The sequence below is a fragment of the Neovison vison genome, chromosome 4, assembly GCF_020171115.1.
Source record: "Neovison vison isolate M4711 chromosome 4, ASM_NN_V1, whole genome shotgun sequence".
NCBI lineage: Eukaryota > Metazoa > Chordata > Mammalia > Carnivora > Mustelidae > Neogale > Neogale vison.
The window spans coordinates 185,550,409-185,693,866 of record NC_058094.1 but is presented as its reverse complement, the minus strand read 5'-3'; the positions used below and the strand labels follow the sequence as shown (position 1 = coordinate 185,693,866).

Here is a 143,458-nt window from a genome sequence, read left to right as displayed (position 1 = left end):
CCGGCTCAACACAAGTCCCTCTAAAACTCCAGCCCTCCGAAGTCATCTTTCCTTTCACAGCCGCACACAATGCTTCGACCGCCCCCAGTCCGTCAGCTTTACAGAAAGTCTGAACTCCCTTCAACAGCTGTAGTTCCTGCAGATTTTCCTGGTCACCTTTCACTCTGAATTCTACTCCAACACCTTCTGTGTTGGTCAGAATTCCGCGGACAGAACATGATGGAGACCCGTCCAGCTAGCTCAGCATCAGGGGAAAACTGTCATAGAGTTCCCTTCCTGGGGGCAGCGGCAAAGCAGGCTTCCAGCTGGACTGGAGCCAGAGCCTGGAAGACCACCAGGACCTCCTCTCTCCCACTCTTCCCTGCTCCCTGCAGTGGAAGCTTGTCCTCTCACCTTGGCCTTCTCCTAAAGGTAGCCGGCAACCATATAGCTGCTGCACTTGGCATCTCTCCCTGTTTCCAAGAGGAACGGTCTCCTGTGATGCAAAGTTTTAAAGTCCCAGGGAAGGACTGTGGTTGAGTCAGTTCAGCTCAGCCGTCCACCCCTATGCCAACCAACTGTGATCAGTGCAGGGAGGCCTCTCACTTAGCTAGCCTGGTCGACAGCACAGGGCCAATCCACAGCGGCCCGCTGCCAATCAAATCAGGCAGTCAGAGCCGAACGTGCCCTCTCAAAGGGGTCAACAGTGCCCCCCAAGAAGGGAACAGCAGTCCTTGGAGGGCAGAACAATCTTGGATATTATTAATGGTTGGTGGTCCGCCAAAGAACCACAGTACATAATCAGATAGTATTAAAAGTTCATAGGGGGGAGGGCAATTAAGGAAAAGTTTTAAAACGGCTCCTTTCTGGGGCATGAGGGGTGGTGATAATGAAAAAATAAATATCGGAGTAGAGAGAGGGTGATGCACAGCAGAAGGATGGGGCCATTCTGGATAAAACAAATAAATGTTCAGTCCCCCTTCCACTTCCCACAGCCGCTGACCCCTCTCCAAGCCTGTACCTTCCCACAGCGCAGCACCCCCTGCTCATTCCCAAACACCGTAACACACGTGGTTGTGTATAGTGCCCTTCTTCTGAAGATGGAGAACAGCCCCGTCACTGGCCATTCACTGGGGGAAGCCCTTCCTTCCAACCCATCACCCTGGGACTTGGCCAGACCCACGGTCCTGGTCTCTTCTCTTCTCTCGGAGTCCCTGGGAGAATCCCTAGCCCAGATCCCTTCTCCATCTTGGGTACCAAACTAAATCTAGGAGTTTCCACTGTTTGACTTTACCAAGCAAACCACCCACCTTCCTTCCAGACCACCCTGAGTTTGTCTTTCATAATCAAAAAAAAGGCTTGAAGGCATATCAGAAGTAAAAAGGCTCCTCTACCCAGGAGTTCGCCCCAAGGAATACAAAGCTCACAATCAACAGTTTTGTATTAGTTTGCCCTGATCACAGTCGCAAACAGGCTTTCTCCCACCAGCACAGCCTCTGAAAGCCAAGAAAGGCTGTCCAAAGGACACCCCAGAGGCTCACGGGTTTTGTGTATTATTTACTATTCTTGATATTTGTTTTTAACCCATTACATTTAGAGAGGTCAAGTTCAGAATTCATGACCTTCTAGGTTCCCTTAGGTCCCCAGGGGTGAGATGAGGATTCAGATGCAGGGAGTACTTATGGGAAGTACTCCCAGGAGAGATTCAGAAGAGAAGGGGCAAAGCAGGAGAGAAACAGCAAACAAGTCCCACAGCAGAGAGATCCCAGGCCAAGTCCTAGTCTCCCTTGACCTCACAGAAGCCCCTAGTGTTAGTTACATCTAGAGTACACCTGCTTCCAGCTAAAGGAGCACCAGCCACTCAATGGCTAAGCATCCCTTTGAGAGTTGGGGGATGCAAACTCCTGGATACCTGGGGATTCCCCCCTCATGCAAAATATGGTTCTCGTTTTCCCCAGAGCACTCCACGTCAGAGGCGGATTGGTCTGGAAGCACGAGGAATGCCCTGCCAGGGAAGAATGTGGCCGAGCACCTATGTGCCTTCTCTAAAGACCCTTCTAGAACCAGAGTGGATCTAGCTTCCTTCCAGCCTTTCCCCCATGCCCTAGCTCTACACTGTGCCCACCCAACCAGGCCCCAGCCCAGCCCAACCCACCTGCTCTTGGCCAGCTCCTTGGTTTTGCTCACCCTGACTCCTGCATCTGGAATAAAGGTCTGCCCTTTCCCATCTGTTTAAACACTCAAGGTACTTCCACAGCACCTTCCCCTGAAGTCCCCTTCATCATTCCCTGAGCTGCCCCATGCCTGGTACCATCTCTCAGCTCCCATCATGCTTCCTTCTGCCCAGACCTCACGGGCTCCATATCCCGTCCCTCTCCTGGCACACTCCCCACAGTCCCCAGGCCATGAGCTTGGCCTTGAGGTCAGAGCCTCTGCTCTCTGTTGAAGAGGAGCGTTGTGAGGCTGACCATGGAGAGGCCCAGTGACATGTGTTGAAGAGTCCTGGTGGGCCCTGTGCCAATCCATCGGCTCTCTTTCTGAGTCTTGCCAACCAATCATCTCCCACCAGGAGGACACTCTGGCCAAGCCCATCTGACCAGGTCCAGCCGAGTCATATCCCGGCCCAAGACTAGAATGGGATTTCCACCCTGTCACCTTCAAGTGAAGGAGGACATCTGCTCAACTCCCCATTTTTTCCCATAAATACTCCCCACCACTACTGGGGCAAGGCTCTATGCAACAGTGTGGGGAAGTGGGGAGCAGAAATAAACAGAGGAGAGGCTGGGCCTTTGCCTTCAGGAAGGGATCCCTCTCTCCTCCCCAAGCTGGTGAGGGCCAGCCTCAACTGCCCCAGGGGCACTTACAGAAGAGTCCCCATTGAGGAAGAGCCTGGGGCTGACTCTGGTCTGTAAGATTTCAGGGGAGGGTCATACTCTGGGCTGACACTGTCAGATCCGTCTGCCTTGAGGAAGCAGGTGGAGGGGAGGAGGACCTGACCTGAAAATTGTGCCAGGCTGAGAGACCAGAGTCAACACAGAGTATCTAAGGTTCTTAAGTCTCCAGGGCCTGAACCCACCTAGTCTACAACCTCCAGGAAAAGCTAAATGCCCCACTAATCACATTCCTCAGATGCTTTCCCCTCACATCCTAAGATGCTGGAATGGCTGCCTAAAGCTTTTAAACTCCCTTTAGAAACTCCCTACCTTTAGAAGTTCCAAGGGCTGCTTCGGCACCATCCAGACAGCGGTCTTCACCTCCTGAGCCCTGACCCCGCTGCAGGCTGGACCTGTCCCCACCACAGGCCAATACTTCTCAGCCTTGCCTGACATTGGGATCCTTGAGGAACGTACTGAATCCTACCAGTGACTGAGGTGTCCCCCAACCCACCACTCAACCTATAATCAGAATCCCTTGGGGGATGGGGGGGGGGAGGACTGGCACCCATGCTCCATGCATTTGCTGTCATTGATGTTTGGTTTTTTCCAATTCAGCGTTTATTTTCACATTTACAGACAAGATGGAAGAATGATCAGAAGTATACCATAGACCCATTGCCCACATTTACCAACAATTTACATTTTGCTTGACTGTTCTGTGTGTGTGTATTTCTGAACTATTTGGAAGTAAGTTAGAAACATGGTGCCCCTTTATCCCAAAATGTGTACTTCCTAAAAGCAAGAATATCCTTTTATCCACAATGTAGTTATCAAAATCAGGAAGTTGAACATGGATATATTACCGTTATTTAATCCTGATGCCACATTCACATTTCAATGAGGTGAATGGAGGTGCTGGAGCCTAGTAAAGCTCCCCAGATAATCAGAAGATGCCCTGTGGCCCCAGATGAGACCCACCTGAGCCACTCTGTGCTGCGGACACAGCCCCAGCCCTGGCCCCCTCCTCCCTTTCTCAATCCCTCTCTCTCCAAGTTGGGGAGCTCCTGCCGAGGCAAAAGGGGTGGGCTGATGAAAGGCATTAACCCCTTGTCTGCAGGCTGGACACAGAGGTTGGCCCCTGGCTGGCCGTCCCAGGCAGCAGCCTCTGCCCAGCACCGCTATAAATAACCTGGAGGGCGGGCTGTGGGGCGGTGTCACGCCGCCCTGGCCTGGTGCGCAGGGGAGAGTGGCCCCTGGGCCTGGAGGCTTACCTTGGCCTCGGTGCCTCCGTGTGGGGGGAGGGGACCAACTGGGCTCCAGCTGGGGGAGGGGCGGACGGGGCTGGACCTTTGCGCTGGAGCCCTGTGCTCCTTTCCCCATACTCCGCTGGCATGGGGGGTCCCGCGGGGCCCCCGCTCTTCCTCCACGCCCCACACTGGCTCCTCTGCCTGCTCTGCCTCCTCCCGCAGCTGCTTAAAGTAAGTGCAGGGCGTGGGGTTCCGTATCAGGGTGGGGGCGCCCGAGGCGGTGCTGGGAACTCCGCGGTGGGAGTTGGGTCTCAGTGCAGGATTACTGGACCAGGTTTCACTCAGCCTAGTTAGGAGATGGGTGACTTGGTGGCGGGGTGGTGATCCCTGTATGGGAGGAAGGGTGGAGGTGGATCTCTTGCCTGGTTGAGGGAGGCAGGTGGAGGGGAGAGGAAACAGACGTCAGCTAGGATGGGACATGGAGACCCTTTACCGCCCAGCAGAGTGTTGTGGGTGAATCTCTAGTGTCTAGGGCATGCCCCTCCTCAGGTCCAGAAATTCCCTATCCCCTGGCCATTTTGTCCCCTCCCCCGTGGGTCCCTCTCCACCTCCCCACCACACCCTCACCCTACACCCTTCCCCGAAAGAGAATGCCAGAGGTGCACCCTCTGTCTCATGCCACCCTGTCCCTACCTGCCTCTCACTGCGTTAAAGCAGGCAACCACCAGTTCCAACTGAACAATGGGAAGAAGGGGCACTGGGAGGATCAGCCTAGCCCAGGGTTTCTGAAAACAGTGGGCACACGCCACCCCCACCTGTGGCCCAAGTCAGGATGTGCAGGTGGGTGCTGGGGTGGAGGGTGGATGGGTGTATACAGAAAGAACTGACGAGGTAGGGGTGAGGCCAGAAGGGAATGGTTCCCAAAAACAGATGCACGAGGAACCCACCCCGAACCCTCTCCCCATTTTATAGATGGGGACACCAAAGCTCAGAGAAGGAAGGACATCTGTTCTAGGTCACGCTTCTCATGAAGAGCCACAGCATTTAAAGGGTTCAGAGAGGCAAGAGGGGCCCAGAGGCCACACAATTCAGGGGAGAAGAACCAGGCTAGAAGTCAGGGAACCCAGTGTTGTCCCGACTCTACCACACACCAGCCTCTGGTGTCGTGGGCCTCGATGTCCTCATATGCACACAGAAGACTCATTTGTTTAATGGTCTTTCAGCAGATAGACAGTGAGCAACCGTGGCCAGTGGCAAAGTGGCTTTGCCAACACACCTGATTCAGATCCTTGCTCTGCTACTTAGCGTGTGACCTCGGACAGGTTACTCAGAGATCTTCTGAGCCTCGGGTCCTCATGGGTAAAATGGAGGTGGTATCAGTGCTTACCAGATAGAGTTCTCGTGAGGAATCATTGAGATAATCTAAGTAAAGCTCTCAGCACCGTGACTGGCACAGAATAAGCCCAGTAACTACAGCTATGGTTTACTGCCAGGCACTAGAGACAAAGCACGATCCACCCCCCATCCACCCACCCCTCCACGGGCCCTGCCCTTCTCGGGGTCTGGTCAGGAGAAGGAGAGGGGCCAGACAGTGCCCCCTATGGGCAGCCAGCCCTCATACTTGCCAGGTCCTTTTAATGACATTGAAGGTTGTACTTGGGATGAGTAGAGGCTGTGGAGTGGGTTCACTACCACCTGTGTCTTCCCACACCTACCCCAGATGCCCTGGGCTTTGAGCTCTTTTTGCCACCTGCCAGTCATTCTTGAGATACATGCTTTTCAAGGGAGCCAGATGTGAAGCCCAGGGTTGCCCCTTGACCCTCCCCTCCAGGAGCCATGATGCTGACCGCAGAACCTGGTGAGCCGGGGAGGGCTTCTGGCTGCTGTCCCAGAGCCAAGGCCCGTTGAAGGGAGGCGGGAGTGGGGGGATATATATCTGTGGGAGGGTCCCCTGGGTTCTGGGGGTGTCAGAACTAGGAACCTGGGAGGCAACAGTCTGCATCCCCTTAGAATCAACCAGAACCTCCCCCTAGTTTCCTGGGAGACCCTAGGCTGGGACTGAAGATTGGTCACATGTCACCCCCGGGAGAAGAACTGAATCATAATCTCCATGGCCCCAAAGCACAGACAGACTTCCTTGTGGTAAGGACATTTATTTCTGGGTCTTTGTCCAACTATTCCAAGATTTCTGCTCGTTGCGACAAGAGGGTATGGGACCCAGAGACGGAGGTGGGAGGCAAGGCACTCCAGGAGGGACCTGGCCTCCAGCCCTCTCATTCACTGAACTGGCATTTAAGGAAGATGTGGCACAGTGGAGTCCTGAGGGGGAAAATGCCAGCCCACAGCTCCTGCCCTGCGGAGTTGATAGCCTAGAAGGAGCCACTGGTGGGAAGAAAATAATGGTAAAGAATTGAGTGTGCATTTACAAACACTGGTTTTGGGAACTAAGAAAGTTGTGTGCAGGTTATGATAAAGTCTGCTGGGAGGTGGATAGGACAGCTTGGGTGGGGACAACGCACCCCCAGAGGAGAGCCGTGGGAAGAGCCAGGAGTGGGGGAAGGCCCAGACAAGCCCCAACCTTGAGAAGAGATGGTGCAGGCTTTGGGGGTCTGGTGAGCCCTGGTGGGATCAGACATATGTCCCAAGAGGACGGGGAGCTCTGGGAGCTTCCTGAGTAGGGGAGAGGCCTGCCCTGATCTGCCATTATGGACATTCCAGCTGGTGGTTTAATGGGGAGGACATGCTGACCTGGCCCGCACTTGGAACCCAGAGGAGACAAGCTTTGACCTTGGTGCTCCCGGTTGCCCTCCAAGGGCTTTGGGAAGCAGCTTTCTTGAGGCAGCATATAATCAGGAAGCCTATCTTGTGCACCGGGCACTGGGCTGAGGGTGGAAAGTGAGATGGTTCTTTGCAGGCAGGAAGAGGTGGAGGGACGCTAAGTAACATGACCACCGGATTCCCAAACTCTTTGATTTTAACCTTTTGAACTATTCACCTTCCCCTCTGTGAAGACCCCAGGAGTCTACCAGCCCCTCTTGGACTTTTGGGCAGCAAAATATTGCTGCCCCTCCCCCCTCCATCATCAGGGTCTCAGAACAGCCCTTCTGTGGCCTTTTGCTCCAGATCCTGCCTTCTGGTAGGGCCATCCATCCCGAGAAGATTCAGCTACTAGAGAGAAGACCAAAGCTTCAAAAGTCTGGCTGTGCAGCCTTCCCCAAGACCAAGGAAAGGGCCCTGCACCCCTTCCCCACACACCCAGGGCCTGCTATGTGCAGCCAGGGGGCTCTGGGGTCATTGCCAGAAGCTAATTCGTCTAATAATTTTTCCTCAAAATTAAGCTACTTTCTGGGTAGCTGACGAAGCCCATCATCCAATTTATTCTCTGTTTTTTGCCACTTTGATGATGTTTATGTACTTTTTAAAAAATGCCAGTTTGTCTGAGAGCACTGCTTACTTAATTTTGTATTCCTGGCAAGTCTTAAATTTGCACCACTTTACGAATTACAGGACTATTCTGTACCCTCTCTACTGTCATTTTCTACTTTATCTGATTTTAGCCATTATTAGGAGTCCTCAGCCAGTTTGTCTAAAGGCCCTTTATTCAAAATTCTTATTTTTTAAGATGTCATTTAAAGCCCGCCAGAGGGAAGAATAGATTATTCAATATTTTGTTTATTCCCTTTCGCATCTACACAGGGCTTACCACATGCTCAGCCCTGTTCTAAGCACTACCATGTACTACCTACTTTAAGCTTCATAATACCCATAGAGGATAGGACCTTCATTACCCCCATTTTACAGATCAGAAAGCTGAGGCAAGGTCATGTGCCCAAGGTCAGTCATCTGGTCGTGGCAGGGTCAGGATTCAAACCAAGAAGGCTGACTCCAGATTCTATTCTCTTTACAAAAATTTAATTAGGCTACTCAGACAGATCCCAAACAAGTAAGAATGGAATGATTTTAGGTTATCTGGACATTAGATGAGTTGATAATTAAGAGGATACTTTTAAACCTAGAGATCTATTCTAGGGCATCCTCCTGGGCAGCCACCTGCCCCTTTATGGGCACCCCCCACCAGGGTTTCCTCCATCCTCAGACATCTGTGTGAGGGCCCAGGGCTTGGGATAGGTAAAGGGGAGAGACGTGGAGAAGAGACAGCCTTAGGCTGTCAGAGATGAGAAAGAGCACATGATAAGGAGAGGCCTGGAAGTTTCTCCAGGTGAACTGTTGGCAGTTAGAACTGGATGGGAGAGTGAGCATCTTAGAAAGAGGCACCTGCTGGAACCCTCAGGGATGGGAGGGCCCACAGGAGGCTGTTGGGGCCCTTGGGGTCTTCACTTAAAGTCCAGCACCTGTTAAGTTAGACTTGAGTATCTAGTCACCCCTTCCAGGAAGCCTGCCCAGATACTACTTCCTTCATATGCCCGCCAGCCCCTTACCCTCTGCCTTAGTCAGCCTCCGCCCTAGCATTGCCTCCTGTGTGTCTGCTCAGGGCTCAGAGCCAGCCTCTTCCTCACCTCCTGCTGTACTCCCCACTTCTCCTCCCTTTCTCATCCTCTCTTCCCCCTCTGCTCCTCCTCCCTCCCCCCTCCCCTTTCCCTTTCTCCCCCTTTCCCCCCTCCTCCTCTTCCCTTCACCCTTCCACCCCCCACGGGCCTGAGTTTCTTCCTCCTCTAGCCCTAGCTGGGCTCAGTGAAACCAGTGAATGAAAGAAAACAGTGGGGAGGAATCCTCCCCCTCCCAGAGGAGTCCTCTCTGACCTTGGGCAGGGAGGGAGGAGGCAAGGAGGGAGCTCACCCCATTCCCCTCTGGTGACTGGCAGCCTGGCCACAGGACCTGTGGTCCCGTAAATCTCCACGGCTTAGACCAAGGGCTAAATTTAGAGGCAGCTTTGTAGCCAGACCAGGAGGGAGCACTAGGCTGGGCGACACCCTGGCTCCAAGGAAGTAGCACCTTTGAGGCCTGCCTGGTCCCTGGGACACAGGTTCTGCCCGGACAGAGCCCAAGGTAGACGAGCAGCTGGCATCTGGGCCCTGGCCTCTTGCTGCCTCCTCCTCCTGCCAGGTCCTCTCCCCCACCCTTTCTAACGTGAAGGCTTCCAATTCCAGGCACACACGGGCTGGAACCAGGAACTGGGCTGGCTCCAAAGTGAAAATGGAGAGAGAAGGAATCTGACAAGCAGGAAGAGCCCAGAACCTGAGCTGCCGGAATTGGGGGTAGGGGTGCAGCTCCATCTGGCTGAGGGGGTCGTGGACTCATCCATCCATCATTCCAGTTTTCAGCCAACAAACACTTACTGAGCACCGGCTATGTGCCAGGCTCGGGACTGGGAACTGGGGACACAGATGCGAACCGGACAGATGTGGACTGCCTAGAGTCTCACGGGGTAGAGGTGAGGGCTGGCAGGTGGCTCTCTGTCCCTAGGACATCTAAGAGCTGGGTGCAGAAACCTAGAGTGTCCCTTGCAAAAGAGAGGATAATCCGGGGGGTGGGTACCCAGGGGGGCTCAGAATAACTTATAAAGCCCAAACTTCTCCACATGCAAGGCCCAGCCCAGCTGGCTGGGCCTGCACACACTCCGGCTGTGACTCAGCTCACTGCCCATGGGCCTCACTGCACGGCGAGAATAGCTTCTTTTTTGAGTGGTCTCTGGAGCCCCACAGCCACCCTGTTGGGGACTGTTAGGGACTCTCCGCATCTCTGGACCACAGCCTCCCCTTCCTCACCCAGGACCAACTCTTCTGTGTATCTGACCAAGCCACAACCTACCAGGCAATCTGTCTAGTCTTGCCTCAGCCCCTTACCTGCTGTGCAGCCTTGAGAGGTGACTTCGCCTCTCTGGGCCTCAGTTGCCTCTTCTAGAAAATGGGGTTATTCGCAGCTACCTCAGAGGCTGTTGTGGGGCTCGAATGAGCTGTGGTAAAGCACTTAGAGCTGCGTTGAGCCCGTCCTAAGTGCTGGTTTCCCACTAATGAAGCCTCTCCTTCCCACCTATCTCCCTCTACCCTGTTAATGGCGTCCTCAGACCAGAGGCTGGCAGCCTCCTGACCAGGTCCTGCACTTTCTTGCCTCTGAAACTTCATTGGCTCAGCTCCTGCCGCAGGGATCACTTTCTGCTCTTCTTACCCTTCCCCTAACTTGGACGCAGCTGTTATCCTTTTGGACTGAGCTCCAGCGCCCAACCCTCCACGGAACCCTGAGTCTCTTTACCCAGCATGCGCTGGGTAAACGGCTGGCTGAACGGGGTGCCCAAGGTGGGGTTCAAGCTGTATCTTCAGAGGCCCAGTGCTGGGAGGGGTGCTGAGGGCTAAGGGGGATCAGTGCTGGTTAGAGAGCTGGGAAAGAAGGAACATAGGGTTTAAGGAAGCTTTTCTCGAAGAGAGGGATTTGAGTTGGGCCTTGGGACTCGAAGCCCCACCCCTATGTCTGAGCTCTCTTATTGTACCTCTCCTAAAGGCCCTGCAGTCACTTGTTTAAGGTACGCCAAAAACCCTATGAGGTTGGTATTATCTCTGTTTTAAAGACGAGGGGAGCCAGGCTCAGAGAACTTAAGTCACTCGGCCAAGGCCACTGAGCTAACAAGCAGTGTGCCCAGAGACCTAAACATGGTAGACTCTCAGAGTCTACCGTCTCTGAGAGCTCGTGGCCCAGCCCTTGAGGTGGGACTATTTATGGCAGTGTCTCTGCTTTCCTTGGCCCACTGAGAGCAGCAACCTCTTCTTCTTCCTCCCTGCCCACCCAGCACTCCCAGCAGCCACGGCTCTGCCCAAAATAGGCACCTCCAGGGTCTGTCGTGATTTCAATTGAGTCAAACCCACCCCATCAACCCCTTGAAGAGAAGAACATCTTTAGCTCTGCTGGGTTATTGGACTGGTGGAGAAGTTCCAGAAGATGGAGCCCGGATCTGGGAATTATTCCAAACCCTCCTCTGATCTGCTCACCCAAGCAGCCCAGGTCTGAGCAGCATATCAATACGGAGCACAGCACCCTGTGCCCCAGTGCTCTGCTCAGCGAGGAGGCTCGGCCCCAGCCTCAGCCCATAGCTTCAGATGCAGGGGCAGCCCAGCAATCCCTGGGTCCTGGCAGAGGAGGCCCTGACCCTCCCGTCCCCCGTGCATTCAGACTGTGTGCTGAAAGATGGACAGGAGACACCTGAGTGATGGGACCACGATGAGGCAGTTGGCGGCTTGGGGAGAAGGAGCTTTCATTTAAGACCTAAAGTCTGACCCGCCTGAGGGTCCACCCTCAATACCATGTGCCTCTGGGTCAAGCATTGCCTCTGCCATGACCTCCAGACGAGGCTGACACGCTGGAAATTCTGTCCCTCCATGGAGGGCACTACGAGCTGCTTCATAAACAAAAAGGGGCAAGGAGGGGGTTAGGAAACGTATGATGGGTCAGGCCTAGGGCCCCCACTCTGCTCAGATCCAGCCGAGGGTGGGACCTCAGAATTGGAAATCCGGGGACCAAGAGTGTTCCCTCCCCTTTTAGCCCACCCCATCCCTGGCAGGGGCTCCCTGGGCAGCAGGGCCTGCAAGGCCTTCCCAATGCCCAAAAGCTGATGCTGAGGAGCTCCCAGTAGCCACTGGGGTATGGGTACAGCTGACCATGGGCCCTAGTGTTTCTCTGTCCTGCAGGCCAAGATGCCAGAGCTCCCGGCTCATGGGAGCCCCTTACAGACTCACACACACACACACACACACTACAACTATACTACTCACATAAGTACACATGCCACACAGACATAATACACTCCCCACATACGCCCACACTGATCACACACCCCACACATGTCCCTGCTCCCCTGCACCTCCTTCTGTTCCCAGCCTCCTGGGGGAGAGTTGGCTGGTCTCAGATGCAGTGACAGCCTAGGAATGGGGTCCCTGCCACCCTAGGTTCTCTGAGGAGCAGCAGGCCATGTTCGCCCATCTGGCCAGGAGGGGTTATTTATTAGGAGCTCCAGGCCAGCATGAAGAGACGAAACATGCAGGCCCTGTCCCAGCACAGGAAACAGACTGAGCCAGATGTGGGGGAATGTGATGTTTGAGGGTTATGGGGCTCTACCTCCTGGGAGACATCCTGGGGCAAACATTGACCCAGCTACCAGCGAGGGAACATGTGACCGGCAAGGGGAAGGGGAGGGACTGCCCACTGGTGGGCAGTGCCTTCTAGAATCCCAGAATCAGGAATGTTAGGGTAGGGAGAGTCACAAAAGTCATCTTGCATACACACACAAGAGCACAAGTGCATTCACACACACGCATACTGGCCACAGCATAGGAGAAAATGGTGGCCTTGGGAAGAATAGGAGATGAGAGTTAGAATTCTAGTGCCAAGCTCTTGTTAAATCTCACTCTATGCATTCCCCAGCCTCTCTGCCTTTGCACACACTGTGCTCTCTACCTAGGATGCTCTTCCTGGCACCCTCCTTTTTAGCTGGGCAAACTCCTACTCTATCTTCAAAGCCCACATCTGCATGACCTCCTCCAAGATGCTGCCCCATTCTGCCTCAGCAAATTGTAGATGCAGTAACAACTTGGTCCCCCATCCATCCTTCCCACCAAAAGATGATCCCTCGGTGGCAAAGATAACCACATTTGCTTTATTTCTCTATGTCCAGCACCCATTCTCATGTTTTTTTCCAAAAGTTGGGGTCCTGGGTAGTAGTCTTCATCTTTTAGATGAAATTTCCATGGTTGCATCAAGCATGTCTGTTTTCTGGTGAGTATCCACGTTGGCACAGTGATCCCTTTCTTTTCCCCTACTCATTCTTCTGCCTGACCCCAAAGTGCCACCTCTTCCAGGAAGCCTTCCCTGTTCTCCCAAGTCCAGGTTAGATGTCTCCCCTATGAGGAGACACCCTTGGTTGTAACTACCTGTTTACCTGCGTAACAGGGAAACAAAGTCACATCGTCTGCTCTCCTCCCCTTCTTTCTGTGCTTTCTGAGTGTAGGGGATCTCTACCTGGCCTGGGACTATCCCAAGGACATCCAGTGGGTTTCCCAACCAGGGCCAGACACACAGTAGTGTTCTACAAATACTGGTTCGGTAAATGAACAGCTGGTAGACACCCACCCATCCTAAGGAGGAGAGCCCTGGAGACCAGGGGGTGGATGGCTCAGATTCCAGCCTTGGAGGTCAAGCTGCCCTGGACCATTTCTAAGGCCTTGTCAGCATTCTGGTCCTGACCAAGTTGCCATCCTAATGCATGGCAGCCATTTCCCTCCTCAGTTTCCCCTTCTATACAGCAGAAGTGAGAGAGGCGAGGGCTGAGGGATAGAACAGGGTAGGGGGAACAGGCAGGAGCTGGCAGTGGCTAACCTGGGCCTGACCTTGGCCCCACGTGCCTCCCATCCTCTAGGCTGCTGGGCCAAGCCGGGTGCCCGTGGCCCTGCCCCCATGGGCGCTGCTGGAGCAGTATTGCCTTGGACTCACAACCCTCGCCAACAGATCAGGTATGCACGTCAGCCCGGGAGATTGGGGGGTGGGTTGGGACCAGGAGGGAGGAGGCAGCTCTCCTGGACCAGACCCAGCTCTGTGGGGTGGTGAATGGTGGCTGGCTTCCTGACTCTCGTCTCTGTCCTGGGACCGGCCCCTCCCCTATTTGGGGCTCAGGCCCTTCACCAGTGATAAAGGACTTGGCCCTCAGCTTCCAGCTCCCTGCATCTAAAGGAAGCTGGCTGAGCTGGCATGCTAGAACCAAAGGAGGGGGCCCCACTCTGCTTATCAACTTGAGCAAGAGCGGCAGAAGGTGTAAACCACATTTTCCGGTTGCCGTGACTACAGGTGTCCCCTCCGAGTAAGGACTTGTAACGCAGCAGCCGGGGCCCCTGAATTCTGACCCCTCGGAGTCTGCCAGCAGTGGACTCCGAGTCCAGGTCAGCCCCTGCAGAGCTCAGAAGAGTTGTGGGCTCTCATAAGCTCTAGAAATCTGCCCCCAGGCCCCACCCAGTGTTCTAGCATTGTCAGGTCTGCACCCACAGGAGCGGCAGAGAGAGACGAGGGCTGGGGAGTGCTCAGGGCCGTGGAGCTCCTGCCAAGGCCACAAGGAGGTCAGGGCGCTTCCAGCAGTGGGGTCCAGTCAGGTATCTGAGAGGAAAGCCTTGTGGCCTGCCTTCCTGACAGTGGAGTGGTCCAGAGCTCAGGTGCAGGGGTCAGACAGACTCAAGCCTCCATCTTACCTCCTCCACTTAGAAGCACTGTGGCCCCAATGAGTCACCTAAGCCTTCCGTGTTCACTAACCAGTGGATGCCATGGACTACCACACACCACACACCACACACTGTTACACAACAGTAACATATTTTCTCACAATCCTGGAGGCTACGAATACAAGATCAAGGTGTTGGCAGAGTTGGTTTCCTCTGAGGCCTCGCTCCTTGGCTTGGAGATGGCCGCCTTCTGCCCTGGGTCTTCCCACAGTGCACGTCTGTGTCCTAGGCTCCTTTCTCACAAGACCCTGGTCTCACAATGGATGAGAGCCAGCACTGATAACCTCATTTTAATTTCATTACCAATTACTCTCCAAATAAGGTCACATTCTGAGGTACTGAGGGCATATGGATTTAGAGGGACACAATTCAGCCCAGAAGACCACCTAAGCCTCAGTTAGAAACAGGTCTGAGTCGGCCTCAAAGGCTTACTGTGATGTTTGAAGGAGAGATCCTGGAGACACCCAGCATGGGCCAGGTCAAGCACCCATCAGCCAGGAAATGAGAGCCCCCCCATTTCAGGAGGATCCAACCTTCCCCCTACCAAAGGGCTCTGCTCTGAGAGGCAATACTGGTTTATCAGGATTCTCCCTGCCCTGCCCTCCAGCACATAGCACAGACCCTTGCCTTCCCCATGACCACTAGTGGACCGTACCCCACCCCTTCTCCCCTGAGTTTAGTGGGGAGGGACTCAACTTCACCAAATATGAGGCCTCCCCTGCTTAACTCATAATGTCATTCATCTGTTTGCAAACAGGATACATTACATGGATATAATTTGGAAGAAAAAATATTTTAAAAAATCAAAGAAGACCATGAATGTTCATTATTCCACAACCTGGGAATGTTGATAATGTTTATATCCCCTAGGAGTTTATCGACCTATCGAGCCTCATGTTATTTCTTTTGTGTTTTTTAAAGACACATTGATGATTCTGTGTCTACAATTTTGGAGCCGGCTTTCTCCTCTTATAAGTCAGTGTGAGCTTTTCCCCATGCCATTAAATGAGCATTCTCTATATCACTGATGACACTGCCCAGCAGCGGTGGTGCGGACACACCCTCCTTCCTTCACCACGCCTTTAAGATGGGGTGCATAGGCAGTTAGGATGCCCTTGGGCCTGAAGAATAGTTTCTCAGGTCCCCACATGAAACTGACCTCATTTAAGTGTCCAGGGATTGAGAAAATGCATGGTGACTGACGTAAGTTCAGAAAGAAGCAAAACCCATCCATCTATTGTTTAGACATACATACACATGATAAAACCGGAAAACGAAGAGCAAGGGAATGATAAACATTTGAGAGAATGTGTCCTCTGGGGAAGGAGTATTTAGATAAATATGTAAGTGGTTGGCAATGATCTCATTTTGGATTCGGTGGTAGATTTAGATTCCTTAAATTTACTACTACATCTGAACTTCCGTAAAAGAGAACTAAAATAAAATCAAGTTAGGCCATGTGTGGGCTAATGATGACAAGTGGTCATAAGTCAAAAGCTGTGACCAGTTAAAATGTATGCCTCTGAGGTCCAAATAAAGGAAAACCACACATAATCATAAGAGACTTCAGGCAGGCTTTAAATGGATTATTTCTGTTTTGTTCGTCAGAGAGGCACCTAATAGGGCATAAATCATAAGGCATGTTCTTTGTTCAGTCCATAGGCAATATAAGGATCCAAATGGATTCAGGAATCCCTTAAAACAAAGTAACTCCCCAATCCAACATGTGTATGCACACACACACACACACACAGAGCCCGCCGGGCTGGTCAAACGGCCTTGGCCAAGAGAGCCTTGGCCAGAAGACAGAGTTGCTGCCAAGACCTGGAGCATTCTGATGGGTGCAGGAGATCAGTCAGTGAATAAGACCAGCCCTGGCATGGGTGGGGGGCGGGTAGAGGAGACAGTGGAAAAATCAACCTTGGTGTGACACAGACCAGCCCTAAGAGATGGAGGCACCAAGGAGGCCCTCCCAACCCAGACAAGACAAAGGAGTGCAAAGTCAATGTTTGAATGTTTGAAGGGCACATGGGAGTCAGCCAGGCTAACTGGAGTGTAGAGCGGTAAGGGCGTTCCTTGCAGAGGGAGGTCTAGAATGGTTCCGGGGGATGATAAGTCGTTCCAAAGAGCATCTGAAGTTTGGCAGGAGGGAGAGCATGAAGGATAGACAATATGGAAGAGTATTCTTGGCAGTGCTTAAGAGCTGAGCTCCATCCTGAGGGCAACAGGGAACCACTCTTAAAGGAAGAATGCCATAATCTTAATTACAGAAAAATCACTTTGTCTGCCTAGTGGAAGAGACAGGGAGCCCAGTCCGAATGCTGCTGAGGTGAGGATGGCCCAGGGGTTGGAGAGGGAAACTCTTTTTGTCCATATGTCAATGAGAATGTGGGATTAGAAGGTTGCTGAGGGCCCTGCCTGGTCCCATGGTTGGACTTGAAGATACCAACTCCCCTTGGCCATTGTCCCCTGTGCCAAGGATGTGTGGGGGAGGAGTGTCTGGCCTGGGGGCGCTGTCTCTAATGAGGGGGCGCTGTCTCAAGTGCCTCCAGGCAAGAATAGGGCACCTTCTGGCCTCAGCCAAGACTCTCCACCCGCAGAAGCCCGTGATGACTCCCAGTCAACCCCACAACTTTGACCCAATCTACCTGCTCCTCGTGTATTCATTCTGACTGAGCACAGCCCCGAGGAGAGGCAGAGACAGATCTATCCCCTTAAATCCTATTTTCCAGCTGACATTTGATGGATGGTGGGGTGCATGAGAGAACGTGTGTGATGCTGTGAAGACACGTGACAGCGAGACGCTGTGTGTGTTTCCAGTGTGCTCTGCCTGCCTATTTTGCTGTGTGCTGAAGGACCGTGTGTGTGCCCAAGCTCGCCTACAACTGCCCACTGCCACAGCAGCTGACATCAGAGGTGGGCCGGGAACACCTGCCTCACCCCGTGCTCCTCCTGACACATCCCAGCACCTGTCACACTTCCATGAACCTACTTGCATCCTGTCTCCCTAGTCCTCAGGGGACACACAACCATCCCAATACCTCCCCGCCCCGCCCCAACCCCAGTGCCTGGCCTGCTAAAAGATCTCCAACCCGGGGGCCTGCCTTCCTCCACTGCTTCCTTAGTTAGCAAAAAGGCCCCACGGTTTGTCGATTTGTAGTTGGATTTAATCTAGTTGAGGAAATTCTGAGCTCTCTATAGTTTCTTTCTTGTTTACCTATTTACAAACACTCAAGTGAGCTGTAAAATCAACTTGTTCCAAAGCTGCTGCCTCCCAGGTCCATCTCTGCCACATCTAGAATAACACACGATTATGCTCATAATAATAGGATCCATGAAGAGATGGCCCCTGTGTCCTGGAAACCAGGGCACCTTGGGTCTGTGGGTCTCAACTGCCCAGTTGAGATGTAAAACAGCCTTTGGGTCTGCCCCTGAGATAGTCACTTCCCAGAGGGATCTTAAGGACGTGTGGTCTCCCAGTTAAGAGCCATCCAAGTCTTCCAGGCCATCCTACTCGGCAGAAACCTGTATGGGAGGCAAGAAGTCCCTGGCCTCTGGTCACTGGGCACTCACCACACCAGCACAGTAGCTCTGATGATAAGCACCCTAATAATTTAGCTTGATTTTTCACTTATTTCCCCTGTACTATGATCAGTGTGTGAAGGACCCTCCTTTATGCACGAATACAACTATTCCCAAGTGAAGACGTGGGCTGACCCTACCCACCACATTCTAGCCTATGTGAGACCTTGTGGGCTGGGGCTCAGCCTGAGACTGGGGACAGGACTTGGCCTTGGGTTATGTTGTGGACTTAGGTCAGAAACTGGGGTTGGGACTCAACCTATCTTCCCTTGCTCCTGGCACAGGCTACTATGAACACCCAGTGACCTTTGCGTCTTTGGCTACACAGAGCTAAGCCAAGGGCTCTAACGGTCCATTCAAGAGGTAGAAGACTGGCCTGGCTGGCAGATCTGCCCCGGTACCTGCCAACAAGAGAGCCCTGGAGAGATGCTCATCTCTGGTCTCAGTGCCCTCTGGCTCTTGGGCTCTGCCTTCCCAGTGACCAAAACATTCATATGGAGAGTGGTGGAACTGAAACATACCAAGGCAGGCCAGCCCCCTTCTTCTCCTCTTTCTGCTTAGGACACAGTGTTAGCTCAGGGTGCTGTTTGCCTTCTCTGGCAGGCTTCTTCCCAGGGGAAGCCAGCAGAGGGGAGGACAAGACTAGTGCCCCTGAGACTTCCAGCCCAGTGGGGACTGGGTCCCAGCTCCCTCTGCCCTCTAAAGATAGAAACACTCAACACACACTCACACACATATATACACCTTCCTCAGGCTTTGTATCTCAGAACTCAGAGCCAGAGACTCTCAGGGCTGGAAGGGGCCTCAGAGAACATTTGCAGAAAACGTTCTCCAAGAACTCTTGGAGAAACAGCCCCAAGAATGGGGGTAACATCCAGGGAGAGTAGACACAGAGGCAAGACCAGAACTCAGCCTGAGTTGAGGTGTACCATACCCAGTCCCTGTCTCCTGAGCCCAGATACACACACACACACACACACACACACACACTCACGCTGGCACAGAAACTAGCTTCAGTTGGCCCCCGCCAAGCCAGGAGGACCAGAGACATGTTCTTACTTCTCACTTTGTTCTCTCTGGAGCTCAGGGCAGTAAGACCAGGGTATTCAAAATCCCCCAGATAATTTCAGCCGATTTCTCCCCTGGACTTCCCCCTTTCCATTAAATGACAACACTATCCTCTCCCCAGTCACCCAAGTGAGAGACTTGGTGCTCTCCTGGCCTCTTGGCTCCTGCGGGAACCCCCTCACTCTCTCGCTCCTCTCTCCAGTCCCTCCTCACCAGGGCAGGCTGTCTTCTGAAATACCTCTCTACCCCATCCCTATGACCTGGTCTAAATATTCATCCATTCAGGCCACTCGATCTCACTAGACTTTTCCGTGGCCTCCCTGCTGCCCTCAAAGCCCCTCCAATCCATTTCCTTCACATAGGCCACATGGTCTTTTCTAGAGCACACATCTGCACGTGGGCTCTCCGCTCCCCTCTCCGCTCCCTTGCCTCCCGTCTCCAGAGTCCTGCCTCAAGGAGAGGAAACTCGGGCCGCCCAATTGTGGCTCTCGGTTACGGAGGCTGCAGTGGGTTCCCCCGCGCGCGGGTGGGCGCGCTTTGCGGCCCCTTTCAGCCCCGGGGCCTGCGATCCTCCGACGGAGCTTTCCGGCACCCTAGGCGCATCTCCTCGTTCCCCGCCACCCTTGTCCGGACGTTGTCCTGGCCTGAGGAGACGGACTCCGGGCGGGGCGGGGGGCCTGGGGGGCCCGAGGGACCGGGAGGCCCAGGGGGCTGGAGGCTGGGCCGGGCCGACCGGAGCCACCCGGCCCCGCCCCCTGGCGCCGCCATTGGCCGCGACCGAGCGGGTGGACCCGCAGCTCCGTGCGCTCCGCATCTCCTCTCGGCAAGGGTCCCGACTTGGCAGCCCCGGGCGGTGGGGCGCGGTGCCGCGAGGCTGCCCGGCAGGTCGGAGCTGGGCGGGCCGGGGCCGGGCCCCCGCGCTCCCCGGACGGCTCACTCTGGCACCCAGTCCCTCGCTGCCACGCCGGGCGCGCACTCACACCCTCTCTGGGCGCGCGGCTCCCGGGCGCGATGGACGCGGCGCTGCTCTACAGCCTGTTGGAGGCCAACTGCAGCCTGGCGCTGGCCGAAGAGCTTCTCTTGGACGGCTGGGGGCTGCCCCTGGACCCCGAGGGTAGGCGGAGGCGACCGCAGCGGGTGGCGCGGGCTCCTACCCGGCGTGCTGAGTGCGTCCCAGGCCCCGCGCTCTGAGCGCCCCCGGCACCCCAGCTAAGCCCGTCTCTTCTGTCTCCCGTCTCCCAGGTGCCTACTCCTACTGCAACACGACCTTGGACCAGATCGGGACGTGCTGGCCCCGGAGCGCGGCCGGAGCCCTGGTGGAGAGGCCGTGTCCTGAGTACTTCAACGGCGTCAAGTACAACACGACCCGTGAGTGCCATTCCCCACCCCCATCCCCCAATTCTCCGCGACGGACTCGGCGCCCGACGCCAGGCAAGAGCGGTTTAGGGAGCGGGCATAGCTCTGGACCCGGCGTCGGAGACCTGCCGAGGGCTGTGGCGGCGTCATACCGCTGGCGTTGAGGTCCCCTTACAACGCGGGAGGCGCTTCCTCTGTCCCCTGCCCTACTGTAGCTTCAGGCCAGTAAGAGGTCTGATTTGCCAGAAAGGGAAGAAGGAAATTCTTGCTCCCTTTTGAGGATTTTAAGGGCAAATCTCTCACACATGTTATTTACTCTGGTTGCCTGAATTTCACCTTTGTTCACCCAGCGCTACCGGCACGGGGTTGGTGGGGGGTGAGGGTGGGGGGGTCCGTATATGCTCGGCTCCCAAATTCCAGGGTGAGTGCGGTGATCAGACTCTTCCTACAAGAGAGAAAGGAGGGCAGGAGTCAGGAAAGATGGGGTGAGCACTCGTGTTGAGTGGGGGCTATAGACGCTTCTGGGGCAGAGTGTGTGGGTGGCACCTCACCCCTACCGGGATGTTCCAGACTAGCCCTCTGGGCTGTGAGTCAGGACTCCTGGGCAGCGTTACTCCTACTGCCCACGTGATGTGTGATGTCTGAATCAGGACCACCCCACATTTCCCAGGGAGAACAGCCCAGGCCCTTCTTCCTCCTGGCAAACCACTGGTTGGCTTGACACTCTGGGGAAGCTGGCAGCAGAAGCTGCTGGTGGGGTAATTCAGCACAGGCTGTGGGGAATAGGGTTGGGGCAGAGTCTGTGCCCTGCGGGAGGTCTGTTGGGTGCCAGTGGGAGTGTCTTGTAAGACCACGGGCCCTGGCCCACCTTGACCAGCCACTCACTTCAGCAGCCCCACCCCACCAGCAGGGAGAGGTCCTCCTGAGACCCCCCAGGGCTTCCCTACCTGAAGCCCCTCATCCTGGAAACATCATAGCAACCTCTCTCTGCGTATCTGTGTCTGAACAGCAGCACAGCTCCCCATCACCTCACACAGGCACCAGTGCACACACGCAGTCACGCACATGCGTGCATGCACACACACACGTACACGCACACACACACACACACACACACCTGTCCAAACTCTCAGGTGCTGAGACCTCCTCAGAGAGAGATGGTTAGAGAATGAGACCGCTGTGCCCGCATCTAATGCTAAGCAGCACTCCCTTGCACCAGTGGAGGGCTCTGGTGGGCCCAGGGAGGAGCCGTGCTCAGAGGAGTCCAACAGCAGAGGTGCTCCTAATGGAAGCTGGTGGTAGACGTAGGAGAGCCGCTGAGGAAGGTGTCTGCATTATCTGAGAACAAGCTTCCCACCCATGATTAAATAAACCTCTCTGGGTGAAAATGAAGCAGAAGGAGTAACTTTCATTCTCCTTTCCAGTCCTGAGATTCTGAAACTGTACTTTTAGGGTCTGATGAGCTGAATCAGAGGATCCTAGGGTCTCTAGTTCAGACTGGCCCTGGGGACAAAGGGCCAAGTGAGGTGATGAGGCCTCTGAATCCCAGAGCCATGGACCTAAAGGAGCTCTGCTCTGGTTCCCCCCTCAGCCTGGGCTTCTCCTATTCTCCCCACCAATCTGGAGCTCCCCAACAGTGGGGGGGGTCTCTTCTTGGGGTGAGGAGTCTCTTCTTCAGAGCTGAGCCACCCCACATTTACACAGTATTTCTTCAATCAGCTTATTGATCAGCTACTATGTGCTGGCCACTGTGCTGTCATTGAGGCCCTTGCTCACAATTGCAACAGACAAAGGGAATACAGAGTGACAAACGCCCTGATGGAGGAGAGCAAGGGGGGTGGAGGATGGGGGAAGGGGGACAGGTGAGGCAGAGGAGACATCCCGAAGGAGATGTTGGAGCGCATACCAGACCACTCCCCTCACATCAAGTGAGAGGCTCAGAAAAGTTCAGGGTGCCCCCGAGGTTGGCAAATGGAGTGCCAATTAGCTCCCGATATCTAATGAGCAATTTTCTTTATTTGGACCAAAGTAGCTGCTGGGAAACCAGAGCACAGGGTGCTGGGAGCATGGCCATTAGCCAGTGAAGCCAGCTGAGGTGGGAAGAGTAGAGAAGCTAATGGCAATGGAAATGTGGTGACTGCTTCCTCCCCTGCCCTGCCTCCTGGTCGAGGCTTCCTGTTGCCCCATTGCCTTTGCAGTGGGATCCTTCCTTTACGAAGGATGCAGGGAGGAAAATAGCTCCAATGAGACGCCTTGGGGAAGAAGAAGAAGAATTTGGTTCATCTTCCTGCCCACTCTTGCTAGGCTTCAGCCAACCCCCCAATGAAGCCTCATTCTTCAGAGGGCCGGCATTCCTGGGGTAAGAAAGCAGCTAGTCATTAGTCCCTGTGAACTTTCTTCCACTCAGCTGAGCACAGAGAATCTGCCACAAATCATCCAAGTGTGGATCATTTTCCAGGTGCCAGCTACCACGGGGAGAGCTTTGCCCAGGTGATCCCACTCATCTCCACCTTCTCAATGCCCCACCCCTGAGATATGTAACCCTTTTATGCCCATACTGCAGTCAGGAAAACTGAGGCTCAGAGACGTGAAGTGACTTTCCCAAGTTATAGTTCATTCCTAGGCACCAGTGCAGGCAGAGAAATCCACAGCCCATACTCTTAACCACGGGGCAATGTTGCCTCCAAAAGAGATAGTTTTCGGGGAGAGTTTAGAGGGACAGAAGGACTCATGTCTCCACTCTGGAGGACTGGGGAGGGCTTCGCCCACAGAACTGGACTTAGGGGGACAGGGCAGATTTTAGCAGGTGAAAGTGGGACAGGTACACAGGAGGAGGTGAAACCGTGCTCTGTCCCTCGGGACTGGTGAGTATTGTACAGAGTGTAGGTAGGAGGAGAAAGAAACAGACCAGAGCAGACGCGTGGATATTGGTCTGGTGACGCAGGGTGGTGCAGTGTGTTTTGCTGCCCATGCAGGATAGATCCTAGGGCAAAGGAGGTCTGCTGTGGGGCCCAGAGCCTCTGGAGACAAGAGGAGGGATCAGGAGGCTACTACAGCTGCCCAAGTCTAATGGGGGCTGCAGGAGCCAACTGAGGGGATGGAACCGGGGGACCTGGGCACCTGGAATATACAGGACTGGGGTGAGATGGGGACTCAGGAGGAGTCAGGGATGACAGACGCCAGGACAATGCTGAGCTTAGGTGGAGGTATGTTGTCCCTAAGGAGCTGGAGGGACATCTGAGTGCAGATGTCCATCCAGAACATAGTCTGCTGGAAGGGGAAAGCCCAGGAAAGCACCTTCTGCTAGAGACAAGGCCTTCTTGGATGTGAGGTTAGCTGACAGGTACAGGTGGCCCGTGAGGGAGGACCATTCAGAGTCTTGATAATTTTTACCCAGAGACAATGTCTAGATGCAGCACAGCCAAGGGAAAGGATGGAACTTGTCCATGGCCACACAAGCTAGTCCCTGCAGAAGCAAGAGAAATGTCTGTGTGTCCAAGTTCCTTCCAGGGTTCTCCCCACTGCCCACATTTCTGTGGCCCAGGTTCCGTGGGCCTGGGTCATCATTTGACCTGTGTTAACTTATTAACTCATTAATGGAGGTGTAGTATTATCCTCATACGACACACGGGGAAATGGAGGCACAGAGAAGTTAATTGACTTTCTGAAAGCCACACGACTTATAACAGCATAAGGATTCCAACTCTGGCTCTGCTGCCTCTCAGAAAACAACTGTGTTGGCTTAAACAGAGAACGGATTAGTTGAAAAGATATCAAGGAGCTTGTGGCATCACCGAGTGGGCTGAAGAACCAGATTTGGGACCCCTAGCCAAGAGCTCAGGGCAGAGCTGACCCAGTAAGGGAAGTCTGCTCTCCCTGAGTGCGACCTGGCCACCAGCTGGGCCACAGTCCGGCTGCCACCAACCTCCCAGGATGCTGAAGCTTCCTGCAGTGGCCGCTGGGAGCCTTTCTCCCTGTCTCCATTTTGTGGACCCCAGGTCACTAATGCCCTGGGGGCAGATGTCTCTGATGGGGCGGGAGAATGTGGGGGGCTCTAGGTCACACACCCTGGCTCTGGAAGGTGAGGGCTCAGCATTTCAGTTCTGGTGGCCTCTGCCTCCCCTCAAGTTTCTTGGAGGCCATATGGGATGCAGATTCAAATTCTGTCATAATGTCTACACACGCTATCTACTGGAGCAAGTCTGATCCCCTTCCTGGGCCTCAGTCTCCCTGTCTGCAAGGAGAAAGGAAACGGACTAGCCTGAAATAGGCAATACACTCCATTTCCTGCCACCTCCCACCATCCTGAGCCCATGTCTGTGTGCGGGTGTCTGTGCATCTCCCTGTCTCTGTCTCTGTTCCTCTCTATGTGTGACTCCAGCTTTGTCTTTGGATGTATCTTCTGTTTCTTTCTGTTTCTCTCTTGTTTTCTATCTCTGCTATTTTCTCTTTTTCTCCTTGCCTTCCTCCATCCTCCTTCTCAAGCTCTCTTCCTCGGTTTCTCCCTTCCCCTCCCCACCCTCTTCCCTCCATTCTCCCTCAGGTCTCTCTCTCTCCCTCCTCCCTCCTCCTCATTTTATTCTCCCTGCTCGAACACCTCCTCCTGCCTGTTCCCTCGTGGCTGTGGTGGTTGGGGGGGATGTCCCCTCCCACATGGGGCCCATGTTCCCCCTGCAGAATTGCTAAATCCAGCATGGCTCAGCTTCAGTCTCTTGCTATCAGGCTCCCACCGTGTCCTGTTGGCAACTTCAGGGCCCATGTGTACAGAGGCATCTGCCAGGACAAGGGGGATAAAAAGACACTCCACCCGACCTAAACCCATGGAGAGATCTGGGGGTCCATACTTCCCAGAGCCCCACTCTAGAGATGTGCTGAAGCATGACTTGTGTTGGAAACACATAAACTGTGTGGTCTCCAGCCAGGGGCATCTTCCCACTGGGTCAGCCTGCTTCTGTAGAAATCCCCTCTTCAGCCCTGAGGAGACATGGTGATAAGAAGGGCTGAACCCTGCCCTCAGAGAATCCCAGGCTGCCTCAAGACCAGACTCACACAAACCAATAGTCAGGGATTGGAAAGAGGGGCTTGGTGGACCCTGGTGCATTCCTGGAAAACTTCCTGGAGGAGGTTCTTGGGAGCGGTTCTTGAAGGTCTTGGAGCAGTGGAGGCTCCACATTTGTGTCATATGAGGGTATGAGCCTCAGGGAGGGTTCCAAATAGAGCCTCCCCTCTAGGCTGAGGAAGTCGAAGCTGGGAATCTAAAAACTCAGGTCTACATTCTCCGTCCCCAAGTGAGACCTATTCACATCTGGACCCCTGAGTCCCAGGGGCAGGAAGTTAACCCTGTGTAAGAATGGTTTTTGTGCTGGGAGAGAGGAAAAGTGGGACATGTCTGGCCATTACTGAGGGTTTGGCAAAGAGGAGGAGGAGGGAAGAGACTGAGCAGAGTGGATACCCCTCTGGCCATCCAGACGTTCTAGAACTTCCCAGCTGCAAGGCCTCCTGTTTGAGTGCTGCCCTCACCTCCCCTGTTGCTTAGGGGTGGAAAATGACTAGCCCAGAAAGGACTTCCCTAGCATCCCACAGAGAGCCAGGGCACCAAATGGCCTATGCTGGTTCCAAAAACTTTTGGCCCTTGCTCTAGCATTTTCCCGGCTTGCATGCCTAGACCTGGGCAGCCGAGCAGCGTGACAGTGATGTCTCAGCTGCCTCCCCACCTGAGGACCCTTCAACTCAGAGAGGACCAAGGGTGCCACCACTCCTGATCTCCCTCCCTCTCTTCCCAGGAACCCTCCAGCTCTCACTCGTCCTCTTCCTGCCCATCTCCCCTCTCACCGGGTCGTGAGAGTACTGCCCTCTTTACTAGAAACAAGCTCTTCAAACACGAGAAAGGCCTGAGTTTTCCAGGGGCTCCTGTTTTAGAGGGAAAGAGAGAGAGAGAGAGAGAGACTTAAGAAAGAAAAAAAAGACTTTATTTGTTTAGAGAGAGCATGCACTAGTGGGCAGAAGGCAGAGGGAGAGAGCGAATCCCAAGCAGGCTCCACGCCCAGAGTGGAGCCTGATGCCAGGCTCCGTCTCACAACCCTGAGATCATGACCTGAGCTGAAATCAAGAGTCAGATGCTTAATCGACTGAGCTCTCCAGGCATCCTGAGAGAGAGGGGCTCTTGAAAAGAGCTTTCTGATAATGGCTCTTAAGTGAAATAGCACAGTCACGGTTGTAGGAGCTCTTGGGAGGAGGTTGATTTCAAAAGGAGGGGAAGGCAAGCTGGGAAGACTTCACGGAGGAAATGTTGTTGGAGAGGGTCTTGAAAAATTGGGCCAGAGATGTGCCAGCTGGAAGGGAGATGCAAACAGATGGAGAGGAGACGTGGTAGAGGGAATAGGGTCATGGAGGCTTTGAACACCAGTCCAGGCCATGGGTCTCAGTTCTGCTGGTGGTAGTGCTGCCAGCTGCTTACCCATAGCCCCACGGTGCAGGAACGGAATATTCTGTGGGGGACACTGCTTGATTTTCAGGATGTACCTTTGAGATCTAAATCCAGGCTGCCTGAGAATTTTAACCTTGCCCCTTCCCCTCTCCTCCTCCTTACTCAGTCAAGTCAGAACTGCAGCACCCTTACCTGCCTGACTTCCAGCCCCAAACAACCACCTGCAGAGTCTGGAACCCCACAGCAAAGCCCCACCCACAGTGACTCTCAGGGACCATCCCCAAGGACCCCAAGTGCCGTCTACCCATCCGAAACCAGGTCCTCCAGAACCTGGTGGGGAGCTCCTGTTACACCTGTGGAGGCTGGGGTCAGGGAGAGCAAGAAGAACCCAATGCAGATCCAGGAAGGCAGATCGAAGTCCTGGCTGTGCCCTGATTCACTAAGGGACAAGGAGGTCCCCCCTCATACACGTCCCAGTGTGCTCATCTGGGTGGAGGGGACAGAAAATATGCTGTCCTTGTGAGGCCCTGACACAGCTGCTTGGGGTTTCCGTGGACAGCTGGAGTGCTGTCAGCAGGGTGAGTAAAGAATAAGGCCCAGAATAAGGAGACTTTGTGTTCTCAGCATGACATCCTCGAGGGTCCTGCTCACGGCAAGTATAGTTGTCCTCGTTTTGGGTGGTGTGGCCAAGGGGCTTCAGTGAGAGCCACTGAAAGTCTGTGACCCCACCGTGGGAGGGAGCAGTAGGAGGGATGATCTGATCCCAGAGGCCTCCAGAGAGAGGCAGATCCTTGGCCCTCCAGAGCAATGCCATTGTCGGTAAAGAAAGGACATAGGATTCCCGTCCAAGGTGTCTCCACCCCACATTACTTCACAGAAACTATGGTTGAAAGCCAGTTGTAATTCTGGCCAGGCCACGGACTGCTTCTCTTACCTTTGGGCAGGTCTTTCTCCTCTTTGGGTCTCAGTATCTCTGTATTAGGTGGCGAGTTCTCACAGTCCCCCAACATTGATGCTCCTCTTCTCCACCTCAGTCTCTGCCTCAGGGGTCCCCCATTCGCCTTCTCCTCCCTGTTTCCCTGTGCGGGTCGCAGGCTGGCGTCAGGGCGACAAGCCCATTGAGCGTTGCTAGGGATGACTGGCAGGAGGCAGCCCCGCACCACAGAGGCTGGAGCTGGCTGGTAGGCATCTCTTCCCGCTTGCATCAACCGTGGGGAGGACCGTGGTCTCACACAATGAGCTGGATTCCAGTCACACCTCTTCCCTCTTTCATGGGCCCTGTGTGGGCTGCATGAAGCAGCTCTGTGCCTCCCTGACTCAGTTTGCCCACTGTCTGCTGTAAGTATAGACATTTCCCCCTACCACGCCTCTCAAGGACGGAAAGGCATCATGAGTGGAAAGTCCTTTGGAAATAAGGAGCTGAGGGCTTTTGGAGGTCCAAATGGACAGTTGGGGCCGCAAGAGCAGTGTGCACACAATACTGAAGAAGTGGACTAGAAGTTCCCTGTCTCTCACTCCAGATGTCCTAAGCAGCTGGCCCTGGGGAGGTCCCTCCCAACCTGGGGTTTGTGTTGATGATGGCAAGTTTCCAGACCCTCAACCCAGCATTCTTTCTAGGTCAAGCTGGTTCAGAGCTTGGAGGAGCAACCCAGTAGGCTGTGATCAGACCCAGACAGGAAATGTCCCAGCTGGGCCCCAGAGCAGGCCAGCTCTGGTCCACTGCCTCAGCATCTAAGCAATGCAGGGGTGCTGACTCCAGGAGAAGCACCTTGTTTGGGAAGCTCGGAAAACTACGCTGTTGGCACCATGACCAGCACTCCCCCAGATGGTGTCTTAACTGGACACAAAAACCAACTTGTCATACCCAACAGCATCATCGCCTCAACCAGCCAGTAGAGATATTTTTTCCACAAAAGATAAGAAAGGTGACCAAGGTGAAAGGCAAAGATTTCCCAGCAGGGCCTCAAGCCAGGACAGGAAGATCATGGCCATCACCTTCCAGGGAAAGTCAGTCAGGGGGCTTGAGGGTGGGGTATCTGGCCTCTCAGGCTTTTTCTGCCCCAGGGATCTGGACATGAAGTAGCTAAGACACTGCAGGCATGGCACAGTTTGCTGCATCTTCTAGAACATGGTGGCTCGGTGACCCCCCCAGCATGTCACTGTCCCTCTTTGGGCCCCTCCAAACCAAATGAGGGAGAAGCTGCCTCCCCCTCTTACATTCCCAGGAAGATGCCTGCTGACTCAGTCCCCAGGATGCTTTCCTGGGACCAGGGGAGGCTTTCTTGCTGGCAGTGGGAGGATGCCTGACTGCAGCTCTGTGGTTTGGGACTGACAGCCCCTATCCCGTGTGGGATTGCACTCATGGTGCAGCCCTTCTGACAGCAGGGCTCAGCCCCCCTGTGGCCTGTGTGGGAGTCCTAGGTGCCTCCTGCAGGTAAGAGTGTTGGGCATTTGCTGTGCAGCTTGGCAGAGCCTGGGCGCCCAAGGTGGCAGACTATCTTCTCGGCCTGCTCTGAGACTCTCATCCTCTTTCAGAGTCAGTCACATAGATAACAGCACCACCTCAGTCCATCCTGAGCCCCTGTGTACTCAGTCTGGGTAGTTCTTAGGGAAGGGCCACAGGAGAGGGCAGCCTAAGCCTTCCCCACCCCTACCCCCCTGAGCTAGCTGCGAAAGAGCAGTCCTAGCCCACCAGGGAGCAGTGGAACCCTCAGGGAGCTGGAACAGCCATGAAGAAGCTGGGGCTGAAGCTGGGCCTGAAGAGCTTTGCAAATCAGTGTGATGAATGCAGACCCGAGGGCTGTGTTTCAGGAGCTCTCCAAGGCCATCCATATGCTTTGGTGGGGAGGGGTACCATTCTGCTGTCCACAGTGCTGAAAATTCCTGTCGTGCACAGTGACCTCACTCCTTCAGTGAATAGTGCTTCTGGCCCTTTCCACCTCCCTGCCAGCATTACTTGACCTAACTTCTTGTCCGTTTTCCCCAGATATCCATCCCCCTTCACCAGTCCCACTCACTCCCTGTGCCCCATCTGTCCCTTAAAATCTCTCCCCCATAACCATCACCCAAAAACGGTCCCTCGTGGTCTCTGTCTCCCATGTCTTGTCAGTTAGACTGTCAGACATAGAAGTGCCCACGTAGGGAGCACCTGAAAGCATACAGGGACGGTTGGAGTTGTCACATAGCTCTAGGGTAGTACTGGGTTCAGCGGGTTGTAAGTCCGACACAACAGATAACCAATCTACCTGAGATGACAATAACATCTTTGAGAAATGATGTACGTCACTTTATTTTTTTTAAAGATTTTATTTATTTATTTGACAGAGAGAGACACAGCAAGACAGGGAACACAAGCAGGGGGCGCGGGTGGGAAAGGGAGAAGCAGGCTTCCCACTGAGCAGGGAGTCCGGATGTACATCACTTTAACTGAGAGCAGAAACTGAGGCCAAGAGGGCAGGGACTTAGCTAAGGTCACTTAGCCTGCCAGCCAGAGACAAAACCACAGCTAGAAGAGCAATCCCCCTGTTCTCACAGCCAGACTTCCGAACCACTTAGATGACTGCCTGAACTAGGAGCTCTCATCAGAAAGGGGCCGGCATCTGAAAGAGGGACAGGCCACGGTAATGGGGGCTTTTGACAGGACAGGGGCACTTAAGGGGAAGAGGCCTGGCACACTGTGGGAAATAGGGAGCAGCATTCCCAGGCCACAGAGCCCTGCACGAGAGGACCCTGCTTGCATCCTTTAGACCCTAATGCCCCTGGCAGGCCACACCACACACCACCGGGATCGATCTTTGGCAGGGGCACTTGGGTTGCTGTGGCAACAGGCACGGACCTCACGGCATCCAGCTCTGAGACTCTGGTCCGGCCGCCTGCCCTCAGATTTTGCGTGCCCATCCTCCCGTGGTTTCCAGGTTGGGGAGGGGCAGGGCTCTTCTGACTTACTCTGTCTTACTCTCTCCTGTCCAGAGCTGTGCTTGAGGGCACAGTGTCCTCATTAGCAAGCTCCCCCGAAGAGCTGGGCACATCTGTCTTCCAGGCCTCTGGTACCTGGAGTCTGCAGCCAAAACCTCATCTCCAGGCACGACTGAGCCCCCAGAGGGGAGCCTCCTTCCACCACCACATCCCACAGCTCAGACCCTGCTTTCCAAGGTGTTGGCAGATCTGAGTTCGTTTGTTGCAGCCAATATGTACTTCATGGCTAATTCCCGGGGGAGACCCAGGGACCCCCCCCATATGGTCTCTGCCTACCTGTCTGTCCCCAGGGAGCTTCAGTTCAGTAAGCAAAGAAAAAAAAAAAAAGGATCAGATCCAAAAAGGTGAAACCCTTAGTGCATTATGGCAAATGCTCTAAACTTGATGTTTGGTTTTCAAACTATGGGTCAGAGCACCCAAGTGGATGGTGAAGTCAAATTCGTGAGTCATGACCAGCATTTGTATAGAAAATAAATAGAATGCATTAGAATAGAAGAGGAGGAAGAATATCATCGCTGTAGTCAAGATGAATTTTGCTTTGTGAAACTGGCCTCACTCATGTTGGGCGTGTGTGGGCTGGAGGTGAGGGTGTGGCTGGGCTGGAGGTAACGGCACAGGGATGTGTTGGTGGGGCTCAAGGACAGTCGAATGTGCCCATGTTTCAAGAGATGGCAAGGCCTAGAGGAGGCATTTAGAGGAAAAAAAGAGATGGCTTGAATGCCTGGGCTGCTGGGGAAGCCTGCGGGAGGAGAGGGCGCTTGACCTATGGTTTAGAAGATAGGAAGGGGTTTGTCAGTGAGAATGAGGAGGGTGTTTCAGGTTGGGGGGTTCAGCACAGAGCCAGCTATATGCCAGGCCTACCAAGTGCCATGTGGAGCGGTGGCAGAGGGGGGTGTCTTCCAGAAAAGAAAGCCAGGATAGAGAAGTCTTAAAATTTGGCACCCCTGGTAGGCATTGACGTAAGGGACCAGGAAGGTCTCAGATTTGCAGCCTCTCTACCATGACTCCCTCCCTCCTCAGGCCTACCCTATGCTTATTACCATCAGGAGATATCACACTTGGGAAAGTGTTCTGAGTTCCTATCTTTGGTTAGCCCCACAACGATCAGCCAGACCGGACTCACACTCCAAAACAACTCAGGCCAGGGTATGAGCAAGGGATGAAGTGTGAGGCTCAGGCTCATGGGACTCTTGGGTGGGGAGGAGTCGGGGACTCAGAAGAGAGAAATCTGTGAGATGGGAGCAATCAAAGAGGCCTTCCTGGAGGAAAGGGCTTAGCACTGAACTCCAGGAAAGCTGGATAACATCTATGAACACATCCTTAGAAGATAAATGTTCTGACCTTTGGACCAGAGCCAGGGTCAGGGCCTGGCTCACCTCAGACAAGCTGGTGGAGAAAGACCCTTAACCCTTATCTGTAAAGGATTATTCGTTTTACAAAAGGACCAGCCCTCCCCCAGATACCTTTACATTGGTCTATTTGACTCACCCCACACGCTGACCTTCAGTTCAGTAACATCACTAACCCTATGCATCGGGTTCTCTTAACTGTAGAAATTTCTCTTTCTGTAGTAAAACAGCCCTGAGGAAGGAGATAACCCAAGAGTGGATGTGGGTGCCATGTTTAGGGGTAAGGGGCTGGTGTCCTCACTTTGGGGTCAAGATCATCTCGACTCCCACCAGGGCCAAGGCGGCATCCTTAGGCCAGTAACAATCCTGAGCCTGAAGACTCTCTGAGCTCAGAGCACCAAATTAAAAAACAATTAAGCTAATAGACTCTCCCCCATTGTTTCTGCTCCTCAACAAGTGCTCCCTGAATCCCACTGCTTTGAACTCACTGTCAGCTCAACAGAAGTGGTTTTTTTAAGTAACTTAATTATTTCAGAACTCATTGTTTCCAGAAGCAATCTGTTTCCCCCTCCAGCTCTATGACTCTCTGCTCTGGGAGCTACTTATTTTAATTAGCTTTGTAGTATATATCTGACAGCAACCCAAAAGAAAAATCCACACATAACTTCCCATTAGCCAGAGAGCTGAAAAAGCCAGCATAAGTCACTCCCAAACCACAGATCACTCAGAATTTGTAAGAAAGTAGGGGAGATCACTTTCACATTCATGGGGCAAAGCAGAGGCTGGCAAAGGGCTCTGGAGTTCTCAGGTGGGAGGTTCGTCCTGGCTGGAGGTTGAGTGTGGGCTACCTGGAGGTGGTGGCTTGGGGGCTAGGACTTACAGTCAAGCTCAGTTTTCAAGAAAGATGAAAGATGCTCAGGAAAGATGAGCATTTTCTGATCCTCCTGCGTTCCCCCAGGATGGAGCCTGCACTTGTGGCCATCAGACACTGGTGCTCTGAAGAGTCTGGGCAGACTCCTGTCAGACACCAAGAGATCTCACACAGTGCTCTCGCAGGCATCCGCAGCTCAAGGTCGGCAACACAGTCCCGCTTCCCCAGGTGTCCCTCGTTCCTGTGTCCCACTGCTTGGTAGCAAGGGGTTTAGAACGTGCAACCTGAAGCCAGACCTTCTGGATTTGAATCCTGGTTCTACCCCTTCTCATTTCTACAGCTTTTGACAAGTAGGTTAATCTTTTTGTGCCTTAGTTTCCCCTTCTGTAAAATGGGTTATCATTACTCACGGGGTTGCTGGGAGGATTGAAGGGATGAGCATATCAAGATCGGTCTGGTGAGCGGCCACTCTGTGAAGCGTAGCTGGTGTTAAACAGAACTCCTGCTGGGAATTAGTACGGATCGCCTGCGTGTAAAGTGAGAGAAGACAGGCCCCTGGGCGGCTTAGTTAGTTAGGCAACTCGCTGCCTTCGCCTCAGGTCATGATCCCAGGGTCCTGCGATCAAGTCCTTCATCGGGCTCCTGCTCAGCAGTGAGCCTGCTTCTCCCTTTCCCTCTGCTGCTCCTCCTGCTCGTGTGCTCTCTCACTCTCTGTCAAAACAAACAAAATATTTTTAAAATAATAATAATAATAAATAAAATGGAAGAAGAATGGGAATTTGGTGTGTGGAAAGCAGCAAATCTGCAGGCACAATAGGGCTCCCAGTCAGGTTCCATTCCAAACAAAATTAAATAAGGTATACAAAACGCTAGTCAAAGATTATATAAAAAAATGAATCTTATTCTGCATTTTAGCTACCATGTGTGGTAAGCCTTTTGCATAATTTTCACCTAAATGACTTTCCTGTGAACTTTTATTTTTTTTTTATATTTTATTTATTTATTTGACAGACAGAAATCACAAGTAGGCAGAGAGACAGGCGGGGGAGGGGAGGGGGGAAGCAGGCTCCCTGCCAAGCAGAGAGCCCAATGTGGGGCTCGATCCCAGCAGCCTGGGATCATGACCCAAGCAGAAGGCAGAGGCTTTAACCCACTGAACCACCCAGGTGCCCCTCCTGTGAACTTTTAAACATGTGTTGTGTTTCCTGACCTAGAGAGGCTAAGAAGTATGAACCTTATCCCGTGGGCACCTGGGAGCCAGGGAGTGTTCTTGAGGAAGGGAGTGACCTGCCTCTTGGTGGTTGGCATATTTTGTAGGGAATGCCTATCGAGAGTGCTTGGAGAATGGGACATGGGCTTCACGGATCAACTACTCACAGTGTGAGCCCATTTTGGATGATAAGGTGAGTGGCCCCCACCTTGCACACCCTTCATCCCTGTACAGGTATCAGGACTCAGGTTGAGCATAGAGCATCCCAAGGGTGAGAGAACCTGCCCTTATGCAGCCCAGCCATACCTTTTTGCACTTCTTCCCCCTGCCTCCACGTCCTGTTCCTTGCTCAGTGACGCTACAGGAGAGAAGGGGGACACAGACCTCCACCTTTGGGAGAGCTCTGGCTGGCAGAGGACACAACCATCTCTGGCATGTGACACAAGAAGGGAATGACATTGTGACCCATGTCCCAAACTTCTAACAGACTGTGTGACTTCCTCCTCCTCTGGGCCTCAGTTTCCCCATCAAGCATTCTGATTCTGTGGCTCCATCTGGAAACAAGCACTGTCTCCGGAAGGCTGGGCCCCAAGGGGATCTGGGTCCTGCTTACACCTCAGCAGCCCCCTTGCTCTGGAATTGGGCTCCAGGCTGCGTGCAGTGCTGACCTCTTCCCCTTTGAAGCTACACCTCGCTCCTGACCCAAAAGGACACGTCCCATGGCCACCCCCTCCTCATTCACCATTGTAGCCCCCAGTGAGTCTGCAGCTTTCCCCAAGAAGTCCACGTTCAGAGGGAAAAGGTTGAGCTACGCTGAGAAAGGGATGCTACAAAATGTGAGCCAAAAAGGGGGGGTCTGTGATGGGGCCATTGGAGAGGCAAGTGAGGTGGGACGTAAAGAAGGAGTCTCCCCCCAGACCTCTGTCCTCTCTCAGCCCCTCTGAGCAGCGGCAAACCATGGTGGGCGTGGGGTCAGGGGACCCTGCCCTGGAAAGAAGGAGTATTTTACCTGCCTCTGTTTAGAATTGCCAGCACACAGTGATCATAAAAAGGAGACGGGCTTTTATTTGGTGTTAATATTGTTCTTAAGTTCTCTACGGACATTGCGCCCCCTTGTTGCTGCATCAGGGACAGGCCGATCGCAGGGCACCCTCCAGACCTCCCTGAGCCTGCTGCTTCTGAGGCAGGAGGGCAGGATGGCCCCATTATACAGATGTCAAAACTGAGGTCCGGAGATGTAAATCCACTCGCCCTCAGTCACTCAGCCAGCAAGGGTCTGAACTGAGATTAAACACAGCTGTGGCAACTCCCTGTCCAGAGTTAAAAAGATAATAAAATCCCGAGATATCATGTCAGGCATATTCTGGGGAACATCAGGGGGTCTGACTGCAGCCGTTTGTCCGTCTGTACCAAGAGCTAGCCGCGGCCGACGGGAGTGAGCGCGAGGAGCCAGATGTGGTGATGATACTTGAAGCCATTTCTGCCTCCAAGCTCGGGACACACAGGGGGGCCGTAGCGGGAGTGGCCAGCTCCAGCCTCTGTGTGCCCCATACTTCCATCTGCCTGTGTGTCTGTCTGTCCAGCAGAGGAAGTACGACCTGCACTACCGCGTCGCCCTCGTTGTCAACTACCTGGGTCACTGTGTTTCTGTGGCTGCCCTCGTGGCTGCCTTCCTGCTTTTCCTGGCCCTGCGGTGAGTTCCCCAACCCCCCTCATGGCCTGCTGCTTTTCCCTGCCCCTTCCCCCATAGCGCCCCCTTCACCCCTCCCAGACAGTCTCGCCTCCACTTGGCAGGGTGGGGCAGGGCCATGAACGCAGTGGACAGAGGGGTCTGGGGGAGGTGCCGGGGCTGGCTCAGAGAGATCCCACTGCGGCCACCACAGGGGGAATGTGGCTCCTGGGGCAGCCCTGCCTTCATCGGAGGCTGAGTCTCTTACCTGGCCTTACCCGTGGGGGACGGGGGGTGCCAGTCCCAGTTGTTTCCTGACCCCTGTCAGAGCCCTGTGTATCTCACTCCCAATCCTGCCTGACCCCCTACCTCCCACAGGAGTATCCGCTGTCTGCGGAATGTGATTCATTGGAATTTGATCACCACCTTTATCCTGCGCAACGTCACGTGGTTCCTGCTGCAGCTCATTGACCACGAAGTGCATGAGAGCAATGAGGTCACCGGGCGAACCCTTGGGGCTGGGGGGCTCCGGGTACTGGGGGCACCCACCTCTCTTACCCAGTCCTCAGGTGGAGACCCGTACCTGAGCTCACCTCTACCCTGATCATTGTCCCTCCTGAGTTGGGGTCAGAGTCAGGGCTGGCTAGCAGTGGGGCAGGGTGTGCTGCCAGACCGGGGTCTTGGGAGCAGTGCAAACCTCAAACCAGACTGGGTTAGCCTCTTCTACTCCCCATCTTCTAAATCTAGGACCTCCCGAAGACCCCTTAGAGAAGAAGCAGCTAGAACTAAGCTCCATTGAACTTTATCTCGATTGCAATGAGAGACCTGTCAGGGTTATTTTCCCCATTATGCAGACATGGAAAGTGAGGCTCAGGGAGGTTACATGACCCTGCGATGCCAGCAGGATCTTGACCAGGGCATCCCCTGTGTTAGCTACACAGGCTGGAGTTGTGCCAATGGCTGCTGTACTCTGTCCAAGTCATGCAAAACCCGAGACTAACCCAAGGCCAAGCACAGAGTCCTGTGGCACACCATTAAAGACTTCTCAATACATTTTCTTTGGACAGTGGACCTGAGCAGGCACCCCACCTGGTTTGACCTTTCACTTGCCCCTCATTAAGCTCTGCCTCGGCACTCACTGAGTTCAACCCAATCTGGGGGGCCCTATAGCCGCATACTAACTTGTACTGATAAGATGTCACTTGACTTGGAGAAAAAGCAGGGTTGGGAGGAGGTGACGTTTGGCTTCCCACCTCAGCAGGCCTTTTTGAGAAGAGGAGACAGACAACCACGTGGGGCCTGAGATCGGGGCTAGGGCCCTGGGGGAAAGACACAGAGGCAGAGAACAGCTCAGCCCAGGACCGCTGACAGCCAGTGCCCTTGGAGCTGGACAGAGAAGGCGTGTGGTGTCTGGGGGCAGAGAACTCCCATCACGGGCTCTCCTGGCCACCGTTCCCCAGATCTCAACCTCGGCCTGAGGGTGCCCTGGGGAAGAAGCCTGGGGAAAGATGGCTAGGTCAGGAGGCCTGGGAGCTGGCCATGGCTGGCTGCGGCCCTGGACAAGCTTTTCTCCACCCGCTCCCCCAGCTCCCCTCGGCAGGGTACTTGGGAGGGTGGGTAGCCCCGCTCAAAGGGACAGGGACAAAGGCAAATTGCAACAACCCTCATTTCTTGGTGCCCATCTTAACCAGCCTGCATCTCCATGACCCGCCCTGTTAGGTGCCATTAGCAGTTTCTCTGTGTCCCATTGAGGCTCAGAGGGGCACAGCAACCTGCCCCGGAGACGGTGAATCTCCACCCAGAGCCAGCTGTGATCATCCTAAGCCCAGACTCTTCCAAACCCAGAGATTTTGGAGAATCACCCCCGATGGCTGCAGCTCTCCTTCATAACCCAGCACTATTATTTATGCAACAACTTTCTTTTAATTGACTCACTACTTTTTTTCTACATGAGATTTCCTATTTCATCCCTAAATGGAAACCTTGCTATGGCTCAAAGATGACTCTCGAAAAACTGACCGTGGAAACAGCAGTGATGTTCAGTCCTAGCCTCTGCCTGCAGAAAGCTCAGAGCCAGACTCCCTCGTTCTTTATGAAAACGAGATCAGAAAGTGCAGGGGGAGCAGCCCAAGAAGGGACCAGTGCCAACTGTCCCCTTAACTTCACCCCAAACAGGGAGACAGAATTAGGAGGCACGTGAAGCTTCCCAGAGCCAGGTTAGAGGGTCTAGAATGCATGTCCACGAGGTAACTCTGGGCGGGTGCCTGCACTGTGCACTGGGCCCTGGTCCCCAGGCAGCCCCTGACCACCGCCTGCCCCGTGCAGGTCTGGTGCCGCTGCGTCACCACCATCTTCAACTACTTCGTGGTGACCAACTTCTTCTGGATGTTCGTCGAGGGCTGCTACCTGCACACAGCCATCGTCATGACCTACTCCACCGAGCGCCTGCGCAAGTGGCTCTTCCTCTTCATCGGATGGTGTGAGGGCCCCTGGGGGTCCTGGGGCCTAGTGGGGAGGGGGCAGTGCTGACAAGGTCACCTCCCTTCATCTTGGGTCCGAGGACAGGTGCACACCCCTGCCCGCCATCCCCAGGACAGGCCAGGGAGGCAGCCACTCCCTTCCCTTGCTGGTGGGGAAGAAGCAAGCAGTCCCTCCAACAGAACACTTTTCAAACACCCCTCCTCTCTTTGCCTGGGAAGACGAAGCCAAAGATCTATGTCTCTGGCTTCGAGAAAGAAGCTGACCAGCTCCACTTCTCTATCGAATGGTCTCAGAAAACTATGCTGTCCCTTCATCTGTCTGACCCGCTTAGAGGGGGTTGCTGAGAGAGGAGAAGGGGGGTCAGGATGGGGCCATGGATGGCCTGCAGTTGGGTGATTGGTCCCAGGCCCCTGTGGACCCCTCACCCTGTGCTCTACAAGAGGGTCCTCATCCATCTGTCTGTCCGCCATAGCCTGTGTCTGTCCTTCTTTCAGGTATCCCCTGCCCTATCATTGCTGCCTGGGCCATTGGCAAGCTCTACTATGAAAACGAACAGTAAGTGGGACCGGCCAGCTGCGGGGGTCAGAGGGGTGTCAGGAAAGGTCAAGCCGGGGCTCCAGCCTAGCCATGGGGCAGGAGTTGAAGCCCTACCAGGACAGATTGACTTTCCCATGGTCCCTATATTGAGAAAATATCCCTGGCACCCCGAGATACTGGTGTACTGGGTGTCATGAGTTAGGGATCATGGGTCGTTCAAATGCCCTAAGGCATAATCCCCTTAGCCTTTAGTAAGGCTTCCTCCTCAGAGCAGCATGTCTGGAAATATAGAGGAGGCCAAGGGCTAGAGGCCTTCAGCCTTGAACACATCCAAGGGTGTTCATGAGCCTTTCACAGAACCCTGGGTCAGAGCAGGGGCACTTGTTTTATTCTGGAATCCCCGTCCCTGCCTGGGGTAAAGTGTCCCATCCTGTGACCCTCCCTGCCCTGGAGCTGTTGGTATATAAGCCACACCCAGATGATGGCAATTCCAGCCGTGGGTCAGCCAAGCAGAAGCTGGGAACTTGGATGTCACCAGCTGAAACAAGAGGGGGCAGGGGAAGGTCAGTCTCTGGACACAAATCTCTAAGAGGTCTCCGAAGCTGGAGATTTAGGGGCAGGGGCAGAACCGGAGTGGACTCCAAGAGCTTAGCTTTGGGAAGAGCTCCTAATGATTAAAACTACCCAAGAATAAGAAGGCCGCCATGGAAGGTAGTGAGCTTCTTGCCAAAGGGGATGTTAAAGCAAAGACCAAAACCCTAGCGCTGGGAGGCGCCAAGGAGATTCCTGTTTAAGGCAGGGTGCACTGAATGACCTCTAAAGTTTGGGAGGACACAGTCAGAATTTCCCAAAGTCCACGTGGCCCTTCCTGAGGTCTAGTGGTAGTGACTGACAGAGCCAGACTGCATCCTGGCCCCATAGCTCCCCTGGACTCCGAGCTTCTACACCCACCCGCATCCCCCGAGAATAATCAAGCCTCTGCTAGCGACAGGCTCCCTTCACCAGGTGAATAAGGCTCAGCTCAGAGAAAGGCCGGGGTTCAGGGCTGGAGAAGCCGTCCGCCTCTCCACCTGCTGCTTTGTGCGGCTCAGTGCCCGGCACGTGGAGCAGCAGGTTCCAAGGAATACAGGAACAGGCGCTACAGGGTGCTTGGGCCCTGGGCCAGCAAGGGGGAGCCCAGCTCTTCTCTCATTCATGAGCCTCCTGTCCGCCCAGCACTGGGTACACATCCACAGTCTGGAACGGGGTAGGGGAGTGAGAAGGAGGGTGATGAGACCCAGGGCCTTCCCTCAGTCCAGCTGGGGAGACCAGACCCTCCATGGAGGGCAAAAGGCAGCCCACGGGTGAGCCGGGATGGTCAGAGGGGCCAGGGCCATCCACCCAGGGATTTTGGGAAGACAAAGCCCTAGAGACTGGGTCTCAGGAAGCGTTAAGCCAGAGAACCCTGGGTCCAAATCTACTGTGGTGGCCAGACCGGGACTGAGCAAGCCACTTAGAGCCTCCCCTTCTTTGCAGGTGCTGGTTTGGCAAGGAGCCTGGTGACCTGGTGGACTATATTTACCAAGGCCCCATCATCCTTGTGCTCCTGGTAGGTCCTCAGTAGGGACCGGGATGGGGCCGGGCACTGGGAGGGCAGCAGAGGACCCACCCGGCAGAGATGCTGGGGAAGAATGTGGCCTGAAGTGGCCATCCTGCACACCTTCTGTACACACCACCCTATTTCCTGGCACCCCCCCCCACTATCTGACTGGTCTGACTGGCAGATTTCTAGTGCCTCCTCCATCTGATGTCCCCTTGCCAGGTACTGAGACAGCCAGGAGAGGGGGCAGCTATTAATGGCAAAAGAAGGGTGTGCGGACTTCTGTTCAGCCCAGACCTACCCCCCTCCGCCCCCAGCGACCCCCTCTGGGGCCCAGCCCACCGCCCCCAGCCTGGAACAACGGTACTAAAACGAAGCGTAATGAGCAATTGTTCCCTGTCCAGCTCCCGACCCTTTGGCAAATGTATTCGCATTGAAGGTATAATTGCTACCACGTCTTTAATCCACAACGAGCTTTAATTAAGGTGGAGTTTAAGTAGAGGCTGCATTCTGCAAAAATGAACCCATTATATATTATACATTTTAAAAAAGAGACGTGCAAAAAAGCCCCATAAGAAATTGGCATTTACGTAAGACTTATTTCAGGCTTGGTAATTTCAGGCTCCTGTATGCACCAGCTTCCTTAAAGGGCCCCCCGCCTCTTGTGGGATACATAGGGGAGGGAGAGAAAGAGAGAGAGAGAGAGAGAGAAGAGAGAGAGAGAGCAGGTGCCTGCTGGCGGTTCTGTGGTCTACCCTGCAGACAGTCCCTGTTTATCTCTTTCATTTCCCAACTCCTCCTTTTTGTGACTTCTTCAGGGATTCCTTTGTCCCCCATCTTTGGAGTGCCCTTGTTGTATATGACCTGGAGATGACTAGGGAGGTTTTCTACCCACTGCCTGAAATTCCACCATCAGAAATTCCACCTTGTTTCAGAGGCAGAAGCCAGTCCTTGTTGGCAGTCAAGGAGAGGGTTGGGCGTGGGAGGGAGTGACTGTCCTTGGAGTCCCAGCTGCAGTGAGTCACTCGAGGGATAGGGCTTTTCGTGAATCTGGGCGCCACCCCCCCCACGAAGGCTGGCCTGGGTCGGGCTTTGGTGATAGTGGGGAGGGAGCTCCCCAGCTGCAAGGATGTTGGGCAGCGTGAGAAAATGAACAGAGAAAGGGAGATGGGCATGGGGGGACCCCATGTCAGCCCCCTCTCCCTGCCTGCTCCTCCCTGACCCTTTCTCCGCTTCCACCCCCACCTCTTGGTCCAAGAGCCCTTTGCATCTCCCTTTGGGCCCTTACTCTATTGCACTGATGGAGCTTCCCATTCCCCCGCAAGCCTGTCCAGAAGCTTCATCTTCGTAACTTCCAAATCTCGCATCATCCGTGGCTGGAAATGGGAATTATGATCCCCATTTTACAGCTGGAGAAACTGAGAGAGATGACACCTCCTGCCCAAGGTCACCACTAATAGCTCGCTGAGCTGAGACACAAGGGCTGGTCACTCACCCCTGCCTGTCCTCGGGGTTGGGTATGCGCTCCGTACCCCGCCAGCCCTGCCCTCCCCTGATGGTTCATGGCTGCCTTGCTGCTGCTTCAAGACACGACCAAGCTTATTTCTGGGTTCTGGGAAGTGAACTGGCTGGTTCAGTTTGCAGGAGGCTGTTGTCATGGGAAAGGTGTGTGACACTGGGTTCCACTGTGGACCAGGCACGGGGCTCAGGGCTCTCCATGAGTATTTTAACCCATGCTGACCTTCCAAGACAGGCTCTCTGGTGTCCCTTTTGCGCCAGTGAGGACACAGAAGCTCAGGAAGCTTAATGAAGCCACTTACTTGCCCAAGACCACGCGAGCACCAGAATTAGAACCATGTGACAAGAACTTGGTGCCAGGCGTTCATTTAGGATGTGGTCCCAGAAGCACAGCAATGGGTGGGAGTAGAAGTAAAGGCGGGGAGGAAGCCAAGGTGAGGTGATGAGCCGACTTCCATGGGGACAACCACGTGGAAGAGTGTCAGAAGGATCCCCCGCTGAAGGCTTGGAAGCTGGGTTACTTCACACACTTCCCGCCTCGTCAGTGGAGGTGGCCCTGGGGACATGAAACCTGCATATTTCCAGGTCCTTCTGTTGTGCGGCTGAGCTAGCTCCCCAGGCACCAGAGGAAGCCTGAGGCTGAGAAGTGTCCCCGGCAGCAACAGGGGACTCCCGGCTGGGCTCCTCCGCACGGAGCATTGGGTCTTTCTGTAAAGTCTCCTCATTCCCTGCTCCTTCCAGCAATGTCCCAGCAGCTCCTGTGCCACATGCAAATTCCAGGGTCCCCCGCCTTCCCCTGGGAATGTCTGGGGTGGGCCCAAGATCTGCATTCAGACGAAGGGCCCTGGGAGACTTGGCTGTGCACACTCAAGTTGGAGAACTCGATGGGCGTTGTCTGGGTTTTCTCTGTGGCCCAGCCAGGGCCCCATATCCCCCTGGGCGTGGGCCTTTGAGGCTACACCTGCCTAGAGCATGCCAACAGGAGGAGAAAGCTGAGGCACCCAGTGAGGACCAGGCCCCAGGGCCCAGGAACCAGACGGGTCTCTAGGCTTCTGGAGGCATCTGGTGAAGTCACTGGGCTGCACAGATGCCCGTGGCACAGACAGGCCGGTCGTGTTTAACTGCCCTGGCAAATGGGCAGTCCTGGAAGCTGAGAGCAGGGGAGCAGTGACAGGAGGGTCCTGAGCTGCGTTGGGAGCACCCCAATAAACCTCCAGTACCCAGAACTGGAGGGAGCAAGGGCTATCTCCGAGGCAGGGAACCATGTCTGAAGTCCAGGAGGTAGAAACGTCAGTCTGCTTTCCGCCTCCCTCCCTGCCTGTGCATAAGTGACGGTGAAGTTCAAGGAAGGTCTCCCATGAGCATCCTTACCATCTGGAGAAGTAGCTGGGGGTGGGGAGATCCCAGGATGCTCTGTACTGATGAGCTAGGTCTCTACTTTCTCTGCCTTTGTGGCAGGCACTATGCTGTGGGGCATCCTAGGACAAGTCCTGGTAGCTGCCTCCTGGGATTTGTGACCCCTCCTGGGGTTTGTGAAGGACCTCCTCGCTCGGAGCCTCAGTTTCTCACCTCTAACATGATGATGCCAGTCCCTGCTTCATGGGGTCACTGGGAGGACCCATGGTAGCCCTCGGGCCCCGCCTCCAGCAGGTCCTCCTCACACCGGGAGCCGCGGGTCTGCCTCCTGTGCTGATGGGCCTTGCAGTGCTCTCCTGACCTCCAATCTCCCATCCCTGGCAGTGTGGCCAGTACCTTACCTCTGCTTGCTTCCATCTGGCCCAGAGTTCATTAACTCCTGCAGGAGCAGGAACACAACACAGGGGTCAGGGGAAGGACGCTGAGGCTGGCTGCCTTGGTTCAAATCCTGACACCAATGTGTCCTTTGTGGCACGGGCATGTGATGGAGCCTATCTGAACCTCAGTTTGTACATCTGTAAAATGGGTATAATGATCACATCTACTATATAAGGCTGCTGCTTGTGGAGTGCTTGGAACAAAACCTGGAATGATCTGTGTCCTGGGCCACATTAGGGAGCAGTAAGCCTCCCTTTTCTGTCCTGGCAGCAACCATAATGTCCAGATCTCCATTCTGGGCCTGATAATGCACCATCGCCTCCCAGGCTGGAGCTCTGACCAGACTGGGGTGCTCCTCCCACGGAGCCTCATTAGGAATTAACGTCCCAGTGAGCACTGGAGTTCCAGGAAACACAGGGTGGGGAGAAGGGCTAGACTTCATGGGGAGTTTCTCCAGGGGGGTTGACTTACCCTTTCACCCAGTACCTTCTCCCCTCAGCATTCCCAGAGCCCCTGACATGCAGGCTGCCCTAAGAACATTCTGGGCTGGGAGGGCCCTGCCACTGCTGTTTTAGAAGGAAGAAGATTTCAATGCTCACCTCAGCCACAGTGGCTGCCAGCTGGCATATCTCCCCTATCCCAGGCCTTTCTCTGCTTGGAACAATCCCCCACAGTCCATCAGCCCTCAGCTCAAATGCCATTTCTCTAGGCCTTTCTGACCCCTTCCCCCCAGGAAAGTCCCACAAGACTTCTAGGAGCAGGGACATGGCAAGTCAGCTCACAGAAGGAAGGAAGGAAGGAAACTAAGCTGGACAAGAGTAGGGTACAATAACCAGTGCTCATTGAAGAGCTGGAATTTGGGATGGGGAGAAGAGGGAGGTCCCAGAGTGGAGAGCTCAGTGTGGGCTGGGGGTCCGAGGCTGCCTGGAGGAGGCGCCCATGGAGGGATGAGGTAGAGAGGATCCTGTGAAGGGCATGGCTGGGGACCACACTCACAAGGAAAGAGTGAGGCTCAGGCTTCACGGGCCCAGGAAGAGCTGGAATGGGAGCAGCATCACCGACTGCCTGCCTCACATGAGTGGAGGGGATAAGGCTTGTGTCCCAGCTCCTCCGCACCAGACCCTGTCCCTGCTCTTGCCTCAGCACGTGGAATGGGACCCTGCAGCCGGGAGGTGAAGGCATGGTCGAGTAGGTGTTTAGGTGGATGGATGGATGGAATGATGGTTGCATGTAGGGAATGTGCCAGAAATGAGAATACATTTTCCCTCCAGGCCCCCAGAGCATCCTCCCACTTAGGGGGTCCTGCAGAGGCCACAGGGCTGTCTGTCCCGGGGTGTCTCCCGGTGTCCCCCCACCCCCTCAGCCTGGTATCCAGAACTTAGGAGTCTCAAGAAGTGATGGATTCTTGGGACAGAGCCTCGGGTAGAATGTATGTGTGTGTGTGCCTGTGCATGCATGCACACACACACACACACGTACTCACACAGGTGCATACATGTGAGCCAGCAGATGCTCTCTGACCCATGGTCACTTCCTCGGAAGAGACTCGTAAGGAAGGGAATCTCTCTTTCCTGTCTGCTCACGTTTGGAGATAGGTGTAGAGAAGCCCTGGCATGCCCACGTCCCCAGATTCGCAGGCTCTTATATGCACACACTCACACAAGCACAGAGACAGAACCCCCCTCCCCCCCCAGAAGTGTTTGGAGGGCAGCACACAGTCACGCAGACAAGCCAGCACAGATGGACGGGACACTGGCAGGCCCACAGCAACCATCCACAGCACGAGCCTGGCTAAGGTGGCCCGGACAGGTCCTGGGAAAAGACTGGGTGCGTCGGTTCTGGCACTAACAAAAGGCTTGAAATGAAGATAAATGAGGCTCTTCCAGGAGCCCTGGAGCCAGCCCAGCAGCCCATTCATCTTCATTGCCTCAGATGTGCCTGGGAAGTTTTTCCTGGGGGCAAGGGAGGGATGGTGAGGGATTAGTCACTCCCTCTGGCCAGGTCCATTCCCCCAGGGAAGCAGGGCCTCAGAGGGAACCCTCAATCGACAAGAGTGGGGGGACCCTATAGTAGGCAGGGCAAGGGACTGGGGCGGAGGCCTGGTCAGCTCCTGTGGCTTCCCCAAGTGGGGCAGGTGTTGGGGGACTTTCTGAGGAGCTGTGCCTCAAGAGAAGTGACCTTGGTGTCCTTGGTCCCTGCCTCCAAAGCCGCTTCCCACCCCCCAGGGTCTGGAGATGGAGAAGCCAGGCCTGGAGCCCTCCCGGAAGGGGGAATTCTGCCCGTCCTGATGACAGAGAAGCAGAGGCCTTGGGACCGCAGGCAGGGACTGGGGTGACGGGTGGGATGGATGTGTGCATGGGACACGGGGCTCAGTGGGTTATGGGGGAAAGTGGCTGCCTCTCAGTTCATTCCCTACCTCACGGTCCTTCCTTTTTTGTCTTCCCTCCCTCCAGATCAATTTTGTATTTCTTTTCAACATCGTCAGGATCCTCATGACAAAACTGCGAGCATCCACGACATCGGAGACAATCCAGTACAGGTGAATGACGGGTGTCTTAACCCCCCGAGGGCAGAAGTGAGGCATCTAGGCCGGGCCCTCCAAACCCTCACAGGCCTCAGCCAGGGAGCTTGCTCGGCACCTGAGTGAGGGCCGGCCGGCAGTGTGGGCTCAGACCAGCTTTGTCGCCCTATCACACCCCTAGGAAGGCGGTAAAGGCCACCCTGGTTCTCCTGCCCCTCCTGGGCATCACCTACATGCTCTTCTTCGTCAACCCTGGGGAGGACGACCTGTCGCAGATCGTGTTCATCTATTTCAACTCCTTCCTGCAGTCATTCCAGGTGGGGCACGAGACCAGATGGGGCACCGGTGTCCTCACAGAGACCTCACAGGGGATACCGTTCACACTGAAATAGAACCCCAGCCCTGCACCCTGGCACCCCCACCCCAGGGGTCAGGTGTCCATCACCGTAGCCTGTGGCCCAGCGCCTGTTCTGAGGGTTTTTGACAGCCTGTCACTCGCAGTGAGCCCCGGGACACCCGTACCGTGAGGGTGGGCTGCCCCCGAGCTCGGAGGCTCTGGGTCCAGGTATTCCCAGCTGTCCCTGCAGAGTCACTCCCCAAGCAGCTCACTGATCCTCCCTCCTTCCTTTCCAGGGTTTCTTTGTGTCTGTCTTCTACTGCTTCTTCAATGGAGAGGTAGGAGGCCAGGCTCCGGGGCGGTCCTCAGTTCCCAGCTCAGGGGAGCCGCCCAGCCTTTAGGGAGGCCCGGGGTCCCTGACTCTGCTCAGCTCTGCCCTGGACAGGAGAGGGGACGGCCGGAGAAACCACTGAGAATTGGGAAACAGGAATCCTACCTGAGGGTCTCCAACCAGTTTAGAAGGTCCCCTTCACAAAGGCCAGCACTTCACAAAGGCACTTGGAGAGATGGGTGAGCGGGGAGCCCTGGCTGCAGGGTCCCACTGGAGACAGATGCCGGAACACCGCTGGTAATGGGGAGGCGTTGCAGGAGTGAGTCAGGTGTGAACCGCGCATCCAGGCCCTTATGGACGCAGGGAGCAGGAGAGACACCAGCACATTCCCCCGCCACGGAAGAGATCACACAGCTTGGGGCCAGCACCAGGGAACAAGGCACTGGGGACAGGCTGCTTAGCTCACACAGCCCAGAATCTCAGCATAAGCAGCTTGGGACAGAGGCTCACACCAGCCTGTTCTGGGTGAGGACCCACAGTGGGTTATGGGGCCAAGGGTAGACACAGCCCCAGGTCCTGAGAACTTCCAAACACTCAAGGTAAGTGCCATCCTGAGACACTTCCTCTGCCTCTGCAGAGAGTGCCACTCTGCCCGCCTGGGTCTCTGTCAATCAAAGCAGACCCCGACATAGGCAAGGCCGACAGTAGAGACTGGCCTGGGCTGGAGGGCAGGGAGAAAGCTTTCAAAGAAAACGCACAGTGACTCTGGGGCATTTATTCTGGTCAGCCCTGTGCTTGGCTAGCATGTGGGGGACACCACCCATTTTACAGAAAAATCCTTTAGTTTCAATACCAATGAGAATAATGTGGCACCAGCCACGATCAGGTTTTGAAATGACTGGAACTGTTAGCTTGACTTTCTGTCTCAGCAGCACACACTATGGGCTATGGCCAGTGAGGCAGGGGCTGTCCACTGGGGGAGGAGGCTGGAGGAAGGGCTTTCAGGAGGGACAGGGATGCCAAGTATGTGAGGAGAGCTCACGGGTCTCCAGACGCCAGGAGAGCCAGAAGCAGATGTTCGAAGCTGGGGCTTGCGTCCCACCATAAAGAGGAGATGGCCGAGGGAGGGGGGCAGGGAGGGCAGTGCGCCCCAAGGAGGGGTGAGCGGGGAGTTTTTCCAGGAGGGGTGAGGACAGAGGGCAGGAGCTTCCGAGGCTAACGGCTTCAGGGGAAGGACCTGCTTTTGGAACCAGCCAGTGCCTCCCTGGGTATGACAGTGGTGGTCGGGAGGGTACCCCAGCCTCCCTCCCTTTAAGGGCCCCGCAAGGGGCAGGAGCAGGAGAGAAGGCTCCTGGTTCTGGGATTGGCGCCTGCAGGCCCTGCTGAGCCGCTGCCCACCCCACCCCCCGCAGGTGCGCTCGGCTGTGAGGAAAAGGTGGCACCGCTGGCAGGACCATCACTCCCTCCGAGTGCCTGTGGCCCGGGCCATGTCCATCCCCACGTCGCCCACACGGATCAGCTTCCACAGCATCAAGCAGACGGCCGCCCTGTGAGCCCCCCGTCACCCCGCTCGCTCATCACTCACCATCAGGACAGCTTCCCTATCCCGTGGGCTGCCTCTCTCTGGGTTCACTTTGCCACCTCGCAGCTCAGGCCCTGGTGGGGGCACAAGGGAGTGAAGAGATCAGCTGGCCAGCCCTGCTAGAGAGGGGTGTGCAGCAGCAGGCAACAGGAGAGGCTCTCAGGAGCCAGGCCGGCTAGGTACAATGTCTCAGTACAGAGGGAGCAGAGGGATGTCACCGAGACACCTGTCCCTGCAGAAGAGCCTCTCTCCCGGCATCCTCACTATAGCCCCACTCACAGGCAAGGAAACAGGCCCAGCACCAGGAAGGGCCTGTCCAAGCCACACAGCTCATTCATGGCAGAGCGGGGACTCCCCGCTCTGTGCAGGCTTTCCCACCAACAGCAGGGTAACATCTGGCCTAGCTCCCTGCTCCCTGCCTTCTGCCTCCCAGCTCAGGCTGGCCTCTGCAGTGGAGGAGGCAGGGCACAGCAGCTGGAAGCAAGGAATTAGTTTGGTTTCCTCCCACGGGCTCTCACCTACACGCCACCCCAGGGCAGGTCATCTCTCTGCCCGTCCCTACCCATCCTCCTGTCCCTGGGTCCTGGAAAAGATGCTGCTTCCTGTCCCAGGAGAGCTTTTCTCAACCTAGTCCACAGACTCAGGGCCTTGGGGAGGGACGCTAGAGGAGGAAGGTGCAGCTAGGATAACCCTACGCTCTTAAGCCAACCGGATACATAGTACAGATGAAACGAGGAGGAGAAGCATGGTGGCCGGGGGCAAGGAGTAGAAAACCAACTAGGTCTTCGGTGATTGGAACAAATCGCCCACCTCCCACTTTAGACTGGGCTTCGATTCAGCCTCCCCTTCAGAAACATCTCGGCTCTCTGTGAAATAAACCATGCCTCTGTGGAAACAGCCTTCCCTCAGGTCAAGTCAACCAGGCATACGAAGGGGTGCTGTGGCCAAGGAGGGGGAGCTGGATCCATTCTCATTTGCAGAGCCCACGGCCCTGGCCTAGGGCTGGTTCTCCTCTGACCTGTGTGTCTGCCAGCCTGTCCCTTCCTTTTTCCCCCAAGAGTCTCTACCCCTCCTCTCCTACCGACAGCAGTTTAATTCAGCACAGAGGAGAGAGGGGCAGCTCACCCAGCACGCCTTGCTCCGTCCCAAAGCCAGTGTCTGAAATCCGGAAGCAGGTATAGACCACACCCCACAGTATCCATGAACAACACCACAGGACGTTTCCAGGAGAGGGTTGGAGTGGACAAGAGGAGGCAGGAGCCATCAGGTCGGGGTTGAAAAGAGCTTCTGCTCTGGGAATACCACCAACATATTTTTTAAAATAATTATCCCATCTTGCATATTCTTCAGTTGACATCTAATATTATTTAGACTTTTAAATTGGCAAGAGGTGATTTCTGGCTTTTGGCAAATATTTACATTTTAAAATAAAACTGCCAAAACACTTTAAAATACATCACTAAGAATCCAAACACAGCCGTGATTTAATAGCCAGGCTCTTCTGTTTGAAAAAAACAAGCTAACCAGCTCTTCCTCAACAGCTGGAAATTTTACATTGTCCCTTCTTTTTTGGAACTTGTATCTTCATTCCATTTCCCCCATAGGATTTTATACTAATGCAGTGTTTTTATGGGTTAAAGTCTTTCCTTGATTACCTTCTCCTACTTCTCTGCCACAAAATATATTTGGAAATTGAAATAGAAATATTTAATTTTCTGTGACTAAAATTTGTGAGAGATTAAAAAAAGAAGTCTTCTGGATTGAGTTACCACAACTATTTTTGATATAAAATATAGGATACAATTGATTAATACAACACAGACACTTAACGTTTTTGTAAGGCAAATGTTAAACCTAAAAAGAAAAATCTATCGAAAGCACATCTGAATGGAATGGATAGGAATTTAATTGTTCATGAATCCGTGGGTGAATATTTATTGCTGGAATAAATCAGGACTCAGCATCTTTTCTTTCTTTTTCATTTTTATAGCTTCACATGCTGAGAATGAGAAGCCTTTTCACATAAATAAGTAGATATCAGGGTCCCTGACCTCCTTCTGAGACATATGCCCAAAACTGCATAGTGATCTATCATCAAAAATTATGTGCCAGCCCACCACTTAATTAAGTCCTCTTTAAATGTGGCTGAAAGAAATGAACTGAAAACCATTTGACTTGCCAAAGGCTTGGCTACCCCGGGCAGGCACTCCTGCCATCCTTCACCAGGGGCAGCTGTGTGGGGGGAGGTTCATGGCTGGGCGCTGTACCCAAGGGACCTGCGGCCGGGCCCCCTGCTTTGCTTCTGTTGGTGGGAAGGGAGGGGGCTCCCTGGCTCTGTGCTTTCTAGAGACACAGGACTAATTCTTGTGCGCCTTGTAAAGGATCCCTGGTGCTCAGAGGCAGCATACCACTGCTTGCATTAGCATCGTTGCTGGTGGAGCAAGGAGCTCAGTGCTCAAAACAGCAGTGCCAGGCCCCGACCCCTCATCGCTGCTCCTCAGATGCGGCTCCTCGCCCCACGGTCCCAGTTCCCAGCTGGCAGAGCAGCCAAGTCATGAGCCTCTGCTCAGAAGGCAGTGTGGCCTGTTTCCGCTTCAGTTCAGAGAAGGCCCCTGGTTGGTCCTGCGCTGATTGACACATATCCCCTCACCCCTGGTGCCCTCAGTCATGCCCCCAGCCGGGCCTCTGGCTATGAAATGCCAGCAGAGCCAGGAGGCCCTCTGTGGATCTCCCACTGGGGAACCTCGTGAGGTTCCTCCCAGCCAAGCCAGGCCTCGTGAGCAGCTGCCTCAGCGTGGACAGTCCCTCGCTGAGCGGGCTTTCCTGCAAAGTGGCCTTGTTGGCAGACGCTCCTCCTTAGGAGTCAGGTTCTGGCACCCAGACCCCTCAGGGCCCTTTCACTGCCCTCACTTATAAAGCTGAGGAGGGCTTGAGACCTCAAGGGGATTCCTCAGCCCAGCCTTCTGGCCCCACTCGCACCAAGTGGCCATAGCCCTGACCCTACACAGCTCCAACCCCCTGGCCTGTACTCAAAGAGGTGCCCGCTGGGGTCCGAGCCTGTGGAAGGCAAGGAGGCCAACAGGCGTGGCAGGTGTGGGGCCTCTGTGCCAGGGGCACGGAGTGTGAGATGTGTCCCTGCTGGAGGGTCTGTGGTGAAGGTTCCAGCTGAGGCCTGAAGCCACACGCGCCCTGCTCTCCTGTGGATGAGGCTGACTAGCAGCAGAAGGGAAAATGGACCTCGAGGGGAAAAACAAGTCTCACAGAAACCGACGACCAACATGTGGACGTACGTAGCAGGAGACACACATGGGGGCTCACAGATGTGGAAGCCAACACTCTGAGGGCCACAGAGGGAAGCCCAGATGGACACCGAGACGCCTGGGGACATGCAGAGGGGCACCCTGCCACCAAATGGACAAGCATCCATCAGCCAGAGTCGTGCCCCATTTACTGAGCACCGCTGTGCCCCACATAGGGAAGTAACAGCACAAGTCACACAAGGTTCCTGTTCCAAGAAGCTCAGCATCCACTTGAGAAGAAATAGCCCCCCAAGGGTACCAGGGAAAGACAAGAGGAAGGAGGTTCTCTGCGTCCCGACCTGGCTGGATCTGCCAGTGTCCGTTTCTGTCTGCTGCAGTGAGGAGAGGGTCAGGCCTAAGGACCGAAACAAGTCAGGTTCTGCGGCTGGCACTTTCCTCAGCTCCCTGCATTTTCCACAGCTCTGAGACCACGCCTGTGGTGGCCTCAAGCCAGACAAGGTTTGGGGGACACAAGAAGCTCAGCTGCCTTCCCCTAGTCCCTGCCCATTTCCCATAGTCCTGGGCAGCCCGGACTGCCACAGAGACAGACAGAACGGGAAAAGGAGCCCAGTGTTTGCTGCTCTTTCTTCCGGAGCATCTTCAGAGCGCCATGGGCAGATGGGGTGCATGGGCAGTGAGGTGACAGGCTGGAAAGGGGGTTGTCACTCAAAAGGTCGCCCTTTCACATATCTGAGGCTGACATAGGGTATGCCTGGGGGCTGCAAGGCACAAGAGGAGTCCTTTCCTCAAGTGACACTTCAGCCAGGATCTGGGAGAGGTGTGTGGAAAAGAGCGGTGCCTCCAGCCAGGGAGCCTGGCCAAGGGCTCTGAGAACACACCTGGCTGGCTCATCAGAACCAACAGGGCTGCTCTTTAAGAGCACACTTTGGGAACCTTTGTCTCCAGACTGGCGAGGGATCTAGAAATCTACATGTTCACAAACCCCTCCGGTGTTTCTGTTGCTGTCTGGTGCGGGAGCCACTGAACTGAACAAGAAACATCTTGTCTCTTCTTTCCCGCACAGACACACTACTACTACTACTGCTACTACTACTGCTATTACTACTACCATAGAAAGGGAAGGTGAGTGACCTGACCTGCCTTTCTGGAAACCTCAGAGAGAAGGCCCCTAGAGCAGGAAGAAAGAGGCAGGTACAAAACATGTAAGTGTATACAGCAATATGCTGATTACGGTTTCCAGCTCTGCCCCGGAAATGCCAATAATTCTCCAGAGGAAGCCACCCCACTCAGAGATGTTAGTTAGCAGGAGGGATCGGCTGAGAGCAAGCTGAGGTCCCTGCCCCATGCTGACTGAGTTTACCCCGGACACTGTTGGTAGGGATTTCTTTGCTAACCGAGCCTGAAACCCTCCCACAGATCTGCAGCATGCTTCCCACCCCACAGAACCACCACAGTGGACTCCAACTAGTGAATCCTGTCCGTTCTACAGGACCAAAGAGCCTCTCTTCCAGGAAGCCTTCCTACCAGCGTTGGTCAGACAAGTCCCACCTGGGAACCCATACAGGAGTCCATGCCAGGCTCCACTGCCACCCTGGAATTGCTCAAGGCCTGTGCTGCCACTTACGTCCACAAGAGCTCTGCACCCAGTAGGAGCTCTAGAAACATTCATTGACTAAACTGGCCTTTCGCATTTGTTCCACCTAGAACTGGTAACTCATAGGCTAGAGTCCAGTATGAGCAGAACAGACCAAAAGTACAAGGAATCCGAGATCTATTAGCTTTACAGTGCGGGAAAATCCATTCTCTGGCTCCATACCCCCCCACCACCAAAGCCGAGGGCCAGGCCAAGCCTGAGGGCATCCCCTCTCCATGTGCAAGCAGAAAATTGGAGGAGGAGAGCCTTTCCATTCTTCCAAGACTCCCCTGCAGGTGTCCGCCTATTAATCTCACACCATGGGGCCCTATGCCTCAATGGGCACTGTCTTTCTACTGGGTGGAGATAGGGGACCAGACCTGTGACCCCCTGTCTAGGGTTGAGCCCACAGTGCTGTCCCTGGGGAGTGGAAGCACTTCTCCCAACCACATGTCCTGGCTTAGACAACTGACTTTATGATCACTCTGCTTAACCCTCACATTTGTCTGATGACACAGCAGGAGCCACAGAGGAAAGAACTGCCTGGATAAATGAACAATGAAAGCCAGGGCCCAGACATTTTAAAATGTTAGCTACTGTACTTTGCAAAGGGAGCCCAAGCAGAGAGACCTTCTGAAGCCAAGTCCTGCATCCAGTCTCTGATAACTGCTGGCTGGACAAATGAGTGAGCAGGAAGAGGCATCAGCTCTGGAAGAAAACCATCCCTCTGTTTCTGCTGTGAAAACAAGAAAGTAATTAATTGTGCTTCATAATTAGTTCTGCCCGGCACCAACTGAACCTTTCTCTGGCTCTCTGAGGCCCAACCGTGTGTGAGGAACAACCCAACATCACGGATCCCCATGGAGGCCCCCCTCTGCCCAAGAAGACAGAGAAATTCAAAGACTTGTCATTTCTTCCTGCTCCCCCCAGTTCTAGTCTCCATGTCCACTGGAGAAGGCTGGTGATGGACCCTTGAGGGATAGGGACCCTTTCCTTATTCCTCCAGCTTGGCCCAAATAGTATATCCTTCTGGGGCTTTCCGAAGCATGCACTATGGAGTCTGTGCCTCTAGTCCCCAAGCTCATGGACTCCCCCGGCCCTGGGTCTCCACATCCATATCAGTCCTCAGTTTGAAACAGATTCTGGGCTATCCCCCACTCCACACCCTCAACACTGCACACCTACTAAACGTTAAAGTCTTTAAGACACGGGATCATGGAGCATGAAGCTCAAGAAAGAATTCTTGAGACATTTCACAGTGCAAAAAGGTGCTTTTAGTAAAGCACGGGGACAGGACCCATGGGCAGAAAGAACTGCCCTTGTGAGTGTAAGGAGTGTCTAATATATATTTTGTAGTTAGTGGGGGTTAGGGCCAAGTCTCTTTTGTGTATGTTGAAAGTAAGCTTTACAGAACCTTGCAGGTCTGGCTATTGTCAAGATAAGTTTACACTTTCTTATCTAGTAAAACATGAATCATGAGACCCTTGAAGAAGGTCATGTTCTACGTGTCTCACATGTGCATCAGTGGGTCCCATGTTGTATGTGATTGTTAGTCCTATTCTTCCTGCCTTTGTTTCCCTCAACATTTCCATCTGAAGGAATGAAGAGAAAAGGCCCTTCCTTAGAATGTGGATTCTTTCCCTACCTAGAAAAATATAAATATATGAAATGCAAATATTACACATTAAATAGTGCAGAAAATCTTTACAGAAATCCTCAAAAGAACCACAGACCCAAGTTTAAAAGCCCGTGACCTCAAGATGAAATAAAGATGCTCTCATGAAACTAATTAAAGAGCTCCCACATGGGCAGAGCTCAAGCCTGCCTGTGTTAGAGGGAGCGGGCACTCTGTGTCACACGTGGTTCTGAGCCCACTCCAGACCTCCTGAAACGCAGTCCCAGGGGGTGTGATTTCACACTTTTAATAGGCTTCAGGAGCGCTGCTCACCCAGGAGGGCCCTTCTCCCTCCTTCCTTCCTTCCCTGGCACACAAGGCCCTCGGCTCGCTGCATCTCCTGCTCTGCCCACCTCTCCCCTGCAGGATGCAGCTCTGCCTTTCCTGTACCACCTACTGTATGTAGGTTGGTCCCTGGCCAGAGCTTTGTCTGCCCCTGCCCTGAAATGCCTGTACCCAGGAAATGTCAGGGTTCCAAGAGAGATTTTACTTGAACAAAGGGTCCCAAAGAATGAATCTAAATACCACTGTGTTCATACAGTCTTAGTCCCTTGGGGGGTACTCCTCTTGGTGCCGGGTAGGAAGGAGCTTTCTAAGTGAGATTGCTAGAGGAAGCTTCTACCAAAGCACAGTGGAATGAACCACAACAGTACACGAATTAGTGCACATAGTAGGGCCAGATATGTTACTGCACTGAACTTGGAGGGAGAAAGGAAAGAAGGGAACACCACACATGCCTCAGCATAGCACACTGGACTAAATGTTTTCCCGTGTACTTTCTCACTTAAGCATCTTAAAAATCCAGCAATATAGGGACGCCTGGGTGGCGCAGTTGGTTGGACGACTGCCTTCGGCTCAGGGCGTGATCCTGGAGTCCCGGGATCGAGTCCCACATCAGGCTCCCAGCTCCATGGGGAGTCTGCTTCGCTCTCTGACCTTCTCCTCGCTCATGCTCTCTCTCACTGTCTCTCTCAAATAAATAAATAAAATCTTTAAAAAAAAAAAATCCAGCAACATAGAAAAACTCAGCTTATAAAGGAAAAAAGAAAAAAAAAAAATGCTGGCTACCCTGAGCTTCCAATTCCTCTCAGGGAGTCTAACCCAGACCCGGGAACTCTTGTCCCTAAAGGGCCTTGAAGTCTTAGAGTTTCTCTGCCTCGAACTTCTTCTCAGAGTCTACAGACTTTATAAGAATTTTTAAATTTACTACTTTCATTTTAGTTATAATCTTAAAAAGCTAAGATTAAAAAATCTTAAGACTTTAAAGACTTGGGCGCCTGGGTGGCTCAGTGGGTTAAGCCGCTGCCTTCGGCTCAGGTCATGATCTCAGGGTCCTGGGATCGAGTTCCGCATCGGGCTCTCTGCTCAGCAGGGAGCCTGCTTCCCTCTCTCTCTCTGCCTGCCTCTCTATTTGTGATTTCTGTCAAATAAATAAATAAAATCTTTAAAAATAAAAGACTTTAAAGACTTTAAAAGTCTTAAAAATTTAGTAATCATCTTAAAAAATATTTGACCTTAAAACACCCTTTTCATAGTGTCAATGAAAGACAGTTTAATCATACAACACATGAGCTACAGTTCCTCAAACTAGGGATTCCCTGATGTATTCCGCGGAGTTCTGAGAGTCGGTGTCTCCGATCCAGGCCACTATAATATACTGAATTTGTGAACCTGCCTCGGCACAAACAACTCGGTGACTGTTGGGCTTTTCCCGAGTGAGGACCTGCCTTTTGAGCCAAGAGTTGAGTTAGGTATGTGCGTTAGGGAGTAGACATTCCGAAGTAAGTCAGTTTTTACACCCAAACACTGATTGTGGGAGCAACCCTGGAGAATATTCATTCTTACGTCAAATATTTATTGAGCATCTACTGAGTGCTCACACTCTTCTGGGCATCACAGGCATATAGCCATGAACAAAACAGACCCAAACCCCAGGCCTCAGGGAACGTACATCCTGATGTGGAAAGTGAAAAACAAGATACAGAAGGAAAATATGCTATATAGCGTTAACCGATAAAGGGGGCAAAATAAACAAGGAATGGGATATAAATTGTGTATGTGTTTGAATATGAAGGGAGGAAGGCATCAAGGTTGAAACTGTAAGTGAAATCATTGGGGAGTCCTTGTGAGCATCCAGTCCTGGCGGGAAGCACTGCAGACAGATGGAAAAGTCAGTGCCGAGGCTGTGTGTGTGTGTGTGTGTGTGTGTGTGTGTGTGTGTGTGTGACAGATGGAAAAGTCAGTGCCGAGGCTGTGTGTGTGTGTGTGTGTGTGTGTGTGTGTGTGTAGGTTGGTGGGGAGGGAGATGGGGGAGACCACACAGGTTTGATTCTTGAATGAGCAGAAAAGCCACTGAGTCTCAATTTGTAGGACCAATGGGATCACCTGGGCTGCTGTGTTGAAAACAGGTTGTAAAACAGAGTTCAGAGTCTTGAAATAAATTTGAGTCTTGAAATAAACCAGTGGGGAAATGGTGATGGCTGGACCAGGGTGGGGGCCTGATTCTAAATACCCGGGGAGCATGGAGTTGATCGTCTGAATGAGGCATACAGGAGAAAAAGCAGTCAGGATAGGCACTGAGGAGCTGTTACTAACCGAGAGGTCAGGTTTGTAAGCTTGCTCCAGAATTCTTTAGAGAAAAAAATGGAAGGTCTGGTCTCAATTTCTAAAAGAATGTTAATAAGGATTTTTTTTTTTAAAAGCTTCCCCTCCCTTTCCCAAAAGCTCACTGTGCTTAATCTATCAATTAACTCACACTCAGATGCAGAACAGTGGTTTTTGATGAACTAAAAAAGGTTTTAATTAGGCTAAGTTGTTTTAGTTAGCGTAACTGTTTTTGCATTAATTGCTGGCGATTGAGTTTTAAGACGTAACAAATGCAGACACTGTCTGGAAAAATACGCAGGCTCACTTCTGTACCAAGTCCAGAACATTACAAGAGGAGGCACAGAGCTTTGGCTCCCAGAGAGAAGGGCTCTCTCTTCCCAGCCTCATGTTCACAAAATTTCCATTAGGTTCAGGCTCAGGCTGTGGCTTGGGATAGGGACATGGAAGGCTACACTAGGACCATCAAAGCTAGATTCTGGAAGAGTTGGAACTAGAATGCAATTTATGTCCAGCACAGCCCCACCCCCCATCCTATAAGTTCGTGGCTCCATGAAATCCCCCAGGGAAACTGAAATCCCACTGCACACTTGCCCCTCCACCCTGCCCCACTTACCTAATTGCCTCACTGGATACACGTTCTTATAAATTCACATTTTCAAGGGAAAGTCCTTCTGAGGGAGCAATGAGTCCAGCATTTCACGTGGTAAGAAAGTTCCAACAATAGAATAGTAGGGAAAACACCAAAAGGAACCACAACCCCATGTGAGGGCTCCCCCACAGCTCGTCTTGACTACACTGTCCCTGCCCCAAACACACGCATTACAGAGTGCGGGCTCCCACAGAGTAGACAGACATTTGCTCACTCAAACGGACCCCTTTCTCTTTGAAATCCAATTGCACATGACGAGGACTGCGGCCTCTCAAGCCAGTGTCCAGGGCTGTAGTTCTGCAATCTCCTCTCTAGTCAGCTTGGAGTGGCCTCAGATTTAAAAATCAGGCCAGAACTGGCTCTCCCATTGGCCTTTTCCACTTAACACAAATGCCAGCCACCCCACTGGGCCCAACGCAGGTCCATCTATCTGCTTAAAGCTCTGCTGACAGAGGGCTGCTTCTTTCTTTTTTTTTTTTTTAATTTTTATTTATTTATTTGACAGACAGAGATCACAAGTAGGCAGGGGTGGGGGAACAGGCTTCCTGCTGAGCAGAGAGCTGGATGCGGGGCTCGATCCCAAGACCCTGAGACCATGACTAGAGCCAAAGGCAGAGGCTTCAACCCATTGAGCCACCCAGGTGCCCCTGCTTCTTTCTTTTTAAATGAGGACATGAAGTTTCTCCAATGGTGAAGGCTTGTCAGCTTTGTTTATACAAATTGCCCAAGGTGACTGTACCCGTAGGTAGTGTCAGAACCTGAACCACACATGGACATGGGAATTCAGGCCAAGGACAGGAACGTTCCTCTAAAACAGCTCAAATGGCAAACTTCAAGGAGTGAGGGGGAAGACAAACACTCAGCTGTTTCATTGGTAGATGTACTGAACACTGAACCCATTCTGTTCAACCAGCTTCCAGAAAATGATATAACCCTCAAGGACAGTAGCAACAGGACTGAGTGACTTAAGTGACAACTCATCTCTCCCCTCTCCAAGCAAAGGCCCTCTCTTATGGCTCAGTCAGGAGGTACAGATTAATAGTTTTTGCTGGTGATAGAAGGTTAAGTGCATCTATATCCAGAGATAATTTGGATTTATTTCTAGGGCACTCAGCTCTCTCATGAATAGATTCCATTAGCTAAAACAATCACTACTGTTACCCTAAATTTATACTGTTTTAATGAAAAATAAATAAAGGTCTAAAAGTGATTTAAAGTATTTACTGAATAAAATAATTTTGCAAGTTGTTGTCACAAAGATCATTTGACATCTGACATCTATAGTACCATCTCAAGCAATTCTCTATTTTTATGACTTGGCAATGAATTCCTTTTCTGGAACTTCCAGCTTATGTTCTGTATTTTACAATTATGAGTAGTTAAGCAAAAGGTCCTGGACTCCTGCATAAGTCAGGCACAGATGACCTCTCTGGACATACCTCCTCATTGTATCTGAATGTCTTGAAGTCCAACCTAGATTTTAAAGCTTTTTTTTTTTTTTTTTTAAGATTTTATTTATTTATCAGAGGGTGGGGGGGAGAGCGAGCACAGGCAGACAGAGAGGCAGGCAGAGGCAGAGGGAGAAGCAGGCTCCCTGCCGAGCAAGGAGCCCGATGTGGGACTCGATCCTAGGACGCTGGGATCATGACCTGAGTCGAAGGCAGCTGCTTAACCAACTGAGCCACCCAGGCATCCCCAACCTAGATTTTAAAGGAACTACTGTGTTCTTACACACATTCCATGGAAACAGGTTTCAATCCGACCCTTCCCCATCACTGATTTTGGAGAGAGGGATGAACAGGAGTAACTTCTCTGAGACAGCGCAATTCATCCAGCTCTTGTTGAACTAGCCCACAGCCCGATACACACAAGTAAACAAATAATTAAGAAAAAGGCCTCATAGAGCATCAAGCCAGAAAAACTCTGGCTTTAAATACATATTGAGCTCGAACAGAAGAAGGGTGTGTGTGTGTGTGAGAGAGAGAGAAAGAGAGTGTGTGCACGCGTGTGTGCATGCAAAACTCATGTGTTGAGAGCCTCTTCATTCAGGCGACAGTCCTTCACCTGCTTGTGCCCAGAATTGAGCACATATGGCACAAACAGAACCCGTGAGCCCTACTACCTGCCCACATTCCCCACTCAGGTAGTCAACACTTGATTACTATAAACTGAATAGTTTTCTCTCAAGAGAAACCACACACTGGCCCTAGGGGGAACAGAGAAGAGAAAGGGAGGGCTCCCAGAAGTAATATCCAGGACTGAACTCACGACAGATTATTTGCCAATAAAAAGTGAAGACAGTTTTAGTTATAATCCCTTTATGATCCAAAAGCAGGCAAATTCCGCTATGTATGAAATATTTATCTTTACTATTAATGAGCTCATAACAATGTCTGAGGTAGTAGTGACTGACTGACTATGCGGGTACTCGCTGTAAAAAAAAAATAAATGAGAATAAGCCAAGACCACCCCCAGCCCCAGTGTGAGAATGCTAGACTATATACCAGGTCAAGAGCTGTAAGAAGTTTGAGGTGAATGGAATCCCGACAAAATGAACACTCAGTTTATTCAAAATCTAGTTTCTTCTAGAACGAAGGCTTTAAAAGGCACCAGGCAGAAGAGAAATAAGCTTTAGTAAAAGGCTTTCTTCCCCCAAGAAGTTCATTCAAAAATTCAAGACTCATCCAAAGTCTATGTTGAATACCTACTACGCGCAGTACTGTGGCAGGCATCATTGGGGAGGAAAGAAAAATGAAGGGAATCCCTCAGAGATCCACTACTTCTACTGTTCCTCCTACACAGACAAAGGGAACGTTCTGGAGACCACCCCACCCCTACGCCACAGTGTCTCAGAGGAAGCTGAAACACTAGACAAAGTCCTAACTCTGAAAACACAGTTGTTCAAATTCACAGATGCTTGAAGATTTTCCCAACAAATAAATATATGTCTTCTGAATGTTCTGTACAAAAACGTAACAGAAGTAAACTGCTAAGTCAGACAAGACCGGTGGAGCTCCTCCAGCATCAGGAGTTCAACGATCATCAGGGCTACTTGCAAGGCCAAGTACAAGCATGCTGTAACATAGCAGGCTTCTGCCAACGCAACCCCTCCCAGAGGCTCAGAAAAACAAGGTCTTCTGTCCTCAGAACACTGTGGCTGGCAGCCCTAAGAACCCACAGCAGCATGCTTCCCACCCCTCAGCAGGACGTTTCCTCCTCCTCCTCCGCTACTCTTGCTGCCCATCCCCCATCCCAGCTTTTCCTAGAAGTGGTTCCACCCGCTGAGAACGCTGTCTCTTTAACACATTGCACCACTTTCTCAGAGAAAGAAAAAGGGCAGAAAAAGCAAATCTAGAGAGACAAAGTAGGTAAGTGGCTACTCGGGACTGAGGTTGGATTAGACAGTGATGCTAAATGTACATGTAACTTCTTTCCAGAGTGATGGAAACGGTCTAAAATTGGATTGCAGTGATGGTTGCAACATTCTGTAAATACATTAAGCATCACCGAATTGGACACTTAAAATTGGTGAGATTTATGAAATGTAAATTTTACCCCGATGCAGCTGTTAACTAAAAAAAAAAGTATTAATCGCATTTAACATTAAGTCATAAGCATATCGATTCAAAGGTGGGAAAAAAACAGCTTTGCTGAAAACGCAGAAACATGAGCAAATGGATTCCAAGTTTGTTCAGAATTTCTTTAATCAGGCAGCCACTGAGGATAAAATGCAGTCCCCAGGAATAATTGCAATGCTGTTTGTAAAGTGGGCATGATAAGAGCTATTTTTTTATTAGGGCAAGTGGTCAAAAGTCACCAAAATTGTCATCATTCTTCGATTGTCTCTTTTTTACCAGTCTCTTGCCCTTCAAAGACAGGATACCTTGCCTCCACGTCAGCCCACGTGATGCTGCCGTTGGCCAGATCGCAGACTACACTGGGCAGTTCGGAGACCTGAGGAAATGAAAGAGAATTCCAAGAATCAACAAACTTGATTAGACTGTCGAAAAAAGATTAACCCTGAACTCAGGAGACCTTACAGAGAGCCAGATCGGTGTCTAATGACAAGATTCCTCTGCAAACCGGTTCCCACTCAGTGTTTCCCTTTACTCCTACTAAAGCCTCCTCACTTACTTCTACTCACTTCTCTCCCAGGCCTGGGTTCATCCTTTTCTTCCCACCCAGAATATCTACCAGCTCCCCTGGATCACTGAATTCTCCCACAAAGCCTTTCCTAATTATTCTAAGTAGCTGCCATCTGAAGCTACTTCGTGAGCATTAACTTTAACTCTAAGAAGAGAAGCCAGTCAAGGAGCGAGTGAGGGAGACTGGCAAACCGCAGCGCCCCGACCAAGAAGGTCAGCTGTTCCCACGTCACAACTAAACACTGGCTACCACTCAGCAGCAGTTCCTAAACTTGAGCGTGCATCAGAATCATCCAGGGGTCATGTCATGCCCACTCTCTATCAGTTTCCAACCTTCCACCCCACCTGTTTCTGATTCAGTAGGTCTGGGCTGAAGAGTTTGCTTATATAACAAAATTCCAGGTGATGTGAATGCTGCTGGTCCAAGGACCACACTCTGAGAACCACTATCAGGTGAGAATGTAGTTCCAGAGTAGCCAGATCTGGCTTTGCAGAAAGACAAACCAGAAATCCTTAACTTCCAAATTAGACTATAAACACCTCTGGAAAAAATGCAGTCTTTTACTTCTGTTTTCCTATTATTAACTCTCTGTAGCAAGCTAAGTACATAACAGGCAGGTTAAATAAAACCTCTGCTCAAAATTAATTAGTCAGGCCGTTGTCAATTAGTGGGTGTTCTTTCCTTCCCCTTCTGAACTCTTCCCGTCGCCATTATCCCTTCCCATTAAGTAAAATTACTGAAACATTATTGGCTATTTTGAATGGATTCACAGGAAAAGTTTATACATACATAGGTATCCTTACATATGTACACATTTGTATAGAAATATAAAGGTAAAACTGTCAAAGTCCCCCCAAAGCCTGCCAATAAAACTATGGCAGCAACCACTTGGGATCACACTTCTCTTGCCCAAATAAACAACTACATAAAAGCAAACTGCTGGAGAATGGGTCCAAAGTGGGCCAAATGGTTATAAAACATTAGATAACTGTTAATGGGTATTTTCATAATTAAACCAAGGGGATCTGAGAATCTGTGCTCTGATAGAAGCCTATGATTAAAATTCAAAGGGAAAAAAAGGGGTGGGGAGCATAGACACAACAAAATCCAGGTTAAATCAGAAGGAACCAGGATACATTTCTAAGACTAAAAATGCCAAAGACAAGGCCAGCCACCTCTGCTCTAATCTGCCGCATGGAGTCTCGGTCCCGCAGAGTTGCCGTGTGGGGGGTCTTGTTCACTGTATCGAAGTCAATGGTGATGCCGAAAGCCACGCCAATCTCATCAGTCCTGGCATAGCGTCTTCCAATCGACCCAGAGGAGTCGTCGACTTTGTGAGAGACGCCGTTTCTGGTCAGGGCTTCCGCTATTCAAAATAAATTAAGTAAATTAAAAATAAAAAATGAACAAAGGCCCAATGTCATCTACATGTTGTCATACAAGATCAGGAGCTTATAAAAGAGACTAAGACAAGAGAACAATAAGTAACAGTTGCAAAAGAAAGAAAAATCACCAAAATTTACTAAGTGCCTCGTTATAGCTCCTACCTGTATCTCACACGGCTGCAGAACGAGTATCACAGTAAGCGCCAAGGCCAGGAGGTCCTGTCCAGACTCCCCCACCTTTACTTGCATGACCCCAAGCAACTCAATGAACCCTTCCCACTTCCCAACACTGAAGTTAGTGGGCCGCACCACAGGACCACTAGGTGCCCGTTCAGTGCTGTGGGTCCAGTGGGTGCAGATCCACTAGGATGGTTAACCCCCAACGAGGATTCCCCCAATGAAGGGAGCAGTGCCAGGATCAAGAGCAGAAGCAAGGATATTTTAAATCTGACCCCTGGGTCCTACCCTGACTAATTCACATGCTAGGAGGAAACATTCTGAACAAGCACACACCCTCTTGTAGAGAAGTAAGGGCAGAAGCTAAAATCATTTAGATTTTTTTACTCTTTATTCAGTACGTATTTTTATTGAAAAAAATATTTTCTAAAATTCAGTCTACTTAATAATGTTCCCCTAGAGATTACCCAACTGGATTTGCTTACATAATTCCTTGACAAATGGCATGAACTCCTGGTTTTGGCTCAGTGGCAGGACCGAACATTTGAATGGAGCTACTACAGCAGGGAAACTGAAGAACTACATGTTTTAAAAAAGAAAGAAATCCAAAGACATTAGTTTATAAACATCTAAACAGTAATGTTCAAATTTCATTATCAAAATACCAGAAAATATGATTTGAAAAGCAGTGTGACAAAGAAAAATCATGGTAATCAGACCCAGAAGGATCTGATTTTCAGCTCTAAATCCGAACTGCCTTAGTGAACTCTGGATCTCAGTCTCTCCACCTAAACACGAGTACCTCCCATCCGCTCTTACTTCACATGTCTGTACAAAGCTGAATGATGTGAAAGCGCTGCGAAAGCTACCATGTGAGATGGTCATTTCTGGTATCACATAAAAGCCTTACTTCTTTCCTTGGAGACCCCTAGAGAAGCTCCTGCCAAATCATCAAATAGTAAGTGGCAGTGCCGAAAACCAAAATCCAACCCTGTCCTTTAAGAAATTCAGCATCGCTGAAGGGCCTATGAGCTTTAGTAACCAGGTAAGGCAGAAAAATTTAATTAGTTTGCAAACGTATACCCAAAAGAAATAGAGTGAAACCAAAAGAGATGCTTTGTATACCTCTACTGAAAAGTACAAACCTATTAAACTGCTCCTCAAGTAGGCTTCAGAGTTACTGAGAAATAAAGACAGCGAAGATATTCTGTGAAAAGCAAACTAGTCTACTGTTTTCAGTTGGAAATAAGAGCTGATCCCAGTTTTTAAATAAAATTTGTATAAAAGGTCCACAGGAAAGGAAGGAAAGGTCCACAGGAAAGCAAGAATGAACAGGTCCCATAAAAATCACGGACATGGATTCCAACTGAGTCCCTCAAAAGCCTCATTAGCCTTAAATGCCAAGCAGTGCTGAGTATCCCCACTGTAACCCCTTAGACTCCACAGCTGCCTGAACCACAGAACACTGAGAATTCCACTCCTCTCTATCTGGTGAGAGAGAAGTGAGGAACTGCCTTTCTAGAAAAATAATTTTTTCAATCTCACTGGCAATGTTTTTATACCAAATTCATAGGAAAACGGATTAAGGAGCTATGTGATAAAAATTCAGAAACATTTCTGGCTTCTCAGAGCCTAATCAGATTTCTCTTCAGAAGGTAATCTCTATGTAATTCATAAAACACTGTCACTAATTTGTTCTTGCTTAGCCCTTATAAAATTCCTATTAAAGTTCTGGTTTTATCAATATTGTGAGATTCAGAGAAACAGCTAAAATATTTTTTAAAGACCTTTTTATTAGAAAAATAAACAGAAAAGGCTTGAAGCAAACTTGGTATCTAAAAGAACACTTTGAGTGTGCCACCAGTCCTCAAGAATAACCATGCCTTTATTTACACATCTGGTGTACAGAGCAGGTTCTTATGATCTGCTGAATGAATGAAAAGCTATTCCTTAAATGTCAGGAAATGAAGATGCAATTACGGCAGAGAATAAGACAGTAGGTTTATCAGCTACATTATGACATAAGAGTATGTCAGACTTTTTAAAATACTGGCACCAAGAACTCATGAGTCTATTCTTCAAGGTTAAATGTCCTACAAAGAAGTACAGAGGTGATGTCTCACATCATGTACACACAGCCCAGAATGGTCATGCGGATAAGAATGTTTCATTCGCTTTATTTGGCATATACAACCTCTCCACTCTAGCCAGTCTTCGAACTGATCTTCCTGGAAATCTGTGCCCATAAATGACAAGAGTGTAATTTCTGCAGGCAGTGGCGAGGTGAGAAACGTGGAATAAGGCAGAATGAAGAGATAAAGTGGAAGGCATGGAGCAGTGATTCAGAAGCATCAAGGCCAAAAGACAGTGTGTGGGAGTTAATGAAGACTTCTTAGAAATATTTACCTTTAACAGAACTTGAATGCTAGGAAAGGCTATCCCCCAAATACCACTGCCCAATTTACTATTTGTCGATCTCTCCACTGGCATCACTTGGGGTTCTTATAAGAAAATAGAGATCCCCAGGTCTCAGACCTATGAATCAGTACCTCTGGATGAGAACCTTAACCCCCAAAGTCCCTGAATTTTGTGCAGCTTGAGAAAGTACCCTTTAACCCTTCACCAATGCATAGATACAGTTATTTGGTTTGTCCAAATTCTCTGAGACATCCCCTTCTTCCTAATTTTCTGAAAACATGAGTATATCCAGAAAGTGCCAGTATCTTCCATTGACACAATACGGATAGTTCCCCTATCATAATGTGCCCTGTCTCAGAATAAAGAGCAGCAGGCAATTGAAACAACCCCAATGACTACATATTCCAAAGCTCAATGAGCTAACAGAAGAAAGTTTTTGCTTTGTCAACAGTTAAGCAAAGATGAATGAATGTTAATGCCGCTAGTACATTCGGTAACTAATCATTCATTCCAGAGTCATCTTAATAATGTACTTCAGTAAACTTCATGCCCTGACACTGTGAGAGAAGAGCATACTATCCAAGACAACTTACCGTTCTCTGCTCATCTCCCTCACGTACATGGAATGTATGTTCAAATACTGTATACATAATCCTGCCCAGGCCAAAGGAGGGTTCAATTACATTCGGAACAACTTCTTCCACTGCAAAAGAGATAGAAATCCAGTAACATTCTCTCCAACCCTGCATAATGCATTGCGGGTCCTCTCCCAACAATTCTTACCAGCACTAAGAAGTTCTCTTTTCTAGATGGACTTGATTGATCCTATACATCAGGACAAATAAGTCAGAACATTCCTTAGAACTACTTGCGGTAGGAAATATGATGCCTTTAACATTTTCACCAAATTCTTTCTTTATACAGCATAAAACTGAAATAAGGTACCAGAGTGTTCCTTCTGTAGAGTGCCACAGCATACTATGTACACCAAGTACACCACACTTGCTAAGCTTTGAGCAACAGCAGCTACTCCATCATCTCGAAAGCATGAAAACTCTCCAGCTTTTGTAAGACTTTGCTAGAATGAGAAATCTACCACCATAACTGGCAAAATTAACAGAAACAATTCCTACACACAATCACATGCTTTGTGGATTACTTTTTATCTTGCTATCTTGATGAGAACTCTTTAAGAAAGTCAAGTTATTGCCATCGTACTCCCAAGGTTCTGGGGTCAGGAAGCCCTCAGAGAAGAGTTTGCTTGATGATCTGCACTCAGTCAAAGACATTTACCAGAGGCCTCACATGGGGAGGCTGTATCTGTGGTACACAGAGGAAATGGATTCATTAACACTTATTATTCAGAAAGGAATGACTGCTAAGCACTGGGTCTAAGGTTAACTGACCTTAACCTTGGATAGTTTGTTTCCAGGGAAATGAGAGAAGTAGAACCAAAAATACACATATGTGGAAGAAAAGACAGGCTGTTTCTTTTGTCTGTGATAAAAAGTAAGAATAACATATGACCAAGGCATCTCCTGCCCATCCTTCTGGGTCACCCAAGCCATGATGAAGTACAGTTCTGAACCAGAGCAACTAAAAAGCCCCAGAGCAAGAAGGATTCCCTATTTACTCTGATCACTGCTCAGACTGTTTTCACAGCTCACGGAAGCCTGGCCATAAGGCAGGCCAAAAACAAACAGAAAAGTAGGCATGCTGTCTCCAACAGCAGTAGCTTCTCAAATACCCACCTACTACTCTCAGTTTCCAGAAGCTTCCACTTAGCCACAGTCAACCATAAGCATCCTTTGTATATTCTCCAAAATACTCATATCCCAATTCATGTAATTTGTTCTACAAATAATAATCACCTCCTTATCTTTTACAAAAGCATGAGAGATCAATTATCTAAATGACTTTTTAAAAGGTTAATTTGTCACAAAAGAGTGAAGGGGTACATTCTTTCCTTTGCTTATTAAAAAAACAAAAGGATATTTCCTTAAAATGTAAGCAAATGAAAAGATGGTTTTAATTGAAGAGATATTCTCCATATGCACCTCAGTTCAAAGGAAATACAAAGGTGGCATTATATTTTTTAGTATTAACACAATTTATTAACACAATGCCTTTTTTAAAAAGGCAAAAGATAATGCCCTAAACATATTTAGGGTTGTGGCATTAAATACTTATTTTTCTTCTTCAAATTTTCTGTAAAATGGTTATGTCATAAAACTTAAACTTTAAAAAAAAAAAACAAAAAAAAAAAACTTAAACTTTAAAGAGTAATGATTTTTGTTTTTATTTCTTAATTATTTTTTACAAACTTACCATGTAGTGTTTTCTGGAATCTCTTCACATTGACCATGTCTTTTGTCAACTGAAATGTTTTGCCCTCAGTTTCAACAGTGAATTCCCTACAAAGAGAACACATCATTTATTAGGGAAAACATGCATTCGTATGCCTTAATTTAAAGGAGTCTTACCAATTGCTAAACTCTTTTCATTTTAAGTGTAATATAGGTTGGTCAACTTTCCAGATAAAATGGCTGAAGTCAAATTTAAATTATTTCATAAGGAACACCAAATTATTATTTTAACAATGGAATCAATTAGTATTCTGGGAAGCACCCAAAAATGTAACTAGTCTTATAAAATTCCACAAGTGCCTCAATGATTAATTCCTTTGCGTTTGAGATCAAAATAAAGCCGAAACCACTTCAAAAAAAAATTTTAGCTTTAGAATAATTACAATAAATTTGTCAGAGATAGGCCTGCTGGCAAAAAAAACACTGTTTTCATTATTGTCCCAAGAAATGCAAAAATGACCAGCTTGTCATCTTATAAAAGGTAATTTTAAAACTCCCATACTATTCTCCAAATAAACTTTGACACTTATGTTGAAGATCAGCTTAAAGAAGTTTTTGTTTTGTTTTGTTTTGTTTTAAGATTTTATTTATTTATTTGACAGAGATCACAAGCAGGCAGAGAGACAGGTAGAGAGAAAGGGGGAAGCAGGCTCTCAACTGTGCAGGGAGCCCGATGCGGGGCTCGATCCCAGGACCCTGAGATCATGACCTGAGCCGAAGGCAGGGGCTTAACCCACTGAGCCACCCAGGCGCCCCATAGCTTACAGAAGTTTAATGATTCTGTCCAATACATCAATATAAAACATTATCCTTCCAAAAATCAGTGACTGCATTATGTTTGTATCCTCAGATATGACCATTCCACTTCTGGTTAGAAGAACTCACCTTTATCAAGTGTTTCATGTAATTATCAAGTGTTTCATGACATGTGTTTTAGTTTATTAGGTATTTCCTCCCATTATGATCAGTTTGGATTTGTCTTGGCTCACAAGCAGCTCAGTGGCAGGAAAAGAGAGCCCTCATGTGGTTGTCTTTAAGCCGTGTAGTTGGCACACTTTGTACTGCATTTTGCTAGTTTCTAGCACTAATAATGTCATGTAGCATGAGAGGTTTTCACGAATTTCCTCCATTTTTACTGTTCTGTCTGTAGTTTGTAAGTGCATTATAATTCCATTACATAAACATTATGAGATATATTCTGTGAGTACAGTCCAGGTGTAGAGTAGGTAACAGTCATTAAAAAAAAACTGAAATTAGCAAAGAGCCATTATTTGAGAATTAATAAAGGAAACTGTCATGTTTATGACAAATAATGATATCTAACTAGTGCTCTTACTTGTCCATTTTAATGGCATTTGATGTGTTTTAGCATAAATAGATGTTAATTCTGGGAAGCCAGTATGTTTTAAAATTTTCCTACTGAAATGGACGATCATATATCTTCAACTTGTTACAAACATTCATCTTACAAAACTTCCTTTGACAATGTTCTCATGCAACCACCATCGTCCCAAAGCTCCATTTCAATCCCCTCCACTCCCAGTGAACCAGTGATGTGCTTTCTACCACTATAAACTCGAATCATCTTTCCTAGTTTTACATATATATCTTTTGTGTCAGACTTCTTTCACTTTGCCTATTATCTAGGGCCGGATATGAACTATTTCATGGTTTGCATGCCATATGCAGTCTTTTGTATTCTTTGCTCTATTACTTTATTTTTTTAAAAGAGTTGATTTGCAAGAGACAGCACAAGCAGGGGAAAGTGGCAGAGGGAGAGGGAGAAGCAGACTCCCTGCTGAGAAAGGAGCCTGATGTGGGGCTCAATCCCAGGACCCCCGGGATCATGACCTGAGCCAAAAGCAGACGCTTAACTCACTGACCCACCCAAGCACCCCTCCTTTGCCTTTTTAAACAATACCTAGAAAATAATGCAAAACTCAATGGAAGAGCTGTACAAAAAAAAATATATATATATATATATATAAAAGATTTTACAAATTCACTTAAAAAGCCGTACTCTTCAGTTATTAGGTATTCAATAAATGGCAATTAAGCCATTTAATAATGTTTGTATCTTCAAACTCCCATTTTGTTTTTGTTTTGTCTGCTTACTCTAACAATTACTGAGAGAAGGGTGTAGAAATATCTGACTGTAATTGTGAATTTGTCTATTTTTCCTTCCAGTTCCATCAAGATTGCTTTATATATTTTCAGGTTGTTTTTAGTTGCATACAGTTAGAATATGCCTTGATGAACTGATCCCTTTAACATTATGAAATGTAACTGTCCCTGGCAATTTCTCTTGTTCTGAAGTTGACTTTGTCTGATACTAATACAGCCACTCCTGACTTGATTAATATTTGTATGGGAAATATCTTTTGATTCTTTTATGTTTAAGGTTATTTGTGTATTACAATTACAGCAAGTTTTCTGTAAATAGCATTTAATTGGGTCTTGATTTTTTTTAACCAGTCTGACAATCAATGGCTATTAATTGTTTAGATAATTACATTTAATATAATTATTGGTACTGCTGAGTTTAAATCTAACATCTCAAGAGTTACTTTCTATTTGTCCCATCATTTCTTTGTTCGTTTTTCCCTTTCTCCTGCCTTCTTCTGGAGTATTTTTTATTATTCTATTTTATCTCCCATAAAAACTGGTTCATTATTTATATCCATTTGGTTTTTGCATGTTTTTCCAGGTAATTGCTCTAGAGTTTACCATATGCACTTTTCCAAATTTATCACAGTCTACCCTCAAAGAGTATTATGCCACTTCACATATAATGTATGTACCTTACAACAGTATAGTCCCAATTCTTTGTTCTCATCCTTTGAGCTGCTGATGGCATACATTTTACTTCTATGTTATAAATTTCACAACATATTCTTATTGTTTTTGCTTAATTTTTTAAAAAAGATTTTATTTATTTGACAGAGAGACACAAGTAGGCAGAGAGGCCAAGCAGAAAGCCTGATGCAGGACTTGATCCTAGGACCCGGAGATCATGACCTGAGCTGAAGGCAGAGGCTTAACCCACTGAGCCACCAGCACCCATGCTTAATTTTTTAAATTTTTTTTTTTTTAATATTCTTTTTTTTTTTTTTAAGATTTTATTTATTTATTTGACAGAGAGAAATCACAAGTAGATGGAGAGGCAGGCAGAGAGAGAGAGAGGGAAGCAGGCTCCCTGCTGAGCAGAGATCCTGATGCGGGACTCAATCCCAGGACCCTGAGATCATGACCTGAGCCGAAGGCAGCAGCTTAACCCACTGAGCCACCCAGGCGCCCCAATTTTTTAAATATTTTTTAAGACTTTATTCATTTCAGAGAGAGACAGAGCGTGTGCATGTACAAGTTGGGGGAGGGACTGAGGGCGAGGGAAAAGCAGGTTCCCCGCTGAGCAGAGAGCCCAATCCCAGGACCCTGAGATTATGACCTGAGCTGAAGGCAGACGCTTAACCGACTGAGTCACCCATATGCCTCTGTTTTTGCTTTAAACAGTTCATTACGTTTTAAAGAAATTAAGAGATGTCCTTTTAAAGAAATTAAAGAAAATGTCACTTATATTCACCTACATACTTAACATTTATAGACCTCCTCGATACAGGTCATGTGCTCATGCTTTTTCATGTTGAGAACTTTTTCTTTTTTAAGTAGGCTCTACACCCAGCATGGAATGCAATGTGGGGCTTGAACTCACAACCCTGAGATCGTGACATGAGCTGAGATCAGGAGTCAGACACTTAACTGACTGAGCTACTTGGGCACCCCATTTAGAAATTTTTTGTTGTTTGTCAGACACAGTAAATTTTACGTTGTGTAGTACTGGATTTTGTCGTATTCCTTTACAGATCTGTCTCTATTGTTTTTATATTTATGCTTAAAACAATTATAGAGACCATTCCAAAGTTCAAAAAAAGAAGGACTGAGAGAATGTCATTTCTAATTTTTCCTCAGTCACCTCCTTAGACAAATCTCCCCCTCTGAGAAAGTTACAGGGTGGGGGGGAGAGATCACTTCAAATCTATTTCCAGGCTATAATGCCAAAATCTCAGCAAACACAGTTCTTGAAAGACTAGAGATAATACTTACCTGCAAAAAATTTCTAGAGAAACGGATCTCACCCTTTCAGAACCTGCAGAGAAGACATAGCTAAGTAACGCCCACATAAAAGTACACATCTTGGGGCACCGGGCTGGTTCAGTGGTTAAGCCTCTGCCTTCAGCTCAGGTCATGATCTCAGGGTCCTGGGATCGAACCCTGCATCCGGCTCTCTGCTCAACAGGGAACCTGCTTCTCCCTTTCTCTCTGCCTCCATCTCTGCCTACTTGTGATCTCTGTCAAATAAATAAATAAAATCTTTAAAAAAAAATAAAAGTACACATCTTAAATCTCACCCTTTTTCATTCAGTAGTTTCTCCATTTCTGTAATGTAACACTCATCACAAACAGCCAGGTACTCCAGCACTAGCTTTGCGTCCTTCTTATACGCCTTGCCAATTGCTCCCTTATTGGGTTCAAACTGAACAACATTGACTGTTTTGTAGGAAGTAGTCAAGGAACCAAAAAGCACAGTGAACTGCCATAGTATTTTGGAAAACGATCTTGAGGACAATCCATCATCGAATTGAAACACCTAGTTCTCTATTGGCATCCTAGATCCCACTTATAAGGACTTCAAGTGTAAGATGAAATAACTACCCATGGAATCATTCAGACAAACCTCACTAAAAGTAAGTAAACACTGTCAACAGAGACTTCTACAAAGTTACAGTGAGATGAAAGGGATATTATCTAACCAGCAACATAACCTGATACACAGTATAATTACCTCTGCTTACCGTTTACTGATTTCTGAAATGTCCCAAACACAACAGGATCTACCTGCTGTCCCTGGCCTAGCCCTAAGATGAGTTCACGACCTCAACTGCCTGGTAAAGAATGGAAATTTCTTTACTGATTTACAGACTAAGTGAGCTAAATTATTATTTCATCTACCATAAAATGGCACTCATCTTTTAGTAGAAAAAGTATTCCCCAGGTGCCCTTTATTTAAAGGTGCAGGTATAGAGAAATGCATTGTGGAGATAGCTGGGAATAACTGGCCAACACCCAGAAAGACATTTAGAGCACTCTTCTGAATATGCTTCCTTCAAAGCATAAATCACACCAAAGTGGGTGTGTCAGATTACAAGAAAGAGACTAGGAAAGGAGCAATGACATGGGTAGAACATGTAGGTTTAAATAAGTGCTACCACAATATCCAAAACATCTCAGTTTATCCACAGAATGTGCAAACTTGGATTTATCCATTTTCAATAAGTTTACACTTTAGACCTGAGTTGCTGAAGCAACCAGAAAGGATATGGGCTCTTTCAGAGGTTTCTCAGCTACAAGTGGGACTTTGGTGGCTCGAGCATGACAAGAAAGGTCATAACAGGAACGATCTGCACATCCGACAATCTCAATCCAGCCCTAAGAAGACATAATAAATAAAAACATTTATTACGCTGGGTTCATTCACAGATGCATGCAGATTATAAGTAACTTTCACATACCCAAAGATTAATTTATTATAGCATCTCCACTCAACTTTTATAAATGTTTGAAATGGGAATAGTTCTATACATCAGGCAGCTAACAATGCTATAAAATATAATTCACACATGTACACAAAGTGGTCTTCTTATTTTCTGGGCAGATTTATTTTGCCATATTGTAAATGTGGGATAAACTAATATAGGATTTAACTACGAAAATAAAATGTGAACCTAGACAAAGTCAGTAGACATGTTTCAAATTCAAAATCATGATTCAAAATGAATCTGGCAGAAACCTCTACTCTCTTTGGATGCAGTGTCTATTGACCTCACAACCTGAGATCAAATGGCTGTGCTAAATACACAGCTCAGCTGGCCATGAATGTGGCCATTTGTGTTCAATTCAGTTTCTTACACAACAAAAGAAACCTCAGTAAAGAGCAGGTAGCATTTAAGTCACAGAATAAAACTTAACAGCAACGCCACCACAGAGATGTTAAAGGCTTATTTTAGGAGATATCTAGTTAGTCCTCATGAATATTTATATTCTGCCTTTGATCCAAAGAGTATGAAAAATTGCAACCATCACAACTACTAAGCTTTCCAAGCATGTGACCACAGGCGGTGCATGGACTAAAGGCGGCAAAGATAAACCTCACAAGCTCAGAAACCCCAACACATAACAACAAAACAGAAATTAAAAGAATGAAACCTAAAATCAAATAACTTGATCATCTGACATTCACTGAAGATGTCAACATATTTATGTATTAAAAAGGTAAAATCACTGAAACACATCTGAGGACAGCAAGCAACAAGCCTGGGATAGTGGTTACCTCTGAAAAAAGAGAAGAAAGGAATGGAGCATTAGCTGTCTCAGTACCATTTTTTTCATTAAAATTTTAAAATATGAAGCACATAAAAAGGAAGTGTTCAAGTTTCTTCTTGAATGCAGGGACTGTCTTATTTCTATTTATCAGACTGTTCTACTGATGGGAGTACTTCAGATGAGGGAAGGAAGCTCTTTACCTGTTTTACTTCCCTGATTTAAGTGAGTGAGAAACAATTTTCCTTTGTTCTCTCAGGCTGCAATGGAACAACTTGAATAGGGTTTTGGCATTTCCTTTGCTTTATAAAACATGCTCAGCAAACGGCACCAGTTGTCTACAGTTTGGTAGAACTGTTAACAATTACAACACTTTATAAAGCAACTAGTTTAACAAAAATCACTACTGTGAGTACTTAAAACAAGAAAAGGTCTTTAAGGAGTTCTCCCCTCTCCTTGAAAGTTCCTATTACCTTCAAGCTTCTGGTTTTGTTTCGTTTCCCAATGACCTTATGTAAAATGTAGCCTAATTCAGTGCTGGGCCCACATTTTTCTTTTTTCAATTTTCTTCTTTAATTTAAAAAAAGAAATGTAGGTACAATTGACATGAAACATTATGTTGGTTCCAGGTATGCAATACAATGATTCAGTATTTGTAGATAATGTAAAATGAGGACCATAATAAGTCGGTTAACATCCAGCAACCACACGTGGTTCTAGAACTTACAGGACCTACTCTCTTAGCAGCTTTTAAATACACAACGTAGCATGATTAGCTACTATCACTATGATGTTCATCACATCTGGAAGTCTGAGGTCCACATTTCTGATTCTCAATACTTAACTACAGCTCACAGTGGCACTCAAAAAAGCACGAGCAGAAATGTCGTAAGGTCTATTAAAGCAATGTAGCACAGTGGTTAAGAGCACGGGCCCAGAGTGAGACGGCCCTGGTTCATACCGCTCCTCTACCACTCGCTGTGAGACTCAAATTGCTTAACCTCTCAGCACTTCGGTCTCCTCAGAAACAGGACCTACGATGAGGATTACACAAGATACTACATATGAAGCATTCAGAATGGAAAGCACAGCCCTTACCAATTATACATGCTGAATGAACAAATGAAAGAAATAAAATGTAATCCAGGCCACATTCAGAATCTCAAGTGAGATAGCAAGAATCTGTGTCTACTTTAACAAAATTAGAGTCAGAGAAAACTAAGAAAGGGAACTGGTATGGAACAAAGAGAAAAGAAATAATCTTTTCTCACACAACACAGGAACTATTTTATTTATTTATCTATTTATCTGATGTGCAAATATGAAGAAATTCCAGAAAATTTAAAACATGTAAAGAAATTTATGTTCATCTATAACCCAAAAATAACTACTCCCATCATTTTGGCATACATATGTCCAACAAGTCTCTAAGGAAAATCTAGTAACAAGAAAAACCTAACAGATTACCGAAATTCTTCCCTAAATCCACAAAGGAAAATGAATATATTTAAAACAATATCAGTAATAGCCACTACAAATATCTGCATACCTATGAACATACACATGCGTGTATGTTTGTAATGCATGTAATATCATTTAGTGGCTAAAAACCCATGGGGCTAAGAATGGTTTTTATATTTTTAAATGGATGTAAAAAAGAAAGAGACGACAAGAAGAAACAAAACTCTGCAACGCCTAAAGTATTTTTACTACATTTACTATGGAAAACATTTGCTGATCCCTGATGCAGAGACGTGAACAACTTTTGAGGACGTGTATACAGCTGGAAGTTTCACTTTCTACATAATATTCTTCAGAATTACTTTTTGCTTTTGATTTTACAGAAATGAGTCATTTTTTTAAATGACTAATTTTTATTTCTAATTTTTAAAAATGAATCTATTAAAGTCATTTTGAAAACTAAAGAGTGAAACCAAGGGCACATAGGAATAAATGACAAGTCTCTTTATAACCAACATGAAAGGCCAGGAGGCTCTCAGGCCCCTTGTTCTGGATGCTACCTTGTTCCCACTGCCACCAGGGCAGAAAGCATCTTCTATAGCCAATGGCTTTTTTTTTTTTTAACTTTTTTAAAAAATGTTTATTTATGTTTAGTAATCTCTACAGCCACTGTGGGGCTCAAACTCACGAACCTGAGATCAAGAGTCACATGCTCCTCTGAGCCAGCCAGGCACCCCTCCTAAACCCAAATGTCTGTCAATCCTAAGCTCCAGTATGAATGTTCATGTTTGGGAGCTGCGGGTGGTAAGGTACAGTGAAGCGGTAGCCAGGATGTCTCTGAATTATTATTAAATACATAGAATTTGAGAAAAGGTAGTTCCTAAACAAGAGATCCTAACTACTAGTCTATCACCAAAACCTAACAAATAGCTCTCTAAACAAAAAGCACCATGTCTTTCTTTACTCAGCCCTATCACCATTTCCAACGTTTGCTAGGGTCCTTCCTTGTCAAGAAGGAGGCCACCCATCTTAGCTGCACCTGGGGATACTACCCATAACACTACCCATCCCAGGAATGTACACACCAGCACTGCTCTGTCACTGACCTTCCCTGTCTCTCTTACTATCAGTCTCTGGAAAAGCCATCTAAGTCTACAAAGGGCTCTTGGGACACAAAAGTAACCCCTTCCTTATAAGTAGACAGAGCAAAACTGCTTTTTCCATTTTGCTTTGGAAAAGACCTCTTTTCTCTTTGTTCCACTGACATAAAACACACAAAATACAATTTTGAAATCTATGCCTCCTATGTTAACAGTGTGAAGATCACATGCTAACGACCCTTCCACATCCTTACATAGGATGTTTTAGACTCGGCATCCCAACAGTCACAGGCATAGTGGGCCATCTCGTTCTCCATGTGCTGACGGAAGCGGAGTTTATCTGGAGATACTCCAACCTTCGTGAGGTAGAGGTAGATGCGGCCAATGAAGTAGCCTAATACTGAGTTGTTAATCACACCCTAAAAATCAATGAATAAACAAGTAAGTGAATAAATAAGCAAGCAAACATGCAAATCAGCACAGAGGAAGGCAAAAAACACACATCCTTTTGAAGGCCAGTGTACCCCTTTCGATTTATTCATACTCTACTGAAAAATATTTGACACACAGGGTAAGCTAATTTATCTAGCTTTCAGAACAATCTCAAACACAAAGAATCTGATTGTGGCTATTTTTAAAGGGGTTAATGCCAAGTTAACAAGCTGATTATAACAGAGTTATTCAAAATCTTTCTGGCATACTCACTGGATCAGCAAAATTTCAGCCCAATACTTCAGTACTACAGTACTAGCAATGCCATTCATAATAATGACCCTACAAGGGCAGATATACTTCCTCTCAATTAACAAAAGTAATAAGACATGTTGAAGGGATTTTAATGTATCCTTATCCACTGAAGTGTGTGCACCCCAGAGCACACACCAGTACCAGAAGGATCTTAGAAATCATCTAGCCCCACTGCAGAGCCCTTCTCTGCAAAATGGCTGGCAAGTCATCACTCAGCCTCAACTGAAATATTTTCAGGGGCAGGAAGTTCATTGTTCCCTGGGGCAATTCATTTCACTATCAGGCAGCAGAGACTATTAAAGTTTCCACTCACTCACTTTTCTAGACAAATGATTAGAGAAATTCTATTCTATGCAAGACGTTAGCCCAACTGTTATGTGTAAGATTAAAATCCAGAGGACTGGCTTTTCGTGAGTAAAAATGTCTCCACCAAATGGTACATATTGATAAAAGTTGGACTGACAGGGCACAGTTCAGACCAGAATCTTTTTTCCAAGTGCTCTGCTAAATTTTTTTCATGTTAGCCCCATGGCCTACAAATTGGCATGTTCAGGTAATTTCCTCCCACTATAATAACAGTGTAGGATAAATACTGTATAAAAAGCAAATACTATAAAACAATAAAATGACTGCTAAAATAAATATTTTGCCATCCAGTACACAGAATTTCCTAAGTGCTGCAGACCCTAAGCTGGAATAACCTAAATAAAGTTACCTATGGAATCTTACCTGTTCAACAGCATCTCCTAGACGCATTTTTCGAGCAGACTGTCCGCTGACTTGGGCTTTTGCTGAATATAAATAAAGATGGAGGTCTGCCACATTCTGAAACTTGGGATGGTCCTTTTCACTGGGATCTACAAAGTGCTCAATTTCTGCCATTGTGAATTCTCTGGAAGAAAAAAAATGTAAGGGATAAAAGTTGCACACTTAACTATAAAAATTAACAAGGCCCTTATTTTCAACTTTACTCTGCAATGATACAGGCCCTCAGGCGACAGGAATCTCTTATCAGTAAACCAGAAAATTGTTTCCTAAGAGAATGGCAAGGAAAAAAAAAGAAGTTAGATTAAGTTTGTCTGGGTGGCTATTATTCTTAAACATATTAATGAAAACTTTACAACTCACTTGAATAGTAATTTAAATAAATAAATACAATCAAACTTCTCTCAAATCTTAACTTCTGTCTAATGACAAAGATTCTTTGCTTGCCCTAATTTTAGTCAGTTTTCTGAACCTCCTCGTAGGCCCATCTGTATACTTCTTTATAAAATCCGGTTTTAGCAAGAACCCTGATAAGTCAGTTTAACTAGAACCCTCTACCCCAACCCTTGCTATGTGATCACCTCTGCTCTCTTTTTTGGGTTTGTCATCCACTACCATCCCCCAGTTGGTGTCTGTTTACCCTGGCTATCTTCAGCAAGAACCCATTAGGTTGGCTTAGCCAGAATCCCCCTTGCCTTGCCCCTGATGGTCCCTTTTAGTAGTTTTCTAGCCACTGACGCCCTTCACCCCACGCCTTGGCTATAAATCCTCTTTTGCCCCTGCTGTATTCAAAACTGAGCCCTATTCTATACTGAGGACTCTTCCCCTACTGCAACAATCTTGAATAAAATCTGTTTCTATTACCTTAACTACTATCCATCTGTGTTTCCTTCCATACTAGCCATAACAACAAAAGATTATTTTCATTGGAAAATAATTTTTAAAGAACAGACTGATAGTTTTTAAAATTAGGAAAACTTAAGGGAACGTCAGACACAAAAAAGAAATGAGATCCTGAATAGCGACTTCCAAATAAAGTGGTTTTCCTTAGACCACTAGCAAGTCTTTATAAATATATACTAAATGAAGTTCCCAGTATTTCCTTTTCAAAGGATGGGAAATTAAAAGTGAAGTGAAATTATTCTTCAGCTTTTATAGTAGTTTGGTTTCTTTCTTTTTATTGCTCTGAGCAAGTAAATGACTGATAATGGCACCATACAGCTGGCTTCTTTAGAGTAACAGCTTCTTGAATAAAGTGTTATTCAAGGCAGAGGACATAAGACATGAACTGAACAGGCTAGCATCAAGCTAACTGCATAATGATGAAATAAATATGCATTTAGTAATGGTTTCCCAAAGAGACCTCTCTGAATGGCAATTAAGTAGCTATTGGGGGAAAAGTGTTTTAAGTTAATTTTATGAGTCAAAATCAAGTCTCTCTTCTTTAAACACCTCCCCCACACACATTTACTAGTGCATTGCCATGATTATCTCAGATGTTTCAGAAGTAATGAAAAATTGCTTAAATGTGCCCTAAAAATATGTGAAATGCACTGCAAAAGAGCTCTGATTTTTGAACTTTATTTTTTAATAGTATTTCTTACTTGGTCCTAAGGCACCAATATCTTTTCTTTCAACCACTATAAAACATCCTCCATGTGCACAGAAATAGGACAGAGACAAAGAAGCAAAATGTCTGTCCTCACATATCTTATAGCTTGGCGGACAGCAAGAGAACATCTAAAATGCAAAGCGTATCAAAATATTCTGCCCAGAATCCCAAAATAATCTGCTGCCAAAGTCTTTCCATCTGTTCTGTCAGATAATCCCAGCTCACAGACAGGAGATGGAAATCAACTCTAACAGTGATGCTGCCAATGGTCTCTTGCCTTTGAGTTCAGAGACCGTACCTGGACCATGGAGAACTATAATAACCTATAGTCTAGGAGACAGAACCAGCCAATCACAATAAAAATATATTTTTTTTAAATTACAGATGAACCATCTAATACTCTCAACCTAAATAGAAGAAATCACAGCCATGCAAAGACTAATCACCTGATAACTCCATGCCATCAAGAAGACATCACAACACTAAACAAATCCTAGCCCTATCCAAGGAACAAAAGCCATGTGGATACTGGCTTATGGAAGAATGAGTGGACTTCTAGTCGGGACCTTACAGATGCATATAACAAAAACCAGCCAGAATCCAGACAGGGTGCTTTAAAGTGAAAGTGTCCAAAATAAAAATGACCAAGGAACCCCCATGGAGTGACCTTTCACCAGCTCACTCCTAATCACTCCTCAGCTCTGAGCTACTTTTTCGATTTACCACTTTCCATTCCACAGGCCCCAGGTTTTGCCTTTGTGGTCCTTTTATAACTTCCATGTGCTACTTGACATTATATAAATCCTCTCCAAAACACTGACTTTACACAAAGTCAGTCTTACCGGGCTTCCTCAGTATTTTGAAACCATGCTTGAAGATACTACTGGAAGAGATGAAAAGCCAAAGAACAAAAGGAAAAAGAGAGACAGAAAAACCCAGGAGCCAGGAAGTAAAACGGGCTCAAGCCTACAAGTTTTCATTGTTATTATAGCTGGCTAAAGTTTCTGACCACCTCTTCTTCCCGCATGGAGGCCCAAAGGGAAATTGTTTTGTGCAAGCCCCTTCCTCATGCAGTCCCCACTTTCTCGACCAGAAGGCTGAGCCAATCATAGGCCTGAAGAAACAGTTTGGTCAGTATATGGGGCATTTCCACAGTGGGTATCAGGGGGACTGACAAGATTAGGCAGGTGCTTTGGGTGCTTTGATGTAGAGTCAGTGGCTGGGATATGCTATGACTAAAGTCTGTAATTATAGTGAGTAAGAAAAGAGAGGAGATGGGTGGGGTGGTGGGGCTGTGGAAAATCCTTCTGGAGTCTAAGATAGTTAAGTTTACCTACATATCTTATTTTTTATATGGAATTTATAATGCCAAGAGATGATATCAGTAAGAAAACACAGAAATCACAAAAAGCTTAAAAATCACAGTAAGTTTCTAAAGAAAACTTAAGTGCCAATATGCCCTCCCCCGTACGCCTGTATATATCTGGCAAAAGGAGATTATTAAAATAGAGACAAGTGAGCAGACTAGAGTAGACAGAAGCAAGCCTGCTAGCTGGCCTGTCACAGAGGCACCCCAAGTATCTGGAGGAATGTCAACTGGTTACAGAAACACCCGCAGCCAACTCCAGTGCTGCTGTTTGCCCTGGACACCCCGGATGACACTCCCCTCCTAACCGTCACCTTGTCCCCACCTCACCCTACATTTACATACATCACCACTGCCAGAAAAATGCCTTGGTTTAGACAATCAAAATCCTGCCATCCTCTAAATATATGACAAACAAGGGGGGAAGATCATTTTGGAGCAGGTGAGAAAGATGATCTATTCTTCACCTTCCTTCCTTTCCTTTTAAGTTCCCATTAGTTACTCACAACTACCTGATGTCCCAGAGATTACAAACATTAACATCATCTTTTGGAGGACAAAATTAAAGACATGGTCATGTAAGAACGAAGCAGAACTGTTTCAACATAGCAAGCTTCCCTTTCCTATTCAATGCTTAGCTCATTCACAAATTTCACTGGAAGAACAATACGGGCAGTACCTGACTCTGATCAGTCCAGATCGAGGGGAGATCTCATTTCTAAAAGAATTTCCGATCTGGGCAGCAGCAAAAGGCAACTTTCCTTGGTTGAACTCCAAAAGTCTCTTGAAATTCAGGAAAATACCCTGTGCGGTTTCTGGTCTCAAGTACCTATAAATTTAAATAAATCAGTCTGTTAGAAGGAAGGAAATTAAGTTTTCAAAAAATCTGAAATTCTAGATACAAATCCTGAAAGTCCTAAGTATACTATTTTCATACAAAGCAGTGCATATATGCTCTAAAGCAAAGGAGTAAGAAGAGGAGACATTTTCCGGTACCAAACATACTCAAGCAAGTGTTAGAGAATGTATCAAGCAACTGGTATGGCAATACTACTATCAGAAATGTCATTCTATTTTATCAGTCCGGTGAGTCAATGCCACCTCTCTCTTATTGTCCCTAAAACCCGATAAATCATTAACGTACAGGCAGACAACAATTCAGATCCTTCTGAAAAGAAGACTCTGCCTAAGTATATGCCTGTTAACCCACCTATTAGAGTGTAACTGTGTGGCTACAAAGAAGCCAGTATGGCCTTACACTCAGCATTAGAGCTCATTCATCACAGTCATCACACCAGGCCAGGCAAATGGCAGGTTTTTCCTATCATTTTCTCCTCTGCGGTATTCCACATTTCCAGCCACACGTTTCTTCTCTTTTTCTCCATGTTTTAAAAATACAGCTAAGCAAATACACCATGATAGCCATTCTCCTCTTCTCAATTTTACAGAAAATATTCTCCGCAAAAACATCAGTTAAGAAAGCTTTTCCGAGGGCCTACCTCACATAAATGTATTATGAAAAGAACTTTAAATCAAGGAAAAGATAAAATATAATGTACTCTCTTCTCACTCTAATATACCAAAACCTCATTCTGGAGATCCTTTCCAGATTTCATCCAAAAGAAGTGTAACTACAGTTTATATACATTTTTTTTAAAAAGCTGTAAGACTTTTAAGTTTCATTTATTTATTTTTAGGTAGACTCGATGCCCAACATGGGGCCTGAACTCATGAGCCCAAGATCAAGAGTTGCATGCTCCACCATCTGAGCCAGCCAGAAGCTTCCATGTGCATGATTTAGAAGTAGAATGTATAAAATTATGTATTCTTTATTTTTTCCATTTTCTAAATAATCATAAAAATATTTCATATTTAATAGTTGCAGTGTATCCCACTAAAACGATCTACTTTAATTAACTTAATCATCTCAAATTTTTGGATAAATAGGTTATTTCTACTTTTAATTTATATGCTCTTGATAAATACACCTTCATAGCTTCCTTTCCTTTTGAATTATCTGCTCAGATAAATTCCCAAGAGTATGATGACAGGTCAGAGGGCCTGGCCCATTTAATGACTCTCTGTATGTACTGCCAAAATGAAAGGCTCACCTTTGGCCTTGTTCCATAAAATATCCCAAGTCAACACAGTGTGTGACTAAAATAATTCTAGTCATACATTCTGTCACAATTAATTTTTATTATTCTACTTTAGGAAACATAATCTATCTCGCTTCATCTAACAAAAGCCTACCCTCGATTATCTAAAATAAGACTATAAGAAAAACACCTGAAGTTATGAAATAGACTACTTTGGCTAAGTTTGTTAACACCGAGAAGGAATCTATACCTACAAATTCTAGTTCTGGGTCATATTGTAAATTGTTCAGCTTTTTTTACTGTGAAAACTACATCTTTTAAATAACACCAAACCTATGTTGTTCTGTATGGTAGGCCACTAGTCAAATGCCTAAATTTAAATTAATTAAAATTAAATACATTTTAACATTCAGTTCCTCAGAAGCACTAATGCCATTTCAAGTGCTCAATAGCCCATGTGGCTAGTGGCTACTATACTGGACAACACAGATTACTGAACATTTATACCACTGCAGAAAGTTCTACTGGATAGTACTGATCTAGACTAAATGGTTTCTAAGTCTCCTCTGGCAATAAGTTCAATGACTTACAAAACCATTCCTCAAGTATCTCTACACTGTACAGCTATCACCACAAGATATGATGATCACAGACTTCTATTTATTTTCTGGCAAAAAAATGATCACATATACTAAAAATATATACATATATATATATACATACACATATGTGTGTGTATATATATTCAGAAAGATTAGAAGGAATAAATTTAAGAATATGTCTGTTATTATTTCTCCTTAAAATGTTTATCTGTACCTTCTACATACCATTTTTCAAAAATTTTCCTTCATGGCTGATTTGATGTTTACTTTTTATTACAACAATTTCAGTAACTTCATTACATAAAGAGTAAGTGATACATACCCAGGCATGTTTCCTCCAGGCCCAATGAAGGTTTTGAACATTAAGTTAAAAGATACTGGAGGGGAAAGATCATTTCCAGTAGTGGGGGATTTTACATTATAGTTCACAAAAAGATCCCCAAGTTCCTGCTGGCCATAGTTATCAAGCTAAAGGATACATAAAGAAAACAATTAACATAAAAGATTGAGAAAAAAACACAGCATAAAAGTATTACATACATAAAACCCATCTACCATTAAAAAAGTCACCCAGAATAAGAACGTCAAAGTTAATCTAACTTTCAAAAAACCCAAATTAAAATCATAACCAGTTCACTTTCCGTTTATCAACTTATCATTTACCATTCTAGAAAAATGGAGTACTTTTCTGGAACTGACCTAAACTGACAAATTCACCATTTCACAAGGAAAGATAAAGAAAAATATCTCTGGTGCAATTATAATAGTTACAGACTGGTAAGAATCTGAAATCATATAAATTACATTGGGTTTGTTTTTTTTTTTATAGATTTTATTTATTTGTCAGAGAGAGAGAGATACAGACCACAAGCAGGGGGAGTGGGAGGCAAACGGAGAAGTAGACTCCCCTCTGAGCAGGGAGCCCAATGTGGGACTCAATCCCAGGATCTAGAATCATGCCCTGAGCCAAAGGCAGACGCTTAACCAACTGAGCCACCTAGGCGCCCCATAAACAAGTTTTCAAGTTGCATTTTACCACTTTGCATATTTAAGAGTCAGGTACACTTCCCTATTAAATTGTGCATATAACTTTTCTTTTTTATTTTATTTTATTTTATTTTAAGATTTTATTTTATTTATTTGAGAGAGAGAGACAGTGAGAGAGAGCATGAGCGAGGAGAAGGTTAGGGAGAAGCAGACTCCCCATGGAGCTGGGAGCCTGATGTGGGACTCGATCCCGGGACTCCAGGATCACGCCCTGAGCTGGAGGCAGTCATTTAACCAACTGCGCCACCCAGGCGTCCCGTGCATATAACTTTTCTTTGCCACTAGATATTAAGCTCTTGAAGGTAGAAACTGTTTCTTATTCATCTCTGCTTGTTCTAGTGTATTGCACATTTTATATATTGATAACCAACGTGAAACCCTCAAATGATGTGACTTCCAATTTAAAATTTCAAATGACTATGACAAACCATCTAATACTGAAGAATGTTCAAAACTTAAAAAAAGAAATCTCCTAGTAGAATTAATTAGATAAATCAACTCAGGACCATAAGAACTGAGGCTCTGGAGTCAGAAAAACCTGGGTAAACTGCCCAATTCTACCACATACGGATTGTGTGATTCAAGATTAAGTTCTTATCTAACCTCTCTGAGCCTCAATTTGCTCATCTGTGAAATAGGGAAGCAGCACCTACTTCACTATGAAGATTAATTATGTAAAGTACTTAACACAGGTCCTGGCACATAGCATACACGACACCACTAAGTGTCTTGCCAAAATATCCGACTGGGCCTCTAGGTCGGACTACCAAATTATAAGTAATATAGAAACAGAGGAACATGTGAAATATCACCAAAATAATGTAATGAGCCAAATCCAGGGAGTAGAAAATACTAAGAAACAAATGTTTCAATTTTTAAAAAATTTTTTAAATGAAAATATAAGGCAAATTAGAGATAAAGAACCTAAAGACTGGAAGAGATTTAAGAAATATATCAACCACTCACAAAATATGGACTTTATCTGGAGCCCAATTCAAACAAACAAAAAAAGTGGTTAACATTTAAGATAATGTAATTAAAATGATGTTTTAGATGTACTTTCTGGGGGCGCCTGGGTGGCTCAGTGGGTTAAGCCACTGCCTTCGGCTCAGGTCATGATCTCAGGGTCCTGGGATCGAGTCCCGCATCGGGCTCTCTGCTCAGCAGGGAGCCTGCTTCCCTCTCTCTCTCTCTGCCTGCCTCTCAGTCTACTTGTGATTTCTCTCTGTCAAAAAAAAAAATAAATAAAAATAATTCTGGAGAAGGTAGGAAAGCAGGGAATGGATTCAACGAAATTTGATAACATTGTAGCAGGTTCATGGGTACATTAGTATTCATTATACTATTTTCTATTTGTATATGTTTTGAATTCTTCCTCACAAAAAAGTTAAAATTGACTTAAAAGCTGGTCCATGCACAGGTGCGTCAGCAAAAATGGACAGAGAAGAAAAACAGTTCTGAGCTACTGAATCCACGTAACAGGAATAAAGCTCTTCTTACCACAGAGGGTGAATCAGTTCCTTTTAAAGGAACTATCACGCTGCATAAAGCTGAAAAGGAGTCACAGATGCTAACAGGTAGAGAAAGCGATTATTTGCTCAAGCAAACAGATGGGCCTTTGGCCATGAATTCACCGGGGCCATTTCTGAGTACTAAACCACAGGTCCCAACTTTTCACTGAATGTTACACGGACAGCAGCTTGTGTGTATATCTAAAATAGCAAACCAAAAAACAGACTGCTCTCTGGGGTGCCTGGGTGGTTCAGCTCATTAAGCATCCAACTCCTGATTTTGGCTCAGGTCATGATCTCAGGGTTGTGAGACTGAACCTTGTTTTGGGATCCTGCAGTGGGCCCCACACTGGGAGTGGAGTGTGCTTAAGATTCTCTTTCTCCCTCTCCTTCTGCCCTCCCCTCACCAACACAACTCACCCATTTTCTCTTAAAACAAACAAACAAAAAAACAGACTGCCCTTCTAAGACCATGAATTTAAGACAGAAGGTCAGGGTTCAAACTATGAATGACTTAATGAATCAACTAATTACTTCCTGCTCTGACAACTGACTTGGAAATGAATGAAACTGTTAAGATCAAAGACACATACAAAAGCTTTGTAAATCTAACATTCAAAATGGGAAATAGTAACTTGGGGGGTAATTAGAAGTGCTTTTCATTTCTTCTTTCTAATAAAGGTCATGCCTTTGGGAAAGAAAGGAAATAAGAAATGAATGTTTGGCTATAATGGTGTCAAAATCCAAAAACTGATTTATTAAGTCATGAACAACAAAACTAAAGCAATGAGCTTCAAGTGAAGGATAAAACATACCTCACAAGGACTAAAATAAATTGGCAGATGAGTCAACAGCCAAATTAAGATTTTCTTTTAATTTAAATGAGGAAGGAGAAAATTTGTGAGCTACCGTTAGAAAGCTAGATACCACAGAGAAAAACCAGCATACTTTTAGAAAACAAGGCAGCACTGCAAAAGTATCCAGTAAATGTTCATGAGAAAATGAAAAAAGGTAGGGATTCCTAGATTCAGCCTCACATATTTATATACTAATGTAAAGAAAATATGTATAAATGCACTGGTTTCAGTGTATGTCTGTATAGTTTTGCCCAAGAAAGTAAATAAAATTTAAGAGGTGAGCCTGGGTGGACCTCATGATCAAGCATGGTGTTGGAGAAAGATATTTTGCTTAAATGGATAAGTAAGGTGAGAGATCAGCAACATACACACACGGACATGTGCATCTTCCTGAGCAAAAGAGGTACCATTTTCGTAGTATTTTTAAAGTGATCTGTGACCTGGAAAAGGGATAAGAACAACTTCTGATACAGCAGGTATTCCTGCACTTGGTAAAAGTCAGAACAGATTATCTCCATGGTCTTTCTTTCTTTCTTTTTTTTTTTAAAGATCTTATTTATTTATTTGACAGACAGAGATCACAAGCAGAGAGCCCGATGCGGGGCTCGATCCCAGAACCCTGGGATCATGACCTGAGCTGAAGGCAGAGGCTTTAACACACTGAGCCACCCAGGCGCCCTCCACGGTCTTTCTTAAGTCTTCCCTAAACTTTGCCAACTTAAATAGAAATTATAAAACATTGAGTCTATAGGAAAGGCAGGGCCCGGCTCATCAGGTTCTAAGAATAACAGCATGTAGTCAAGGACAGTGCAACCAGAAGCAGATCAAGTGGCTGATGAGACAGTATTCACAAGGATATCTGCCCCCAAATCTCCATTATCAAAACTGAACACTATTCATCCTTAGCCACTTCTCTGGTTTTTGCTATTAAATCCAGAAAATTGGTTTCCAAGGAGATAGAACCCATTCCATGCCTATTTACACTGAATTGCTAGTTTGGGCTAAAATAAAGTATTAGCCACAAAAGGTAGAAAGAGAAGAAAATAAAAATACCAAAGAGAAACAGAAGGGAAACTCCACTTCCTTACAATCGTGGCCTGGGTCAGCACAATGTGGAATTCAATAGTCATCAAACACTGTAAGAAAGACAGTACCTACCGGAGTTGCTGTAATAACATCTCTAAAGTACTCACCTGAGCCAAGACACTTTCCATCTCTGATTTCTTCTCAGCAGAACACTTCTTATCAGACATCAATTTCTGTAAGTGAGCTACAAGAACAGTGTTGGTACATGTCAATTTCAATCAATGGGTAAAAGGACAACGCACTTTGAGTTTCTGGAGAGGTAAAAAAAATGAATCCAAGGATAACATTCTCACTTAATACAAATCCCATGGCTGATTTTACAGGGAAAATAATGATAATGTCTTGATCCTTTTGCTGACTTAGAATTTCTAATTATCATATAGAACTTCTTTTTGTTAAATAAGGGACTCAAGCTGTACAGGTGTACCTTCAGTTCCAAACCACCACAATATAGCAAATACCGCACTAAAGCAAGTCAAATGAATGTTCTGGTTTCCCAGTGCATATAAAAGTTGTTTGCCCCATATTGTATTCTATTAAATATACAATAGCATTGTATCTTTTTTTAAAAAAAAGTATACCTTAATTAAAATATTTTTAAAATTGGGGCACCTGGGTGGTGTTAAATGTCTGCCTTCAGCTCAGGTCATGATCCCAGGGTTCTGGGATCAAGCCCTGCATCGGACTCCCTGCACAGAAGAAAGCCTGTTCCTTTCTCTCCCACTTCCCATCCTTGTGTTCCCTCTCTCACTGTGTGTCTCTTTGTCAAGTAAATTAAAAAATCTTCATAAAAATAGAATATTTTAAAAATTAAGTTAAAATTTTATTGCTAAAAAATGCTAACCATCATCTGAACTCTCAGAGTCCTAATTACTGATTACTATAAAAAATAAAATAATAACAAAAAAGTTTGAAATATTGTAAGAATTACCAAAATGTAAGAGAGACAAAGCGAAAAAAGCTGTTGGAAAAACAGCACTGTCTTTCCACTACCTGACCCGGGGTTGGCCAATATCTGCACAGCACAGGAAGGTGGAGTGCAATAAAACGAGGTCTGCCTATATTGCAAGATCTGTGCACCTTCCTCTTTAGATGTTACGCCCCTCCAAAAAAGACATGAGAAAAATTTAATCTCACCCCTCTGTTTTGATCAATTTTACTTAGAAGAATATTTATCCAAGATGAAAAACCATACCTTTTAATAGATGGTCAGCACGAAAACACTCTCCATTTTTTACATCTTTCACCATGAAGTCAGCAAATTTGTCTACGTGGCCAGAAGTCCTAAGTTAACAAATGCCAAGCCAGTTTGTCATTTTCATACAAATTAATACAGAAACTTTATGTTCTAAGATGCTCCCCTCTATTTATAATATATCAAGCTTATATCTGTGTATCTGAAAGATGGAAGCTCCCATATATATAATGATGTATCCACAGTGGATAATAATGTAGGCCAGAGAAAATCCTTCCTCAAATCTATCTCTACCTTCCCCACCCCCACCCCAAGCTCTACCTTCCCACAGGAAAAAGACATCAACCAGATTATACTCTCACAAGTTGTCATAAAGTATGTGCTACCTTGCAGAAACAATTAATCCATGCCTATCCAATTATTAATGATTTACACAAAGGCCAAAACCGGGGGAATTTGACTAGATAAGAATTCATGGTAACTCAGTAGAGAACCTGCATCTTTTTTTTTTTTTAAAGATTTTATTTATTTATTTGTCAGAGAGATAGAGAGAGTACAGGCAGGCAGAGTGGCGGGCAGAGGCAGAGGAGAAGCAGGCTCCCTGCGGAGCAAGGAGCCGGATGTGGGACTCGATTCCAGGACGCTGGGATCATGGCCTGAGCCAAAGGCAGCCGCTTAACCGACTGGGCCACCTAGGCATCCCTAGAACCTGCATCTTATGAAAAGAGTTTTCTGCCACTGAAAACTCTATGGACACTGGTATTATCTCTTACACAATTCTTACTAGTGGAGGAAGTAGCTAAAGAATAGGTTCTCTTAGGGGTGCCCGGGTGGCTCCATCGTTAAGCATCTGATCTGCCTTTGGCTCAGGTCATGATCCCAGTGTCCTGGGGATCGAGTCCCCAGTGGGCTCCCTGCTCAGCGGGAAACCTGCTTCTCCCTCTCCCACTCCCCCTGCTTGTATTCCCTCTCTCACTGTCTCTATCTCTGTCAAATAAATAAATAAAATCTTTACCAAAAAAAAAAAAAAAAGTAGGTTGTCTTGATCTTTTAGGTCCATCATCAGGAATTCATCTTGTTTTTCTGGGCTGAAATCACTGAGAGAGCCCAAAAGATGTAAATAGTGAAAATTAGCTCTTTACTAGGCAACATTAAATGAAGTAATGAGATACAAAATGTACAGATTCTTCTTTCCATATTCTAGCAAATCCTGCCCTGCTTTCAACAATGTTAGTAGGAATAAAATAAATTTCTGCACTAACACTTCAACACAAATAGTAGTTATTTGGTTTTAAATGTATAAACACCTTTGCCCAGAACTTCTAAAAACTTAAAGTAAGGAAATAATCATAAATATATAAAATCCATCTATCAGGATGCTCAGTGGACTAAAAAATCAAGAACAATTTTTTTTTAAGATTTATTTGAGAGTGCACTCGCAGGAGAGTGGGGGAGATAGTGTGAAACCTCACACAGACTCCCTGCTGAGCACAAAGCCTGACTCATGGTTCGATCCCAGGACTCTGAGATCATGACCTAAGCCAAAACAAAGAGTCAGCTGCTTAATCAACTGAGCCACCCAGGTGTCCCAGGAACAATTTAAATGCCTATGATAAGGCACTAGCTAAATAAATTATGGTATATCCACAAGAGAATACTATGCTGTCATTAAAAATGCTTTAGAAGATTATTTAACGACGTAAGTAAATGTTCACTTTTATTACATGAAAAAACGCAGTTTTTGCTGCTGCTGTTGATATAGGTACAAGGACTTATAGAGAAAAAAGATAGTAAGGATAAACACAACAATTTTGACATGGCTGTCTATGGACATTAGGTGTATATTTTCTTTGTTTTTTTTTATTTTCCACATATTTACAATGAATATGGATAGTTTCTATAATCATGAGAAGATATTTAAATATGCATATTAATGAATTTCAGCTTCCAAAGTAGAAATCTTACTTTAAAACTGGCTCAGGGGTGAGCATGGTACAATCAATCTCCAGGATCTGTTCCTCTTGAATAAAGTGCTGCCTCCAGGTCTGAATAATATTGTTCTTCAAAGCACACCCAACTGGCCCAAAATCATACAGACCACTAACACCTATAAAATATGAACAAGGAAAACCTGTACTTTAGCTTGTCACTCTGAGCAAAATAAACTGAGGAGATGTAAGAAACTGTCAGACTTCACATAGTCCCTAAAAAGGTATTAAAGTCAACAATTCAAACCCCTCAATTCTGAAAGGGTTACTGTAAGTAACCCCTTACTTCCAGCTAGCTGACCAAAGTAAGCTCTTACTCCATTTACTTCTTCAACATTAAGAACTCCAAGCAGGATTAGCAAAAAACTAAAAACAAAAGATGTTCCTCCATATATGAGAAACAATGAAAAACAGATACAGTTTCTGCCATGGATCTAACTGGGTGCATCAGCTGGTAACAATGATGAATTTTAGCACCCAATTCTCTAATTTGTTCTTGGATATATAAGCCACTATATTTAATTTTGGGTATACGAGCCACTATATTTAGACCTCAAGTTAAACATTTAGAGATTTGCTTAGCCAAACTTGAAACAGGTTTCAGTGGCAAAGTACTAAAAAGTCTAATACTGTTGCAGTGATCTGAAAAATACCACTGTACATTTAATCAGTGAATTATATTTGCCTACGTACCTTCACAAAGCATTCAAAAAGATGTAGAAATTTATCTACTTAACTAGGAAGAATGTTTTCTCCTGGCAGTTGCCAAAAAGAACAATCTAGGGACCCTGGCTTCTCACTGCCCTTGTGTGAAGGTGCACAATACAGTTGGCCAGTGATACAATGGCCCTCGACTGCTCCAAAGAGTCTATCTGATAGGTACTTGGACATATTAAGTGCTTCATATCTGGGCCCCTAACAATTCCCTACATCTTAATGGAAAAAAGCAGTTTTCAAGAAAAAGTAGGGTGGAAAGGAACAAATAGATTTCACACCAATGGCCAATTTTAAACAAACAAAAGCAAAATATTCTGTTTTATGTGACCTGATACAATTAGTTACCAACTGAAAAGCCATATTTTTGATTTAAGAACAACAGTAAAGCCACCAACAACATAACTGGTCTCTCTGACATTAATCCCCTACCTCCATAAATAGCAAAAGCTTGATCGTAGAAAAACCTCCTCTTCAGGGTATCTTCCATTTTTGCTCTGTCTACAATGTCATCTTTGGGTTGTAATGCTAGCTCCTGTAAGGAATTTTCAAATAGAAAATGTGTGATTAGGGGTAAGAGGAAATATGAATTTATATATGTGAATTTGGTTTATTTTCTCAGCAAAATTCAATATAAAATTTATCAGGCAAGATTTTGATGCCTTTAAAAATTGGAAAACTTGGGGTTTTTTTTCCCTTTTTAGTTACAGAAAAGATGCCCTTAACTTAATTATTTAGGAATACCAAGCTAACTTAGATGCAGATACTGATAAACAACGTCTGAAATTTTAGTGGATCACTGTAGTGAGACAGTGACTTAGAATCCCAAACTATTTCAGTTTGGGGAAGGGAGATTCACTATTTGAAAGATTTGGGAGCAGGTATTAGATGGATACACCTTTTCCTTAAAAGAAAAAAGTTTAACACAAAACCACTGATTCCTGGGACAGAAGAATTCATAAAGAACAAGCCAAAAAATAAATAATAAGGAAGAGCAAACACAAAGCCTTCCAGGGAAATTCATGGAGTGTAGTAAACCTAGGATTTAGCGGAGGGGTGGGTCAGAAGTCAGGGAGGCTTCACAGAAAAAAGTGACATTTTGAGATGCAGTGGGAAAGCATGAGAAGTCTGCCAGGTAGGGGAAGAGAAGGTATGCTAGATATACAGAGATAAGGCAAATTATACTCCTTCAGAAACTTTTCTAGGTCCTTCCCACCCAAAGAGATTAATAAAGATGATATTTCAGTTTTAGGATCCCAAGACTCACCTTTGCTTCCAGAACCCTCTTCCGGGCTTTGAGCTCAGCTACAGCTTTGTCTACATCTACCTGGGGTGCTTTATCTTCTTTCAGTTTTCGAACAAGATCTCCCTAGACAACAAAGAGAGTTGATATTCAGGATTGGCTTCAGAAGTCAAGGAAAGTTATGAAATTGTCTTAAAGCATACCTTTTAAGTCCTGTGTAAGAATGAGGCCATTCAAATGTTTATTATACGAAATGTCATTATAAATAACTGAAGGTCTTTGCCCTCAGCATTTATGACCCAGCAAAATATACAACAAGTATACAAATAATTATGTTCTAAGGGTAATTAGTACCACTGTTGTTGCTGCTGCTGTTGCTGTTTTCCCCTTTTGGGAGAGGAGGCAGGTGGAAAAGGAGGAGAGGAAAGAATTGATAAAAACTATGAAAGAAAAAATTAAAAAAAAAAAAACTATGAAAGAACAAGGTTAGTACTGAGAACACAAAGAACCAATATATAAACCACCCTCCCTTGAATCTTTCTCCTACTTAGAAAAACGACTGTCCTAGTTTTCCGCCTACTTTGACCATTTCTTCTTAGTCATGACTAACTCATATTCCCCTGCCCTTTTCTTAATTGTTAGAATTTTTCCTTAATAATTTCTCTAGAATACCTTGTTCACTTCCAACAACCTACTACCTGTACACTGATTCCCACACTTACGGCACTGTGGTAGAATAAGTAATCTGAAAAAGCAAACAACATTATCTACATGGTCTAGGAAACTTCAAGCTGAGAAATTAAAGTTGTCAAAGTGAGAGAGTCTTTGGATTCCCAACAGAAGTAACTGCTCCCTAGAGGAGCAGACCATCCACACAGGCTTTTAGGATTTTCACAGATCAAGGTCACCAAAATAATAAGCATTCAACTCAAAATTTAAAAACCCATTGAGGAAACAAGCCACCATAAGCAAGATTCAGCAGAAATCACAACAGAATTAGAGCCTCCAAAGTACTAGAATGATCAAATACACCTTTTAAATGCTTAAGATGTTTAAAAGAAAAAAAAAAAAGAGTCAAAAACATGGGCAAAGAACTAGAGACTATCAAAAACAATCAGGAAACCTGACAAATAACCACACAGGTTCAGGTCCAAGAAGGCAACCAAGGAATGGGGGAGGAGCAAAATGGTTGAAGGGGAGTGGGAGATAAAGGCGTCTAGTTCTGGAACGAAGAAGTCACAGTAATACAAGATACAGCATAGTGAATATGGTCAGTGGTATTGTAATAGCACTGTATGGTGACAGATGGGAGCTACATTTATGGTGAGCATAGCATAACATATAAACTTGCCAAATCACTATGTTATCCACCTATATAACATTGTGTGTCAACTACACTTCAATATAAATAAATAAAAAATAAATAAAGGGGAAAAGAACCACATACATCATCTAGAAATGAATCACTGAAATTAAAAACTCACTGGACAGGTTAAATAGCAGATCAAAGAGAATTAGTGACTTAGAGTACAGACCTGAAGAAATGATCCATGCATAATCCATGGAATAGAGCAGGGAGACGAAGATTTAAAAATATAAACAGGGTAATGAGACACAGAAAAAGAGAGCCTGACATTTATCCAACCAGAATTCTCAAAGAAAATAAAGAAAATCTGTAAGAGGTTCTATTTGAAAAGGTAATGACTAAGTTTTTCTGTAATTGTTCAAAGACATGAATTCTCAGATTTAGGAAGCACCATGAAATCCAAAAGACACACAAGACAAAACCTACATCTAGATAAGTCTGTAAAACATAGTACTTATGAGAGATTAGAGACTGGGTTTTAATTGCTCATCAGCTAATCGTGAAACCTTAAATAAGTGGACACCTCTTTGAGCTTATTCCCTCAACTGTACAATCAGGATGACAATATCTCACTGAAGTTTTATAAAGGGTAAATGAAATAATTTAAATAGGATATTTTAAATAGTACCTAACAAACAGTAGACACATTTAAAAAATAGTTATCATGCTAAAAAAAACACCCCAACTTGATTGTGGCTGAGTTATTTTTCAAACACTTCAAACCCAAGCTGTTCATAACTGAATTATTTTTCTCTGCCCTAAACTTACTCCTTCTATCTATTGCTTTCCATTTGTTAACAACAAAAAAACTACCCAAACAAGAAACATCAAGCTATCCTTCTTTACCGCCAATATCTGCCAATTTCAAATTTCAATCTACTCTCTCCCTTTCACACCCCATAGACTAGACTACTAAAACAGATTACCAATTTGGTTGTCATCCAAAGGTGTCTACACTGTGCTTTGCTCACCCCAAACTATCCCAATGCATGTCATTCCTCTCTGACCTTCGTATATCTTTTCATGAGCACACAGCATTCAGTGACTGTTCCTACCCCCATGTTTTCAATAACATTTATCCTCGGGGCACCTGCGTGGCTCAGTCAGTTAAGCATCTGACTCTTGATTTCAGTTCAGGTCACAATCTCAGGCTCATGAGATAGAGCCCCATGTCGGGCTGTCCACAGAGCATGGAGCCTGCTAAAGTTTCTCTCCCTCTGCCTCCACCCATCCCCAACTGCAAACGTGGGTGCATTCTCTTTTTCTCTCTCTCTAAAAAAAAATTAATGATAATAATGTTTATCCTTTTATCCAAAAGCACTTCCCTTCACTTAATGAAATTCATTTCCTGAATATCCCAACCTTACAATAGCTTCCCTTAAAGCTATTTTAACTAAAGGCTGAGTTTTCTCCCATAGTCCTTGATCCTCAGAGGCTGGAAATGGAACAGATGTCCTCCTTATTCCTCTCTGCACTTACAAACATTCCTCTTTGCTCCTTCTAAAACCTAAGCCCCTTTGAAAGGCTTGTCATTATTACCCTTTCCCCTTGTTGCTGATATTTTCTAAGCTCCCACTCACTTCCCCTCACTCAGTAATAGTTTTCCTCTCCGCAATCCTCTCTACTCTACAATGTCCCAGTCAGGAGGTGAGAAAAATGTTTTTAATTACCTAACCTAGAACCTAACTCTGCTTAAATGTAATCAGAAGTGGGGCACCTGGGTTGCTGAGTCAGTTAAGCCTCTGCCTTCAGCTCAGGCCATGATCCTGGGGTCCTGGGATCCAGCCCCACATCAGGATTCCTGCTTGGTGGAGAACCTGCTTCTCCCTCTCCCTCTCCCTGCTGCTCTGCCTACTTATGCTCTCTCTCAGTCAAATAAATAAATAATCTTAAAAAAAAAAAAAAAAGGGTAATCAGAAGTAATCTCCCAGTTTTAACATACACTGCATTTTCAAGGAATGCACCCAAGAACATGTAATTTAAAGGAAGACTATATACTACTTTGTTCACAGTTTTACAGAAAGTTGTTATTATTTGAAGCAAAGGGGTGCCTGGGTGGCTCAGCTGGTTGGGCAACTGCCTTTGGCTCAGGTCATGATCCTGGAGTCCCAAAACTGAGTCCCACATAGGGCTCTCTGCTCAGCAGGAGTCTGTCTGCTTCTCCCTCTGACTTGCGCTCCCGTCTTGTGCTCTCTCATTCTCTCTCTCAAATAAATAAATAAAACCTTTAAAAACAAAAACAAAAAATAACATGTGACTAATATCAATATTGTTTGACATCTAAGCAACCAACAGGATATACCTTTATCAATGCATATCCATCGCCACTACACTCACTCTCAATCTATTGAGATTGGTAGACGCATCTACTTACTTCTGTATAACTTCCAGTGGATTCATAACCAAGAATTTACATATTCAAATATACATCATTTTATTATAAATTAATTCATTATAAATTACTATAAGGTAATGTATTACATAATACAAAACATTATATGTACACACATTTTTAATTAGATTTTCTAGATTATTTTGTATGAATTTCATTATTGGATAATAAAGGGGAATTCCAAGATATCTGCTGTAAAAGGGAACACTGGGTCTGAAAGTTCAGAGGCACTGAATTAGTTATTCTTTTTATTCTCTTATCATTTGCAAGTAAGTCTGGTCTGTTATTACATTAGCAGTTTTCATTCCATTATCCTGACCTCTCTAGCTAAAGCCACATCCTCAGTCATCTTCAAACATTATTTTGGCTTCTTCATTACACTTACAATAACTGAAGTCACCCAATCAATGCAGTGGCTTATTTATTTACATGCATTTTATTTGTCCCTGTCAGAATAAAGTAGGCTCTTTTAGGATGAGAATTCTGGCATGTCCTGGCCCTTAAATACTTGATTGATATCACAACCTAAACCTAGCAAAGTACAGAGCACTTACTAGACAGTAAATATCTACTGACTTTTTCTTTTCTCAGTCTTTCTTTTCCTTTCATCTACCTGTAGGAACACCTATCTTATAATGTTCACCAACAGTGCTTTTTGATGAGGACAAGAACTCTGTGAGAGCCTCTGTTCTGAAAAGACCATTGGCAAAATGGTAGTTCTTTTGAATGTCTGAAAGAAGTAAGTAGTTCTTTTGAATATCTAACCACTCTATGTCAGGGGTTAGCACTCCCACCTACTTCATCTACCTTTTCTTTTGAAGTTTCTCAGAGAACATTAGCAAGCAAGGCCACAAGTAAAGTCAGGAAGAATTTAAAGAATTTAAAATAAATTCCCCTGAAACTTTTTTTTTTTTTTTTTTTTTTGGTTTTTAAGGTTCAAGCACAGAACACATACATCAAGGAAAATGCAGCTATTAAAAAGAAATAGTGTGAGGCAACCGGGCAGCTCAGTCGATTAAGCATAAGCATCTGCCTTTGGCTCAGGTCATTGGTGCTGGGGTCCTGAGATCCAGCCCCTCCCCACTCAGCAGGGGGCCTGCTTCTCCCTCTCCCTCTGCCTGCTGTTCCCCCACTTGTGCCCTCTCTCTGTGTCAGATAAATAAATAAGATCTTCATAAATAAATACATAAATAAACAAATAGAAACTGTGAGAATAAGGATTCCTACACTGAGTTAATCATCTGTAAAATGCAGTGAAGAAAGGAAATAACATTTATTCCAAATAACAGAATAATTAAACCATGATTAATAATGATCCAATCCTAAAAACAAATGAATTGGAGGTGATCTAAACATGGAATGAAAGTACCTAAACAGTCCTAATATCTAATTACTTTTCTTCCTTCTTTGTTCACTGCTCAACTATTTTGGGTTGAGCTTGCATGCATAAGTGTGGGTACTGAAAAAAGTGATGTGAAATATCATCACTATCTCTAAATTATCCTTAAGAAGCTTAGTTCCTGGATAAATTCTTACTATAAAGACATATATTAGAACTAAGAGCCTGTGATTATAAAGCAGAGCAGCTATTAGATGAGAAATCATTCCAAGGGATCTTCTTCATGGATCCTTCATATGCATCACGGTGCATATTCAGCTGGCCAAGAAAAACCAATAAGAAAACATTTCCTCACCTAGCTTTACACAAATGTAGGTAGAAGAATCCTGTTAAGATTGAATTCATCTTGGGGTATCTGGGTGGCTCAGTGGATTAAGCCTCTGCCTTTGGCTCAGGTCATGATCTCAGGGTTTTGGGATTGAGCCCCACATAGGGCTCTCTGCTCAGCAGGGAGCCTGCTTCCCCCTCTCTCTCTCTGCCTGCCTCTCTGCCTTCTTGTGATCTCTGTCTGTTAAATAAATAAATAAAATCTTAAAAAAAAAAAAGATTGAATTCATCTCAGATTCCCAAATATTTTATAATTACAGACAAAAATTTCACAAAGTTTGCATTGCCTTTTGTGAACTAAGCAAGAGCTTTAAAGGGTACTCTTAGTACAGAAAATCAAAGCAGAGAAAAACTCAGGGCTCTTCATGGCAAGCCTTCTTACTATTACCAAGATATGAGTTTCGTCTGTGTCTTCCCAATTACAGTAAAAGAAAATTTGAAACACAAGTAATATTATTCATACATCTATCCCTACCATTAGCATTCCAGATGGTATATCATTATAAAAAAAAATTCCAAGAAACCACTAGAAAGGGTTTTTCTAGCACCCCATCTCACCAAATTCAGAAGACATCAATCCTCTCCTAAAGGTGCAAAATGTTTTCAAACCAGCAATCAAAAGAAAATGTGAGCTCCAGGCCAGCAATGGTTTGGTAAAACTAGAACCCCCAGTAAGTCTCAATCATCTCAGAACACTATCTAACATTTCAGCAGGCGTTTATTACACACGCTGTGGGCACCCTTCTCAGCACTTCACAGGAACTATCTCATTTTAATGCTTATGACTCCATTCCCATATACAGATGAAGTCTGGCTACAGAGAGGTTAAATAACTTGCTAAACATCACCAGCTAGTAAACAGTGGAGTCAGATCCAAACTCTGGAAATACAACTACAGAGTCTACAATTTTTTTTTAAGAAAAATACTTGTTTATTTATTTCAGAGAGAGGAAGAGAGTGCTGGGAGGAGGGGAGGGGCAGAGAGAGAGGGAGGGAAAGAATCTCAAGCAGACTCTCCACTGAGCATGGAGCCTGGCTCCAACCTAGGACCCTGAGATCATGACCTGATCTGAAATCAATAGTCGGACGCTTAACTGACTGAGCCATCCCAGGGCCCTAGAGCCTACACTTCTATTACTAGACACATCAACACAAAAATATGCAAGGGTATAAAGAAAGCCCATTTAGCAACTGCTACAAAACCTCTACTATCTTGACAATTATTAAATTTTACTACAGGTTTAAAAAAAAAAGATAAAAAGAAAAAGTCCTTTTTGATTATTTTTTTCCATACAACTTTGTTAGAGCATCAAGCTACATCCACCAAATTCATTTCAGAGTGACCTCTTAATTCCAAGCAATGACACTGAAAACATACAATCAGATCTCTACACCAGTTCCTCCCTAAACCTCCACATCAGGTGAAAGTCATCTCAACAGATCCTGTCTGTACTGACACCTTGAGATATATATTTCTTCAGCTACAGAATCTCACCTTGTGTTTAGACAAAGCTGCAGGGAGGGGAAGAATTCTTGACAGGAGAGTGTGATCAACACAATTAAATGCTGAAAATAGGTAAAATCCTTTAAGGTACCATGAAAGGACAATAGTAGAGGCCAAGCGCAGAGAGCAGTAGATAAAGGAATGAATGAGAAATATGAAAGTGGAGACAATGAGGATAGGAGAAAACACTGAGCTATAAAGGGAAAAACAGGCTGGGGAAGTGGAAGCTTTTGGGGTACATTCCAGGTAAATGCCCAAATTTGTCTTCATATAAATCAGACACTTCCATTGCCCTAAAACATCAGTTCTACAACTTGTTGGTCTTAGCCCTTCTTTACACTGTTAAAAATTACTGAGGACCCCAAAAAGTTTTTTGTTATTTTAAGTTAGTTCTACCAATTTTTACTATAGTAGAAATTAAAATGCAAACTTAAAAATATTAATTCATTTAAGTAACAATAAAAGCTCAATATGTGCCAACATGCATAAAAATAACATTTCTGGGGGCGCCTGGGTGGCTCAGTGGGTTAAGCCACTGCCTTCAGCTCAGGTCATGATCTCAGAGTCCTGGGATCGAGCCCCGCATCGGGCTCTCTGCTCAGCAGGGAGCCTGCTTCCTCCTTTCTCTCTGCCTGCTTGTGATCTCTGTCTGTCAAATAAATAAATAAAATCTTAAAAAAAAAAAAAAATTCTGTGAAAATAGTTGTATTTTCCAAAACAAAAAGTAGTGAGAATAAGTTTTATAATTTTGCAAATCCCTTTATTTCTAGCTTAATAAAAGATAGCTAGATTTGCATATCTGCCTCTCTTGCAATATAGTATTTTAATGGTGAAGTATACAAAGAATATCATAAGTTAAAAAAGGGAGAATTTTAAAAGCTTTTTCAAATAATTGTAGATATTCTTCTTTTAGACTATACCAAAATTCTGACAAGTGATAGTTTCTTAAAGGTTATTTCATAAAGGTTACTAGCAATGTGGAATTGGAAACTATGCCAATGAACTTTTTATACCTTGTTATATTAAATTCATTAATGTATCTTAGACTCTTAAATCTTTTTCCAGTATTTGATTCCATAACATCATGCACTGTCATTTGGAAAATATTAGTTAACTGAGTTATGTAGATCTTCTAGATATTGATCCACTTATTACACTGTATCAAAAAAAAGTACATTTGTTAATATCACCAGTCATTCCCATCAGAAAAGTCGGTAAGTACTATGAGGCTGCCAAGTTCGTGCAGCAGATAAGGTTTCCAAAACTCTAAAATTAACCAAAAACCTGATTCTATTATTTGCTACAGATACTATCAGTTGTTTTCTTGAAATGACAGGCATACTTCACTCATTTTTCAGAAAATGAATGTCCAGTATCCAAAACTGAACTTTACAAATAGTGTTCCATGAAAATAAGCTTATATATCAGCGTGCAGCTCAAACAATCATACAAGTTTTTTTTTCCTGAGACAGTCATATTTCCATATGCTTTATGCATATTTCCCATTCGGTCACATAGAACATTAAAAAGGTGTACAAAGGTCTAGATTTAATAAAATTAATCATTTTTGTTGCTCCATCAAGGATACTCTAGAGCAAAACTTTTTTTTTTTTTTAACTGCTAGGATATGACAATATGATTTCGGTGTCCTCATGTGTTTAGTTCTAAGGGCAAACGGCTTTATCCACTACTACTTTCACATCTGTGCAAATAACATAGTAAAAAACGAAAAAAACATCTCAATCTCACTATGTAAATGGCTTTGCCTTTGAGGACCTCTAAGAGTTTGAAGACCAGAGAACCACAGCCCTATAGCAATTGTTCCCAAAGAAGACACTCCAAGACAGGTTTTTCCAACACATGGTAAAAGAAGAAAAAAAAAAGAATATATTAGATCTTTTTTTTAACCTAGACCTACTAAATATTGAATAAAAAATAAATTTTTTAAATTTAAATTTTTAAATTATAAATAAAATTATAAAAAATAAATGCTAACATAAAAGACTGCTCTTAAAAAAATAAATTGGGGCACCTGGCTGGCTCAGTTGGTATAGCATGCAACTCCTGATCTCAGGGTTGTACATTCAAGGCCCACCTAGGGTGTACAGATTACTTAAATAAAATCTTGGGCACCTTGGTGGCTCAGTCAGTTAAGCGTTTGCCTTCAGCTCAGGTTGTGATCCTAGGATCCTAGGAAATCTTTACTCAGCAGGGAGCCTGCTTCTCCCTCTCAGCCTGCAGATCTCCCCACTAAGGCTCCTTCCGTCAGATAAGGGATAAATAAATAAAAAAATAAAATCTTATTTTTAAAAAAACTGCTCTTTTTTTTGAGCTATAATCTCCTTATAAAATAAAGGGGGAAAGTAGATGGTAGTCTGAGTATTATACTAGGTTTCTAATTACTCTTATTTGGCAAAATGAAGGCAGGCGACACTGTGCTCACTCCCAACTTTTTTTTTATGATATTTTATTTTATTTTTTTAAAAATTTATTTATTTATTTCAGAGCAAGAATGAGAGCACAAGCAGAAAGGCACAGATGGACAGGAAGAGAATCTCAAGCAGACTCCTCACTGAGCGTGGAGCCCGATACAGGGCTTGATTCCATGATCCTTTTTTTTTTTTTTTTTAAAGATCTTATTTATTTATTTGTTAGAGAGAGAGGGAGAGAGAGCACAAGCACAGGCAGACAGAGGCAGAGGGAGAAGCAGGCTCCCTGCTGAGCAAGGAGCCCGATGTGGGACTCGATCCCAGGACACTGGGATCATGACCTGAGCCGAAGGCAGCTGCTTAACCAACTGAGCCACCCAGGTGCCCCAATTCCCAACTTTAAAAAAAAAAAACTCCATTTCCCTAGGGTGCAATTGAGGGTCCTGATTTTGAGCCCTAAGGTAGGGGTGGAGACTGCTTATAAATACATACATGCATACATACATACATACATGTCTCAAGTGGCCCAGGGTGCCCTTGATCAAACAGGGCACTGTGTTTTCTAGATGCTCTGAGGCCCTCCCAAAGTTCCATAACTAGTTCTTCAGGAAATAACTAAGAATATGCCATGGGAAAATACATTTCAGTCAATCAATGAGCCAAACCTTTAAAAGCAACAGCATCCGCACCTGGGCGGCTCAGTGGGTTAAAGCCTCTGCCTTTGGCTCAGGTCATGATCCCAGGGTTATGGGATTGAGCCCTGCATTAGGCTCTCTGCTCATGGGGGAGCCTGCTTCCCCCCTCTCTCTCTGCCTGCCTGCCTCTCTGCCTACTTGTGATCTATGTCTGTCAAATAAATAAATAAAATCTTTTTAAAAAATTAAAAAAAAATAAAAGCAACAGCATCCACATAGTCAAGCGATTTAGAAATTTATATTTAACACATGCCACTAACAAGACCAGTTGATAAGTGCCTTAAAAATCCCACTCCAAGAATGTCTTCAATTTCACAAACTTCACAATGGAAATATGTTAAATAGATAGATGTGATGATGTGTCTTATTTCCTCCCAAGCAAAAAAAAAAAAAAAAAAAAAAAAAAGCTTTACTTAGATGATCTTTAAATTCCCTTCCAGATGACCCTGGAATCTGTGTGATTAAAAATTCCAGGTAGCTAAATGATACATGTGTGGTCCCAGAGAAATAATAAAAGAACTCGAACTAACTTAAATCTTTAGGGAAAAAAAATCTTAAAAGTACCAAAAACAAAACAAAACAAAACACCCCAGCCAACATAAACAATACACTAAATAGTAACCACATCAGGAGGCTGTTTCAGGATCAAACTTTACTTCAGTTAACTAGTTCCACAGTCTTACTACACATGGATAATTTGCACTGCAGTTTCAGGCTAACGTGGCAGAGGGAGGGGTTTGTGTGTGTTTTTCCAAATTAGATGTATTCTCCCTCAAGTAAAGGATCTGGGGGGAAAAATCGAGAGTTAACAGACAGGACAAAGGAACCACACCTAATTTTATTTGGGTTGAGTGGGTGGAGGGAGACAGAGAATAATACCAATACTACCAATAATAAATGGGAAAAAATTAAGCCTACAGTGAAATTTCAAAACGAAACACTACTGAATCAGGCTCAAACTGGAGGGAAGTGGACATTACAAAGTGGCAGAATTTGATTAATTTTTGGCAGCTCTGCCCCAGTAATTTATTTCCGAGGCAGGGTTCCACCCTCCGTAGCTAAGGCAAGTTATTGCATCAGGCACCGGTGCGGAAGAAACCCAATTGGTGTTTACTACTAGGTCACAGACACCCAGGTCCTATTCCAAGCTTTTGGCTTTGCCTGACTAGTTGTGAGACTCCACTTGAGCGAATCTTTTCCCTTGTCCTCTCTAAATTCTAATATTCATACAGTGTCCTAGGAAAAGGAGGCCTGTATTAAATCACCAAGCCCTCCAGCCCATGAAACTTCCCTCCCTACCTCAAAATCAAATTTCAAAGTGTTCCACACAGAGATGGCTGACTTCACCCAGTAACTCGGCAACATTTAGCTCACTCACTCCAAACAGTCTTTTGGGAACCCAGAGAAGATGACAGGAGCGAGCGAAGGACGATGAGCGAAGGACAATGAACTCACATCAAGATTAGAAAAAGAAGTTCAACACCTCGTCACATCCACGTTTCAACTTTAATTTTCTGAGCCATCATTTGGCTAACGAAGCACTGAATGAAAGAAGGTGTCAAGGAGGAAACACTGTGCAAAGCATCCTGAAGACTTTAAAAAAAAAGACGCCAGCCCTAATAAGACAGAACCGACAGCTTCTGTTCCGGCCGGGGAAGAATTAGGAACCTGGCCACCCGGGAGGGGGTTAAAAAGAACCCCGCAGAGACTGGAAAACTGGACTTGAGGATTTCTGAGCTGGGTCAGGAGTAACCAAAGGTCATCAGCCATCGCAGCCCCACCGGAGAGGGGAGAGGCGCAGACATTAACAAGGACTGGGAAAGAGCAGAGCAGAACGCGAGAGGAGGGACGCAGGATGTCGAAGGGGATCCGAGGGAGTCACCCAAGGAGAGTCTAGGGCGCAGGTCCACGGCGAGGAAGGTGGCCAACGCACGCAGGAACCGGAGTCCAAAGTGGGGGAGGAGAGAAAGACACCAGGAAACCAAGGGCTTCCAGCGGATGAAGGAGAGAGTGGGGTAACCGGCGCGGGGGACGGGTGCCCGAGGAGGAGAGAGGATGACGGAGAGCAGACCAGGGAGAGGAGACCCGGGGCCCCGGGGAGGCGCAGGATGCCAGTACCTGCTGGCGCACGGCAAGCCTGAGAGGGGCTAGCACCTCCTCCGCCCCGGCGCCGTCCATGCTGCTCCGGGAGGCGGCCGCAGGGAATGAGGTCGGGGCGTGGGCGCGCGCGCTGCGGGGTCTGCAGGGCGGGAGCGGAGGCCGGGCCGGGAGCCGGGAAGGCAGAGACAGCAGCAGCGCGGCGCTGGCAGCTCTAAGCAGCGCCGAGCGCAGAGGGGGCATGAGCCGGCGGGCCTGGGCGGTCCGGAGCTGGCGGCGGCGGCGGAAGCGGCGCGCGCGGCCCGGCCGGGAGCATGATGAAATCGCCGCGTAAACGCCGCGGCGCGCGCGCAGCCGCACATTCCCCACCCCGCGACGCGGCCACCGGCAGATTCGACACAGAATGCGCGCTCCTTCAGAGACTCCAGAGGGCTCGCCCCACCTTGGGCGCTTGGGAGGGCTGCGGGATCTCAGGTAACACCCTGCCAACAGACTTGCACAAAGATAAGCCAGGCCAGCCCAGTAGGGTGCACATTCCGGCACGCAGCCCCATTCCGAGACTTGCAGACTGAGACGCACGAGGACCTTCAAAGCGTAGGCTCTGGGCACTGACACTCGGGCTCACCCACGGAAATGCACGCTTCTTTTGTGTTCGTGCGCCCCTGGGGCTTTAAAGGCCCATATCCCATCAACTCGGGGACGTAGACTCAATGTTGCTCAAGCTCTCGTGCTCCTCGTATGAAGAAACAAAAGAATTTATTGATTTGCCCATCTTATCACATCCATGCTTTACCCACTTTAAGAAAATAGTTGGAGAAAGGCGGAGGAGAGGTGAGGGGCTCTTCGGGGAAGGTCAGTTACGAGCATCTATTGTAGGGCGAGCAGGATTTGAACCAGCAGAGAAGAGGAAAGGCAAGAGGCAAAGAGGGTTGGAAAGACTAGGAAACAAGATAATGGAGGGAAGGGAAGCTGAGAATCCAGGCGCCCGCAATTCCCTCCTAATGGCTTTGCCTCTGCTGACCTGCCCTTTTGTGCTTCGGCCTCCAGCTGACGACCTTCCGGAGATGGGCTTCCTCCCTTCTGCCCCAAAGGTGGGTCAGCAGGCAAAGCTGGATTCCCTTTCCAGAGAGAGTAGAAAAATAAACAAAGTGTTGGTTATAGACATAGCATGGCGCACATCCACCAGAATGTCTAAAATCAAAGTGATGGAAAATGCCAAGTGAAGCTCTGGGGACTGTCCCACACTGCTGAGTAGAGTCAACGGGTACAGCCGCTTTAAAAGAACTGTTTGATGGCATCTGTTGGAGCCAACCATACACACCTTCCTTGTGACCCCCCCCCCCCCCAGGAGCTTACAGGCTCACCAGAATGAAGTTCTTTCTCAATACTATGGAAGTCCATATTCTCTTCCTGTTCCAAATTGTGGTTCTGGAGAAGTACTGACAGTTGAGCATAAGAAGGGCGGCTGCAGAAGAATCTTCCCCAGTATTAAACCATTTGTGTTTTTTAGAGCTTTTATTTCAAGATTTGGCATTAATCACAATTTATATTTGGCTTCATTTTAATGACTAATTTTGAATTTAACATTTTTGAAGATAAAAACAATTTTAACTTTTACATATACTCTTATTTACAGTGTTATTAAAACATTAAAATTCTGTATGTTTTAAATATAATTCTATATATATTTTTAATTCTTTAGATCAATAATGTCTCATTGATGTTCATGTGAGGACAGTCCCAGCTGTTGTCTCCAAATCTATTGCCCCCCCTCTGCTTCTTCAGTGATTATTTCTAAAAGGCAAAGCTGTGCATCTTGCTTCTTTGCTTAGGATTTCAGTACTTCAACACTTCAGTAGGTCCACATGGCCCTTAGCAGAATTTCCTAAGTGGTTTCCCGTGGGAAACTACATCTACAAGACAATAATAATAGATTATATTCATTGAAGGCGTACTATGTACAAGTTAGCATTCTAAATTATTTCCTGTAAATTTATTCACAATCCAGTGAAAGAGACTCCATAATAATTCCCATTTTATAGGTTCAGATTCAGAGCGCTAAGATATAAATAAATTGGCCATCATCACACAACTACTGAGGTCCAGAATGTGAGCTGGGGACAGAGGCAATTTTAACATATAACTTAATGAAGCAAAGTTTTTCTCTTTCCTTTTTTTTTTTTTTTGCTCATTGTTTTGTTTCTTAAATTCCAAATATGAGTAAGATCATGGATTTGTCTTTCTCTGACTTATTTTCCTTACCATTATGCACTCTAGCTCCATCCATGTTGTTGCAAGTGGCAAGATTTCTTTTTTTTTTAACAGCTGAATAATATTCCATTGTATATATATATCCTCCACATCTTCTTTATTCATTCATCTATTGATGGATCCTTGGGCTGCTTCCATAATTTGGCTATTATAAATAATGCTGCAATAAACATAGGGGTGAGGAACCTGGGTGGCATAGTCAGTTAAGCACCCTGGACTCAACTCATGATCCCAATTCCACATTAGGCTCCCTGCTCAGCAGGGATCCTGCTTCTCCTTCTGCCTCTGCCCCTCCTCCCTCCTCTCTCTCTCAAATAAATAAATCTTAAAAAAATAAACATGGGGGTGCATGTATCCCTTTGTAGTAGTGTTTTTGTATTTGGGGAGTAAATACCCAATAGTGTGATTACTCGATGCTACAGTAGTTCTATTTTTAATTTTGTGAAGAAACTCCATACTGTTTTCTACAATGGCTACACCACTTTGCATTCCCACCAATGTGCAAGCGTGTTCCTTTTTCTCCAAAGCCTCACTAACACTTGTTGTTTCCTATATTTTTTTATTTTAGCCATTCTGTCAGGTTTGAGATGATAGCTCATTGTGGTTTTGATTGACATTTCTCTGATGATGAGTGACGTTGAGCATCTTTCCATGTGTCTGTTGGCCATCTGTATGTCTTCTTTGGAGAAATACCTATTCATATCTTCTGCCCGTTTTTTAATTGGATTATTTGGGTTTTGGGTATTGAGTTGTATCAGTTCTTTATTTTATTTACTTTTTTTAGTATTTTATTTATTTTTTTTTGATAGAGACCGTGAAACAGCGAGAGAGGGAATACAAGCAGGGACAGTGGGAGAGGGAGAAGCAGGCCTCCTGTTGAGCAGGGAGCCCGATGTGGGCCCCTATCCCAGGACCCTGGGATCATGACCTGAGCCGAAGGCAGACGCTTAACAACTGAGCCACCCAGGCGCCTGTATCAGTTCTTTATATATTTTGGATACTAACCCTTTATCAGATATGTCATTTACAAATATCTTCTCCCATTCAGTAGGTTGCCTTTGAGTTTTGTTGATTGTTTCCTTTGCTGTGCAGAAACTTTATTTTGATGTAGTCTCAATAGTTTATTTTTACATTTACTTCCTTTGCCTCAGGAGACATACCTAGAAAAATGTTGCTACAGATGATATCAGAGAGATTACTCCCTGTGCTCTTCTAGGATTTTTATGGTTTTAGATCTCATATTTAGGCATTTAATCCATTTTGGTATTTTTGTGCATGGTGAAAGAAAGTGGCCTAGTTTCATTCTTTTGCATCTAGTTGTCCAGTTTTCCCAACACCATTTGTTGAAGAGACTGTCTTTTTTCCCTTTGGATATTCATTTCTTCTCTGGCAAAGATTAATTGACTATATCATTGTGGGTTTATTTCTGGATTTTTTGTTCTACTATATTGATCTATGTGTTTATTTTTATGCCAGTATCATACTGTTTTGATTACTGCCACTTTGTAATATAACTTAAAGTCTAGAATTCTGATGCCTCCAGCTTTGCTTTTCTTTTTCCAGATTGCTTTGGCTATTCAGGGTCTTTTGTGATTCCATACAAATTTTAGGATTGCTTATTCCATAATGTGAAAAACATTGTTGATATTTTAATAGGGATTGCATTAAATGTGTATATTTCTCTGGGTAGTATGGACATTTTAACAACATTTGTTCTTGCAACCCATGAGCATGGAATGTCATTCCATTTCTTTGCATTGTCTTGAATTTCTTCCATCATTGTTTTATAGTTTTTCAGTCTTTCACCTCTGGGTTTTTTGTTTTGTTGTTTTGTTTTGTTTATGTCTCTCACCTCTTTGGTTAAGTTTATTCCTAGACATTTTGTTGTTTTTGTACAATTGTAAATGAGATTTTTTTTATTTTTTTGAGATTTTACTCATTGAGAGAGAGAGTGAGAGAGGGAGAGTAAGCAGAGGGGGAAGGGTAGAAGGAGAAGCAGGCTCCCTGCTGAGCAGGAAGCCTGATGCAGGGGCTCAATCCCAGGACCCTAGGATCATGACCTGAGCCGAAGGCAGATGCTTAACCGACTGAGACACCCAGGTACCCTATTTTTTTTTAGTTTCTGTATCATTTATTTTTGTTCTAATCTCTATTATTTCTTCCTTTTGCTGGGTTTGGGTTTCATTTGTTGTTGTTCCCTAAGACTATTCTCAAATTGCATGATTTTCTTTCCTCTCCTTTGCTCAGCTTGGTTACTTTCCATTTCTCTGTCTTCCAGTTCATTAATTCATTCCTCTTCTTCTAGCTTGCTACTTATTCCCTCAAGTGTATTTCTTATTTCATTTATTGTGTTCTGGATCTCTGATTGGTTCTTTTTTTTTTAATCTCTGTGTTAAGGGTCTCACTGATGTTTCCCAATCTTTTCTTAGGTCCAATATCTTTATGACCATTACTTTAAATTTCTGTCAGGCGTATTACTTACATACATTTCACTTTGTGTCTCTTACTGTGGTTTGGTCCTGTTCTTTCATTTGAGAGATATTTCTCGGTCTCTTCATTTTGTCTGACTTTTTCTGTGTGTTTCTGTGTGTTAGTAAAGTCAGCTACTTTTTTTTTTCTTTTTTTTCTTTTTTTTTTTTTTTGCTCTTAACAATAACAGCCTTATGAACAAGAGGTCCTGAAGTATGTCCTGCAGTGTAGTGTCCCCTGTTCCTCCCCTGTAGTGAAGTGGTCTGGCACTTCAGGGAGTATCTACTACGTGTGTCGCCTGCACTCTGCTGTTGAGTCTTGGCCTGTTTCTCCTTCAGTCCAATTGTTTGCAGAGGCTCTCTTTGCCTATTGAGAGCAGTGTTTAGTCCGCAGGATGGGTGGGGTACATTTTAACACCTCGTGTGGGTGGTCTGCTTGCGAAACTAGGTATACCCCCACTGCCACTGGAACTGTGGTCCTGCAAAATGCACAAGTCCTAGAGATGTGATGTTGGCAGGATTTGCACAGTTTTTCTGTGGGAGAGTCCCGCAGTGCCTAGACCGAAGTGAGCATGACTAGAAAGGATGGATCCCTGATGCATGGGGGGCAGGGTTTAGCGCAGTGTAAAGAGTTTTGTTGAGGTGCTGCTTTCTGCATGTGGCCATTGTTTATGCTGAGGTGCATGGGGAGAAATAATGCCTGCCAGCTCATTTGTTCCTAGAGGGGTCTCCCACTGGTGATCCCTGTCTCTCAGGGCCACACTCTGAGATAAGCAAATCACTCTCCCTCTCATCTGGTCTACACCCAGCATTTGTCAGACTGCTGTGTCTGTGCTGTATCTGCATAGACTGTCAAGGAATCTCTTTAAGGATAAGGATTCTACTTCCTAACCCCCTCCAGTCTGTCCCAGAGCTGAGCCTGCAGATTTTTAATATTCTAGGCTTTAAATCCTGCTGGTTGAAAGAACTCATGAAACTGGCCCCTCTGGCTTTCAAAGGCAGATGTTATAGGGATTCATTCTCCCTGTTTATGGGCTCTCTGGTTGATAGATAGTCTGTTTTCTACCCTTCTCCATGCCACTAGCTTCCTCCCCACCACAGACGGCTGTGGTCCATTTTGCTCCCAGACTGCATCTTTACCCTTCCTACCTTCTTTGATGTGGCCTCTTCTCAACCTTTAGTTGTGAAGTTTGTTCTGCCAGTCTTCAGATTATTGGGGGGGGGTCGTTTAGGCTGCTGTGAGTGTTATCTCACAGCATGGGCCTAGGCATGGGACAGGCCAAGCTTAAGGTCCTCCTCCACCACCTTCCCCAACACCAATTGTTAAAAGGAAAAAAAGCTCACAATATTTATTACACCTTTGATCAGGTATGGTGCCTTTGTTGAAAATAAATTGACTATATAACGTGAGGCTATTTCTGTGATCTCTAGTCTGTTCAAGTAATGCATCTATCAACCTTTATGCCAATATCACACTTTCTTGATTACTATTGCTTTAGAGTAAGTCTTGAAGTCAGATAATATACATTTTCCACCTTTACTTCTTTTTCAGAATTGTTTTTAACTATTCCAGGTCCTTTCCATTTCTGTGTAAATTTTAAAATTGACTTCTCAGTTAAAAAAAAAATACCTGCTGAGATTGTGATTCCATAGGTCAATTTCAGGGAAATTGATGGCTTAACAATATAGGCTTTGGATGTCTTTTGTTAAATTTTTTTTTAAAGATTTTTATTTATTTATTTAACAGAAAGAGGTCACAAGTATGCAGAGAGGCAGGCAGAGAGAGAGGGGGAAACAGGCTCCCTGCTGAGCAGAGAGCCCAATGTGGGGCTTGATCCCAGGACCCTGAGATCATGACCTGAGCCAAAGGCAGAGGCCTAACCCGCTGAGCCACCCAGACACCCCTCTTTTGTTAAGTTTATTTTTAAGTGTTTTACTTGTTAACTCTGAGTGTTATTTTGTTTTCCAATGGTTTGTTGCTAGTGATCTTTCATTTACTAATTTTAGTAGTTGGGTTTTTAGGTGTCTTTTTTTTTTTTTTGGTCGATTCCTTGGGATTTTCTACATTAATAATCATGTGATTTGTATATAGAATCAGTTTTACTTATTCCTTTCCAATCTTTACGCTTTTTTTTTTTACTTACCTAGCTGTAAGATCTACGTCATCTTGTATAACCTTGCTCATAACATCCCAATATTATTCTTTAAATACATTCAAGGTCTGGAGTAAAGTCCTATATTTCACTCCTGATATCAGTAATTAGGTTTTTTTTCTCTTGCTGTCTTTTTTTCCTTGATCAGTCTTGCTAAATGTTTACCAATTTATCAATTTTTCAAACATCTAACTTTTGACTTTGTTAATGTTCTCTATTGTTTTGTCCATGCTCTATTCCATTGATTTCTACTTTATAATTTTTTCCTTCTACTTAATTTGGGTTTAAACTGCTCTTCTTTTTCTAGCTTCTCAAGGTAGAAACTTAGGTAATTTCTTGTAAACCTTTTTCCTTTCTTTTTTTTTTTTTAATATTTATTTATTTATTTGACAGACAGAAATCACAAGGAGGCAGAGAGGCAGGCAGAGAGAGAGGAGGAAGCAGGCTCCCCGCTGAGCAGAGAGCCCGATGCGGGGCTCGATCCCAGCACCCTGGGATCATGACCTGAGCTGAAGGCAGAGGCTTTAACCCACTGAGCCACACAGGCGCCCCACCTTTTTCCTTTCTTAAAAAAACCTTTAAAATTATAGATTTGCCCTTTAGTTGAATCCCAAAATTTTGGACACATTGTGTTTTCATTTTCATGTAGTTTAAAATGCTGTGTGATTTCTTCTTTGACCCATTAGTTATCAAGAAGAGTGTTGTTTAGAGGCACATAGATGGCTCAGTTGGTTAAGCACCTGTCTTCAGCTCAGATCATGACCCCAGGGTCCTGGAATGGAGCCCCACAGCAGACTGCCTGCTCAATGGGAAGCCTGCTTCTCCCTCCCCCTCCACACCTCCCCCTCCTCCTACTCATACTCTATCTCTCTCTCTCTCTCTCAAATAAATAAAATCTTTAAAGAAAAAAAGAATGGAATTCATTCCTAAATATTTGAATCCAAATAAGTTATTTCCAAATATTCAAAAACTTTAAGCATATACTGTTATTTTTATTGTTGCTTTCTAGCTTAATTCCCATGTAGTCAGAGAAAAGCATTTGAAATTTATTGACTTCAGTAAATTTTGTGACCCAGCATATGGCAGTACCTTGGTGAATGCTCCATGAGTACTTAAAAAATATATATACTATGCATTTGTTGTGCCTAGTGTTTTATAGGGGTCAGTTAGAAAGGTGGTTGATAGATTACTACTTTTTTGTCTAGCTCTATCAATAACTGATAGAGGTTGTGAAAATCTCTGATAGTGAATTTGTCTCTTTCTACCTTTCATTCTGTCATGTTTGCTTCATGTATTTTAACTTTATTAGGCATATACACCTTTAAAATTATTACATCTTTTTGCCAAATGACACTTTTGTTATTATGAAATGTTCATAATCTAAATATACCTAAATATACCTTCTTATATACCTCTTATCTTTAAAATATAAATATTTTCATCTCTAAATATACCTCTTATCTTTAAAACTAAGTGGTCTCATATTAATATAGCCATTCAAGCTTTTTTATGATCAGTGCCAAGGGCTTTTGGGGGCTGAGTCCTCCTGTCATAAGCCATGTGAGTGGACCACCTAGGCGTCATGCCTTCCAGCCCCAATCCAGCCTTCAGATGACTGCAGTCCCAGTCAAGGTCTTGCATCTAACCTTATGGACAGCCCTCATCCAGAACCACCTAGCTGGACTGCTTCCAATTTTCTGACATATAGAAACTGTGAGATAATGTTTGTGGCTTTTTAAGCTGCCATGTTTGGGGGTAATATGTTACACAGCAATGGCTAACTAATACAGGGTTCTTCCCTGAACTGGTTGTACAGTCCCTTCTCTTGAGAAATGAGTGACCAGACTGCTGGCCTTCAAGGGACCTTTAGAGGCTTTGACAGTGATTGCCACTGCAGTGAGAATAATATCCTCCCTGAATCTCCTTACAACAGAAAAGCTAGGCCCCTGTCATATTCAACAAACATTTACCCCTTTACCTAAGAAGCAGAAAACTCCATAGCTGGATTTTCTGGGTCTTTTTCCCTTAGGTCCAGGCTGTTACAGCAGAGGCTAAAGCACAGAGGTGCCCTGAGGAAGATTCTAAATCCAGAGTAAGTGAACCTGGCCTGTGACCCACATGGTCTGGCTTCCAGAATTCTCTGGCACTGACTCTCCTTTCTAGACCCTGAACCGTTAACAAAGTTTTGCCTCGACTTCTAGCCTCCCTTAGAAAATATTTGTTTCAGCTTCTGTTCTCCAACAACAAGGAGGTAAGTTCCCTTGAAACCTTAGTGATACCAGTGGCTAAGGCAGGATAATTTATTGTAAGATTAATTTCTGTTTTGATTTCACTGACATGGAAGCATTGGGAGGAAAGAGAATGGTTTCTCTTCCCTTCCCTCTTTGATCCCCAAGGCATAGGTAAGGGAAGATTAAATCTTCTAAAACCGTTAAATTAGGAGTCAGGAGAAGATACTCACTTAGGGGCTTGTACAGTGAGAAGCAGGAGCAACTGGGGTAGCAAGATGGATCCAGAAGAAATGTTCCCAATACCATGTGGTCATAGTGCCAGAGTCTCAGTGAGTGGTGGTTACTCTGGCACGTCTAGGAGGGCTGGATCCAAGTGCTGGCAATTGTAACCTTTGAAAGAATCCCTTTGCTCCAGCTTGGCACAAAAGTGATTATACTGTTGGCCTTCAAGGTACATCTGAGGATTTGGACAGGGAATGTCACAGTGGTAAGATTGCGTCCCTCTGAAACTTTTATAATGCTTAAGAGCCCTGGCACCTGTCACATAGTTATTCAGTAAACATTTACCAAGCACCTACTATGTGCCAACCATTGTTCTAGGCACTGGAGGAATAGCAATGTACAAAACCTCCTATTCACAAGGAGCTTATATTCTTTGGGACCAAGCAGGCGATATAAAAATAAGCTGTTTTTTATTTAAAATAAAGGGGTACCTGGGTGGCTCAATCAGTTAAGCATCCAATTCTTGATTTCGGCTCAGGTCATGATCTCAGGGTTGTGAGGTTGGGCTCTGTGTTGAGCCCGGAGTCTTCTTGAGATTTTCTGCCTTTTCCTCTCCATCTGCCCCTACCCCTCCTCATTCTCTCTCTCCCTCTCCTTCTCTCTAAAATAAAGTAAGTAAAATGTTTGAAAAAAATAAGCGGGTTAATAATAGTTTCAGATAGTGATAAGGACTCTAAAAATAATAAAGCAGGGAGGGGTGCCTAGGTGGCTCAGTCAGTAAAGTGTCCAACTCTTAATTTCAACTCAGGTCATGATCTCAGAGTTGTGAGATCAAGCCCCACAACAGACTCCATGCTGGGTGTGGAGCCTGCTTGAGATTCTGTCTCTCTCTCTCTCCTTCCCTCTTTAAAAAGAAAATAATAACAACAATAATAACAATAATAATAAAGCAGAGAAATTTGGTAAACCATGATATGAGATGGGGCTAGTCTTTAGATAGGTGGTCAGGCCTCTCCAAGGAGGCAACTTTTGATCTAGGATATAGAGATAACAAGATATCAAGAAGACTTGCAGTTATGGCATGTGCAAAGGACCCCAGGTAGGAACCTACTTGGCTTGCATAAAGAATAGTAGAAAAACCCATGTGTCTGGAATGTTGTTAATAACAAGGAGAAAGATACAAAATAAGATCAGAGAAGTCTGCAAAGTCCAAATCGTATAGATCTTGTAGATCGTGATTTAAAAAAATGTTAATTATTTTCATCTGCAGTGGGGAGTTGCTGAAGCATTTTAAGCAGGGGAGTAAATGGTCTGATGCCTGTTTTAAGATGATCATTCTGGCTATTTGTGGACATTGAGCTGGAATGAGACAAGAATGGGGACAGGGAAAGCAGTTAAGAGGTTTTTCTAACTCCCAGTTAAATTTCTGGGTCAGAGGAACAAGAGTTGGACATGCTGAGATGGGCTGGTTTCAGAAAGTACCTGGAAGGTAAAGCAAATCCAACATGCTGATGGATTTGTCGTGTTAGAGGAAGAAGGAGCGTCAGAAAAGAAAATCACAAAGATGGACTTGTGGCTATTGGGAGCCTGAGCAAATGGCTAGATTTTGGTGTCATTTCCTGGTATGGAGAAAAGCGGGGAGAATCAGCCTCCCTGCCTCAGAGGAAAGGGATTCATAAAACGGGATATGAATTAGACCTAACAAAGAATATGGTGAGGGAAGGCAGGAGAAGAAGACAGATAAAGTAGAGACAGACGCTGCATGCAGTTAAGGAACTTGCCTTCTGTTAGTGTTTGGTTTTCTGGGAAGGGGGAGGCAAAGTCATTTGTTGCCTGCAAGGGGAATTATTCCATGGCTATGATGTGGGGGAGGGTGGGGACAGTCTGGAAAAGCCCCCGTGAAGAACTGAAGAGCAATCCTGCTGGGGAAATGTGGGAAGGAGTCACCCAGCTGAGCGTGGAGACAATTCTGAGTCAAATTTTGTCCCCTGAAAAAGCGTGCTATAGCTTAACCCCTGGTACCTCTATATGACACAAGCAAGTTCTGGGTGTACCCAGAACATCTTTTGTTCAACAAGTCTTATCCGTCTTCACCACCTGCACTAAATGCCCCCAGTGGAGTTGGGAGTAGTCAATATCAGAGAGCAGACTCCTATGTTCGACTGGGTCCTCCAAGATGCAGACACCATTCAGGATTAAGTGCACCAGGATTTTCTTAGGGAAAATGAAGTAGGGAGGAATCAGGGAGGCCAGGAGAACCACCAGATCATGGTGCCAGTCCGACCCAAGTAAAGGCGACGGAATAACAGCGGAGTGTAGCATCCTAGCCTGCCAAGTAGTCTCAGGAAGCTTCAGCAAAGCCGTAGGGGAGTTCTGGAACCCAGTTGACAACACGAGAGCCCCCTGTACTCATAGGAACCATCTGCCGTGGTGTGGGGGCTATACTCGGTCACTGGCAGGGGGCAGCCTACAGAAGGCCTCTGCACCAGCACTGGCACAGGTTTCCAAGGGCAGCAGTTGGGGTCCTCAGTCAGTGACACTCCCCAAAGTAAAGAGTTCTAGGAGCCATATTCTCATGATGCTCCCCCCTCATCAGATCAACATTTAACCCAGGTTTAGGTTTATTTTTGTCTTGTCCCTTCTGGATCCTTTGAGTTCCAGCCAATGCAACATGATTGAATTTGCCACACGCTACTTCCCAGTCCAGCCTAGAAGAACTCCCGTGTGCCATCCTCCATGCCCTTTCCTGTCTGTTGGCTGGATGTTTGTGTCCACATGTTAAAGATGGCAGACCCTGGTCCCTGAGTGACTATGTGACCAGAGCCCATTGCTGCCCCCGCCTTTTCCTGTTAAGCTCTTTGAACCATTGACGTGAGTGAAAAGTAAATTTCTATTAAATTTGAGGTGTGATATGTTCTGGTCTATTTGTTAGAGCAGTAAGCTTGCCCGAGCTGCTCTACTGCCATAGGCCAGCTATGAGAAAGATGGTAAAGATACCCAGGACATGGGAGAAGGAGCGAGAGAGTGAAGACAGCGTTTGATTTACAGAAGTTCTGTTAATACACAACTTTTTAGGACTGTGAAGTTGGGCTGTGCTGGGATCACTCACACAGGCTGATGGGGAATTATCCCAAGTGAATGGATTGACAGGTGGTCCAGGTACACTTCTCTGGGCCAGTATCTCTTCAGCTTTCTCATGTGCCTACTTGGAGTGAGGTCCATACCTCTCTCTTTTGACTTCTTCTCCTGCCATTTGTCCTCCAAGCTAAGGTTTATGTAGGAGTCCCAGGAGCCCCACTCGACTTTTCGTCCAGCCCATGCCTCTAGAATTCTAAGAATTCTAGAATTCCAGACCTTGGTGTGGGAGGGAGGAGGCTCGTGTGTCTAATCCCATCTTCTCCCCTAACTCTCTCTGTGGCCTTCAATATAGGCCTTTTCCCTCTCTGGCTTCAGCCTTCCTTTCTGAACAACAAAGGGGACTGGACCCGCTGACGTCCGGCCCCTTCCCACTCTTATTATGGGTTTATGAAATTGTGACTTCGAGGAACAAATCCCTAAGAAGTGGAAGGAGAGCTGGTTTGCTTCTGTCCAGCAGAGGGGAGCAGTTCCCCACGAACCAGCACTCAGGCCGGGAGTCATCTGTGTCCCACCCTGTAGGCCCAGCCTTCAGAGGCCTTCTGAGCAGAAAGGAGCCAGAGTTCCGGGCATGAGAGACCCTACCCCAAGATGGTGAGCACAGGGAAGGCCTCCAAGGCCTTCTCAGCCCTATGAGAAGTCATTCGGGCTGTGCCTCTCCTGCAGAGAGAGGTGGGTCAGTCAGTAAATATTAGTGGGGCTCTGGCTTTGCCAGTTTGATGGGAAGGAGGAAGCTTATGTAAACTAGAAAGACAAGACAGGCAAAAACAGACAAACAAAAGGCTCCCCAGAGCTAGGTATTACTCCTAGCCTGACAAGTCTCCAGCAGAATGACAAGTCTCCATAGTTCAAACCACACTTCGGGTTGTGGTTTGAACTATGGCCCTCCGAAAGACCAGGCCACCTCAGAATGACCTTATTTGGAACAAGGGGAACAGTGCAAATATAATGACTTGAGTTCGTATGGGAGTAGGGTGGACCCTTACTCCAATATGACCAGTGTCTTTATAAAATGAGGGGAATTTGGACACAGACACAAAGGGAAGACAGAAGCAGCAGTTGGAATCATGCTGCCAGAAGCCAGGTGACACCCACAGCTGCCAGAAGCTGGAAGACACTCCCCTGGAACCTTCTGGAGGAGCAAGGCCCTGCCAACACTTCCAGCTCCAGACCCGGGAGACGATACATTTGTGTTAAGTCACCCTGCTTGGGGAACTTTTTTACAGCAGTCCCAGCAAACCCCAGTATTTTCAGGATAAAGCCCAGTGTCCCTGTGGCGTGACTTCCAGCCTCACTGCCCATGCACCGTATGTTCCAGCCTTACTAACTCACAAGAGGGATGGCCATCCACCTTTGGCCTCTGCACATATTCATACCTGGAGCGTTTTCTTTCATCTCCATTTCCCCGTTGTACCTAGCGTATGCCTTCTACTGGGAAGGGTTCTTGGATATAAACAAGATCCCATTCAGGCTGGCCTGAGTGACAGCACATGTGTTGGGGGACAACAGGAGCCTGGAGGCCAGGCTCAAGAATGAAACACCTCTGGATGGCCTACAAGCAGAGGCTGGGATATCAGTTAGGACTTGCATTTGTCTGTAAGCCACAGAGACGTGAAAAACAGACACAGAACAACACAGCGCTCTTTTTCAGCCATCTACAAAGAAGCTCAAAGATGAGAAATCCAGGGCAGACTCAAGACTTGAGGATGTTGGGGCTGACTTCTCTGATGGTTGATGAAGCACTGAGTGATGCAGGAAAGACATGAGGTTTCGAGGCCAACGGCCAAGAAGGAATTCCTGAGACATCTTTGGTGCGAAAAGGTGGTTTTATTAAAGCACCATTATTAAAGGGATACGACCAGTGGGCAGAAAGAGCTGCGCTGGGGTCATGAGGAGTGGCCCATTCATTATATACTTTCAAATTGGGAGGCGGTTAGGGATAGCCTAAGTCTCTAAGGAATTTTGGAAGCAAGGTTTCCAGGACCTTGAGGTGGCGATCTGTTGTTGGGAAAAGGTCATTCATTACCTTCTCATAAAACCTTAGGGGCGCCTGGGTGGCTCAGCTGGTTGGACAGCTGCCTTCGGCTCGGGTCATGATTCCAAGATTCTGGGATCAAGCCCCACATCGGGCTCCCTGCTCTGTGAGGGAGCCTGCTTCTCCCTCTCCCCCTGCCTACCGCTCCCACTGGTTGTGCTCTCTCTCTCTCTCTGTCAGATAAATAAAATCCTTTTTTAAAAAATTCCTTAGTCATGAGACCCTTCAGATGTATATCAGTGGGCCATATACTTGGGGGATGATTGCCAACATGTATCTTGAGGATTTAGAGATAAAGGAAATTTCTAAAAGAGTTTTTATATGTTAAAGTAGACTTACAGGATTCTGGGGGGTCGGGCTAAGATTGCTTTTGCCCTTAACAAAGTATTAACATAAAGGCAGCTGTGTTGCTAGAGGAAGGTCACTCTGCCTATTTCAAGGACTTGTCAGTGGGCAAGTAAGGAAAGTTAATACTTTTTCTTCAACCTTTGTTTCCCACATCACCAAGCTTTAGGCCCACGTCTTAGGCAGAAAGGATAAGGAAGCAGGACCAGAACATGGGCTAGCACAGCTGCCTGCCTCCTCAGGGGCCCTCACAGAAGCCACATGCAACAGCCTGTGACATCTCACCCACAAGGCAGAAGGGGAGGGGAGGAATCCAGCATGAGAGCAGAGGGGGATGCTGGCAAACGAGAAGCACTTTAAATCGCCCAGGGGCAGATGAAAGGAAATTCTTTGATGTTACTCCATAGTTTACCTGCCTGGAAAAAAAGGGTGGAAAGATCTGTTTAGCTGGAAAGGTGTCACTGCCATCTCAAGATCAGCCTGACTGGCCAGATGCCAAAGTGCAGTCAGCTCACTGTGATTTGTTCCTCCTGAAGACAGCAGGAGGAGAAGTCGCTCTCTCAGCCCCATGGCAACCAGGCCTCCCACAGGAGAAGTGGTGAGTGCACCCCTGCAGGGGCTGATCCATTAGCGCCAGGCCATGTGCTGAGTGGTTGGAATGCAGAGATGCATCCGCTGAAGCTTCCCCACTCCGTGGGAGCCCACAGGCTGGCAGAGGAGACAGATGTGCACAGCCAGCAGCATATACTGAATAATCCGTAAAAGGGGCGGACGCAGTGCTGCCTGATCAGCTCCCTGGGATCTTCTCCGAGGAGCTGAGTTTGACTTGAACTGGACAGAGTTGGTCAGGAGCAGGAGCTAGGGAAGCTGGAGGGCTGTGGCACGTTTGGAGAACAACAGGGGTGGCCGGAGCCCAGGGCTTCCGAGGGTGCTAAAGACAGAGAGCGCTCCACTGTTCTTGCTCCAGTCAGCCCCCGCCTAGGGCCCAATCCAGGGGCTGGTTTCCAGCCTTCTATTTTTTTCTTTTATCCCTTCCCTCTTTTATTTTATTTTATTTTATTTTTTAAAAGATTTTATTTAAGCATACACTTATGCTTAAAGAGAGAGAGAGTCTACCAGTGGGAAGGAGAGGGAGAGAGAATCTGAGCAGACTCTGCACTGAGCGCAGAGCCCTACACTGGGCTCGATCCCACAACCATGAGACTGTGACCTGAGCTGAAACCAAGAGTCAAACGCTTAACCAACTGAGCCACCCCTCCCTTCTTTCTAAAAAATCCTCTCATGATATCACAGTGATCACGATGGCATGATACCAGCTTCTCTACCTTCTTTCTGGCTGCCCTTCCTCTTCTTATTTCTTCCCTCGCCTGCTTAAATTCTGACCATCTTCGCAGTCTGCACTGCCTCTGGACGTATTAGAAACCTCTCCGTCTCTATTTTTCCTTGCGTATTGGTCTCAGTTTCTTCTACCACAAGATTAGCCCTCTACACGTGTTTGTGAACGTGGTACCACAAGATTAACCCTCTACACGTGTTTGGGAACATGGCACCAAGAACCCCAGTGTGGCAAACATTATGGAAATATGTTTCCCCCATCTCCATCTGTTGACCCTGGAGAGTGATTCTGATTGGCACTGGTTGGGTCATATGTCTGCCCTGGGGCCCATCACTGTATCATAGGGATGGGGCGGTACAGTTCATGATGAGGGAAATCAGCCTCCATGACTGGCCCCATCAAAGTCACATGGAATGAGTGAAAGGCATTTTCCAAAGGCAAGTGTGTCAGTCAGGGCTCTGGTCAGGAGACAGAAACTACACGATGTTAACAGGGAGAGTTGAATATAAATGATTATTAACAATAACAGGGGCTTAACCACCAAGGGGTAAAGAGAGCTCTAAACAATACAGGAACCAATGAAAACAAAATATAGTATATATGTGCTGTAGAATATTATTCCAGCACAGAAGGAGGGAAATTCTGACCTACACCATAGCACAAATGAACCCTGAAAACAGTATGCTAAGCAAACTCAGAAAGATACAAAAGGACAAATACTACATGATTCCGCTTCCACGAGACCCCTGGAAAAGGCAAGTTCATAGCGACAGAAAGTAGAATAAAGGTTACAAGGGCCTGGGGACAGGGAATAGGGATGGACTTTCACTTTGGGATGATGGAGAAATTCTGGAAATAGATAGTGGTGATGGTTACCCAACATTGTGAGTGTACTTAATACCGCGCAAGTGTATGCTTAAAAGTGGTTACAGTGATCAATTTTATTTATGTAGATTTTACCACAATTTTTGAAAGTCCACAAGCGTTGTGGATAGAGTAGCTGGCACTAATCTCGCATTGAAGCAGAAGACCCAAGGAAGAAAGCACCTTTGGAAGGGGATCCCCCCTGAGCGTCAGACCGCCCCTGGAGAGACACTCAGGGGCCCTTCTTTCTCACACACAAAGGTACAGTTTAAAGGGGCCCAAGTCATTGCACTGGGGCTTTGTTGTTTGACTTGGATCGCCATTACATCAGTTTGCTTAAGGAACATGAGGGGGTGGTGCTTGGTGGCTCAGGGGCTTAAAGCCTCTGCCTTCGGCTCAGGTCATGATGTCAGGGTCCGGGGATCGAGCCCTGCATCGGGCTTTCTGCTTGGTGAGGAGTCTGCTTTCCTTCCTCTCTCTCTGCCTGCCTCTCTGCCTGCTTGTCATCTCTGTCTGTCAAATAAATAAATAAACAGGTCTCTGACTGCCACACCTGGCCTCCCCCAAGACTACTTGGGGCCGCCAGGCCCAGGCAGACTGTGTGACTGTGCCATGTTTCGTGGATGAGAATGCAGTCCTTGCACCCCTGCACTCACAGCTCAGCCCCTCCGGGGTCTGAGACGTGTCCCTCTGAGGCGCTGGAGGCATGGCTCTCCCTCTACCCCACAGAATTGGCACAAGCCATTCTAGTGCCTGTATCATCATCTTTCATTCAGCCATCCCCACCACATGCCCACACCTTCTGTCCAGAAGGGACAAGTGCAAGAGTGACAAGGGCATTTTTATAGAATTTACAGAAACCTACTATAGAGCTGGGTGGATCACTGTAGGAGGCTTCAGTGAGCTGGGCTCTCAACCAAGTGGCCATTACCTTTGTGATCTAGGACCATCTCAGGACAACAGGAAAATCCAGGTAGCTGAAAAGCAATTAAGTTTGTGTCCTCTCACTCCAATTTTGGGTCCCTTTCTTGCTTTTAAGAGAGGGTAGGAGGGAAGAGCATCATGACCAGGAATGGTCAGGGTAGAATCCCAAATCTTCAAAATAGGCTTACATGGCCCACCAACTCTCTTGTCCTGATGATTACTCAGGAAGCGCCAGGGAGAGATGATACCACGCTAGGCACAGCACATTGAGGGGCCGGTACTCGGCTTGAGCTGCTGTGACAAAATACCACAGCCTGGGTGCCTTAGACAATAGACGTTTACTTTCTCACCCTTCCAGAGGCTGGAAGCCCACCATCCTGGTGCTGGCAAATTCTTGTTCTGGTAAGAGCCCCGTCCCTGGCTTGCAGGGGACCACTCTCTCACGATGTGCTCACATGGCCTTCAGTATTATCCATGGTCTGGTGTCTCTTCCTCTTTTTGTAAGGACATCAGTATGACCTCACTGAACCTTAATTACACCCCTAATGACCCTGTCTCCTAATACAATCACAGCCTGCTTCCCCCTTTCCTTTTTTTTTTTAAATTTATTTATTTATTTATTTGGCAGACAGAGATCACAAGTAGGCAGAGAGGCAGGCAGAGAGAGGGGAGGGGGAGAAGCAGGCTCCCTGCTGCGCAGAGAGCCTGATGCAGGGCTCAATCCCAGAACCCTGGGATCATGACCTGAGCCAAAGGCAGAGGCTTTAGCCCACTGAGCCACCCAAGCACCCCCTGCTTTCCCCTTTTCTCTCTGCCTGCCTCTCTGCCTACTTGTGATCTCTCTCCCTCTGTCAAATAAATAGATAAAATCTTAAAAAATAAATAAATAAATGCCTGCAGGTCTTTAGCTACAGCTTTTGTCTGGCAGCATTTTCCTGGGAAGCATTTCACATCTGCCACTTGCTTTTCCTTTCCCTTTCCTGCGCCTGGAGGGATCCTTTGCATTTTCCTTTTGATGAATCATCTTTGAACAAGCAGAGTTTTCCCCAGACCAGCTCTTTGCAGGAACATGATGTGGGAGGGGTCAGAGCAATGCTCCTCACTAGCTGGAATTTTCCTTACGACCCAGGCTTTACACATGAGCTTGATCAACCTTCACTTCTCAGCTTAGGCATGTCTGGGCAAGTTTGGCAACCCAGAGATGCTGGCCTCTGCCAAGGAGATTTGCCTGATTTGATTTTTGTTTATTTATTCATTTGTTGTCTGAATGATGAGAGAAGAAGTTTATGTCCCAGTGCCTGGGAGCAGAGAGAGGGTGGAAAGACAGGGTGTCTGCAGTCAGCCTCACAAGGACCATTATAGCAATCTGGAGAGAGCTGCTGCAGGATGCAGAAGTCAGAGCTCTTTTGCTTTGGGGCTAGATGATCGTGTGAGAGGCCACAGCATGGCAGAGAATGTCAGCACTTGTCCCACTCACGCCAGGATCGGGGCTCAGGAACAGGGGCCGAGAGGAACTCAGGCCTGCTTTGGCGTCATGTGAACTGATATCTTGGGTTACAGAGGACAGAAGCCACCCTGACCAACACGTGCAAGCATCCGAGCTTTTCTTTATCCTTTATCTTTATTATCCTTTATATTTATTTTCTTTATTCTTTATCCTTCTACCTTCTACCTTCTCCACGTTCCCACGTGCCACCATCAACAAGAGGACTACCCTCCGCACATCTTACCACCCCTGGCCGCCTCCTACTCCTGGACCCAAGCTTGGCCTACCACCTTTTAAGACCTCGTTAGGAGTCTAAAAGTTTGAACATCTTAATCAAAGAGGAACCTATTGTAGATCACAGGATCAAAGGAGGAACTGAAAGTATTGGGCTCTGTACAGATGGGGCCCTGCCTCAGGCGGCTCAGCCGGAATCCTTTTTGGACTTCCCCTGAGATTCAGATTCCTGGACAGAGAGTCTTATGTTTATCAATAATGTGAGAAAAGAACTAAAATACATCAGCCACCAAGGGCTAATGTCATCTTTTTTGCATTTGCTCATGTCGAAGAAATACCAGTACAGTATCATGCTTGAGGCTGTCCTCCCCAGAGATTGCCTGACCATTTCACATATTCAGTTAAGATCAAAGGAACCAAATGATAGCAATGGCCAAGCTTTTTTTTTTTTAAAGATTTTATTTATTTGAGAAAGAGAGAGACAGAGTACATAAGCACAATCGGTAGGGAGAAGCAGAGGGAGAGGGAGAAGCAAACTCCCCACTGAGCAGGGAGCCCCACATAGGGCTCAATCCCAGGACCCTGAGATCATGACCTGAGCCCAAAGCAGACGCTTAACTGATTGAGCCACCCAGGCATCCCAGCAATGGCCAAACTTAATCATCAACAACCCTGTATCTTTACAGGGGGAAAAACCTGTATCTTTACATGGGGAAAAACCAACCAATCACTCTTCACTACGGGTGTCAAGTTAAAATATGATGTTTCTTTGGAAACGTCTGTTTCCTTTTATAATCCTTATATAATCTAGGTTACTGTGGCCCTTGGTTCTTCATTTATCTCCTAAAAAGATTTGATCTCAACTCAGTCCTATCCATATCACCTACTGGCATGAGTTGTGTGAAGCTCAGATGAAAGGCTTCCTGATGGCCTGCCTAAACCCCACTCAGCATTCAAGAGAAATTCTAATGGGGAGAATTTGGAGAGGACTAAATCTGGGGAGGATTCAATTAAATCGATAAAAGGATTACTTGGACCTAAGAAAAAGGAATTCATGGAGAAGAAAAATATGTTTCATTACACAAAGAAATTAAAACCTGAAGCAGTTACCATTGGGATTTTTGTTCAGGAAATGAGTATCGACTACCTGCTGGGTCCCAAATGGCGTATTTCATGCTAACGGTACCCAAACAGAGAAGACCTGGGCCCAGAGCCCACTGAGCAGTGGAGACAGCATTTACATGTTTCAATGAATCATCAGGAACCAGGATCTACAACAACAACAACAAATTGTGTTTTAATTGCCTTTTTTTCCTGATTATAACAACAATGCATGCTTATTGAAGAGAATTTGGGAAACAAAGAAGAAACTTAAAATGGTCTCTGATGCTGCCAGCAGAAATAATCACTGTTAATGTTTTTTGTAAATATATGTGGTTATAATAAACACTGACATTGATTAAACGCGTTCCACGGGCTAAACTCTACTTTCATCACTAGCCCTATGAAGTGGGTTACCATCATCGTCGTCATTTTACTGATGAAACAGGTTTTGAGGTTAATCTGCTCAAAATCCTATGGCTAGGAATTGGCAGAGGTAGAACTAATTCCAGACTCATCTTGTCCTCTTCTCAAGCTCTCAAACAGCCCAGGGACCAGAAGGATCCAGCAGCTAAGGCTTTGTCATCAGAGGGGCAAGGCACTTCTGAACAGCTCATGGCTGCCCCTCAGATCTGACTTGCGGGGGACTAATGCCCAATTCCTGTGGAGAGACCAGGGCTGAACTAGCGGTACTGTCTAAAAATAAAAACAAAACAAACCAGAAAATCTTGGTCTCTTTGGGAACCCTTTAGCAGAGGAAAGGACAGAAAAGAATTGTTTGGCACACTCTGAGAGGAGGGCACCATGAAGCCCAATATAGTGCTGCCACCTGGTGGAATCAGTGGTATAGGACACCGTGTCCCGCAAGACCAGCCCTGAGAGAACTCTCAGGGAGTTCTCCCTGAGAGGAGAAGTTATTTGGAGAGAACTTTGCAAGAAGTTGGAAGTCTTGCCTTAGGGGGTAGGGACAAGAGTTATAATTGCTAATGTCATGCCCCTGCCCTCCCCATATCCTGACAGGAGATGAAGAAACTCAGATTATGTGTATTTTCCTATAATCATAAAGAATGTTTTCTTCGATACTTTTTTATAATGAAATTACCTCTGATATTCACACACCTTAAGTACTTAGTAGATCTACTACTAGGTCATTGTCAGAAGTTAGCAGACTGGTACAGAGTAAGGGGTCAGAAGTGCCATCTGGAGGCGCCTGGATGGCACAGCTAGTAGAGCGTGCCACCCTTGATCTCGGGGTTGTGAGTTTGAGCCCCATGTTAGGTATAGAGACTACTTTAAAAACAAAACAAGGCCAAAGAGTGTGCCATGTGTTGGGTTCATCCGTTTCCCCCCTGCCTGGGATGAGAGGCTCTCAATCACTGCGGTACTAATGAGAGCAGAACGCCCTCCTGCCCAGGCGCTGGTGTATATTGATGACCTGACTCACTTGTCCTTGGGAGTCCCTTTTTGAACATGACCTAGAGGATTATGATCATTGTTTTACATCTCCTTTTATTAGGCAAAATACGTTTAAAATATAAAGAGATGTACATCAAAACCAAAAAAGTTTTGGTTTCCTGGGTCTTTCATCTGTCAAAGACAGATGAAAAGTCCCATGAAGGACATCTGTGGGGTTAGATATATTGTAGGACACAAGCACAGAACCTCAGGTTCAGGTTCAGGTTCTACAGAACCCCCAAAATATTAGGCAAAATGGAATTTGTCTGAAAATGTATGCTTTTTCCCCTGGGGAGAAAATCAAGAGCTTTCATCAGCTTCCGCAAATCATATATACCCAAAGAAGAGGTTCAAAATCATGGCTGGCAACCCCTCAGAGGGTCCCTCAAATCATGGGGTTCTCTAATGTTGGCAACATCACATGCACTACTATTAGGAATTATCTGAATTATTAGCTTTAGATAAGTGAGTGATGATGCTGGTCAGGCAGACTTTCATCCTTTTCTCCTTTAGACCCGCAGACCCAGCTAAAGATAGAGTCCATGTGAAAGGGTGCTGGGCGACAATAAGGGGACCCCCCTCCTGGTTCTGAGTTTGGATCTGCCTATAAAAGCTTGGTAGCTTTGGGTACTTAATGCCCCTGGCTCTCATTTTCCTTAACTGAATAGTAAAAGCATGTTATGATACAATTTTTAAGTTCTTTTGCATTATTAAAATTCAATGATTTAGGAGAATGGCTTTTAAACTTATTTAGCTTTAAACCCCGTCCTAGGGGGCGCCTGGGTGGCTCAGTGGGTTAAGCCGCTGCCTTCGGCTCAGGTCATGATCTCAGAGTTCTGGGATCGAGTCCTGCATCGGGCTCTCTGCTCAGCGGGGAACCTGCTTCCCCCTCTCTCTCTCTGCCTGCCTCTCTGCCTACTTGTGATTTCTCTCTGTCAAATAAATAAATAAAATCTTTAAAAAAAAAAAACAAAAAACCCGTCCTAGGTTTCTGAAGATTCCCTTGGGTCACTGCAAAGATTTGATTTAAATTTGGAAGTCCTAGGGGCTCCAAAGAGCACAGTTTGAAAATTACTGTCTCTGGATAATTATGTGAGTCATTGAGTTGATACCTGAAGAGGAAACTAACATTCTTAAAGAAGATTTTGCCAAAAAGTTGTATTTAAATTGAACTTGGGTGACCTAGTAAGATTTCCTATTGATTTAAATTAGATCTAGAATGAGGAGCCCCTGCGTCTTTCCTTTCCAATTGAATTTCTGATTGATAATCAATTAGCAGAGTCTTCTCATTTAGCATTTTACTTTTTTTTTTTTTTTTGCTTTCCAGACATCTAATGAAAGAAAACACTTAAAGATTATTGGGTTTAAATGCAGTTCTGGGAGAAGCAAATTTAATCAATGGCCGAAAATCAGAAGAATGGTCATTGTCTCTGGGAGGAAGGGTGAGGGTGAAGATTTGCTGGGAAGAAATGCCGGAACATTTGGGGGTGATTTGGGGTTATACATTGGTCAAAACGTAATGGATATTCACTTAAGATTTTTTTCATTTCACTGAATTGAAATTTCACATTTAAAACATGTGAATACAGGGTCACCTGTGTGGCTCAGTCAGATGAGCGTCTGCCTTCAGCTCCAATCAAGATCCTGGGGTCCTGAGATGGAGCCCTGCGTCAGGCTCCTTACTTCGCGGAGGGCCAGCTTCTCCCTCTCCTCACTGCTCATGCTCTCTCTCACTCTCTCTTGCTCTCTCTCAGGTAAATAAATCTTTAAAAAAAGGTGGGGGTTGGGGAATCCTGTCACTTGCTATTATGAGGATGAGCCTTAAGGACACATGCTAAGTGACATAAGCCAGTCTCAAAAAGGTCTTTCTTGTTCAGATGTAGCCTTACAGCATCTGCCATGGCAAAATGACCATCTCTGATTTTTGCAACCAGGTACTTAACCTAGCAAGCTCATCTAGGTGAGGACACTATGTTAAGTGAGGATCTGGCTGGAAGAGTTGACTCACTCAAACAAGGTAACTGAGGAGAGTTTAATGAAGGGACCATTAACAGAGATGTAAACATGTTCGGGGGAATGGCCCCCCTCCACCTGGGCCCCACTGAAGTCCCCACCCTTTATATGAACTTATGCCCCAGCCTTCTCTCTGCTCCATCCTAGTTCAGGTGGCCCATCTTTAGTCCCTCTGGGTGTGGAGGTATGGGCTCTGCCAGTGGTTGTCAGTCCCAGTGAGCAGGAAACTTACCTGGGGAACTTTTAAAATACATTGGTGTCTGGCCCTACCCCCAGAAGTTCTAATTTAATGGGTCTCGGGGGCAGCCTGGGCATTGGTGCTATTTAAAAGCTGTTGGGAGATTCCAGCAAGCCCACACCAATTATTTCTGACTCTCAGGGGTGTAGAACTGGGTACTTCTTCGAATCTCCCCAGTATAGCCAGAGCCAAGGAGCTCTATTCTGTTTTCTATCAAGATCTGTTGCTTTGGCATAAACTCGGGGCTCAGTTGTCATCAGACCTTCCTCTCAAAGTGGATTTCAGAAGTAAAATAAATAATTCAGTTTAAAAACTAAACATTTATTAATTTCATCCTAATAACACTATTTGGGGCATTGTCAGTATCTCTGGCCAGAGCGGAGTCAAAAACATGGGAATAGAGAAAAGCAACATCCATATTTCAGAGCAGCATATGCACAGTAGCGAAAAGACAGAAACACCCTAAGTGTTCACTGACAAGCAAATGGATAAGCAGAGCATGATATGTGCATAAATGGAATACTACTCAGCCTTGAAAAGGACCTTCAGATTATGAGACTGACGCGCTGCCTACTGCGCTAAGAAGGCACTTCAGCCTTGAAAAGGAAGGAGAGTCTGACACACACTACAGCATGGATGCGCCTTGAGGACATGGCGCTAAGTGACATAAACCAGCCACAGAAGGACAAATACTCTTTGACTCCACTTACATGAGAGACTTAGCATCACCAAATGCCTAGGGACAAAATAGAAGAGGGGTGACCAGGGGCTGGGGAGAGGGGAAAATGGGGGAATTGTTCAATGGGCATAGAGTCTCAGTATTGTAATGTGAAAGGAGTTCACACACACAGGCGAGAAAAACACCTCAGTCTTCCTCCTGCTCCAGCCCCTGGGCTCGCTCAGGATACTGGGAAAGCAAATCTTACCATCTTCCTTCTTAATTTGGCCTGGTGGAAAGACCCCACTGGGCCAAAGAATCTGAACTCACTGGAAAAGATAAACAACACAGACTCCTGCTAATTCATCATGTGGTCAGTGAGGATGTCCAGAGTGAGGGACTCAGCTGTCCAGAAGCAAGCCAACAAGGACTCCAAAATGGATGGGACCACCTGGGGCAGGGCTCAATAGAGGAGGAAGAGAAAAGTGGGAATAAAACTTCTCTGCGTAGTAAGGTAGAAGGAAGCAGGTGTCATTTCCACACATACTGCTGTATGAAAGTATACTTTGCTGACGTGGATTCCCCACTGGACTGTCTCTGAGCAGTACATATCCTGTAAGCTGCATATGAGGGCTTCTGGCCAAGAGTCACCCACAGCCAGGCTGGAGGATCCCAGGGGTAAGGAGGCACCGTGAGGTCACCTGGCCCCAGGTGAGTAAGTTTTAGAATATAAGTGAGGTTCGGTGGGGTGAGGTCCAGAGCTGATGACCAAGAAAGAATTCTTGAGATGTCTTTGGTGCAAAATGGTGGTTTATTAAAGCATGGGGACAGGACCTCATGGCCAGAAAGAGCTGCTGCCTTATGATCCCAAGGAGTGGCTGGTTATATACTCAGGAGTTGGGGAGGTGAGGACAAAGGGGGTGATCAGAAGGGCTGTCATATGGTAAAGAAGACTGTCAGGATACTGGAAGCCTGGTTATTGTCCAGCCAAGCTGTGTTTTGTTTGTTTGTTTTCTCTAATGAGGTACTAACATGAGGACAGTTGGGAGTTTCCTGGTGGAATGTCACATTCCTGCTATCACACATTCTTGTCAATGAGCTTTAGGTTTAGAAGAAATTCAACTTGATTTACATTTCCTTCTACCTCAGCCTCCCTCAATTTTATGGAGGGGAGGCCAGTGTTAGGGCTTTAGGAACTGAGTTATGGGTTTCTGGAAGTTAGCCTATTGTAAATCACTAGGACATTTGTAAACTGAGGGAGATTCCTGTCCTGCGGGACTGTGAACTCTATTAGTGAACCATTGGCTCTTCCTATAGGGCAGCCAGCAGTTCCTGAGGAATGTCACAGATGTCACAAGGTGGGGTGGCGGTAGGGTGCCAGCTTCTGTTCTGTCCTTAGCTAGTCTTTTGCTCCCATATCACAGGGAAGAGAGCTCGAAGGGTCTGAGAGATGGGGAGCAAGCCTACCCTGGGCTCTTCTGTAGGAGCTCTTTGATGACCGGATTCTAAACTAAACTCACCCCCAGGGAAACGGATTGCTGTGGTTTCCTGTGTTCCACTGGGATGTTCAGAGCAACACCGGGCTGTGAATGCTTCCCTGGGTGGCCTACAGATCCGAAGAGGAGGGTTCAATCTGAGAAACCCAAAGTGAGGCTAGAGCCCACTATGCCCATGAGAGGACTCTTATACAGCATTTAACATTTTTCCCCTTTTTAAAATTTACTTATTTTTATTTTTAAAACATTTTTATTTGGGGCACCTGGGTGACTCAGTGGGTTAAAGCGTCTGCCTTTGGCTCAGGTCATGATCCCAGGGTCCTGGGATCAAGCCTCACATAGGGCTCTCTGCTCGGCAGGGAGCCTGCTTCCTCCTCTGTCTCTGCCTGCCTCTCTGCCTACTTGTGATCTCGATCTGTCAAATAAATGAATAAACGAATCTTTAAAAAAAAAAAAAAAAAACAAGAGCTATGCCTTTCAAGAAGAACCCTGGTCTTGCTCAAAAAATAATTTAAAAAAAAAAACATTTTTCTTTACTTATTTGACAGAGAGAGCACAAGCAGGGGTAGCATCAGAGCGAGAGGGAGAAGCAGGCTCCCTGCTGAGCAGGAAGCCAGAAGTGGGGCTCAATCCCAGGACCCTGAGATCATGACACGACCCAAAAGCAGATGTTTAACCGACTGAGCCACCCAGGCGCCCCTCATTTTCCTCTTTTGATTCTAGGAATAATAGTTAAACATCTAGTTTTCAGACACTTTTTCTGCTGTGAAAATCGACAAAGACCAACCAAATGAGATCATTTATTCAGGGCTTACTACAGCAAAGGAGTCAGCCTCTATCACACATTTTGGCAGAGACTCAAAGGCAGGCAGAGAAGTGGGAAAGCTTCATCCCAGAATGAGGGAAGGGCTTTGGCCGCCCCAACTGGAGGCTGTTGGCACATGCGAGCTGTGGGCCGCTAACTAGAAGTAGTTAGTTTGTAGTAGTTAGTAGTAGTTTTGTGAGTGGTCAGGAATGTATATTTGCTTTCTATGGAAAAATGAGGGGCAAGAATTAGGGAGGCTGTCAGTTATTAATAAAGTGCTGACCCTTTGGACCTGATTGTTCCCAGGGTTATCGCTTGACTTCCAGGACTAGTTGTTGGGGAGAGAGGTCTGACTTCTACAAAGACAGAGAGAGTAGATTGGCTCCCTGGGCTGGTTGCTGCAGGGTGTAGGTTAGAGGTCTCTCGGTATATGTGGTCTGGTCATTGTCCATTTGTATAATCAGTCTCTCGCTGCCAAACCTTGAAGTGTCTCGGCCCGACAGTCTAGTGATGGTGGATCGCAGGAATCCGAAAGGCTGGGCAACCATAGCAAGTGCAGCTTTCTTTGCTTCCCCTCTGCTCAGGCCAGTGTGGCAATGGCCATATCAGATCATGGGGGTCGGGGGCCACAAGCTCCAGGTGTGGCCACTACCGAGGCCATAAGCAAGGAGTGGCAGGTAACCACAGGGAAGCCCCCTCCACAGTGTGAACTGGCTCAGGAGTCACGTGAGAACCCTTTCCCAAATCTGTAAGAGGAAGGTCAACTTGACAACAGAAGGAAGCACTCCAGTTCCCCTGTGCGTAGCAGATAAGGGAAATCCCTGCGCAACCCTTTGATAAAATCCCTAGTACCCCTGAGTGGTTATTTCAGTTTGCCCGTGGAAGTGACGTCAAGCGGCACCTGGGTGACTCAGTGTATTAAGCAATTGCGAGAGGGAGAAGCAGGCTCCCTGCTGAGCAATTCAGGTCAGGTCAGCTCAGGTCATGATCCCAGAGTCCTGAGATGGAGTCCCATACCAGGCTCCTTGCTCAGCAGGGGAGCGTCTCCCTCTCCCGCTCCCCCCTGCTTTTGCTCTCTATCTCTGTCAAATAAATAAATAAAATCCTTAAAAAGGAAAAAGAAAAATCTACATTAAAAAAAGAAAGAGAGGGGCGCCTGGGTGGCTCAGTGGGTTAAGCCGCTGCCTTCAGCTCAGGTCATGATCGCAGGGTCCTGGGATCGAGCCCCGCATCGGGCTCTCTGCTCAGCCGGGAGCCTGCTTCCTTCTCTCTCTCTCTGCCTGCCTCTCTGCCTGCTTGTGATCTCTCTCTGTCAAATAAATAAATAAAATATTTTAAAAAAAGAAAAAAGAAAGAGAAACTGATGTCAATCAATCAACCTGTCCTAGCATCATATTTATAAATAGCCTCTTTGCCGCCCCTCTCCCACCATCGGCTAGGCCCACGCTCTAACTAGCAATCCTCAGAGGTGTCTCTGAGAATCATTCTCAGGCACCTAAACCCCTAATATTTGGTTTATGATTCTCATATGGCTTCTGGATTACTGTATGGTTTGCTCTATTCATGTTTACTTCTCTTTTATTTTATTTTATTCATTTATTTGACAGAGATCACAAGTAGGCAGAGAAGCAGGCAGAGAGAGAGAGGGGGAAGCAGGCTCCCACCGAGCAGAGAGCCCGATATGGGGCTCGATCCCAGCACCCTGGGACCATGACCTGAGCCAAAGGCAGAGGCTTTAACCCACTGAGCCACCCAGGCGCCCCATGTTTACTTCTCTTAACGTCCCCCAGAATATAAGCTGTCTTCACCACCTGCGGTGCTGGTGCAAGCTTCCAAAACCTCCGGCTGGTCCGTGTCTCTGTGATGGATGACACATTCCTTCTCCCAGTATGTACTGAGACGCTTTTTCCTGCCAAAGCAGAAGATAGGTGCTGGAGGACGCAAAGACAGGACAGCCACTGCCCACTGGCCTCAGGGTGTGAGAAAAGCAGCCAAGTAATTAAAGACCATGTAGTAAGTGCCAAGCAAAAGAATGGAATCAAGTAGCTTGGGAACACAAATAAAGAAGTGACTTGCTTTGACAGGTAAATTAGGTCTCACAGAAGACTTAACTGTTTTAAGGGTGAGTAGAGGTTTTCCATGCAGAAAAGGAGTAAGACCTTCAGGTGGGTGGGAGAGGTTTGGGAATGCGGAGTAGCCAGCATCTGGCAACGGGGGATGGGTGGATGAGGGCTGGTGGAGATGGAGCTGCTCACGTCCACGGGGACCACACTGGGAAGGGTCTTGTTTGCCATTTTTTTTTTTTGAGATTTTTATTTATTTATTTGTCAGAGAGAGAGCACAAACAGGGGAAGTGGCAAGCAGAGGGAGAAGCAGGCTTCCCTGCTGAGCAGGGAGCCCAGCGACCCTGTGATGGCGACCTGAGTCCAGGGCAGATGCTTAACTGACTGAGCCACCCAGGTGTCCCTTGTTAGCCATTTTTATAAGGCATTTGAATTTCATTCTGGTGGCAACATGGAGTCTAGGCAGGCTGCTAAGCAGAGAAATGTCAAACATCTGTGTTCTGTTAGAATTTTGGTATCTGTGTGGCAGATGGCTGCGGATGCCCCGTTAAGAGACTGCAGACTGTGGGGTGCCTGGGTGGCTCAGTCAGTTGGGCGTCTGCCTTTGGCTCAGGTTATGATCCTGGAGTCGGGCAATCGAGCCCCGTATCAGGCTCCCTGCTCAACAGGAAATCTGCTTCTCCCACTGCCCCCTCCCCCCACTCATGTTCTCCCTCACCCTCTTATTCTCTCTCTCAAATAAACACAATTTTAAAAAAGAGGGGGGGGGGCGCCTGGGTGGCTCAGTGGGTTAAAGCCTCTGCCTTCGGCTCTGGTCATGATCCCAGGGTCCTGGGATCGAGCCCCACATCGGGCTCTCTGCTCAGCAGGGAGCCTGCTTCCTCCTCTCTCTCTGCCTGCCTCTCTGCCTACTTGTCAAATAAATAAATAAAATCTTAAAAAAAAAGAGAGAGAGAGAAAGAGTGATTGAGCCTGCAGATTTTAAGGACCTGAACTAGTACAAATGATGAGGGTAGAAAGGGAGATTGGGTTTAAGAGGTATTAAGAAAGCAGAATTAGTGGGACTTGGGAAGATGATATAGTTTTGGAATGTTGGTGAGGTCCAGAGCCCTCAGCCAAGAAAGAATTCTTGTGACCCCTTTGGTGCAAAGAGGTGATTTTATGAAAGCATTGGGACAGTATGTGGGCAGAAGAGCTGCACTGGGGTTTTGAGGAATGTCTGATTATATACTTGGGGGGAGTTGGGGGAGGTAAGGAAAAAGGGAGTTTTTAAAAAGGACTTTGATATGCTAAAGAAGACTGTTGGCATCCTGCAGGCCTTGTTGTTGTCAAGCTAAGGTTGTTTTCCCTTCTAGCAAGGATTTAACATTAAGACCATTAGGAGCTTCCTGGAGGGACACTATACTCTGCCTGTTTCAAGTACTTGTCCGTGTACTGCAGGTTATAAGGACATTTCCTACATTTCCTGCTGCCTTTGTTTCCCACATTAGAGAGAATGAAATAGTAAATTGGGGGTGCTTTTAGCTTAGACACCCGGATTCATGGTAAGGAATTGAGAGGTTCAGTCCTGGGGCGCCTGGGTGTCTCAGTTGGTTAACAGGGCCTGCCTTCACCTCGGGTCATGATCTCGGGGTCCTGGGATTGAGCCCTGCGTCAGGCTCCCAGGTCAGCAGGAAGCCTGCTTCTCCCTGTCTCCCTGCTGCTGCCCCTGCTTGTGCTCTCTAGCTCTCTCTGTCAAATAAAATAAATGAAATCTTAAAAACAATAATAATACTTGAGAGATTCAGTCCAGGCTTGTGATGGACATGCCCAGGGAAGCGTACCAGTGGCCATTACAGAGGAGAGCACACCATGTGCATGCCATAGCCGAAATCACAAGGCGTCTCTGAAAAATCTGTAAATCACTGAAAATCCCTTCTGCTCCTGAGGTGCAAACAGCTCTCCTTGGTAAGTCTTCGGGCAGTCAGCTTGCAGAAAGGCAAAGGGAAGTCTAACGATATCCCCTTCTGTGGGGTGTTTGCTTTGATACACCCTGCCCTGCCTTTGTTCCATGATGGTCTGGGCTTGATTGGTCTCCCGCATGTATGAGTAAATATTCACTGTGAGAAATGTCTCTCAATTATGCCTTGATAGTTACTTCTGGAATCTCCATCGATATCCAGCCCACCTTTGTTCTCCACTGGAGCCTTTATGTGGCATCTCTTCTGGACACCTTGAATTGATGCTGAATTGTCTCCCCTGAGCCCCTCTGGTGGACCTCTTTGGGTGGCAATTAAGATTTGTGACTCTTGCATGCTTAACCCAGTTTCTGAACAATTCTGGCTCCACAGCAGCTGGTTTTTTGTTGTCGTTGTTTTTTCCATTGGTGGAAGAAAAGCTGGTGGTTAAACCTTGATTATCTGATCTCTGTCAAGTGGCAAAGGACTGGGAGCCTGGTGTCTCTTTGTCTTTTTTTGTTCCTGTTTTTCTTGAAGATTCTATTTGGGAAACGGTATGTATGTCTTGAGATCACAAGACAATGGTTTAATCAAGCACTTGCCACCCTCAACTATGAAGTTGAAAATTCAGTTATGTCATATTCAACACAATTGATGTATTGTATTGTCTGACTATTAATAGGATCCTTTGTGTTCTTTGTCTTATGCTCTGTATTTAGTTTTGCCAGTTCTCTGAGTATCTATAAATTTAAAAAGCCTTGCTCCTCCTTGCAAAGGAAGGAAATATTTTCTTCTTTAAGCCATCTGTTAATAAGTATATTTCCTTTGTATTTGTGGAAATTTAAAAAAAAAATTTTTTTTTTAAGCAATCTCTGCTCCTAGAGTAGAGCCCAACATGGGGCTTGAACTCACAACCCTGAGATCAAGACCTGAGCTGGGTCCTAAGTTGGATGTTTAACTGACTGAGCCACCCAGGCTCCCCATGTATTTGTAGAAATCTTTTTAAGCAACTTTATTGAGAGGTAATTCACATATCATGAACTTCATTCATTTAAAGCATAAAATTGAGTAGGTTTTAGTATAGCCAGAGCTGTGTAGCCAGCCCCACACTTTTAGAAGATATTTATCACCCCCAAAAGAAACCCTATACTCATTAGTAGTCACTCCTGTCTTTCCCTACAACAGCTGTACCCCCTACCCCCACCCCAAGTCCTAGGCAACCACTGATCTACTTTCTCTATATATAGATTTCCCTAATCTGGACATTTCCTATAAATGGAATCATGCAATATGTGCTATATGACTGGCATCTTTCACTCAACAGAATGTTTTCAGGGTTCATCCATATTGTAACACATATCAGTACTTTTTTTCTTTTTATAACCAAACAATGCTCCATTGTATGGGTATACCACGTTTTGTTTAGTCATTCATCGGTCCATGAGCATTTGGGTTGTTTCCACTTTGGGGCTATTATGAATAATGATGCTATGAACATTTTGTATATACATTTTTCTGTAGACATGTGTTTCCATTTCTCTTGGGAATATGCCAAGAAGTGGAATTGCTGGGTCATATGGTAACTCTATGTTTAACTTTTTTGAGGAACTGCCAAATTGTTTTCTAAAGTGGCTGCACCATTTACATTTCCATCTGCGGTGTATGAGGGTTCCAATTTCTGCCTATCCTCCTCAACACTTATTACTGTCTTTTTGACAATCCTAGTGCTATGCAGTGGTATCTCATTGTATTTGGCACCTCTCTGATGGCTACCGATGTTGGTCAGATATATGGTTAGCAAGTAGTTTCTCCCATTCTTTGGATTTTCTTTTCACTTTCTTGAAAAGCAAAAGGTTTTAATTTTGATGAAATCTAATTTCTTTTCCTTTTCAGTTGTGCTTTTGATGTCACATTTAAGAAGGCTTTGCCCAACCTAAAGTAATGAGGACCTGTTCTTATGTTTCTTTCTAAGAATGTTAGAGTTTTCACCCTTACATTTAAGTCTTTGACCATTTTGAGGTGATTTTTTTTAATGTGATGTGAGAAGAGTCTAACTTCATTCTTTTGCATGTGGATATCCAGTTGTTCTAGCACCATTTGCTGAAAAGCCTGTTCTTTCCCACATTGAATTATCTTGGTACCCTTGTTGAAAATCAAATAACTATAAGTACAAGCATTTGTTCCTGGACTCTCATTTTATTGATCTGTATGTGTTTCTTTATGCCTCAACCATGCTTCATTGCTTTGTAGTAAGTTCTGAAATTGGAGTGTGTAGATCCTCTGATTTTATTCCTTTTTTTTTTTTTTTCCAAATTGTTTTGGCCACTCGCACCAGCGTCCCAGAAGTCCCGTCAGATAGCTTTTTTTTTTTTTTTGGTTGTTAATTTTGGAGATTAATTAGCCACAAGATTTTTTTTTGTCATTTGTGAACACCATAGTTTATATCTAATTCAAACCAGTGTATTTTCTAAAAGGGGAGGGAAAATGTATACAGAGAAAAAAGAAACAATTGAAACTTTCTTCATGACTTAAACAGTAAAGGTATCTAAAATTGAGGAGCACCTGGGTGGCTCAGTCCGTTAACCATCTGCCTTCAGGTCAGGTCATGATCCCACGGCCCTGGGTTTGAGCCCTAAATCAGGCTCTTCCTCTCCCTCTGCCTGCCGCTCTGCCTGCTTGTGTGCTCTCTCTGTCTGTCTCTCTCTCTGTCTGTCAAATAAAGTATTTTTTTTTAAGATTTTATTTATTTATTTGACAGACAGAGCTGACAAGTAGGCAGAGAGGCAGGCAGAGAGAAAGGAGGAAGCAGGCTCCCTGCTGAGCAAAGATCCTGATGTGGGTCTCGATCCCAGGACCCTGGAATCATGACCTGAGCCGAAGGCAGAGGCTTTAACCCACTGAGCCACCCAGGTGCCCCTAAATAAAGTCTTTAAAAAAAAAAAAAAAAAAGAACTTATAGCAACTGTATAAATAGACTGAACGTGTGTTTTGGGAGTGCAGATGGAAGTAGGAATGATTGCTTTTGGCTTGTCAGAGCTTCATGACATCCCAAGAAATTGTAAAGGTTCTGAGTCAAGGCTCTTTCTTCTTTCATTCCCTACTAAAAGAAATAGGGAAGTTCAATAGAAATACATGCAAATGAGCAATGTCAAGGTATGAGGGAACTGTATCTCAAAAACTCTCCTAACAGTTATCTGGCCTCCCTGACAGTTTGATAAGATACTTTCAATGTATAGCTATGTGATGATTAATTTTTTTCTTTTACAGGGTGTTTGGGGATGAAATTAACATTTAAATCTGGATTACCCTCCAAAATGTGGGTAGGGCTCACCCATTCAGTGGAAGAACTGAACAGAACGAAAAAACCAGCCTCCTGAGCGAGAAGGAATTCACCAGCAGACTGTCTTTGGGCTTTACCGGCACCATCCACTCTCCTGGTTCTTAAGCCTTCTGGCCCACACTGAAGATTTGGACTTGCCAGCCTCCATAATAGTGTAAGCCAATTCCTTATAATAAGTCTCTCTATATATGTACACATGCCATTGGTTTGTTTTTCTGGAGAACCCCAATGAATAAAAGGTATAAATAATTTGGAAGCAAATGGATTGGTATATCTTTGCCTCCCTCCAGAGGGAATTTACAGATAGCATTAAAAAACACCTTAAAATTAAAGGTGCTTCTGTTTTGACTGGCTTGTAGAAGCTAATTATCTTTTATTAAAGTGTAATTTGCATACCATGCTTCGGCTTTGGGAGGGGCAGGGGCTTCCTTCTTAGCTTTCAGCGCCATCTTCTTAAAAGGAGGTCTTTGATCTATTTGAGTTTATTTTTGTGTATGGTATAAGAAAGTGGCCCAGTTTTTTGTGTGTTTTTTTTTTTTTGCATGTATCTGTTCAGTTTCCCCACCATCATTTGTTGAAGAGACTGTCTTTTCCCCATTGTATATTCTTGCCTCCTGTGTCATAGATTAATCTACCATATAAGCATGGGTTTATGTCTGGACTCTCTATCCTGTTCCATTGATCTATGTGTCTATTCTTATGCCAGTACCATACTGTTTTGATTACTACAGCTGTGTGGTATGACTTGAAATCTGGGATCTTTTGTGGTTCCATACGAATTTCAGGATTATTTGTTCTAGTTCTCTGAAAAATGCTATTGGTATTTTGACAGGGATTGCATTAAATCTGTAGATTGCTTTGGGTAGTATGGACATTTTAACAAGATTGCTTCTTCCAATCCATGAGCATAGAACCGGAAACTTACATTCTTTCACATAAATATAGGAGAATTCAAGAAAAGAAAAATATTTAATTCTATATGCTGTATGTCTACTGACTTGACTATTTTGATTTTAAAACAGTAATATGGGGGCTTAGTCGGTTAAGCATCTGCCTTCAGCTCAGGTCATGATCCTGGGGTCCTGGGATGGAGTCCCACATTGGGCTTCCCGCTCTGCAGGGAGCCTACTTCTCCCTTTGCCTCTGCTTCCATCTCTCTGTCTCTCATGAATAAATGAATAAAAAAATCTTTAAAAAAGTAAAAATGGTAGTATGTTTTCTGTTTTTAACAAGAAAAAAAAATAATAAAAAATAATGGTAGCTAATATTCTAACCTTTTCAAGACCTGCATCTATTTATTCATGGAAAGTCTTACTAATCTGAACTTCCTAAATCATTTACTAGTCTTGCTCTTCAGATAAACTTATGTTACTAATTAATTGACAATATAAAAAGGTTAGGAAATGCATATGCCCAACTACACTGAGTTATATTGGATCTTTTTTAAAGTTTTGTTTTCAAGAATTTTAAACAATGTTAAAACCTGTTTATAATGAATTACTCCACTTCCACTAGAATTCATAATATCACCTCTCTGACAATATTCGATGGCAACAATGATTGTATTATTCTATAGCCTCAGCTTAAATCATAATACCAAGATCTTAAATTGACTTTGAAACCTTGGACTAATTGAATCAATTAATAAATAGCCTTTCGATGCCCAATTTCTTAGCAGATCAAAATTTCAAAAAGTAAAGAATATGAAAACAAGCAAGCATAGTTTTAATATATCAGCTGCTACTTTCTACTTTTATTCTTTAGAGAATGACCATCAGTTAGTAGATTAATAAGTGATACACCAATGCCTTTGGGTCATATTAGCATGCATGATACCATCTGCGACAGTAAGGAC

General features: G+C 46.3%; 2 protein-coding genes and 1 long non-coding RNA gene across 5 annotated transcripts; 2 read left to right on the top strand and 1 right to left on the bottom strand.

The window, feature by feature from the left end:
* The first annotated feature begins 19,974 nt into the window (after positions 1–19,974).
* Positions 19,975–50,210, top strand: CRHR2 (corticotropin releasing hormone receptor 2). Of its 3 annotated transcripts, none has more exons than XM_044244561.1 (12): positions 19,975–20,077; positions 20,206–20,331; positions 34,259–34,344; positions 35,738–35,844; positions 36,199–36,316; positions 38,146–38,299; positions 38,796–38,856; positions 40,354–40,426; positions 46,183–46,268; positions 46,432–46,567; positions 46,884–46,925; positions 48,331–50,210. In XM_044244561.1, exons 1-12 carry the CDS (start codon positions 19,975–19,977, stop codon positions 48,469–48,471), a joined length of 1,233 nt encoding a protein of 410 aa, XP_044100496.1. In that variant the 3' UTR covers positions 48,472–50,210. The 3 variants fall into 3 exon arrangements, with proteins under 3 accessions (XP_044100496.1, XP_044100495.1, XP_044100498.1); XM_044244560.1 differs by having other exon boundaries at positions 35,735–35,844; XM_044244563.1 differs by lacking the exon at positions 48,331–50,210 and adding an exon at positions 47,089–47,106 and having other exon boundaries at positions 35,735–35,844.
* An 11,800-nt stretch (positions 50,211–62,010) lies between these two features.
* Positions 62,011–107,068, bottom strand: GARS1 (glycyl-tRNA synthetase 1). The gene is made up of 17 exons (XM_044246315.1): positions 106,815–107,068; positions 94,609–94,710; positions 93,774–93,876; positions 92,605–92,746; positions 90,640–90,728; positions 89,552–89,628; positions 85,266–85,411; positions 82,922–83,071; positions 79,229–79,391; positions 78,007–78,171; positions 74,193–74,300; positions 73,223–73,368; positions 68,779–68,864; positions 67,044–67,153; positions 64,518–64,611; positions 63,646–63,836; positions 62,011–62,278 (listed from the first exon to the last, which is right to left on the bottom strand). Exons 1-17 carry the CDS (start codon positions 107,034–107,036, stop codon positions 62,153–62,155), a joined length of 2,220 nt encoding a protein of 739 aa, XP_044102250.1. The 5' UTR covers positions 107,037–107,068; the 3' UTR covers positions 62,011–62,152.
* Positions 107,069–107,176: 108 nt separating this feature from the next.
* LOC122904956 lies at positions 107,177–130,676 on the top strand. The gene is made up of 4 exons (XR_006384290.1): positions 107,177–107,267; positions 107,841–107,884; positions 115,715–115,777; positions 130,643–130,676. It is a non-coding gene; the product is annotated as an uncharacterized LOC122904956 (long non-coding RNA).
* Positions 130,677–143,458: the final 12,782 nt, after the last annotated feature.

Bases quoted from the DNA above. Each gene is read 5' to 3' on its own strand.
- CRHR2 (XM_044244560.1), top strand. From the start codon at position 19,975: ATGGACGCGGCGCTGCTCTACAGCCTGTTGGAGGCCAACTGCAGCCTG. The intron at 20,078-20,205 runs GTAGGCGGAGGC...CCCGTCTCCCAG, and splicing joins GCTGCCCCTGGACCCCGAGG to GTGCCTACTCCTACTGCAAC. The intron at 38,857-40,353 runs GTAAGTGGGACC...CCTTCTTTGCAG, and splicing joins CTCTACTATGAAAACGAACA to GTGCTGGTTTGGCAAGGAGC.
- GARS1 (XM_044246315.1), bottom strand. From the start codon at position 107,036: ATGCCCCCTCTGCGCTCGGCGCTGCTTAGAGCTGCCAGCGCCGCGCTG. The intron at 94,711-106,814 runs GTACTGGCATCC...TTTGTTGTCTAG, and splicing joins GGCTTGCCGTGCGCCAGCAG to GGAGATCTTGTTCGAAAACT. The intron at 85,412-89,551 runs GTGAGTACTTTA...TGTATCCTTTAG, and splicing joins TGGAAAGTGTCTTGGCTCAG to CTTGATAACTATGGCCAGCA.